Below are 118,794 nucleotides of genomic sequence, written 5' to 3'. Positions count from 1 at the left end.
AGAAAGAAAGAAAGAAAGAAAGAAAGAAAGAAAGAAAGAAAGAAAGACATGAGGATGAGGGAGGAGGAAAGCAACTTCCTATTTACAAAGAATGTTCACATGTGTTAACAATGTTGACCCATTACTCTCACAAGTGGGTGAAGATAAGTCGGGTGATCTTATTATTCCCATTTTTAAAATGTGAACATTGATATTCACAAAGATTAAACCACTTGCTCCGATTTCCATAGCTCATGAACGGCCAGCTGGAACTTCAGCCCATGCCTTCTGCTCTCCCCCAATAAGACTGGATCACCAACAAACACCAATAAAGTCCTTCCAATGATTCATAGAAAATGTTAGTCTTCAGCAAATCATTATTCTAGCAGTTTGATGCCCTCTCCCAGCTCTATACACTCCCTCTCAACCTTTCTTAGGCTCTAGAGCCCAAAATATATAGTCACTGCTCCCATTCATGTGAAGGAGAAGGCAAAACACACACACACACAGTTAAACAAGCAACAGTGGGGCAGAGAAGAAGAGGAAGGAAGGAGAGAACAAGAGCTCTAGCCCTAACTAGACATGAATCCAAATAAACTAATGTTTTCTTTTTTTTTTAAGATTTTTATTTATTTATTTATTTTATTTGACAGAGAGAGACACAGCGAGAGAGGGAACATGAGCAGGGGGAGTGGGAGAGGGAGAAGCAGGCTTCCCGCTGAGCAAGGAGTCCAATGGGGGGCTTGATCCCAGGACCCTGGTATCAGGACCTGAGCCAAAGGCAGACGCTTAACGACTGAGCCACCCAGGTGCCCCTAAAGTAATGTTTTCAAATAAATTCTGTTTTACTTTGTTGTTCTTACCTAAATGAGGTTTTAGTAGAAATTCTTTAAAGATTTACCTTAAGGAAAAAAAATTAATTGTAATATACGTTTCTCATTCACTCAAATGTTCCTAATTCAGAGTTTTTAATGTTTAGAACAGGGCCTGAAACTTAGTTTGCATTTCTAGTACATATTAAGAAAGATGGTCTAAACCAATTAGTGGGGGGAACCAAGAATATGAGGGAATTTGTTATTAATCCAGTTGAATGAAAAATAAAAACCATTTACTCATTTAGAAGAATTGATTTATTTGTCAAAAAAGAAGCACATAGACTAAGTTAAACTTATTCACCAAAAACAGATATGCAATGAGGTAAGATTTAATCAGGTTGAAAATAATAGAATAAAACCAAATTGTTTTAAATGCTATTTTATTCATTCTTAATACCTAATTCAGACCAGCACTCTTATATCCTACTTCCTCTTCACCACCACCCCCAGAACTTCACACCTACACACCCTCCTCGGTTAACGAAATTAAAGAAATTTTACTGTGTTTGCTTGGTAAATTTGTAGGAGCCTGTTTCCATCCATGATGCCATGTGAGAAAGTGGAGGCCCATGGCAAAAATTTTAAATAAGCATAATGTCCTTTTTTCCCCCACAAAATCATAAGAACCAAAGTTTCTACCCAATCTGGGAGTCACTTCAACAATATTCTTCAAAGTTATACCTTCTGCCTCCACGGGAACTCTCCAGGGACAGAGAGCTCTTCATAATGTCAGGAATCATGGCTTTATAGAATGAGTCCAACTTCTAAAAAATCATTTATTCTACTTCAAGTCCAAATTAACTCTTCAGCTATTTGAAGATATTTATCCTAGTATCCATTTGCCCTCTCCTTTCCAAATTATACATAAACAATTCTGTCAAACTCACATGACATCTATGAAGAGGTTGGTCCTGATGGACTCTGAAAAACAAACTGAGGGTTCTAGAGGGGAGGGGGGTGGGAGGATGGGTTAGCCTGGTGATGGGTATTAAAGAGGGCACGTTCTGCATGGAGCACTGGGTGTTATACGCAAATAATGAATCATGGAACACTACATCAAAAACTAATGATGTAATGTATAGTGATTAACATAATAAAAAAAATTTTTTAAAAAGAGGTTGGTCCCATTTTTTTGAAATATGTAACTTGCCATTATTCTTCTTTAAGAATAATACACAGATCTGACCGGTGCCACCACTGAATCTGTTTCTTCTTTAAAATGAGGTTAGGGGCGATTGGGTGGCTCAGTCGGTTAAGCGTCTGCCTTCGGCTCAGATCATGATCTCAGGGTCCTGGGATCGAATCCCGTTTCAGGCTCCCTGCTCAGCAGGGAGCCTGCTTCTCCCTCTCTCTCTGCTGCTCCCCCTGCTTGTGCTCTCTCGCTCTCTCTGTCAAATAAATAAGTAAAATCTTTTTTAAAAATTAAATTAAATTAAAATGAGGTTAATAGTAGTATCTACTTCATAGGTGTGTCGAATATTTAAAGAAATAATCCAGACTGTTAGTGCTTGCCAGTATCTGTGTTCTGTTCATCCTCCTGGGCACAGAGCTAGAGTACATGTTCCAGTCTTCCTTGCAGTTAGGCGAGGCCATGTGACTGAGTTCCAGGCAATGGAAAATGGGCAGAAGTGATATATACCACTTTTAGATATTCTCTTCCCCCACAAAAAAATTTCTTGTGTGTGATCTTCCTTTGCTTTTTCCATCTGCTTCCTGAATGAGGGTAATTGCAAGGACTAAGAGGATGGGAGGCCATAAGATAGAAAGAACTTGAATCTCTGAATGACTGCATCCCCTCACCCCCTTCCCTCCCCTTGTCCCTGTGAGACATAAGCAAGAATAAAATTTTATTATATTAAGTCACTAAGATTTTAGAGTTATTTTGGCCATTTGCCTAATACTGCTATGTATATTAGGTTAATCCATTCATGCAAAAATCACAGTGCCAGGTATAGAGAAAGTATTAGCTACCATCACCACTAGCAACACCTCCATCACTACTACTTCTGTAATTACTCCTACCGCAGACATAGTCTGACTGGAGTCCAACATCTTACCTCCCTTGATCTAGTCACATCGGCCTGAAATTGAATCTACTACTTGAGGAGTCACAACATACTTCGACTTATGTTGAAATTCCAGTCAACAACTCTGAAAAGAAAAACAAATGTTTTTTGTTTTTTGGGGTTTTTTTTGCATGTTGCTTCTTTCAACATAGTTTTCCCTCATCTTGTACTTTGAAGAACTGAAAATTTGGGAATTTAAAAGTAAAAATAAATAAGCACTTCTGATGAGTTTGCTGATTTTCATTATTGGTCCATTTTGAAGACTGGTTATCTATATATAGTTTTTTTTTTTATTTCTTTACGTTTTTTATTTTAATTCCAGATTTTCATTATTGGCCCATTTTGAAGATTGGCAATTATTTTTGAATCTTGATTCTCTCATTCATTGTATTATTTTCCTCCCTCAGTTTTTATATGAACTACAAATTTTTTCTGACATGAAATCTATTATCATCCAAACTGCTGATGAAGATGTCAGTGAGGAGAAGGCCAAGTAGAGAGCCCTGTGGTGTGGCCCTGGGGATTCCCCTCAAGAACTGAGAGCAATCCATTTATTCACAGTGTTTGAGTTCTACACACTTGGACTGTATTGTCATTCAATCCAAGTCTCACCATCTTGTGCACAAAATATCTTGAAATCTTTGTCAAAAATTACATCAATAGTGTGATTATCTAATCCATAGCATTCTCCTAATCAGTTTAGTAATTTTGATAAAAAGTTAAAATGGTATTTATTCGGACTAATGTTTTTCTTAACAATCCTGGCTAACTCCTGGTAATCATTGCTGTCTTTTCTACCATCTGTTGTCTTTTCTAAACCACTTGTTGCTTTTCTCTCAAACCATCTGCTTATTAACATATGACAAAATTTTGCGTGGGTTAGACAGCAAGTGTATACCATTGAAACCCTCTTTCTTCCAACTCCCCTTTCAAAATAATGACATTTGCCCTTCTCCAATTTTTCTAGGATTTATCTCAATATCTGTGATTTCTTAACCATTACCATTGACAGTTGCTTCATCTCATCTGTAAATTCTTCCAGTACCAGGGTGTGATTCATCTGGATCTAAAGAATTGAACTTACCAAAGTCTGAAGCCCCACCTCCCTAGTCTCAGAAAGTTCTTACAGCTGCCAAATACTGTAACCATGACTGCAAATAATCCCAGAGACAGGTCAGGAAACTTTATCTTACTTATGGAGCACCTCCAGTCTAGGAAACCTGCGTATCCATTCAGCTATGTGCTGAGGGTCTGCCATGTGCCAGGCATTTAACACACATACCTCATTTAATCCCAACCATGAAAACAGAAGTTCAGAGAAGAAAGTTGACCAAGGTTACACAACCAGATTCAGGCCAAGTCAGGAGCCAAACCCAAGTCTGTCTAATTCCCAACTCAGGTTCTTCCCACTGAGCCATACCTACCTTCTCACTGGGACTCTCATTCTGTCTTCCTTCCTCACTTGGCCTTCAGTTCCCTTTTAATTATACTCTTCTGCACTTCACAATATTCAGACAGCTCTCCTTGGTGAGGAAAATGGGAACTTGTCAGAAACTGATATGCTTTCCTCCCTCTCATGTCTGTACTTACCTTTTAAGCATTCATCAAATAATTGAGAATGTTCTAGCAAAAAGAGCTTTATCATTTTTCACAGCTTCAACTTCCACCTTTATGTTGACCACAAACTCACCCCCATATTTCACCTAAAATTCCCTTGATCATGTTGGTGAGCCTTGGTTCCTCTGGGTCCTCAGGATATGTATTCTGCTCTTTTTTTTAAAAATTTTTTATTGTTATGTTAATCACCATACATTACATCATTAGTTTTTGATGTGGTGTTCCGTGAATCATTGTTTGTGAATAACACCCAGTGCTCCATGCAGAACGTGCCCTCTTTAATACCCATCACCAGGCTGACCCACCCTCCCACCCCTCTCCCCTCTAGAACCCTCAGTTTGTTTTTCAGAGTCCATTGTCTCTCATGGTTCATCTCCCCCTCCGATTTCTCCCCCTTCATTCTTCTCCTCCTGCTATCTTCGTCTTCTTCCTCTTTTTTGTATTCTGCTCTTTATCAGAAGTCCTTTTTTCTCATATCAACATTTTTCTTGGAATCTCATCCTCCTAATATCAAGGCTCTTCCCATGCCCTTCTTTCTGTATAGGACCAATCTGCAAATGGAAGATTCTTCTCACTGTCTCGTCCACCTTCCTTCAGGCCCATTCTATGCCCTCATGGACTTATAAGCTAAAAACATGGTTGTCAACTAACTATCCTTTGGTATCCGCTGATGAGCACTCCAAATCTCCCTTTAACTGGAGGCATTTTCATCTTTTGAAGGGACTGATGAAGTGAGGTATAGGGATTCCCAGCACAACTTCTGGAGACTGACTGCCTGGGTTCAAATACTGACTTTACCACCTACTACCTCTATTACCTTGGCATTTATTTAACCTCTCCAGGGCTCAGTTTACCTCTAGGATGGGGATAATGGTTCTATAAGGATAAATGTTAGTTGTTAATTATCATCAGGTGAATTTTAATGTTGGCATTTTTGCCCTCTAGGTAAATGAAAAAAGAAATATTTGAGAGTCGGGGGCTTTGACATTTGCCACTAAATTTATACTGTGTGAGTAGTTAGCTCCTCTTCTTAGCAATAGGTAGCAACAGAATTTCTGAGCTGTAAATGTCATCACATCCAAGCCAGAGGCCAGAAGTTATAGACTCAAATACCAGTATAGCAGACCAGATAAAGAACTTGCTTATGACCCTTCTGAAGTGGGTGGCCCTACTGCATACCCACCTACTTCCTACCTCAATGTTACCAAATCTTCCTTTGCTTTTTTCCCAAGAGATAGCAAAAATCTAGACTTTTATGTAAAATCTCCCGATTTTTAAATGTTGGCAAATTACTTTTTAAATATTTAGCATTTTACATGTTTAAGAACAAAATACCAGCAGTTTGCAATCTCTGGCCTAAAGCCTGAAGTCTGAAGTCCCACACCCCTAGTCACAGAAAGAACTTGTAGCTACCACATGCTAAAACCATGACTACAAATAATCCCAGAGATAGGTCAGGAAACTTTATCTTATTTATGGAGTACCTCCAGGATGGGAAACCTGCGTGTCCACTCAGCTATGTGCTAGAGTCACCCTTTTTTTGCCACAGATATTAATTTACCACAAGAAGGCTCTTGTCGTATCCCCCAGAATCTCCAGGTCAAATTCCTGGCCCATCCCAAGATTCCAGGCACTCACCGGTGATCTTATTTATGGTGTCAATTACTAATGGTGCTGAGATTAAGAACCTGGTGAAACAGATGCCAGACAAGCTGTTGCTAAAATTGTCTATGTATGGTTAGAGACAGAGCCCTGCCCTGGGCCTGAGCATCTGTGCAAAAGAGGGGGAGGTTATTGGAGTCAGCACTCAGTGTGTTCATGGTCAGGTCTGCTGAAGCCCGAAGATGAGCCATTTGAGGAAACTGGGGCTGGTGGCAGCTGTTGAGTAAGCCTTACTCATTTGAGGATTATGAGAGAGTTGAAGAAGCCTTGATAAGTCGCTAAGAGCCAAGTCTATCTTTGGAATCCAACCTAATTTTCCAGCAGACTCAACCCATAAAGGCTAGAACTAGGATTAGCTAAGATTTAATGCCTACAAGTGGCCAAAATATATATTTAAAATTTTTATTTTGGCATTTTTTGGGATGGCAAAATAATTAAATAAATAAAATAGAAGCAAACTAAATGTTTATCTGGAAAGAATTGGATATAAATTATAGTACCTTCATCCAGTGAAATAGTATACAGCCAGTTATGGGATAAATTAGTTTTAAAGAGCTGTCTATAGAATAATATGTATGGTCTTATCGCTATTGTGTTAAAAACAGATGAAGAAAAGAAAAGAAGGAAATAAAAACCAGGTGAATGTATGTGTTAGTATGAGTGTACATATGAGTGTGTGGGTTGAAGAGTCTTAGGAAAAGAATTTAGAAAGATACATAGCAAACAATTAACAACAGTAGGCCAGGAAAAATGAATTATTGAATATGTTGTTGCATTTTACTTTGTTATAGCAAGCAAGAATAATTTTGTAAGTTAAAAAGGTGACTATGTGAAGAATATATTTAATTCTCATGAAGTCAATTCATAATTAATATAGCACCTAATGTGACTCCAATACTGTGCTATGTGCCATCAAGAATATAAAAGAAAAGCTCCTCCTATCCTTGAATATTATAACTTACTAGGAGAGCCTATCTATCTATTATATCTATCATCTATCTATCATTTATATATATATATATATATAAATATTTATATATTTATTATATATACATTTATATATATATTATTATATATACATTTATATATATATATTATAATATATATATTATATATATATATATAAACACTACTCAAACCCAAGTAACTGAGTCCTTCCCATTTCATACATAAAAGAGACATCATTATTCCTATTTCATAGAGGAAGGAAACTGAGGTTCAGGGAAGCTCAGTGCCAGCAAGGGAGGGAACTGGGTTCTGGCTCTAAACCCAGGGATCTTCACTACTAAACACTTAAAGGTAAATGTCTTCTTTGTAAAGAAGAAAAGATATTTCAGTAAAAATTCATCAAGAAGCATTTAGAAGTGCTTCGTGAAGAGGAGATACCTGAGTTCTCAAGTCTGACTTTCTACACAAGTGAAATCTGTCAGCTTATTGCTGATCTTGCTTTTCACCTACTTCTTTAAACAGAATCTACTGCAGATTGACCAAAAATCATAGACAAGACCCAGATATGTTTCAAGGAGTATCAGAGATGGAAGAGACCCTAAAAACCACCTCTTGTCACAACTCTATTTTTAAGACAGGAAACTGAGGCACAGAAAGGCCTTAAAACTGTCATATAGTTGACCAGTGGCAGGACTAGGACTTGAGTCTATGGTCTTTTCAGCACATTCACACTGTGCTCATCCTCATGAATGACCCAGTGACACATCAAACTAGCACTCCTAGCTGTCCCAGTTGATGAAGCAGGTGCTCCCACCAATTGAAGTCTGACGTTGGTTCAAAGTTCCCCAAATCAGCCTTGATGGAGCAAGCAGTCATTCTCCTCTAATCATGTCTTTCTTGAGACAATTTTTGCTATCGTATTATTTTCTATCAGGAAGACAGATGGACAAACACCAGCACAACTAGCATATGCCAAGTGCCTGTTAGATAGCCCTCACTGAGAGTAGGGTGTTTGATTATATTATCTCTTAACAACCTAGGACATAGATTATGATCTCCATTTTACAGCTACTAAATGATAAAACCAAAGGCTCAAATCAAGGACTTTTAAAAATATGCCTAGGACATGTTCCCAGTGTGCTGCCTTCCATGTAGCAGGAAAAAAAAGAAAAGAAAAGAAAAGAAACTACTGGATATGGCCCAAAGACTGTAGCTTCTTTAGAAGCAAAACATGCTAATAAAATCTCTGCTTCCAGGGGGGGAGTCAATGAAAATCAAATAAGAGTGCATTTCATTCTGTCATCTCCTGACCTATAAAAGTGAGTTAGAAGACTAGACTCCTGGAGAGTCACTGCCTCCAGGCTCTACAAGAGTCTCTGCTCATTTCTCAATGTTCCAGATTTCTGGATCTTGTCTTCAGGCCAGCTTCCTGCTCTCCTCTAATCACAGCAGCACTCCATTCTGTGCTTGGACAGTCTGTGAAATCTGCACTCCCTTGGAGCCGATGAAAGGTCTCAGGCTTAAAAATCCTATAAATCCCATCCTCTGAGTTTCTTGAGGTGGCCACTGGGGAGAGCTGAAAACAAAAATTGATGCACCTCACTTAAGTCTAAGTGTTACTCTACCACCCTCCCATGTCCTCCTTAATGTCTCCTAGTTCTGATCAGATCTACCACGTAATGCAGTGGGAGAAAAAGGATGGTTTTGTGTGCACCAGCAGACCCCATTAAAGCTCATGCTCCTACAGTACAACTCTTTGCAAAGCAGCATTTTCCGAGATAATGAGCTGGAATGAATAAATCCCCTACTGCTGGTTCTTCTTTAATTATTTCCCTAAAAAGAAAAGACTATGTCATTGAAAGTATAAAATGCACCTAAAAAAATATTCTTCAATAAAGTGCGACAGAATCAAGGTGTGACATCCCCAAGAACAGCCAAGTCACAAAAGAGCTAGTCATGTTAGAGGCCAAGTTAAATAACTCATAATTTTGGATCTCTGGGTCCTGCTAGCACTCTTGACTGTGGGCCTATGAAATGCCTGAACAGGCAAGACGGCCCCTGTTGAATCTTGCTTGACTTGGCCCTCGCATGGGTAACTCTTCTATGATTTGGCTTTCCCCACACATCTCACACCTTCCCACAAGTGACCTTTTTATTCTGTGCTTGGCTTTTCTATGGTGGGTTAAGTGTCTGCACACATTCACGTCATCAGGTTTGTGGTGTGAAGATGACGTGGTATTGCTCTCCAGATATGCAAGAAGGGTTGAAGTTCTGCTTTGGTTCCTACAATTTTTTCTGGGATAATTATGGATAAAAAGGATATGGTTAGAGGATGTATGCCCTACTTTTTCTCCATGACACTGCCTCTTGTAGCTCTTTGAGCTACCCAGTGCTTTTCATCAAACTGAGTTTCCACATATCCAGTGGTGCCTACTCCCTTGGACTCCAAATCTTAGACCATGTGTTGTCATTTTCTACCATTCCAGAGCCATTTCCTCTGATATGAAATTTCCCAGAATCCCACATGTATACTGTATCATGCAGCACTGGGCACCTGCATTTCCTTAGAACATTACTATAGGCCACCCTGATTACAATCATCAGTCCTCCACTTATCCTATGTGCTAAGCAGTCTTCCTTTTAACCATCCATTGTCATCTCCAAGAAGTCTTCCTCAAACTCTGGATTGACCCAACTGCTTCTCTTCTGTGCCCCCATAGCATCCATGTTTATCTCTATCATAGCATTTCCTCACTACAACAATTGTTTCTGTTTATGGTCTGTCTCCACGCTGGGCTGTGAGCTCCTAAATTGTATGGACTAGCTCTTATTTATCTATACATTACAAACACCTAGCACTCTGTCCTGCACAAAATAGTTGTTCATGTTGATGAACGATTGTCGAAGGTTTGATTGAATGAGTTTGGGTGAAGGTTATTTCCAGGCCTATGAATTAATTCTACTTCAGAAACTCTTTTTGTTGTATTACTTTGTCATGATACATTAAGTATGGCTTGTGTTGACATTCAAATAGAAGGACACACATCCAACTGAAGTTGTCACTACAGAAAAACTAGTTTAACACTCAAAGGGTAATTTGATTTATCAGGTCTTGTGGAGGGCCATGTTGGGGGAGATGGCTGAATTTCCCCATGCTTTCACCTTATAAGAGACAAGGAATTTAGCAGCCACTCTGGATTGTCCTTTAGTTTGGTCTATAGTTCAATAATCTCTAACAGTATCTTCCTTAAATCTTCCCAAAAGGCTCTGCTGATCTTCATAGACATTATCAAACCAAATTGTCTGATATGACTTATGGACCCTTAACCCTCTGTATCAACTTCCCAGCCACACTGCCACCACAAAAGCATGCTGCTGTCTTAGATACAGACTGGGAGCCCCAGAGAGAATCTTTGCCAATCTCAACAACTTCGGTTTGCTTGAGGATATCTCTGTTCAGCTACATAATAAAGGATGTCACTAAGTGTTTAAGTCTCAAGAAGTCTTACATCCTGATGCTTTGAGTAGAAGAATGAGTCTTTGCAATTCTGAATCCTCTGGCTTTTGCCCTGATTATTTTACTACAGCTTCAATCTCCTCTAATTCTGAATGGTTAAAGAAGCCTTTCCCTGGTCACGTTTCAGGAGAATGAGCCCAAGTTAGGGCAGGGTGTGGAGAGCTTAATAAGATGTATGTAAGTCCATATGGCAAAGAAACAAAAGCAACATGTAAGAAAAAGACTTTATTGATGAAACATTAAATCCTCTACACACCAGCATACTCTGATTATGGATATGGAACCTGTGACCATTTGCCTAGGTGTTTCTGGGAATCATTTCTGGATAATGGGATTGCTAAACTAGTTCTCCTCTGCAAAGAAAGCTGATTGGGGAAGGAACATGAGATGCTTGTTGGCTTGTGGTACTGGGTGCTTCACTTTGTGAGCGTCCTTTCTGAGAAGCATCACTAGTAGCCTTCTGAGGCCAAAATCTGGGGCTGTCACAAGGTTAAACAAAGCATAGTTCCAGAAGCCTAGTTTGGAAACCATGTGGGAAGATTTTACTGGGTCTCTGGGAATACCACAGAATGTTACATGACAAGGCATTCCATGCTCCTACTTTGGGGTATGAAGACCTGCAAAACTACAAGCAGAGTAGAATGTGATCCTGACACTCTAGAGAGATGGCTTATATATCCATGTTCACTTTGTGTTGGTCTCAGACTATTGATAGTAATGCTAGGAATGACTGGGGCACTCACCTGAGCCCCTATCCCTCTTGGCCACCCCCCACAGACATCTCCCTGATTGACTGGAGCCAATTTTGTGGCTGGACCAGCCCTTGTGATTCTTACTATGATTGTAAGGTGCACCTCAGAAACAACCATCAGGGAACTTTAAAAAAACAAGGTTTTTTCACAGGTCCTGCAGAGTACATGCCATCCCCAGAGCCACACAATGAGGTCACGAGAGACATGGAGCTGACCTGGGGCTCTGCCTAGCTGGGGCTGCAGGTGGGGTGCCTCGGGTTTCTCGGGTTCACTCTTTATTGGTGAATTTAAAACATAAGAGCAGTAATTAGTGCACTGGAAAAGGAGAGCAGGGTCACTCAAGTGGCCTTTTCTAAAACAGGGAACTTCATGGGCAGGGTGGTCTTTATTTAGTTGTGTAATGGGCAATATGTTTGGAGATGGATGTCTTTGAAAAACAGCAATCAAAAGCTTACTGTTGGGCACTTATATTACAATTAAAAAAAACTAATTGTTAGGCACTTAACACTACAGTGTCATGTTTGGGATCTTTCTGGATGAAACCCAATAAGAACTGATTCCTTCTATACTATAAGTTTTCTTAGTTCAAGGACAATGACTTATCAATAGCATTCTCAGCATTTTGCCCAAGGAAATATATATAAAAACAAAAAGCCAGCTCTAATTAACTAACTTATATTAATGAATAGTGCAAACTCTGAATGGGACTGCCTGAGTGTGACCTTGTGCAAGATTGTTGGCCTTTGTCATTGTTCTCTTACCTACGATATGGCCATAATAATAATAATATTGCTGGCATGTAACAAGCACTTGATAAACATTTCTTGTTTTGTAGTTAAATCCTCGAGATGTTTTAGGAGAATGGGAAGGAACTCCTACTGAAAGATACATCTTACTGAGGAACTGACCTCTAGTGGGGTAAATTCAACTGCTCCAGATAGTTTTGCCAAACATTTGAGAAGCTGGGACTGGAAGTTAGCCTTCCCTTTACCAGCTGGGTTTACAGGAAAGACAGATCTTAGAAAGTAAGTGTAGACTGGTTGTGGGGCTTGCAGGGACTCCCTGATGCTACCCAATCTGTCTCCTTCTCTTCCTGGGCACTCACCTAGACTGTATATTTCCCAGCTTCTCCTGCAGGTAGGTGTGGCCATAGGAGTTCAAACTACAAAATCAGGAGGAAGTCATGTAACCAGTTCCAGGCCTGATTTATCTCCCAAGTTCGAGTTTCCACCTTTCTCCATCTGCTACCTGAACGGAGAGGTACCAAATGTTATGTGTTGAAGATAGCAGAACCTAAAAGGAGCCTGGTTCCTGGGATCACTGCTTGGAGGACAGCCACCTAACCAGGAAGCCTAGGGCGGATTGCAAGATGAGTGAGAAATCAACAGTAACATGTTACTATTTGAAGGTTTCTCTCTTACATTATCCAGAGACAACTTAGGAGGGGCTTTCCCTGCCCATGGGTGGAGGAAGGATGTGCAGTGTGGCAGGAAGGGAAACTCCACAAATCCTCCTCGTGGAGTCCAGAAACTTCTAGAATGAGAACTGATGGAGGGTTGACCTGGCCGTCCTTGGCAGTCCCCTTTGTCCGCTTCAGCTTCCCTGGGTGAAAATGCCAAAAAGGATTCAAAACCTCTTTGGTTTTCTGTGCCTCTGCAGGGCCCACAGTAAAGTCTCATAAAAGCTGAAAGTGTGAGTAGGAAGCATCTGAAGTGGGAAATGCCGTTAGGCTGGCCCATAAAAGATGAGTGCTATGAGCAGTAAAATGAGCTAAGAAGGAAAACATGATGAATGTTTTCTCGGCCTTAAACAGCAAGATCCCCTTTCACAGTCCCACGTGGCACTGCACGCCTGAGCTGGAGAAGCAAGGGGCTCTGTGCAGAGCCTGACTCAGGGACTGTGGCAGTGAGCCCGTGCCTAGGGGCCCCGGTGGGTTTGGGGGGATGGAGCTCAACTCCTCCATCACCTCCCAGCCCCCACTGGCCCTTGCCTGGATGAAGGCTCCCACTGAGACACTGGAGGAAATCCTGAATTGCCCAAGTTACAGAGCTAGGACATCTCACGTATGAAAATGAAATCCAGAGTCATGGTACCAGGAGCAGGAGGGAGAACATTTGACTTAAGAGATTTGAGATTTGACTTAAGAAAGTGAACATACTCCCCCCACTGCCCACTGCCATAACTCATTGCCCCATATAGAAAATATTTGTCTTTACTGTGCTGCTTCCCACACTCACACCCAGATACCTCTCTCTTCATTTTACGTGGTTTCCAGGAGTTCTTCAAACAACAATTCAAATTCGACCTCCTCCACGAACACTTCTCTCTTTATTATAGTCCTTTTGAATCTCATTTTTAGAAAAACATAATCGTGGAAAGATCTGGGCTGGAGCCCTGTCTTTGTTACTTATAAGCTCTGTGATTTTGTGCACATTGCTCATCTCTCTGAGTTTCTATTTCCCCATCTATAAAATAGGGATTAAAATACAAATTCTGTAGGGTAGTTGCAAGGATTAAAGGATAAACTTGCACAATGTGTAACATATAATAAAAACTCAATAAAAATGTTTCCTTCTAACATTTTACAGAATATATGCTCATTACCACAAATGTAATATTTTTTACTGTTCACTGTTTCATATGCACATATCTTGACTTCTCAACCAAACTGAAATCTTCTTTTTTTTAAAGATTTTATTTATTTATTTATTTGACAGAGAGGGAGAGCACAAGCAGGGGGAGCGGCAGGCAGAGGGAGAGGGAGAAGCAGGCTCCCCGCTGAGCAGGGAGCCCAATGCAGGACTCTATCCCAGGACTCTGGGATCATGGCCCAAGCTGAAGGCAGACACTTAACCAACTGAGTCACCCAGGTGCCCTTAAGCTGAAATCTTCTTGACGGTAGGAAATTTTCTATATCTCCGTATTACATAGAACAGTTCTGAGAAAATTATAGAATACCAAGACATATTTAGTACTTTTTAAATTAATTGTTGTTCATAATTTATCTGATTGCTATTAATTAATTGTTTGATCCTTAGTGTTAACCTTTTAACAAAGTCAGATAGAAGGGATGGATGACTCTCATCCTCAACCAAGGAAGTCATGAAAATAGGACTTTATTGGGGCCACAGAGAAGACAGATTCAGATTTGAGGAGTCTGTAAATGGCCCCAGTCCCAGAAGGCCAGCAGCCAGGTTTCAGCAAATAAGGATCAATGCTACAAAGCCCTTGGAAGAACAAAAATACCTGGCCCCCGCTGATGCAAGACCAACAGAGCACATCCTCCGGTGAGGATATGGCTGCCCTCGGTGTAAGTTGGAGTAAGCAAATTCTGAGATGATGTCCGCATGTGTCCTTGCTCAAGTGTCATCTCCTTAGAGCAGCCCTCTTAGAAAACCCTATTGAAATGAGTTCTCATTCTCATTCTCCAATCACTCTCTATCATTCTATTACTCGCAATTCCCTCCAGATGATTCTTGCAATCTGAAGTTGCATTATTCATTTGTTTGCTAGGGTATCCTGTAGCAGTCTCTCACCAGACCATGAACTCCTCAGAGACAGGAACGTGTCTAATTGTTCACCTCTATGTCCTCATGCCAAGGGCAGTGCTTGACCCAGAGTAGGCATGAGATACATGTTTATTGATATTGAACCAGATGAATGAATAAAGCCGGTCACAGGTATGGCCCTCTCTGGAAATCAGATCTCTGACCAACAACCATAAACACCATCGCTTTGTGAAAATTTATCTTTGTGGCTGGGTTTCCTTAGGAGGACAACTCTCCTTCAGTTTATTGCATGCAAATTAGTATAGCAGAGCTCCTCTGAAATCCTCCAAGTACTGAGCAATGAATCAAACATCTGACATCAGCCAAGAAGCTCTGCCCTTTCATCTCTACCCTCTATACACTCACTAATGATAAACTATTTCATAGAAAAGGATATTAGTCTATAGGCTACAAGAAGGTTCCGAACTCTTATTTTATTAAATGACTACACGTGAATTGAGATGCTATCATTTTCCTCCAAAACTTATTTATTGATTGACTTTTAAGTTATTTCATTCTTAACCCACCATTCCTTCTATAAAAATTCTGAGCATCATTCAAACTAAATCAAGTTCTACCCCCCCGTGAAAACAGTTCCAACCTCACCTTCTTACACTGAGCATCTCCTCTGAATTTTCAGTCTGTCATTTGCCCCACAGGCGCATGACTGCCTGAAAAGTAAACCTTTCAAGAGAGAAACTATCACACGCATTTTTTTTTAACCCTCCATTATGTATTAGGCGATCCTGGCAAGCTAGTATGTAAATTAAATTTACATGAATCTGCCACGGAACACCATATGAAGGATAATCTTTGTTCATTTGGGCCCATGAATTTGGAGTGAATGATAATTCAGCCATGCAACCATTTTGCGCTATCCTTGGAAAATGGGCTTGGTCGACAAATTCAGCAATAAGAATGACTATGTATTGAGATTCTGTACTAGGCCACAAACTTTCCAAGGATGCAAAGAGGAATAAGACAGACTTTCCTCCAAGAACATGAGTAAGGGCAGAATAGCTTTCTTATAGCTCTATGTAGTCAGTGTGCCAATTATGAAGAATTTTCACCATTCCATTAAAGAGAATTGGGTAGAGCGTATTCTTGAAAATTTTTTATCCAGTTTGTTAAAATAAATATTTTTATTCCTTTCTCATTTATAGATAAAGACACATGCCATAATTGAGATGTAATTGACTTGGACTGCTCTAATTAATCCAAATAACAGAAATTTTCTGTACTTACCACTCATGAATGATTATTGAAATTCTTATCCTGTTAAGTGAAAATATGGAAATTTCTATGTAAAGTTTGCTCCCTGGCATATGATGATTATCTGTTACCTAAAACCTCAAACACTATCAGGCCAGTGCATAATATTTGGTATGCGGCTGAATCAGAAAGAAATAACTATAAGCTTTATATGTAGTTGTTTTCAGTCTGCCGTTATGAAGCCAAAGGTTGACTGCAAGATTTCCACATAAATAGTGCCTTTTTAAGTCTTGAGACATGTCACACCTACAGTCCATGGAGATTCTCATCAGCTGTCGTCCCAGCTATTTCAGCAACCATGTGATAGCTGATGGAATTAGCAGCATTTCAGTCTTTGAAGTTGTCTATAAAATCAATGCAATGATTAAAGTCTTTGCTCCTCCAAACCAAGCTCCATTTCCGGTGAATGAGTGTGGTAGTGGACAACCTGACCCCCCAAATCAAGCCCACATGAAGTGGGTCAGCGGGCTCCCAGTGTCACTGCCTACCGGGAAACAGTCCAGGATAGAGGTCGAGCGGGAGATTTCAAGTTCTGGCTCTGCTCCTTCCCAGCCACTCTGAAGTACAGGCAGGTCACAGCCTTTAGAATCCTCGTCTCCCATTTGCAAACCAATACTTCCTACCCTGTCCATCCCTCAGTGGTTACTGTGAGGCTCAAATGAGCAAATATGGGAGGAATAAAGAGAGAATATGAGAAAGTGCTTCTAAGTGGAACAGCCTGAGGCACTTTATTCGTCTAAGTCGTCATTTGGTACACGGCAATTCAAAATCACTCCTCCGGGGCTGTGGAGGCGCATTTAAAGGGGAGGGTATAGATGTCTGATCAAACAGCCTCAGAGGCGTGCTCACCTCAATCCCTTAGGATATAAGTTCTTCCTGATTGTCCGAGTGCCTCACGGGACTGCGGGGACTGTGGGGGCTCCGGCAACGGGAGCCGATGCTAACTGCACAGACCCGGAGCTCAAATGGCCAGCTCAATCCCTTGCTACCTGAGGGCCTGCATCACGTACTTACTTCTTTTTAAAGCTTGTTTCCAGATCTCTGAAATGATCAAAATAACACCTACCTCACAGAATTGTGGGGGGCTGAGATGAGATACGCATATAAAGAATGGTATAAGGCGCTGGGCATGGGGCCGGGATGGGGATCGCTGTTGGACTCGCTGGATTCTGCAGCTAGCATGAAAGCGAACATCCCACTAGAGTCAGACCTGATTTCAAGTCCTCGTTCCCTCTCTGACCAGCTCTTCGATCCCAGAGAATCCACTCAACCTCTCTGGAGCTCAGTTACTAATCAAAATGAGGATGGAGAAATCTCCTTCACGAGGTCTACATAAAGATCATGCCAAGCAGCATAGACCAGAGCGCTGTGCTCATTGTAAAGCACAACGCAAATGCATACACTGCTATTTACTTTTTCCGTACAAACACGCTGTAATACAATTGCAAAGATTTTATTTAGCGGCTTTCTGTGCTTGGCACTTAGAAACAGAGTTCCGTGCATAAGGGCAAATTTTTTATACACCTTTACTTCATACATATTTTACATACCCTTTTTATTGCCCCCTTTTTTAATATTCATAATATTGGATTCCCCACTAGGCACATAAATACATTATCTACAACACCTCAAAACCAAAAATCTTAATAATATCTGTATTATTTTACTTGGTATTATTTGCATTTCCACACCACTTAAAAAGTTTAGCTTGCACCAAACTTCACTTGTTTTCTTAACGTTAAAGGATTTGAAGGGGAAAGGAGAGATGAAGGAAAAAACCCAAAACTTCAAAATGCAATAAACTATTTGATAAAAATAGAGATCTAAGGGCAGGTGGAAGGATGGAGAAGGCCCATCTGCAATTCCCTGGGACGTGCCCGGATTTCTCCTGCCACAGGGGCTAAGGGGCAGGTGATCCAGGTCAGGTGTCTGGATCTGGCATGTGGAAGGCCAGGCCTCTATTTGTCACCTCTGCTCTTGGTATCATCTGTCGGGATTATAACACCCTTCCTTCTTCACACTCCTTCCGGTCCCCCTCCCCTGCCAGGCTGCATGCTCTGGAATCGGCACTGCGTACACAGGGCACCCCTCTTCTGGAGCACGGTGGTCAGAGCTGCGGGATCGAAGTGCATTCCTTGCCCGGGTCCCTGTCACCAGTGCCCTGACTCTGCACAGTGTCCCAGAGAGGTTTCCTCCTCGGTGATGCCACAATTCTTTCTAGAACCTGTAGGGGGGTGGGGGTGGAGAACCAAAACAAACCAATTTCCTCGGTGCGTTACAACTCTCACCATTGCTCACACTTCCTTTCTCAGTCTCGCTCTCCGCCTCTCTCTTGCTCATTACTGCTTCTCTTCCTTTCTCCTTCGGCTGCTCTTACTCCCTTTTCACAGGCACCCCCGGGAACATCAGCGATAGCACACCGAGTGAGGAGAGCCAAAGTTCAAAAGCAATCGTTCTCAGGAAGCCAAGTCCAGTTGTAGTGCTGATGTTTGTCTACCCTCATGGACCGGAAGGGGCTCCAGGATACACGGTTCATTCCAGAAACAGGGTAGGCTGCAGGGGAGAAATGTTGACCGCCACTGCTGGCCCAGTCCATCTAGTGTTGTACATAGACCCATTCTTGGTGAAAGCCCCCACCTGGGCCCCCCTCCACAGAGTTCACCCACCTCCAAGTCAGTGTGCATGTATGTCGGTATGTGTAAGAGTTTGTGTGTGAATACATATGTGTGTATGCATGCATGCACGTATGTATGTATGTAGGTATGCATGTATAAGTAGGTCTGTATTCGTGTGGGGGGTAACTTTTCATGGCTGCTACATGCTAGCATCTCCCTTAACATTATTATAAAATGATTATTCAGTTTCTTCAAAGGCCACTCTGGAGTAGACAATGCTTTATAAAACTAAGGTTTGGGAAGGCAGGAGAATGGCCACTGAGTCCGAGATGATTCTACCACAAGTATCCTTCAGTGGCTTAAATGTCTTTTGTTGTTCTTGGGTATGTGCTTTCCTCCTCCAGAAAAAAAAAAAAAAGAAAAGAAAATACACAGTTCCCATTTTTCAAAGGCTTGGGCTCCCAAAAAGGAGGATCTGCCCATGGAGACGCTGGGGCCCTGTGGGTGTAGGGCAGTAGGCTCCGTGGTGTTTGGACCGGCCATTAAACCATGTGCACGGACATCTGGGAGGAGGAGCCTGGGACCGCCCCATACTGCCGACCGTCACAGGTGTTAGTCGCCTGCTGGTTATTGGGCGAAGGGCTAATCATGTGCATGCTGTGCTCCATCCCCGTGGGCAGGTACTGCCTCTCTCCAAAGGCCCCATTGGAAGGAGAAGAACAGAGTAAAGTGCTTTGAGAGGCGCTCAGTTTTTCTGGGCTTGCAGCTAGCCGAGGAGAAGTGGGGAAATTGTATCCATAGAGATTGTAAGGGTTGTGGAGAGAGAAGGCGTTGTAGGAGCTCTGCTGCATATGGCTGCCCCCAAACATATGTGGTGATGAGGAGCTGGAGGCCGCATTGCCTGCCTGCATGACATACTGGAACTGGGAAGTGGGGAAGGACCCCAGCTGGCCACCGTAGGCTTCCATCTTGCTGTTGCTAGGCAACGAGGGAGGAGTAGGTATTCCTGAGATCAGGGATGGAGTCCTCTGAGGCATGAAGGTTTCCGAGGGCTGAGTGGCTGAAGCAGTGCCACTCTGGAGCCTGTTGTAGCCACTGTCACTCAGCCCTGGGTAGCTCTGCAAGGCCGCCATGTTGCTTCGGGCACAGGGTGGATAATCAGAGAGGTTTAGATTGCACAGCTGGCTCTCTCGACAGCCCACATTGAAAGTGTTGGGCGCCAGATGAAATGTTGGAGGAGAACAGGATGGAGATAAAAGGTGAGAAGAAGCTGAAGGGGATGGTGTCCCAGTGCTGGAGGTGGTCGGGGAAGTGCCTGTGCTGCCCCCTGAAAAATAAAAGGTGAATACCATTGAGCCAGAGACCTTTTAAGAGAAGTCTGTGCAGGCCAGATGCAAGCCAGGCCGGAGGTGCCCTCAAATGTCCAAGATGGGCTGAGTTTTACAGAACCATCGCTTTCTCTTAACTCAGCAGACTCATGTTAAGTGATTCTACCTGTGCACACATACACAGGCACACGTGCACACGTGCGCACACACACACACACACACACTCCAAAAGAGAAGACAAAGAGGTGACACAAAAGAACACTAAACTCTCGTTTCTATGTGTCTTTGAAGTCTTGTTTAAAAAGAAAAAATAAGCCCTCCAGTATTCACTTTGCCATTTCTCACCATCAAATTCACTTTCCAGTAAGACCTCTGATAATCAGATTTAAAATCCACCAGCTCAACTTCCCCCCATTGTCCGTGGAAATGCATTAGCTACATGCTGTCACCTGGGACTACGGCTGACCTTGCCATATTTAGTCCTCCAGCTAAAAACACAGCATACCAAATCTCAGGCCCTCACCTGCAGAGGAAATGGGGTACTGGGGCAAGGTGCCAAATCAAGGTTAAGGCCTGGGAAGGCTGAGCAGGGGGGCCCAGGTAGTAGGGGGTCAGGTATGGGACTGAAGTTCTGTCATATGAAAGATATTATGAGCACAACCAGACGAGCTAGGTTAGCATAAAGCAAAGCTAACCTGTAACTAAATCATTATAATTCAGAGGCTCTGCTAATCTCCCTCTAGAAAAGCCTGTTCTCTGTCTCAGAGATTGGAACAAAGACTGTAAATGTAGTCTGCAGATTTGGGATATTTGTGAGGGCAAGAGTCCAGACAGGTCACAAAGGCAGGAGATCTCGGTTCTCACAGCTCTGCCACACAAACCCCCCATGTGGTCCTGGGCACATCACTTATCTTTTCCGGGTTTGTTTCTTTATCCAGAAGATGAGAACTTGAATTGGATCAGTAGCTCTCAAGCTAGGAGAAGCTACAAGCTTTAAGTTCCAGGATCCCACCTCAGACCAACTAAATGAGAACCAAAGGATTCTAATGTGCAGCCAGGGTTGAAAACCAGTGATACCACCCAAATTCCTTATTTCAAAGCACCCAGCAGTTTAAGAAGAATCACTTCTTAAACTTTAGGGTGCATGAGGATCACCTGGAGAGCTTATTAAAACAGACTGCTGACTCTACCCCCAGAATTTCTGATTCTACACATCTGGGGCAGGGCCCGAGAGTTTGCATTTCTGAGACTGATGCTGCTTGATGGTCTGGAGACCACACTTGGGGTGAGAGGACCTCCAGGTCCCTTTCATCTCCTCAAGTTCCTGGAACTGTACTTGACAGAGTTGCTCCTCTGACGTGCGGATATTAGAACTGGATTGGGGGCTGATGCACCAACAGATGAAGGGCCAGTTCAACTCAACCTACTTCACATGTGTTCTCAGATAGCTTCAGAAGACAAAAATGACCCTTCCAAGCCTCTCCTTTCCCAGGGCTACGAAGCAGCTGGACAGGACCCACTTTTTGCCTCGCCCACTGGCAGTTAAAGGCAGTGGTGAGTGCTTGGGCTGCCGGGCCTTTCATTTGAATTCCAGAATGGGAGGCTGCTCTGTCTTCCATAGGGACTCTCCCATGATGGAATTCCTCCTTTGGGGCAAGGTTGGGAGCTTCCCAGCGTTGTTGATGAGAGCCCTGATTCCCCCAAGGAGCATGGTACCCTTAGGTCATCCACAACTCTTGTAAGGATTCTTAGAACCTGAGCTGCCATAAAAGGATAAGGACATTTTAAGTGGAAAGGAGCAGGAATAAGGTTTTTATCAGTGAGAGAAATGTGAAGAAAACTGGCAGGCTTCCAGAGATATTGGGATACAGAAAAACCATCCACAGGGTGCCAGGGAGGAGCGTCCAAATGTGCAAATTGAGAGGCAGATAACTCAAAGAGAAACCCAAAGTTCATTTTTTGCCTCAGCCTACATCCACAAATATGGTAGTGGTACTGACTGTGGAATTTCAAATTTAGCTCGTTAATAGTTTCTTCGGAGTTGAGTTTTTATAAAACCCAGCTAATATCGTCTCTTCCTTGGTCAAAAGAATTTCCCCAATGAACTTCCAAAATAGAACAATAAACAGTTGCTGATTTTAGAGTCATTTCAGGAAATTCTCCTTCCTGTTTCTTCTTCATGCCTTAAATTCCTTTAAGAGAGGTAAAAAGATTTCTATCCCACAAGTTGAGATAAGGCCAATATCATATATACTACTGAGAGAAGTAAGCCAGCAGCTGACCGTGGTAGGAAGAGCACCCAGACTAATTCTAGGTCCACTGGCCTCCATCCAGCTCATGATCACAGGTAATGTGGGCTACCTCTTCATTCTCCTCCTCTGTGAAAGAGGGTCTCGAACGACAGGCTTCTGTTTCTGTCCTTCTCAGAATTCTATTGGCGTCTGAGGATTAAATTTATGCTAAAGTGTGAATGGCCAATAGCAAGGACTTTCAAGGAGCCATTTTAATATAAAGAAGGAGTCTGGAAGGGCACGGCTGAGAAGGATGAGGAAGAATATCTCCCACTACTTGTTTCTGGACTCCCGAGTGGCCTAGACTACAGAGCCTTCCAGGAAATTCAGAGATTCATGCTCTGCAACTGGCACTCTACACATTTCCCTCCTCTTGCACCCTCAACGCTATGAGCTTCAGGGAAATAAGTGCTATGGCACAAATGGAGAAACCCGACTCCAGCTGTAAAGAGATCTGTGTTTTATGGGAGATGTATCTGATCTCCTCTCTTTGAAAGTCCGCCCTTGCTCCTCCCCCCCCCCAGATCTGGTGTTTATGTGGTCCCCAAAGAGACCCCCCCGTTCAGCACACTGCACTGTCCTGTTCTAGGGAGGCTCCCTCGGCCCTGGCCCCAGCCTTGCAGCAGGAAGTGCATGATGGAGCAGATGACTTTTTACAACTCTAAATGGTTTTCTCAGATGGCCCAAGATGGAACGAATGGTACTGATTTAAGGCCGCAATTGGTTTCACTACAAAAAAATAAGAAGGGAACTATTAACAAGTTACAGGGATTTCTGTTGAGCAGATGAGAGAGGTCCCATGTTAAAAAGTGTGTAGTCAGCTTGCTTTGGCTTTTAAATGACACTCACTGGAAATGAGACTTGGTGGCCTGCTGCGTTTCAGGGGGTGGGAGCCCCCACATGAACTAGCGTTTGAAGAAATGCTCTTATGCACTTTAAGCACTTGATTCAAATAATAGCTATTTTTCAAGGTCCACATAGAAAGAGAAGACTATGGTATGCATTTTGCAGAGAAGCAAACCAAGATACTGAGAAGTCGTTACTCTCTTATGATCTCTCAGCTTGGCGGCTGTTAAACAAGAATGGGAGTACCAGCCAAGTGCTAAATAAGCCTAAGGAGGCAGGCTGCCCTCCCTGTGCTTTTCAACACTGGGCTGCCTTGAGGCCTCGCATCACAGAAGAGCTAGGGCAGAGTGGGAGGCCTGGCCACAGTGCTACAGAGGGGTCTGAGCTGCCTCTCAAAGGAAAAGCCTACCTCCCTTTTTTGCATAACATTCTCACCTCATCCCTTCTGTATTGCCAAGTTCTGAATGCTCTCAGGGTCTTGATTTAAACCTCAGATAGATGAGCACGGACTGTAGAGTTTTGGATTCCCCAGCTCTCTTGCTGAGTATAGGATCTTGCAAGTGAGCCTCTCTATGTAAGTAGAATTTTGAGTGTCTACCTTCGTAGGGATATTTTGAGAAACAGATGAAATAACATATAATACAAAGTGCACATAGGCATTAAATATTTGTCAATGTTAAATACATTGTAAATATTGTTTCCTCTTCTCTTCCCTTCTATAAGTGGAGAAGGAGGGAAGGAAGGAGAAAGGAATCCTAGGGCATTAGGGTTCTGATGGAGAGGCTCTCAGGTGTTGGCTTCTGTTCATGGAGCTGAGCATCTTGGCCTCCCCGCACACTGGTGAGCATATGTCACAGCTAGATGCCTGGATGTAACAGGCTGGAGGAGCCTCCATGGCTGTGAATGATAGAGCGCTGGGCCCTTGACCACTTATGGGCCCATTAAGCCCATCTTCCCAAAAGCTAAGCCAACTCTGTTTCCTCTCTGGACTATCTTTCCCTCTCCTCTCACCCTTGCCCAGAATGGAAATTCAATGCCCCATGTCTCTATCTTTTCTCAGACCAAGCAAGTGGAATTGAACACAAATAGGCAGGTTGGTGTCTTTCCCACTGTCCTCAGAGGTCTTAATCCACTTCTGAGAGGTGAGTTAAAATGTAATGCCCTAAGTAGCTGAAAACTCTCTGGTATTCCAGGACCAATTCCCTGTCCACCCCACCTCCCTGTATCCTGTTTTACCCATGGACCCAAGTGAGGAGGTACTCATTGAAATTCATATTCAACATTAGCCTGTTCCAATATTCAAGGCTCACGGCCAAACTAACCAAAAAGAATACATGTTTAGCAGTGCTTCCATATGAGGACAATAACCTAGAATATACTTGTATACCATGAAGACAAGTTAAATGTGACCATGAAAATCCTGAATACCAAACCTGCTGACTTCTGCATCTTTAAATTGATCACTTCCAGACTGTAATATGAAGGCTTTCACATACAGTTTCCTTTTGGGTTTATTTTGTTGTGCTCTATTCCCCTCCCCCTCAAAATTGAAAAACAGTAAAAACAATACCCCATTTGGGCTAGTAAAGAATAAATTTCCATGTAATTACTTGGTTCCATCAGCCAGACTCTTCTCTCATATAACTTGGTGGCATGTGTCCCTGAAGAATATGGAATCACTGTGTCCCTGAGCAGCCTTCTTTGAGGCTTTCAAACAGATAAGAGGTAAAATGTCAGCACCCTATGGACTCAACCCAGGGAACAAACCCAGAGGCCATAACGTCAATGGTCATGATCACAGCCCTGTCCATCCCCACTAAGGAATTACCCTTAGTTGAAATGAGTACCCTTCTTAAAATGCAGATGTGTAACATTGCAGTGCTAATGAGAATTGTGTGGTTTCAATCTTAGAAAGACTCCTAATGCATCCTTCTCCATAAAGTTTAAAGATATACATGGATCCTTTTAAAATAGCTTTTAATATATTCACCCAATTCTCATTTTTCACATTGGTCCTCTGGGGTTCTGAGCCTCTGTGCTTCCTGGATGGCCCTGTTTCACACCTGCCACACTGCCCCAGGTGGGCTAGCCCCATCTTTTCCCCTTTCATTAACTGGGTTGTTTTCTCTGCTACTTGCTTTACTGCCTGCCCTGCTGTCCTGTACACATCGGTTGTGATTGCCATTTAGGGCTGATCTGCCTCTCTCCTGGCCACAGTACCCAACTTCCCACTGAGAAACCCCCTCCCCACTCTCAGGCCTTCGCCCCTACTACCAGGGAAGGCAGGTGACTAAGGGCTGAATGGTCCAAGCATCATATTTCCCGGGCCCCACCACAGTAATTGGTAACACAGTTAGAGTCAATGAGACTCAGGGAGATTTTGCTAGAAAACTTAAGAGGGGCACGTGACCCTTCCCATCAGATTTAAACTTAAGATGATGGAGGTCTAGGACTGTTGACAGCTATGTTACCACCATGGGGGCTGGGGGTGGGGCCTGAGAATGAAGTCAAGTGGGAGCCTGGAGCAGGGTTGTGGCAAGGGAGACTAGAGGTGTGGATGGATTCCAGAACTTGGTTGGCTATGGTGGGTAGGGAGGGAAGGAAACACCTAGGATGGTGAGTGGATAGTGGTGTCCTTCCCCCAGGAAAGGGTGCCAGGTCTGTGAGGTAAATCATGGACTCAACTTTGGACACACTGAGCATAAGGGACCTTGGGACAACATAGAATATGTCACCAATAACTGTTTTAGTGGACTGAATTGAGATGCCTTCCAGTCCCTGTCATGAGCTGCTCACAGGCATCATTCCAGATCTCAGTGATAAATGAGATCTGCTTAAGTGGCTATCTCTGAATTGTTTGAGTGATCCACAGTAGTTCAAAGACATGCTGTCCATTGAACTGTCCTCTTTCTCTATCTTTTACTGGTATGAATTTCTCAGCATCTAATCCCTTTCAAGGGCCAACCTTGTAATTATAATTTGTAATTATTACAAATCAAACCTATAAAAAGCCCAACACTGACAGAGATGTTCATCATCCTTTTAACTGCCTGACAAACATTAAAAAGCCCCAGTGGTGTTGAAATCCCTCTAGTTTTGGCTGCTACCAGTTGAGGAGAAGGGAGGGTTTCTGTAAATGACAGGTCTCCTTACTTCTGTAGATGGAGATTTCCTGCCAGCTCTGGTGTCGCTGGTCCAGGATGGTTCCTTATAGTACAACCATTGTCAGACCCTGTGGAGACGGATGGTGCTCACAGAAGCTCCCTCAGTTTGGGCCAAACAAGTAGCTCTACAGTATATACCATCAGAACAACAGAACTGCACTTGGCCATAACTGGCCTGGGCTCTTATTTCTTTTTTCTTCTCCATCTGTGTTGCCTCAGTCAACATCCCCCAAGCAGCACTTACGTGGTTAGTTCGTTTTGTCCCCGCCACTAGCAGTGTTCAGGCAGAAGCCACTCCGGAAACATAATCCCTATCTCCAGACTCTCCAAACATATAAACTCCCTTGCCGATTCTCAATGAAGAGGTCTGAAGGTAAGACCAGACACTTGATAAAAATAAAATACTGACCTATTTAGAGTTAATGCTCAAGTTGTTGACAAGAAAATATCAAGTGTAAGAGTAAACTTAAAAAAAAATGTTGTGGCGAATTAAAGCTCTAGTAAGTAGGAATGAAGAAAGCAAATGTGGTCTGGGTGGAAAGGCAAGTGCCCCGTCAAGATGGAGATCCATTTGGGAATCCTCAACTCACTTCTGCCACTGCTTAGCTGCAGACATGTGAGTAGACCACTCTGTACCTTGATTTATTCTTGTGTAAAGGCAGAGGATGATGAATCCCATGCAATCTTCTCCATCGGAGAAAACAACCATACAGACTACCCATTCAATATCATTTCTAAAATAGAAAGATCTGGGGTTTGGCAAAACAGAGGCTAATTCAACTAAGGTGCTTTCCTTGAAATTTTATCAACAAATGGGTCTTCATGAAAGAGAAATAAAAATGACAGCAAGGGCGGGATGAAAAAAGCAGCATCCTAACCTCACTCAGACATAAGAGTGGATCCAGCCTCCAGCAGGAGGACAAAACTGGCCCAGGGCTGCAGATGTGACATGCCAGATATTCATGTGTTTGAAGCGGTGAGGTTATATGGATCCTGGGTGAGTCAATCATGTGGAGCTTAAGTTTAGTGCCAATGCTCCCAATACTCTCTTCACCAAAAGGGAATTACTACAAAACTCAGTCAGCCACTGAAGTTTCCACTAGAAGTTCAACACTCTCTACTTCTTCTAAGACACAAAACAGAGATGGCTCTGTCTCTCTTCTTCATTTTATGAGTGATAGTGTCCAGAGTTACTGGAACTCTCAGTTCTTAAGGGAAGAGGGAGTGGATGTTGTTTCTTTTACATCCTTTGTTAACGTCAAGAAACCAAGCCACGTATTTTTTAATAATGAGAATCTGGATCAAGTTCAGTATATGGTTCAAAAATGTATTCCAATTAAACAATTTAATAGAATTTTGGCTTTTCCTCTAGCCCCAGTCCCACTACCATATGTATCCAATAATTCCAAGTTCATCCCCCCCACACACACTAAAATGGAGTCACTAAACAAGTGTGACATTTTGCTTCAAAAGTTCAGTTTCTCCAATCAACAAAACTAAAAGCCAGCCTATGGAATGGGAGAAGATACTTGGCAAATGACATATCTGATAAAGGGTTAGTATCCAAAATCCATAAAGAACTTACCAAACTCAACACCCAAAAAAACAAATAATGCAGTTAAGAAATGGGCAGAAGTCATGAATAGACAGTTTTCCAAAGAAGACATCCAGATGGTCAACAGACACATGAAAAGATGCTCAACATCACTCATCATCAGGGAAGTAACAAATCAAAACCATGATGAGATACCACCTCATACCTGTCAGAATGGTTAAAATCAACAACACAAGAAACAACAAGTGTTGGTGAGGATGCAGAGAAAGCAGAACCCTCCTGCACTGTTGGTGGGAATGCAAACTGGTGCAGCCACTCTGGGGAACAGTTTGGAGGTTCCCCAAAATGTTACAAATAGAACTATCCTAAGACCCAGCAAATGCACTACTAGGCATTTACCCAGAGGATACAAAAATACAGATTTGAAGATGTACATGCACCCCAAAGTTTATAGCAGCATTATCAACAATAGCCAAACTATGGAGAGTCCAAATGTCCATCGACTGATGACTGGATAAAAAAGATACTGTATACACACACACACACACAGGAATATTACTCAGCCATCAAAAAGAATGAAATCTTGCCATTTGCAATGATGTGGATGGAGCTAGAAAGTATTATACTAAGTGAAATAAGTCAGTCAGAAAAAAGAAAAATACCCTATGATCTCACTCATATGTGGAATTTAAGAAAGAAAACAGATGAACATATGGAAAGCAGAAAAAGCAAAAAAAGAAAAAAAAAAAAAGGAGAGAGGGAAACAAACCATTAGAGACTCTTACCAATAGAGAATAAACTGAGGGTCGATGGAGGGAGATGGGTGGGGTGAAGGGCTAGGTAGGTGATGGGTATTAAGGAGGGCATTTGTTGTGATGAGCACAGGGTATTGTATATAAGTGGTGAATCATTGAATTCTACCCCAGAAACCAATATTGCACGGTATGCTCACTAACTAAAATTTAAATTAAAAAAAATTAAAAATAGGGGTGTCTTGGTGGCTCAGTCAGTCAGTTAAGCATCTGCCTTCAGCTCGGGTCATGATCCCAGAAAAGCCCCTCGTTGAGCTCCTCTCTCAACAGGGAATCTGCTTCTCCCTCTCCCCCTCTCTCTGCCCCTCCCCTGCTCGTGCTCTCTTTCTCTCTATCTATATAAATAAATAAAATCTTTTAAAAAATTAAAAACAAAAATAAAAAAAGAAATAATTTTAAAAATACAAGAAAAGAAATAAAAAATTTAAAAAAGAAAGCTCAGTTTCTCTTAAACCACTGTTTTCTAAGAGTCAACACCGGCTCAACCACCCCACATGCTGGTGAAATGCAGACTGTCAACCCCAATCATCACTCCACATCCATATCCACACACATACCAGGTGGTTGTGCTCCAGGCCCGTGTGTCAGTGACCCTGCCTACCTCCTTTCATTAGGTACTTCCTGGCTGCCAGGCCCAGTGACAGTTCTCGAGAGCACAGCAGTGAACACAATGTCTCCACCAATGCCTGCTCTCAGGAACTGGCAATATCTCTGCCAAAACCTTCTCACACCAGCCTCCATGATACAAAACGCCTGCTTAGCTCGAGCTTGGACAGTCAGTGAGTAAAGCAAGGGCAGAGAAGCAAGAAGCCACCTCAGAAATAAACAGGATCAAGTGTCTTTGTATGAAAATGACCCATTTTCATTTATGAAGCATGTTTATATACATGACCGCACGAACAGTTACCCTTCTTTGGTAGGTGAGGAAACAGACTCACTAGAAGCCAAGGTTATAGAGAGAGTTAGTGGCCAGCAAAGATGAAGGCCCAGATCTCCCAACTGTCATAACACCTCTGCCTCTTAAGGGCCATGAGGGTCTCAGAGCAAAAGCAGCACCCTGAATATGTACTGAGCCTGCTTCTCTCACAGAATTATGAGGAGAAAGTTGGCTTCATACAGAGGGTTTCCATTTCTCGGCCATTTATTGAGAAAAAACAGAAGGAAATTCTGCATCACTTGTCTCACCAGATCCCTATGAAGATGAATGGTCTAATCATGCTTTAAATAGTTAATCATCAGAAAGGCAGTATCTCTTGTCCCTGAGGCATCTTCCTCTCAGGTATCCATGTACAGGGACATGAGGGAATGGAGATGGTGGTGGTCATGATGGTGATGACAATGATCATCACCGCCACCACAATTGCTAGCATGTAGTGCATGCCTACTCTGTTTTTAAATGCATTGTCTCATTTAATCCTCACAAGAATTCTACTATATTCTTCCATTCTGCAGAGGAGAAAACTAAGTGTCAGAAAGGATGGGAGACTTGCCCAAGGTCACAAAGCTAGGAAGGAGCAGTGATAAGAGCCTAACCCAAGTGGTCTGCCCCCAGCCCCTATCCTTTTAATCGCCGTCTTCATCTTAAAACCTGAGAGACTTCAATAATTTAGATTACAAAACCTAATTTAGTGTGCAAACTGCTGGAAGCTCCTCTGGGAGGGGAATGTAATATAATGTGTTATCAAGTCCTAGAAGGGTTTCCCATATGGCAGAGCCACAATTTCAAAACTTAGGGTTCCATTAATGGCAGCTGTGTGACAGAACAGAGTAAGCTCTGTCTGTAATTTTGACCAGTGTCACTTTGGGGCGGGAGGAGGCTGGAGAGAGAGACTCATAAAGTGTCTGACACTCTGGGAAGCTTCCCGAGGCGAAGGGGTCCTGCCCTGGGAAGAGCCACTGACAGAGGAAAAGAGTTGAGGTTGGCCCACAAGCCATCTGTGCTAAGGCCACAGGCTTCCCACCCTGAGCTGCCAGAGAAGGGAGAAACTGGAAGTAAAGCACAAAGCAGTGCAAGGAAAATGTTCACCCGGCCCATCAACTTGAGATAGGTGTTGTGTCTGTCCAGGTGTTCAGCCAAAAAGGAGGGAGCCCAAGTTGCAAAATTCAGATGGGCTTGCAGCGGTCCCCTCCTCACTGTCAGATCTAAGCAATTCATTCTCATTGTTCGGACTGAGTTTTTTCTCCTCTACAAAACCAGAATAAGAAAACTGATAAGGCTGCCATAAGGAATAAATGAAATTATCATGAAGTAGTTCTTCGAATACCAAGGGCCATGTGAATGCTTAGGCATAGAAATAATAATTTCACCCCCATCATAATCATGAACATAACCTTGCTTTTTGGAAGGGGGAGAGGATGCTGCATCTGGAGCCGGCTTGTTTGCACAAGTGGTTATGCTTTGGTTATTTACAGAGCTACCAAGTACTCTTCATTCGAGAAGAATTGGTGTAACCCATGGCTTGGCTTGGGGCCAGATGTGCTGTATTCAGTTCCGCTCCCACTCTCTCCCCGGCACTATCACTAAGAAGAGGCCATGGCCCAGGATGTTACCTTGCTGCTTTTGCATGGTGGTGAAATCCTCAAAGGTGAGTGTGCGCACAGGGGGTCTCCAGAACGCATAAGTCTCCATGATGGCTTCCAGTCCGGTTCTGCAGAGAGAAAAGCCAACAAAGGAAATTATAAATCATGCCAAGGAACGCACTGACTTTTTAAAGATCCTGCGGTGGTTTGTCTGACAAGTGGTATATACGTAGGATTGAGAGATATCACCCCCCTCACCGCCCGGGAAATTAGTCTAGAAGAGCACAAGGAACAGATGACACTGAAATGCATAAGGAAGAAGAAATTAACCCAATTCAGATTATGTGCAAGCAAGTGATAACTATGATGGAATTTTACTCTGAGCTTTCTTCAAAGGAGGTCTGGTGTGCATGAAAAGTAAGAAAAAAACTATGCATTTTTAAAGTTCAAGGTCACTAATATCATGACCAGAGTTGAGCCGAGAGTGGCACTGACTATTTCTCAAGCACAGGACAATATCATCATCATTACCACAGTACATGGACACAGCCTGCCCCAGAGTCAACTCCACCAGTGGGGATGTGGAGTCCAGGGAACTGTCAAATCGCTTAATCAACAGAGACAAGCAGGGCAATATAAACAAAAGGAGAAGTAAGCAAGCAAATACACTTGAGTTTCTGCCACAACAAAAAATGCCCACCTGAAGGCAAAGAAAGGGTTTTGTCCCAGAAATTATACCTCACGCAAAAAGGCCAATACATTTCTCTAAATACTGATCTGTATTTTATAATCTAATAACCAAGCTGGTGTTTGAGGGTCACATACATGAGACCATTGGACCTCAGGAAACTTTCATCCAGTATTTTACAAATACATTAAGGCTTCTGTTTCATTGATACTGGAGGTTCCATTTAATAATTTAATATTTTAATTAAAATATGCACACACTGCCTACCTTACCCTTCAATAAATTCTCTCTATCGTATATATGAGGTACTGATGGACATCAATTCAACATAACTATCCAGGTTATCTTGGTCATATTCTTGCTGATATTCCATATCCTCAAAACAGAGTATTGGTTGGGGCTTCGTTTAAAGCTTTGAACTTTTAACTTTGTTAAAGCTTCTGATTATTGACTTTCTTTAAAACTAACTGCTTCACTTCTATCTAAGTGGAAGGAGCAGAAGTACAGGGACTATGGACAAGGAGGGTAGAGACGAGTAGGTGGCATTGTCCTTTCATTGCAAAGTCACTAGAAGGTAACATGGCGTCCCTTCCTGCAAAAGACAAGCATTCCCTCTTGAGATGAAACTTATGCTGCCTGTCTTCCTCCCTAGGCAATATATTTCCAGAGTTCTCTTCACTCCTGCAGACCAAGAATAAAGTGAGAAGCTATACTTTAAGTGAGAACAAATATCCTTTCCTTACAAATGACTAGAAGATACCTTGAGGTTCTTCTCAGATGAGCTGCTGCTCTTTGTGTTGGAAAATTTCCTCTCTGAACAGGCTTTACTTGCACAATTAACTTTCTAAAGTCTTCCCTGGAATCTTGGAGGCTTTAAATACACCAATGTTGGCAAATCAAGCTCTGTATTTTTAGAAGAGGTTGAGAAGAGAGGGTGTTGCATGGTGTTTATTAGCTGTTAATCTGTTAAAAGTAGGAATAGAAGACATGTCCACATAGTCACCTACATTAATGCTGAATACAGTACATGGAACTATTTGTGGAGAGAAAGAGTCCAGGCAATTAGGGAGTTCAGAATAATAAGAGGATAGGCAGATAAAGCCATGCCGCGCTTTGATGCATATAAGAAAGAGATAGGTCAGGCATGGATCTCACTGCCTTGTTCTGGAATGTTGGCCACCCATCAGAACATCTTAGGATTCCCTGTAATGGCATAGGAGGCTCACTGCAGATGGCAAGGCCTTTGTGGTTTCACCTTCTATTCCATTCTTCCCAGGAACATTGTACCAACGAGGGACAAAATATTAGCTCAAGGACAAAGAACAGTCCCTTCTCATTTCACAATAAAGTGACAGATGACTGTGAAGTAACAGTTACACACTGATATACTGCCCATGTCATATTTATACAGGAAATAGAAAAACTTTGATTTCATTTTCCTAACAGGCAAAAAGACTGTGGCAAAGGTATTCATAATTTTATTTAAGCCGCCAACGCTATATAGGACAGTGACCATTTACCCATCTGTCCAAATCTAAAATCCAACTGGAAGACTGAGTTGTAGAATCATAGATTTAAAAATTGGGACAGTTCTTGGGTATCACCTACGTCCTCTTCCTGGGAGGCCATCTTGGATGGTTATCCAGCCCCTGGTGGGGTATTTCCCAAGGAAAACACTCAGTTTTCTAATAGATGTTAGGAAGTTCTTTCTGACCTTGGGCTGAAATCTCTGATGAAACTTGTACTCTCTGGTTCCATCACCAGTGAATAAATGCTGACAGTGACAGACACTTTCCACATCCTCATCAGGAAGACTTTCCTTAGCTGTTAAGAACATCCTGTACAAGACACCACATATGACACAGCTACTGTCCATCCAGTCCAGGGGTCTGTCAGAAGGTTCATTTTGGTGGTGGAGTTGTGGGGGGAGGGGCCATGACTACTGAAAAATAATGACTGAGACCACACATCCCTCACCACGCTTTGCTGTGGATCCATCTCTCCTAGATTTATCCCAGCTACTTCCCGAATCTATTTATATATTCAAAGCATATCTCTTTTTAGAAAAATTAATCCTATTTGTTTACTCTATGCCATATCTTATTTGTCCTCAAACTCCATTAAGCTTCATCGGATAGATCTAATTGTTAGAAAGTACTAGTGCTAGATATCAGGATTTGGTGGCGTGCCGTGACTCTCTTTGCCACTAGTGTGTCTACTTTGGATCCCATGTTTCTCTGTGTCCCGGTGCTTAAGGTCTGTTGCCTGTTGCATAGTCAGATCTCAATTTGTATGCACTGAATGAATAAATAAAGGAGTAAATTTTTGCCCTATGTTTTACTACTGCACCATTATTTCATGAATTTTAGCCAGCCTAAAACTGAGAAAAGCAACTTGATGTAAAATCAAGACTCTGCAGACAAAAGGAATCCTTTAGTACTGGAGAATTGGGAATTGTTTCTATAGCTGCTTGTGCCTTTCTTGACTCAGGTCTCAGAGGGGTTTCAGTTTTCCTTTGGTTTCTTCTGTTCCGGTCACAGAATTTCTGACCTGCAACAGTCTGAGTTCCCCTCTCAGGGGCCAGTCATTTCTACCCTCACCTTCTCTTACAAGAGTCTCTGCCAACTACCCATTAACACCTTCAGCCACTTGGATGTCTATTCAAAGTTTATCGTGAGCAATACATTGCTTACTTATTTATCATCATTCTACCCTAGCTTTGTAAAATTTTATCGTAAGGTTCTTAAAAATGAATTCATTGTCTAACAGATTAAAAAAAAGCAGTCTTAGGTAACCTCATGTCATTAACGTGTTCCACATGGTGGGCCTCTCCAGGTCTGCTGCACACCAGAGACCCGATATCTGAGGTTTCCAATCAGAGATGATCATATTGGCAAGTGTCTCCTCTCTTGCTTACTTTTCCCTGTTTGCTCCAGTGACAACAGAGGCCATATCCAAACCCTCTTTGTTCAGTCCTTTGGCTAGAATCACCTCTCTGATTTCCAAGCCTCTTCTCTTTAGACTTTTCAGTCTGCTCACTGGCCAAACCAACAGAATGTGTTGAAGAGGAGGGAGACAAGGAAGGAGAGGAAGTGAGCCAAAGATCTCTTTTGCCAATTGATGATACCTCAAGATCAACTGATTTGGAAAAACAGCCAGACTGTAAAGAATTTTTCTTCCAAATTTCTCATTAAAAAAAAAAAAAATGGGACTAACCCCTTTGAAGTTCAGCAAATATTTTATAATAATAACAATTATGACTACCTTCATGAACCTATTAGATAGCACACTGCTGCATACTTTCTGTGTTTTATTTGTGTTGAGATAGAGAATTGCTTTTTATGTTTCTCCCATTTATTTTCTCTGTAGTTCTGACTTTTAACTCTCCCCCAAGCTATTGGCCGGTGATTCTGGTAACAAAAGGAACATACACTAGGGATTGGTGAGGCCATTGGTCATCTGTCAACAGAAGACAGTCAAGGGCTACAGAGATGGGGTTTTGAAATCATAAAGAAGTTTTCCAGCCAGTAAATGTGCTAGGTCCAGGAGATATAGAAACAAAAAAGGACACAGGGTCTTTACCCTAATTTAGGAGTGTCCTGTTCAACAAGAGAACAGCATGTAAATGACTAATTCCTGAAGAGTGTGATGAATGTTACACCAAAGATACATAGAAGAGGTCACGGAGCACTAAGCAAGAAGTACTTAATACACCTGGAAAGCTCCAGAACACTCCATAAAAGGCCAGTTATTTCCGCTGAATATTAAAGGGTACTCAGCAGTTTTCCATATGGACAAGAGGCAGAAAGAACTTTCCCAGGAGAGTTCACAGTATATACAAAGACATGGAGGTATGGAAGAGAAGGCACGTTCTGGGAACTGAAAATAGTTCAGGGCGGCTGGAGGTCCAGGTGCAAGATGAGATGGTGGGGCGGATACCAGAGATATTTATTCCATGTTAGGGGCCTGGATTTTATCCCATGGGCAGTCCTGTACCTCTGATCTTCTTTCCTTTCTCTTCCTGTTCCAGCACTTGAAAAGACACAGAACCAGAATATACTGTTCTTTCAGATCTAATTACTATATCTCAACAATCCTTTTTCTTAGACTGTCCTTCATTCACTGAGGTGAGGTCAACCCTTCCACACATCCTTCTCCTTCCCTGGATCTGGAATTGTCTCCTATATATTGGTTATCCAGATATATTCTACAAGACCTCCCAACAGAGGTCTGCAAATGGGAAAAAAAAAAAGCCATCATTCAAAACTTGGCTATAGATGGTACAGTAAGTATATCTGCATGATGAATTGACTGTCACTGATGTGCCTTACAGTGGTTTGGAAGAACAGGTGTCCAACACAGATGCTTGGAGCTGAGTCAAAATTGTTCCTTACCCAGTGACTCCCAACTTGGGGACCCTGTCCCCACATGGAGTCTGAACAGGTAGCAATCGCAGTCCCCAAGGAGTTTTCATTGCCTCAAGAAAAATCACTGACAACACAACGCAGGCTAACTAAGAGATTAGGTATCTTTGCATTTGACTGGAATGATCTGACTTTAATCAGGAAATACCAAATCGCACAAGGGGCAGATTAGCACAGTGGTGAAGAAGAGCAAGAGCTCCGGAGCCGGACCGCCTGGGCTCATAGTGCAATCCTGCTGTCCCTCAGCGTAATCTCAGCCAGGCTGTATCACCTTCTTATGCCTAAGTCTCCCTACCTATAAAACGGAGATAACACTACCCCCTCCTAGTTGTTATAGTAAATGCAGACTGATTAAAGATAAAATATATGAAAGAGAAAAAAAACAATGAAAGCTTGAGGACCACTGGTCTACCTCAAGCAAAAGAAACGCCACCACCGTTTGCCCAGGCTGTGACCTGTAACAGGAGAAAACATTCTTACTTCCCTGGAATCCAAACCTATGTCAGCCCTCCAGCTCCAGACTGAATGTGGAGGGACCCGCATGTTACTTAATTCCATTTCTCATTCTCTCCTCAAAGAACCAAACATGTGTCCCTCAAGCCTCTGTAGGCCTCATTATCTTGCAGATATTCCAGGCTCCAATATGTTAGCCATTAAAAAGACGTCACTCTGTTAGATGACACCATCCCTGGGCAAGAGCCATTGATAATAAAACAACTGCCAACTTTTCCCTGGCAAACCCCACACAGCCAAGAGGACAATGGTGGAAAAGGTTCAGGACAGAGGAGGGAGAAGAAATAACAAGGCAGAGAAAAATGTCAAATATCAGTTGGAAGACCATAAGCCAGGGGATGTGATACACAGCCATGGCCTGGAAAAAGAGGGGTAATCTGGCAGGGATGCTGCCACCGGAGTCTAGTACGGGGCCAGCTACCTCGAACTGTAGATGCAGCGGTTCCTGAGAGGGAGCCCGGCGCTGATGACTTACTTTCGCTCTGCTCAACAGCCCCCCCCCCCCCCCCGTGCCAGGGATAACATAAGAGTATGCAAAATCTACAGGGGCTAGTAGGATTGCCAGGAACAAGCAGGATGAGATTGGCTGGGAAAACACAGTCAGTGGCTCAAGGGAGAACAAATAAAAATATAAAAATTGAAAGTGAGGGAGACACTTGGAAGTCGTGCTGGTTGAAAGAAGGCAAGGGGTTCGCTCACTGGCTCTCGGCTTGCTACATGAGCCTGCAGGAGCAAAGGGGACCTGGACAAGGGCGAGGGCAGGGCTGTCGGCTGACTGGTAAGCTGTGCCACACAGAGGGAGAGTGGCATCACCCTCTGGATGCTGCCACTGGCTGGACTGGCAAATTCTGAAGGCTAGTATCTCACTCTACTCAGTTGTACCACCCATAAAATGGGAAACACTCTAACAATACCAATCAGCTCGGAGACACAAAGGGACAACCTGGACTGCAGATACTGTGTGAAATGATTATTACTATTATTATTGTCACTTAGGATTTGAACTCCTAGAAATAAATATACAAGGTTGAACTGTATGAAATTGCTGATATTTTACCTCTTGGACCCACAAACCTAGTAATTTCCTATGTTCAGCTTAGGAGGTAGGTAAGGGGGTGGACAAGATTTGAGACACTTGGTTATAACAGAGAACCCTTCTAACAGACTTTAACTGAGACCCATCCTGCATATTTCTTCCCCAACTCACAAAGAAAAGTGGTTTCTTTCAGATCTAAGCACAGATGACCTGGCCCTGGGGCTGGGGGCTAGCTGACTCTTCTATTTCTTCCTTCTCCTTTCCATTAACTGGAGGCACTCTGATTCCACACAGAGTTTTGAGAGAAGGAGCTGGGCCTTGACAGGGTTTCCAGTCTGTGTCCAAGGAGGTGGGTCTTCACTCTAGGAACATGGCCTTGGGACAGCAGCTGCTTACAAGGGGGTCCCAGGAAAATCCTTGACCCCCTAAATATTTCCCTCCCCATCAGTGGAAATGCCTTCCTTTGGGTTAAGTATCAGCCTCATTAATCATCCTCTTCCAGCAAGCAAATATATCTTATTCCCATAATGCAGTTAATGGCTCCATTTTTAGATCACTCTCCCCTGCAACATGTAAAGGGACACTAGGTACCAAGGAGGACTGCCGCCAGCCACATTCCCAGCAAACAGCAGGGCTGACGGAGAATTAGCTCAGACTCACATGGCCTCGTACACCTCATCCTGCAGGCCCTCTTGTTTTCTCAGTGAGGGGCAACCTATTAAAGCTAGTTACCCATGTGAACCAACCACCGCATGATACAGGGCCTGCCACCAGCTCCTTTCTGTCAGCTCCGAAATGATGGAATTTGAGTATCATGGCTAAGCCTCCAAGAGTGGCCTCCATAGAGAAAAAGATCCCCTTCCAGAAAGCTCTGCAGAAGGGCCACTCGACCCCGGGCCTGTTGTGGAGAAGCAGGGGCTTCTGGGGCACCATGCCAGCTAGGAGTATCTGGAGGAAACCCTGTCACATGGGATAGTCCCCCTTGCAGTTGCCTTAGATGCAATGGAGGCTGGGAGTAAGGGTAAAGCCCAAGATCAAAGACAGGATGAAGGGTGCTGAGGGAACCCAGAGTCATGCACTCGATGGCACTCTTTAAAACAAGTACATAGAACCTTCACTCCCCAGACAGATCATAATTTTAATCCTCTCCTTTTTATGTATGTGTTTGCTTTGGAGGAAGTCCCTGGGAATTATATAAAATTTCCCAAGCCGACTTGGGCCTTCTGTAAAATCTTGGCAGCCACTCCCAGCAGAGACAAGGCTTTCACGTTAGATGTGGACTGAGAGACACACAGCGTCCTCTTTCCTTCTGCTCCTCTGGCTATCCCTTTAAAGTGCAAGGTCTTTGCAGTTGTAATGCTCTGTCTAGCTGAGCACAGCGTGCTCGCCAGGCACGTGGACAGAGACCTCTCGAGGCTGCTTCTTGACCGTGGGACTCAATGCAAACGCTCTTGCTTCTCTCCAGCTCCATGACCTTTGTCTTCTCTTTGGAATGTGCTGCCCACTAGGGTGGCCACCCATAATGATATAATTTTACCTCTCCGTTCCCCACTGAGCGACCTTTCTCAACTAAACCTCACTCTGCTTGGGCTCAGCCTCTGGGACCCCTTCTTTCCTGAGGCTCATGGACTCTGAAACTTGCTGGGAGTCCTCTTTTCTCCAGGCAGCTTTATAAATGTGTGCCCACTGTTCAGAGACAGCTCCAACGGCCTGAAGGGTGTGCATGCCTAATCTAGGATGAGGCTAAATCAGTATCCATAGCATCAGTCCATCCCAGATTTGAATCAAAATTGCCCTTAGTCTTCAAACTAAGCCTATTTATAGATTCACTCTTTCTTCCCTTCTTGGTTCGTGTCTAAAACTAGCTCCCCGCTGTTGCTACACCTGATTCACCGTTGGTTGGGGTAACGGAGTTCTGGTTTTTAATTTCTCTGCCACTCATCAACTCTGTTTGCTGTTTTATAACTAAGTAAACAATTATTATTTTACTCCGTGTACCTGGCACTGTAGGAAATAATCTAAGACTAGAAGCCTGAAAAAGGTACAGTCCCAGTCTTCAAGGAACTTACATTCTAGCAGCAGGCAGAGCCCACGAACACCAACTGAGACATCAGTTCATCAAGCTGAGGGGATCTGTTTTCCCTAGGAATAGGAAGGTGCTACTGTCTCCTCCTGGAAGGAGAAATCTCCCAGAGGTCACTCTGGATATTGTGCGCTGGGGCTAGACCTGATGAAAAGTAAACATACACAGGTCTACCCAAAGCCAGATTTGGGCCACATAATTTCTGAGAAATCTAGAAGGAGGGACAATTTAGAAGTAAACACAATTGCCCTTCCATTGCAGAGACAATGCTGGAAGCAAAATCTGACAGTGTCTCCATCCAAAAGGACCAGCTGTCTACCACTCTTCCCCTCAACATGCACACACACACACACACACACACACACACACACACACTTCTGGTGGAGACTTCTAATCAGGGACACAATTACATAGGAAGACAAAGTAACAACTCCCTAAGTACAGTTTGGAGAGTGGTGACCTTCTCACACTGAAGCATGTGAATGGCACCTCCTAAGGAAGCGGGGAAGACTGTGACAAGGTCTGGTGACGGTGACACCACAGGGCTGACACTGTGGATTCACTGGGGCTTCTGCAGGGGTTCTGAAAGGCCCAATGAATGTCACTTCTTGTCCTCATTTGAACTCAGAATAAAGTCCGAGAAAGATGTAGGAACCCGAAGCCACGGAAACCGAAATACCAGTTTCATTATTGATAAAGGTGTATGGATACTATGGCACAGGTGTGGAGGCTGAATGAGTGGGTCAGAACTCCCCTGAAACAAGCCAGCCCCCCAGAATGGCAGGCCTCCTCTGCTGGACTCCACACAGTGGCAAGAGCCCAGAATGTACACTGTGTGCTGGCAAGCAGGTCCTCAAGAGTTCCTTCTCCCAGACTCAGCAATCAGATGGGTCACTCTGGTGCCCAGTGAGGGGATGGAGAAAGCGAGAGGGCTAGAAGCCAGGAGTGTTCTCCATGGCTATCTCTTTACATGGAAATATGAGGAGTGGAAATAAGTATCCTCACCCCAGCCCCCCCGCCAAGTTCTTCTCTTTGCCCAGGACACGGCTGTCGCCTGGCTGGCCCCACTCAGAGGACACCTCGCTGAGAGGCTGGTAGGACGGGAGAGACTTAGGAGAGGCATGGGAAGAGAGTGCAGCGGGTGCTGTGTCCTCCCCATCTTCCCTCCACACCCCTCCCTTCCTGAGCCTTTGGATTGCACTGGGATAGATTGAGATCGACAAACCTAAACGTGTTTTGGTTTGAGGTTTGGCAAATTCTGTAACTCCAAAGTATTCCACAAATGTTTTGTGTTCTGCAAAACCAAAAAATATTGGCCAAGCACTCCCCCCCACACTAATTTTTAAGCCCATGTGTTTTTAAAGGAAATGTAATCCGTATGTTTTGGGTACATTTATATGCAACTCATCAAACCATGCTCGTCCCTATGAGTCATTTGATGTCTAAAATGCATGGGGATGATCATAGATTTATAAGAACTCTGTTAGCCAAAGAAGGGCAACAGGTGACGCACTGGTTGGAAGGTAAGGAACTGGATTCTGGTGTTGGCACAGAACCACCAGATCCCAGAAGATTTACAAATAATCCCCTATATCCTCAGCCATCAATCTTTCCCATCTGCAAAATGACATTAATAATTCTTGCCCTCATCAGATCCTGCAGGCAGGGAGTGAGATTTCAAGTCTGATTGTCAGGTCATTTTGAGCTTTTTAAAGACCAAATACAAGGGTCCCTATACCTGCCCCCCATGGGTCTATATTAATCTAGCTTCCCAGAGTGCTGGAGGACAAAAATGGCTTCTATATTCAATGATTCATCTTTGCCCTCTCATGAGACAGGAGACTTCAAGGCCATTATGTCATGGTTTCACCTGCTAGGGAAGTTCAGCCTGATTTCCTGTCCTCTACTAGGGAGCCCCTTGTTTATGGGGAGTATAGAAAGTAGATGGATAAAGCCATGGGGAAGGCTACAAAGACAGGTGGAGAATACACAGGTTGTTTTATTTGGAAAAGAGAAGATTCTGGGTACTTTAGTATCTTTAAGTAAATGAAGGGTTTTCAGAGGAGGAGGTCTAGTCTCCATATCTGTTGAAGACAAAATAAGTCAAGTTTAAACTGTTAGCATGATAGAGCACAAAGTTCACAGGCTTTGAAGTCAGGCGAACCGGGAGTTACTCCATGCTCCAGCTTTGCTCTGTGACACTAGGGAGGCTGCTTAAGCTCTCTGAGGCTCAGTTTCTTAATTTGTAAAATATTTTAAAACATTTTAAAGATTAGAAAAAAAAAAACCCTAAGTAAAAGGTCTGAACACAGTAAGTGTTCAATCACAGATAATTTCAGTAATTACTAATGTTACTTAAAGTAGCCTGCAGCTTTTAATGGGGCATACGTCACAAAGAATCACCATGCTACCAGAAAAATAACAAATAAGGCACTGAAATGGGCCAATGAGGATCCATAGTTCTGCTTTCGTGGAGTCCTTACAAAGAAGAGTAACCCATGAGGCAGGACAAACAAATAACTGTCCTGAGCAGGAAGACATTCACCAGCCCCAGAGCTGGGCCAGGCCAGGGCCAAATGATGCATCAAGGTCCTTTCTAGCCCAGTGAGGGGACAGGAGGACCCCAGGACTTGCACCAAGATGTCATCACAACTTCCTAACCAGAGGCAAATGCTTCAAGATACATGGTCTTATTCCCCAGATTAAAGCGTGGTTCCAGTTCTCAGAGCAGAATTCTGATGCTGCTCAGTACAGCCTCTCTATTCCAATGTTCTGTTCTAGGTCATGCCTCTGAAAAACAAGGACTCCAGTGGAAGAAAAACTGCAAAGAAAAAATCAAAACAAGGGCTCCTGGGTGGCTCAGTCGGTTAAGCGACTGCCTTCGGCTCAGGTCATGATCCTGGAGTCCCGGGATCGAGTCCCGCATCGGGCTCCCTGCTCAGCAGGGAGTCTGCTTCTCCCTCTCCCGCTCCCCCCTCTGGTGCTCTCTCTTTCTCTCACTCTCTCTCTCAAATAAATAAATAAAATCTTAAAAAAAAAAAAAAAAGAAAAAATCAAAACAATCTTCCAAGTTCCAAGAAGAAAATAAGCAAGTACTAAATGTCACTGGAGATACAGAAGGAAAGAAAGAGAAGGTAGTTGAGTAACTAAAGTCATAGGGTTGACCCCTCACGGTGTCTAGGGCAGAAATTCTTAACTCTTGGTCATGGAACTTTTTGAAAATCTGAAGAAAGCCATAGATCTCTCCCCAGAAAAATGCACATCTGCTCATCCACACACCAATTTTCCTTACAATACCTGGGAACTCACAGAACCCTGGAAATCCATCCATGGACTCCAAGCTAACGATCGTAAATACCCTTGCGGCTTCTATATGAAAGGCCAGCTTCTATTCTGAGCACATCATCACTAGCAAGGTCCTCAATAAGCCTAGAATGCAGAGCCCCGAAAAGGAAGCAACAGGAAACAGTTCACAGGCAAGTTCTATGACCTGAACATGGAATATAAACTAACTGGCAGGAAGAGGACTGTCTCAAATGGAAGGAATAAGTATGCATTCCTCATTGGCTAAATTTTGAAGACAAAGGTCTTCACTGAACAGGAAAGCATTTGGCCTGGAGTTCTTGTGCCTGTGGCCACACCACTAACTGCTTGCTTGATCTAGGACACATTACACAATTTCGCCATCTTCAAACTAGAAGTTTAAGTGACTTTTTCTTCAGTAGATACAACACTAAGAAATTCTGAGGTAAATAAAATTTTATAGCAATCTAAATGTATTTTAAATATAAAATAAGAGTTGCACAAAGAAGTGCTTCCATAGGGGATTAAGGGTACACTTATTGTGATGAGCGCTGAGTAATATATAGAATTGTTGAATCACTATATTGTACACCTGCAACTAATATAACACTGTATGCTAACCATAATGGAATTTAAAAAACAAATAAATATTTTTTTAAAAAAAAGAAGTGCTTCGGGGGTCCTGGGTGGTGCAGTCAGTTAAGCACCTGACTCTTGGTTTCGGCTCAGGTCATGATCTCAGGGTGGTGAGACTGAGCCCCACATCGGGCTCTGAGCTCAGCAAGGAGTCTGCTAAAATTTCTCTCTCCCTCTCCCTCTGCCCCTCCCTATCTTCACTCTCTCTTCCTCTCTCTTTCTCTCTCTCAAATAAATAAATCTTTTTTAAAAAAAAGGAAGTGCCTCCATAAATAATTTTGTAAAGGAAATGATCACCACAGATGATTTTTAGCATAAATCTGGCTTCTAGTAGAATGTGCTATTATATAGTTCATGAAGTGATCTAAATATAATACTAGGTAGTTTATCTGAAAACTCTTGCAGAGAAAATAGCAAAGGTAACTCCTGACGGTCTGTGTCATTCAGATGTAAAGAAATGCCCCCAAATGAGGAAAATGTCTGAACACTACATACATGGTTATTGCAAAGCCTACACACTTTACAAGACACACGTGTCACATTTGTGGTTTCAGTATGGTTTATATAAAGTGAGCTTTTCTGACTGAATAACCCTAGATAGATCTGTGTTCCCTAGCAACTTCAGTTCTCCCCTAGCTCTCTGGATAACAGATTTTAATTTTATATAGGAAGGGTGGGAAAGAAAGGATTTAGAGAGAAGCAGAATTAACCAGAAAAATGCCACAGCCACTAAGACCACTTACAACAAGAGCAAATAGTCCTGTAAATGTCAGCAGCTCTTAAGAGTCTCCCTACATGATAACCTAGTCCTAATGATGATGCTGGGGCATCAAGAAAGGTCATGTTCTAGAAACTGTCTTTACTAAGGCATGCAACATCTAATATATTTTGGGAATATTTCTTAAGAGAAAAATGCCTAATTTTTTAACAGTTTTTAGCTAATCTTAAAGGTGATAATTTTCTGATAATTTTTATTTGTCCACAATTCCTTGTTTGATAATACAAAGTAAATGAGGTATCACTGTAGGTGCTATAGCCACCTAGAGTACTTAGCAGAAAAAGGAGCAATCTTTTGATGATAATAAATCACCATAAAATTTGGTTTAAATGACTGGATTATCAAACATGATGTAGGGAGAAAAACACCATGAGGGATCTGATCTGGTGATGTACAGAGTGTTAACAAAGATTGGAAAACTCAACCTTTTGGGGACAGCTTTTTGATTCTCAGATCAGCTATCCATCTCTCTTTGCCTGAGTCAGCACAGAAGCATAGTGTTCAAGTTTTCCCCAAAAAGCAGGAGCCAAAAGCCACCAATGGGGTGGGGGTGGGGGGAATAATGTCATGAAGAAAAGAAATGTCGGTGAGTCTTTCCCAATTATTCTTACCTGTTTCTTCCAGAATCTCTGAATCCTTTAGCAAAAGGGTTTCGATCAATTTTTAATCTGGTGATCTGGAAACAAACAAAGAACATAAATTGTATTTATATTAACTGATTTCTTTTTTTGGCTGCTCCTGGAAAATTAACAGAAATCACTCTGTTGGTAACAGCTGTTGTTTTTATTTAGTTTCCTTTAAGTCTGAGATTTAAATGGAAGTTGATATAGGACATGGGCCTGGCACCCAGATGTCTGACCCACCTGACCCACTTCTCCCTAAAAACTGAGGTCTTCCCAGTATGTGACTATAAACTCTCTTCTGCTCACCTTTCTTGCCCCAGAAAAGGTGATAAATCACTTGCCTAGACACACAAAGGCATGGAAATAGAAAACTGGTCAATGGTCAAGTCCGTGGTACATGACACACAGGAAGTACTTGAACAGCATTTGTTGAGTGAATGAATGAGCGAGCAATTGAGTGAATGATGGACAAATGGATTCAGTCAATCCAATCCAATGGAATCGGACCCCCAGACAACCTGCCTCAGCCTGAAAAGTCCATATAATTGACTGCATTTGCCATTTCACTTTAGTTGTCCCTTCCTTGCCCCTTGAGATGGTTCATTTAATGACCTAAAATGGTCTTGTAAAAGACATAAAAAGTAGCTACACTTTTATCAAGGTTGCATCCAAAGGAAAATCTATAAATGAGGGACCCGGTGGGGCAGGCTACATCCAGTCTCCAAGGCTCACAAGCAAATCAGGAGACATGAACGACTGTGTGACCCAGGTTGGATGGGTCCTCAGGAGCCATCTGGTTCAACCTCCACTCAGAGCATAAGCCCCTCTCTATCACATCTTACCTTAGCCCCTTCGAACTCAGAGAGGGTTGTACACACCACCCCCATGCCCCCAGACTAGACCAAGCCTGACCAACAAATTCCACATGTGTTCTTACGTTTCCACTTTCAGCCTTGGTCATGGGAGGCATTTTTGATATTTTTGTGTCTAAACCAGATGTCAATGACTCACTATCTTCAAGCAACAGAGACTTTGGGGTGGGGGTGAGGAAGCTCAGGAAAGGAGGCAAGGCGCTTTCAATGGAAGGTGACTGTAGAAAGAAAGGAATCTCATTGAAGACCACCTTCCCATTTCTGATCATTGCAGAACTTATTACCAGGATGGCTAAAGATTTTCTTACGTTGAAAATCTTTTCCAAGTCCCTCTTCCATCTTACTTTGTCAGAGTGGAATTTCCCAAAGCTGCAATCTTTAAAGGTCTTTAAAATGCAATGTGAGATTCTGACCAACAGACTCTGACTTGAAAGTACCAAAGTTAATTTTTTTCCCTAAAACATTCCTTGCCTTGAGAATGGCACACTAATAATGCAGCACTAATAATGTAGCAAAAGCAATTTTACATCTGTTTTTATAGACCAGAGCAGGAGCCTGAAGCTTTGGCTCTCTAAAGTCGAGTGTCTGCCCTGTGAATATTGTATTGAGTTTAAAGACTGTCACTGCTTTTCTGCTTTTGACTTAAAATCCATTCTTTCTTCCTTTGTAATCCACAGCAATAAACCGCACACCATATTTTCTTTTCAAGTTGGGGTTATAATATTTTATTTTCTCTTTCAAGTTGGCTTATCCTATCCGGCTCATTTATGATAGGGGTTTCTGATATATGATTGTGCTGCCATGTTTGGGGGGCCTCCACAGACTCCTGTAAATAAAATGACATTCTATTTCATGGGCCTGGGAGAAAAGGTTGAAAAGCCGCTTCCCACAGCTCATTCTATCTCAGGCCAAGAGGTCTGCGTGGAGATTTAACAGAAAAGTGCCACCAAATGTTAGGAAAAACAGCACCTCTCTACATGTTTGGAAGCTTTTAATGTGAGATTTAGAGAGCTTTATGTAGTGTGGTTGCGTACTCATTATTTATTTGTCAAGTACCTTTGTGTGCAAAGCAAGGTGACAGGAGGCACAGGTGACAGTGATATACAGTCCATATATGGCTGCGTATTGTCTGGTGCCCCCCGGCCCAGAAGCTTATAATCTAGAAGAAAAAAGCAGACATATATACTAACACATAGACACTAAACAACACGGGAATGGGTAAGGTTTGCAATGAAGGCAAATGAGAGCCTCAGAGGGAGTAGTGAGAGTCCCAAGTTGAAAGTGAAACCTCAGACACAGCACATGAGCCGGGCCTCGAAGGATGTGTAGGTCTTTAATGAAAAGTGCAAAAAGAGGAGAAAGGAACAAGGGAAGCATTGCATAAGACATGGACTACGGAAGCCAGAGCCCTGAAGTAGAAAAGCATGAAAGAATGAAGCACACGCAAGAAGCATCGAGAAGTCCAATTTGGCCAGAGCACAGCGTATGGGAAGACAGGCAGCGAGAGACAGCATGAGAGGCTGCCCTGAGGCCATATCACAGAATGCTTTATCGCCCTGCTTAGGCACCTACATACCCTCTAGGCAGAAGAGAGCAACTTCAGCAATATAAACCAACTATGACCCCAGATGATGCTCGTGCTGACAACTTTGGCGATGTCTACTAATCCTCAGGGTAACAAGGACAATAATTTGGAGGAATAAACCAATGTATTCTCAACCTCAATAATCCATAGTCCCGTGGTTCCCATATGAAGAGCCAGCCTGCTGGCATCTGCGCCTTCGAGTATCTCATGTAGCATAGAAAGGGGATGCAAATGACAGCTGGGCCACAAAGCCCGCTGTCCTGTGGAAAACAAGGATGTGACATCAGGTGAATTCTTATCAAGGGGGGAAAGAAGTAAGAGATCTTCTGCTCCCACCTCAGGGGAGTATGAAAAAAGAGGAAACAGACGAAAGAGAAGCAAGTAGGTGGACTTACACGTGTCTTAGCTCCCTACTCAAACCAAAATCCAGGGGTGCGGGTGGGGAGCTTCAGAGGAAAACTGGCAGGGCAACCTCCACACACACACACACACACACAGGGCCGGCTGCATCAAAGTAAAAGTGCCACCCAGTCTAAAGAATCAGGAAGAGGACAAGTCAGCATCTCCACGCCTCCTATCGCCCTTTCCATGGTGAGTCAGGGACTTAGAGGTTCTCACATGCCATGACAGGGAAGGGAGGGTGACCCTAACACAGAGGTGCCATAGCCTAGGCAGGAGCCCAGTGGAGGACCCAGATGAGCCCTGAGGTGAGGCTGAGCCAGCCAGGGAGGCCCAGGAGGTCCAACCGAAGCAAAAACATGACAGCACAAGCTCAGCAGTCTCCTATCAGTAGAGCATGTCCACACAAGGGACCCAAGGCCCAGACTAGACATGACGGTCACCAAGAGAGGCCAATGAGGCCCTCTGCCCTGAGCACACACCACACATCTAGAGGCCATCTGGAGTAGTGTGGGAGACTCATTTGAATAGTTAATTTTCAACCCTACTCCAAAGTTACGTTTATCAACTAGACCCAAATATGGCTGTTAGTCTCCATCTCCCCACCTTCAACCAGAACACAGTCATCTTTTCATTAAACTACTCTATATAACCTTGGGACTAATCTCTCTTCTTCCACCCTCGTCCCTGTCCGGTCTCTTCTCTACAAAGCAACCAAAGTGATCTTTGTTAACAGATACGTGGACCATGTCATTCTCATCAGTGGCTACCACTCTACTCAAAACTCAACCTAAATTCCTTGGCTGGCCTTGCAGGGCCCCTGCCTAGCTCTCCATCCCCACCCATGCTCTGCTACACCTGGGCCACAGGCTCCCGCCAAACTCAGCTGCTCTCAGTGCTGAGTGTGTCAAGCTCCTTCCCTGCTCAGGCCCCTCACACTCACTCTACCTCCAGTCAAAAAAATGTTCTTTTCTGTGCTCTTCACATAGCTGATGCCTCGTCCTAAGTCTCAGTGTAAATGTTACCTCCTGAGAGAGATGGTCCTTGATCATCCCTCCAAAATAGGATGCTTTCAGGTAAGAACCATGCCTATTTTCTACACCATTTTATTAAGAACCTAACATGACATGCTCTTTGGGCTCAATGAATATTTGTTCAGTGAGTGAATGAGTGAGTGAGCGCATGAATGAATAATGTGGGAAAGAGGGATTACCAGCCCCAAAGCCATAACAAGCCTTAGAGAATACAGACCAGACAACTCCCTCGATCCTATCTGCTTTCACTGGAGCACCACAGACGGAAGTCTCAAATGTCCTCCTGGGCAGAACGAGGTCTATTAGTAACTGTCTGCGCAGCTAAAACTATTCTGCAGCAGTCATGTTCAAACCTGCTCGAAGTGATAATGAGGAGACATGGAAAGTCAGAGGTTGGGGAAGCATTTTTCTTCCCCGATTTGATTTCCATTATCCTGATTTTACAGTCTGCGTCATCGAAGACCATAGCACAGGAAGAGGTGGTTGCTGGCTTACCACCTTTGGTTTTAATCATTTTCACTGACTTTTTGCCTAGAAACGTCCAGGCAGTTAATAAATGAGGTACACCTCACAGTGCATGGCGCAGACATAAATCGCACAACCTACAAAGAAAATGAAACTTCAATATCCTGAGTATGATTTTACAATATCAAGGCTGAAAAGGCCTTCCCTTATTAACACTCTCTTAGTTATTCTTTTTTTTTTTTTCTACCATATTGCTTTGAAAGATGTTCATCAGGGAAGAAAAAAAAAACTCAGCCATATGAAAAATAAAAAATAAAAAACCTCTGCACTGATTTGATTGAAAAGTTAGAGCACAACGGGCTCGATAGTTTAGGATATAATGAGTGGCTCAGAGCTCCTATTGGATTTGCTTACGCAAACCTGGCTGTGGTTCCAGACTTCCTATCTGGTTCATGTAGCCAATTCTCATCAAGAAATAAAGACTGTGTTACCTGAGGAGAACAGGGCTGTGTCTTTTTGAAATCTAGTTTCCTGTTTGGGGGAAAAAAAAAAAAAATATCAAGGTTCAGCCGTCTTTTCCCCTTAGAGAAGACAAAGACTCTGCAACGGAAACTTCCTGCTAATTCCATGAGGACATGTTGGCGTCAGCTTCTTCCAAGAAAAAGTGTTCAGTGTAGAGTCACCTTTATTCCCACTTCTACCACTTTATTCTCCACGATGAGATTCTGGGCATGGTGTACCTTCCTCTCTGCCTTAGGCCTGCCAAGTTGGCACTCCAAGAGCAAATAATAGTAATAATAACTTCAGTATGCTAGAGGCCCTGGGAGTCTTTGGGTCAGTCAGCAAGGGTGGGAGGAAGGAATGGGAAGGGGGGGAAAGAAAAGCATAAAATATTTCATGAAAATAGAAACTCTTTCTTCACATTTCATGACTACCTATACCCAAAAAAGCAGGACCACAGCTATGTAAGAAAACTGGTAGTGGAGGTGTGTTGGCTAATTATTCATTCAGTCCTTTTCCAAGCACATATTCAGTGCTGTGCACCACCGGACAGACACAAATGCCTTAGAATTACAAAGATGGAAGTGTCCTTCTTCTTAATTAGTGGTTTCTGGGCTTCAGGACAATTCTAATTCTCTCCCTCCAACATTTAAGGGGTGAACATTGATATTCCATATTTATTCTGTCAAACTAAAAGAATTACATCAATCCACGATCTCCTGCCATCATTATTTCATAAATTAAATGACATTTTAGTATCAAAAAAGGTTAAAAGGACAAAATAAAATACAGCCTATTTAAATGAACGTTTACAGGTATAAACTGCCCCTATCCTGCCTTTCTTTTTCTTCTTTTTTTTTTAAAGATTTTATTTATTTATTTGACAGAGAGAGAGGCAGCGAGAGAGGGAACACAAGCAAGGGGAGTGTGAGAGGGAGAAGCAGGTTTCCCGCGGAGCAGGGAGCCCGATGCGGGGCTCGATCCCAGGACCCTGGGATCATGACCTGAGTCAAAGGCAGACGCTTAACGACTGAGCCACCCAGGCGCCCCCTGCCTTTATTTTTCTCATCTTTCGGTGGACTATAAAAAATGTCTCCATAGACTGGTAGCTGAGAAGCAAACCACCGATTTGCAAATGAGGATTCGGAGGTGAAGCGATTTGTCAGAAGCAGTAGAGTCTGTCAGCTGCAGAGTTGAGTCTAGAACCTGAGTCCCCTAACTCCTGACCTGCTGTTTTCTACACCGGGTTTTGTAGAGGCACGATGTTTGGTTCTCAAAAAGCTCAAAATATTGAGAGGAAGACTGGTCACATGCACAGCTTAGAATGTGACAGGGTCACGAGAGAGGTATGGTGCACTAACAGTTCGATGAGGGAAAGCTCATTCAAAGCTGAAAAATGTAAGGAACGTTGTAGGGGAAAATGTCAGGAAGGTTTATGTTTGTACTAAACTCGAAGAGTAGAAGGAAGCTAGACAGATAAAGATGAACAGAAAGGTCATTCCTGGAAAGACAACAGCACAAGCAAAAGCAAAGCTGCTACCAAGTGCAAGCAACAGTAAAACTCCAACTAGATTGCTGAACTCCTGTGGATGCATGATGATGATTAGTGGGAAATGAGCCTACAAATGTAGCTGGTAACTAGCTACAGAGGACCTTAATGGAAAGACTTGGGATCTCGGACTATATATACTCCCTTCTGGCACTGAGGAGTCAACAGTTTTTGACAGAGAAATGATGCAATCTGAGCTATGTTTTAGGAAGACCCATCCCTCAGTGAATATATGTGATGGCTCATGACACATTAACCATGCAGTCCAGGTGACTCGGCTGGAAGCTGTCACAACAGCCTAAGGTGGAAGGAGGGCGGGTCCAGAACAAGGGTAGAAGCAGTAAGATGAGAAAGAAGAAAATATTCCATCAGTAGAAGCAACATAGTTTAGTGGCAGATTGGATGTGTGGAAGAGTCAGGTGTCCCGCCAGCCTCAGTGGCAAGATGGAAGCCAACAGGAAATACAGGCTTTAACAATGGAGAGGACTGGCAGGGGTGACAAAGGCATAGTATAGCTTGGAATATTTTGTTTACGAGCAACAAAACACCTTTCCCACCTTTCAAGTGCGGACTTGCTACAACTCTATTGGTCTCACCTGTTGTGGGGGTTAAAAAAGAGTTGACACACATGAACATTCGAATAATTTTCAATACTTGTGTGTGTTGACTGCCTCTGCTTGAAAACAATAAATTGTTCTCCACCCTCAACTAAAAACATGCAGAAAAAAAAGAGGGAGAAATTATGATTTCAGAGCTAATAGAGAACTTAGAAAACAGAGGCCAACTGGTCATTTTCTTGAAGAAGAAATCAAAACCCCAAAAGAAAATACCTTGCTCAGAATGACATAGGTAGCTAGTAGTTCATTTAGGATGAAAACCCAGGTCTCCAAACTACTAGCCCACCGCCTTTCCTTAGGAAGACTGGATAACATTTCACTTCAATTCCATTCCTCACACTGTCCTTCCTTCATTGCGTTCCTGAGAACAATGAGGATTCCCCCCCTCCATTGACTTTTCCTCTTTACTCTCTCATGCCTCCTAGCCATTCCTTTAAAAAGAAATACATGAAGTAAATAATTTTGTCATAAAATAGTAATCTTTCTCATTCAAGACAGTTGAGGGAAATAAAAACACAGTAGTAGGTGATCTAGCTCACAGAAGAGAATGGTTTATGCTACCCGGCATCTCTGTGACAAGTCTGAAAATGATTGCTAGGTAACAGGATGCAGACCTCCAGATTCCTGGGGGAAAGACCCGAGGTTAGTTTGCTTTACTAGAAGACACTCTGTTATATGAAATCATATCTACACAGCCAAAAGGAATGTTAAATAATTGTGCTTGTTGATGTATCTGGGGAATGAAGCCTTGTTAAACGGGCAAAAGCTGTTACCTTGATTTCAAACCGGGCAGAAGTAAGTATGCGTGACTCATCTATTTTGAATGTCAGCACATCATGAATTCACCAACATGACATTACAACAGAAAGATCAAACTGGTTACCTATTGGTTATAACACCTTCAAGAGCCAATGCAGGTCCTCTAATTCCCAACGATCCACTTTCTCCTTAATAAGCAATTTATGCTGTATAATTGCCTCTACTCCCCACTCCCCTTCATGCTTGTGCAGACCCAGCCGTTGACCAATGTAGGCTTCTACTAGTGACTTTACGCGTGCTCCCTCATCTAGTCCTCATCACTAATTCGATGAGGCCAGGACATTTTCAGGCCAGGAAATACTGATGAAGGGAGTTAAGAAACTTGCTCAAGGTCATACAATCCGTCCATGGAAAGGTCAGAAATCAAACCAGGTATGGCTGCTACCAAATCCCATGAACTTAATCATGGTGCCCCACCCCCAACAAACCACCACTGCTCCCACCCCAGTCCAGATGAAGACAAAATATTCATATGAGTAGAATGTCCTCAGACACAGGAATGCTGTGAGAGAAGGTAGAAGTGAGAGGGATTTCAGGCAGCCATGTTTGGTCTTCTTTCATTGACATTGTCACGGTGAGTTGTGGCTTTTTAATTTCAGCTTGGGTGACAGTACTGACCCTCATGGCCTCTATAACTGATCGCGGTGAGGCAGCAGAATATTCATTCACCAGTGTTCTGGTTTGCCCAACAAGCTAAATTCTAAAGTTGTAATATTTGTTGCCACATCTCTGCCTTCATGAGAAACTAATGATTAAAATGGTGGCTGGCTGTCTTGGGAAAAAGTCCCATCAGTTATTCAAAGAATTTAGACTTGTGCTCCCCTCCTCTCCTGAACCACAATTAATCCCAAGGTTCCAATCACTCCAAAGGGCATTATCTATATTGCTGCACTATCTTGTTTCAGAGCTTGAAAAATCTTGATATTAAAGATTCCTGTAAGGACCCTCCATGGCTTCTGTTTACTATCTAAGGAGTCTGAAAGGGTTCAATAGTTTTTTAATAACATCCAAAGCAAACTAAAACTCTTTCTCTACTATAGATCAAATGTGGCAACCACAAGGAAAATCTGAAGTTGGGAATGCTTTACAGCTGCTGAGAAAGCCCAACAAGCGTATAGTACTTGTCTACCAGACTGAAGGGTTGTTGTATATCAAATTCCTCTGGAGGCAAAGAACATCTAAGGAGTCCTAGGCAAATGCACTATAAAAGACCAAAATACTCTTTCTATATAAACCAAAGATTATATCACTCACCTTCACTTGCCTGGCACATAGTAAGCACTCAATAAATACTTAGTAAATGAGTATTTTTCCTCTATTTCTTTCTTTGTCAGAGCACTAAGCATAGCATCCAACACAAAAGGTATTGAGTATTGTGGTATAAGTTCATTTTGCTCCAAGCAGGTCCAAAATAAAAGTACACAGACTTTCAAGCAAAATAAACAAGCAGAAACTCTTATTTTCAGAAAAGGATTCACCTCAGGATCCTCTTAATTAAACAAATTGTCAAAAGATGAAATACAGTCTAATTTGCAAAAAATGAGACTCTCATGCAATTTTCAGGGAATTGCATAAAGTGAGATCACTTATAAATCCATCTACTCACCCTCCTCAAAAAAAGAACATTGTCTAGAATGCCCACAGTTCCAGACTTGGCGTCTCTCTCCCTCTCCCCATACACCACTCCCCTGCCATACTTCCCCCATTAGTCTGGCCAATTCTTTTTTTTTTTTTTAAAGACTTTATTTATTTTTTGAGAGAGAGAGAACATGAGCACACAAGCAGAGGTGGGCAGAGGAAGAAGCAGACTCCCCACTGAGCAGGGAGCCCAATGTGGGGCTCGATCCCAGGACCCCGAGATCACGACCTGAGCCGAAGGCAGATGCTTAACTGACTGAGCCACCCAGGTGCCCCAATCTGGCCAATTCTTATGTGTGTCTCATCATCAGAGAAAGCATTAGCTCCTCCAGGAAAACTTCCCTCATTCCCCAGACGCAAGAACACCCTGTCCACATCTCTGTCATTAACTTATTTCACTGCTTTATCATTATGTATTTACATGTCTTTCACTCACCTAAAACTCTTCTTTGCTTATGGAGAAATAAGTCCTAATCTGCTCAATTTCTCTACTAAGCTTAGACTATTGTAAGTTCTCAAAATCTCAAATATTTATGGAATGAATGAACATATTGCTGACATAAAAACACAGATGTTAGGGTGTGGCTGGTGATCACACAGAGGTAAATTTAGTCTGATAGTGTAAATGGAAGCAGTGGGTCTTCAACAGGGTTTGAGAGGCTTGATGACTTTGATGTAGCCGCTGCAGGGATACACGGAAAATTGCAGAGAAGAGGGAAGGAATGAATCAAACCTTGGTACTTGCAAAGGAATTGCAAATGATGAGGAACATTTGCCAAGATGCAGGAGAGACCATGAACACGGGTACAAGTACAGAGACATGAAAATGACCTAGGAGATTCGGTCCTCCTGGTCAAAGATTTTGTCTTTGATCTAAATCTAGATTATACCAGCTGCTACTAGGCATCACGGCCTTGTCATCACCAACATGGTGTTTGCACAGCAAGCCTGGCATCTCTCATTCCAGGTCTTCAGTGTCATGTAGAAGGACTAAGTATTTTTTACTAAAGGCATGAATAAGCTCCTTGAACAGCAGATACAGCAGGAGCCTCTCAAAGGCAGCCTCTCACCTGCTGGTTCTGGTAGGCTGTGACTGTGGTAAACACGGTCTCAGGGAAGTTGAATGTTTTCACTCCATCCCCAACAGGGACAGGTTTGGTGGGCGAAAGGTCACTGCTGAAATCCTTGCGGATCACGTGAACTCGAGGCTGGTATTTGTGCATAGAGTGCAGAATGATCTGAAATGAGAAGGGGCCACATTATGCCAGAGTGCCTCAAAGGTCCTTACATCTTTTCAAGCTCTCATGCAAATATAACCACAGGATAGAAGCATTATAGGAAAAACACAGAGGGGGGTTGGGTGGGGGGAGATGCATAAGAAACTGGAAGCCAGTGTACTTGCCTATGGCAGGAAGGACTAAGTGACCGGATAGCATTACATGGACCCAGACAGCAGAGTATCCCAATCATGGGTGGTGGATGCAGTATGCTTGCCTTAACTGAACAATACTGAACAACTGTCCCAACACCAGAAAACAACACTCCGCTAAAACGTCTCAGAACCTCTGCTATGGGACAGTTGCTCCTTCCTGCTTCAAAGTTTCATCACGGGCTCATGCTGTCTTTAAATTCTATAAGCTGTCATTTGCACTTTGTTACCAAATTTATGACCACTCACTATGAGAGTGAATGTATATGTGCGTTCTCCCTTCCTTCGAAAAATGTCATTCCCTTAAAGATAAGACCCATGGTTTTAGTTCTTCAATCTTCCTATAGCACCCAATCTGGACCCTCACATTCAGTGAAAGTTCTATGTATGTCTTGCCACTAAAGATAAATTAATAACATCAAGTGCTCTAATTATACCTGGAAAGTCTTAAAACCTATTCTTCTCTTAAAAATGCATGAATTTCTCAACAAATCAGCCCAAACTGTCACTTAATTGTTTCTCTGAGTTTATTGCCCTGTGAGTTATTCCACTGACTTTTGTGACTTCTTTCACCATTTTTAAACTTGTCCTGTGTTTCTGTCTTCAAACTATCCCCTGACTAGACTGTGGGTTCCCAGAACATGAGAACTCTTGTCTGATAAACACAATCTGATGCACAGCAGACGTTTGCTAAATGTTAGATTTGTAATAAATGAAATTTCATGGGAAGAAAAAAAGGAACTTGTATGCCTAGTTACTTAAAATGACTCCAAATGGCATAGAGCTTCTTATTTTACCTGTTTGAAAAAGCCTAGGGCTAATCAGCTCTAGAGCCAAAAGGGAGGAAGAGGGAGATGGATGGGATTCTTTGACTCACATGTCCTTGATCATCCAACTCATTGTTGGTCAGCTTGAGTTTGTCGAAACTAACCACCTGTCTCATCCAAGTATCTCCAGAAGCTAGAGAATCAGGGTGTATATAAACTCTTGGGGGCACAGGGGAGTCCGCGTTGCCAGCCACCATCCACTTGGAGCTGTGGTACACATATCTGAGGTGGAGAGGGAGAGAGGCGAAATCAGAGACAGATACAGAGAGGGAAGAGAGGCCCAAGAAAGCCAGTAGAGACAGGAGACGGGAGAGACAGAGAGATGACAAGATGGAAAGTAGTAGGGATTAAACAGAGAATACAACAGAGAAAAGGAGTAGGGTAGAGAACCAGGGACAATCAGATAGAGATGAAAATGGAGAAAGAGGTGGGTTGGGGGAGGGCAGCAAAGGGTTGTGGTTAATGATCAAAGCTGCAGCCCTCACAAGGAAAACATTCTCACAGTCCTTTTTCTTTCTTTTCCCTCTCCTTGCCTTCCACCCCTGTGTGCACACAGGCATCCTGAGCCCATGTGTCTAGCTATGGAAAAGGTATTTTACTGCAACCTTTCACCTTTCAAATTCAAACCATATAATCCGTTGGCCACTTGTTCAGGATTTGGTTCCTTATTAAAAACATCTTCCATATTGTCCTATAAAACACAGCCATGTGCAGAGACCCTCCAAGCCTCTTACTTATTAACCATTTCTTTGCTGAGAATCTGAATTTTGAGGCATTTCTATGAAAATGGAGGGTTTTTGCCTCAGTGCAACCATTCCCAGAAACACCACCAAGTCTTCCCAGTTAGTGTTTTAGTGTTTCTTTGATGAATGCAGTTTTGAATATCATCATCATCCACATTATTTTCCCACAAAGGCACTGGAAGTGAGATGTTGTTTAGTAGCAAAGGAGGTCAGTTTTCCAGTTTGCCAATTGCCCTGTACTTCTGAAGAGAGTTCTCTACGGATTTGGCACCTCCCTGCTTCTCACTTATAAAGGACCACACAGGACCTGGATGCTAGCAAACAGAGGCACTCAGTCCAAATCACAAGATCCTCTAAAACAGATTGGAGACATCTCCTGTGCTAAGTCCTGCATCCAGATAACTTCTCTCTTGGGCAGCTCTCTCCCTCTACCATACTAGGCTGGTCTTTCCCATTCATTCATCTCTCCCCTCCTACTTCATAGGTTTGGAGCCAAGTTCTCAAACATTTCAAAAATGAGCCATGATTCACTGACCTGATTGACATCTCAAGAGATTGATTAAGCCACAGTTTGTGTCTGGCAAGAATTATGTGTAAGCCATCCAAGAAACAAAGACATCGTGTTGGACTGTAATGACTTTGAAGGAAAGTTACTTAACAAACTCGCTCACAACCCATATTGATAAACAATAATTCTCCTTTACTAAATGTTGTTCTTGAAATCTTACCCAATTCTCCTCTTCTTCCCCTCCATCATCCACAGGATAATCCATCAGACATATGATTGAATATACTGCACTGGTCCACTTCTCCTCCACCTCTCCAAAATAAATCATCTCAACTCATTTAGTATTTCATAAACCAAATCATTCAATATGTTAATCACTTTCAATGTTAACTGAATTAATTTTAGACCTAATATTCATTTGAGTTTTGTAACCCTGGCAGACACTATACAGTCCCGCTCTCTCCAGAGACATAGGGAGGATTCCAGACAAAATCATTACTAAGTCCTGATTTCCAACCACGAGTGACTACTTCCTGCACGGTGCTTTGCTACAGGTTATTGGCATATCCTCCATTCTTGTTCCCTATAGTGCATTGTACAGTGCACTGTGAAAATGCTTCATCTAATGATTTAAAGAACTGTCTTGGAATGCTGGTGATGTCCACAATCCCACACCCCAGAGTCATCATTACCTGTATCTTTTATTGTCCACAGGCACAATGTCCATTGCTATGTAATACTGCTGGTGTGGGTCCAGGCCAGTGATTTTCACTCTCATGGCAGGAAACATCCTCCTATGAAGGGGAATGGGCAGTAAGCTCAACAGTCAGAGGGGGAGAAGTAGCAGGAATAAAAGCTTAGAGAGTCTCCTCTTATCAAGAACGCTAAACACACCAAAGTCCAATTCCTCTAATTCCCAAATTGGCTGCTTTTTTTACACTTTGGAAATTATTACTATAAAATATGCTGAGGACTCATTGCTGAAATAGCACCATTTCTTAACTTAGATTGACCTATTTGATGACTCATACACTCCAAGAGTTCATACCATACCCTGATTTCTATTATTAATATTTAATGTGATTAGATAGATAAGCAGATAGATAATCCACACATACATTTCCTATCAGACTATAACATTCTTGAAAATACTTACACTTAACATACTTGAATAACTTAACGCTTTTATTACTCAAGTAGCTTATCACAGTTGATTGTAGGTGATAATGAAATATTTTTTGATTGATTGAGTCTATTTAAAAGTAATCTCTAAAAAAAGAAGAAAAAAGGAAGAGGCTACCAGTCCCCAAACAAAGGGCCAACAAAGCTGAGGGTTTTTTAATGCATAAAACTGTAGAAAAATTTCTGCAAGTTCTCAGGCTGTCAACATGTGTGTCAGGAGGAGGACCCTGTGGAATCTGGAGCAAATACCAAATGAATTCTAGTGGCCTCTGGGCAATACCTTGTTTCTACCACAATGGCTTGTTAAACTTGCCAAAGCAAGCGAGGTCAGGATATGGCACTTTACAACTACTCTCATAATTGAAGAGGAGGAGAGGGAGCAGCCCAGAAGAGTATTGAGTTTCAAGGGTCTAGAATAAAATTCTCCATTCTTCTTTAACCATAAGAAAGAAGAAAAACATCAAACTCTTTTGTATGTCATTTACTTAGGAGTCAGACATAAAAAGTGCTCAGTTCAAAAATTTGGATTGCCTGAATGTGCTCTAGGGTACTTGTACACAAAATGCTGCATTAAGCTTAACCATCTGGGGCCAGTTAGTTGAGCTGGGCAGAGCATGGTGCTAATGAGGTCAAGGTCACAGGCTTGATCCGCATACAGCCTAATTGGCTTTGCTCCATTTCATGGCCATAGACCATACCCTGACCCCAGACAGCCATCTTGCTTACGTGCCCTAGTTGTTTACATGAGGGGCTTTCTGTTCTAGTCACACACTGCACTGCTCACCAGAAGCAACTCAAAATGCAAATGTCCTGTGGTAGTAGGTCAATGACATCATAATCATATTTGAGAGAAGGCATAAGAGGGACCACAGACCTTTAATAGGAATGATGGCTAATTCTTAAATATTTACAAAGAATAATACACAACCATTCCTCCTTTCCTACTTTATGACTCTTCAGAAGCTTCTATTGATACAGTGTTCTGAATTTACTACCTCTAGCCTCACAAGTTTAATTAGAAAGCCTTACATTTTGGTCTTATGGTGAGCTAATGAAACCCAGTGGTGGACTTCTCATAATGACTAAATCTAGCATTCACTATAGGTTAGGCACTTTGATCCACACTAATTCTCTCCAAAAACTTGGAAAAGTTGATCTATATACATTTACATTTAAACCAGGAATTACATTCTTAATAACAATGACTTATGATTGCCTTGTATTTATAAATGGTTGGAGAAGACCTTGCCAGGGATGGAGAGAAAGTCCTCTCACTTGCTATCTGAGGTAAGATAATGTGGTTCCTCTCAGCCATCTACAGAGGCTGTGTTACACTGCAAGAGATTAATGTCTTCTCTTTATGACGCCAAGAAAAAGGGTGAGATGTTTTTAAATTCAATACCTGTTTTGTCTAGCACACTCATATGACCTTGAGTGGAGAAGCTAGCAGTTTCTTACCTATACCCAAGTTCTAAATGAATGAGATGTGTGACTTTGCAAAAGTTATTTAACCTTATCACCTATAAAACAAAGAAAAGGGACTATATAATCTCTAAAGTGCCCTCCTGCTTTAAAATTCTATGACTGGGGCGCCTGGGTGGCTCAGTCATTAAGCGTCTGCCTTCAGCTCAGGTCATGATCCCAGGGCCCTGGGATTGAGCCCCCATCAGGCTCCCTACCCCGCAGGAAGCCTGCTTCTCCCTTTCCCACTCCCCCTGCTTGTGTTCCCTCTCTCACTGTGTCTCTCTCTGTCAAATAAACAAAATCTTTAAAAATATATATAAATAAATAAATAAAAAATAAAATTCTATGACTACATTTGAATTGTCTTCTTAAAAACTTACCAAAAGTTGCTTTTTCTTTTTGCCAATATTTTAGCACAGAATATCAAGTGAAGTCATAACACCCTAGGGAAAAATTAATCTTTCATATTCACAAAGTGAGATGCGTTTGGTTTTAATTTTATGGTTAAATTTAGGCCAATTCTTGTGTCTTCCAAACCCATTAATCCCTACAAGCACCTCTGTCCATGGTGCTGATTCTACAGATACGTTGGTACATTCAAAGATTGAGGGCTCTGCAGACTGCAGTAGTTCTGAATCAACAGGATTACAGTTTGGGGAGTGAGAAGAAGTAGATGGTGACTAAAATCTGAGCAGGAAAAAGGAACAGAGAGTCATACAAAACTAATGTAACTGAGAAAATGAAAATTGAGATTAAAATTGGAAAGGACACTACAAAGGAAGGAAAATGAAGTGAAAAGGAAGAAACAGACTTGAGGAATCGGGAGGAGGTGAAGAAAAGTCAGAGCAGAGAAAGCTTTCTTTGTATGTTTTTGAGTTGTTCCAGAATTACTTGCAGAGTTACATGGAACAACAGCAAAGACTGAGGCAATCCAATAAACAATGAATAATGGATCTTAACCTAAACAAAGGGATATGACTAAAGAACAAACTGTATATGTTTGTACTGGGAATATCTGGGTATATCCAGGTATCAAGTGAATTTGTGAAGGCAGAGATGTGGAAATTAAAACACTGCAGAACAAATCATGAAATGAGGTCACAGGAGAGCTGTGAAAAAGGTGATTGGGTGAACTGAATTCACTGAAGTGCAGGGAACGACGGAATGATATCGGAGATGAAAATGACCGGAATGCACAAAATCCACAGTACTGAGTGAAAACCCAAAATAAGAAACTGGATAAAAACTTTTTCCTTGAATTGCTGTTTCCTTCTAAGCCATAACATCTCAAAATGTAGAACAGAAGTCAACTGAAACCCAAGCAACAAAAAAGAGATGGTACTGGAAATAATTCCCCTTAAGAGTTGCTCCTCCTAAGAAGCCTTTTAATGATCTTATTCACCACCAAAACTTCGAGAAGGAAGAAGGTTCCAAAGGAGAAATAAAATGAATAAGATTTCAGGTTCATTTTGACCTCATGTTTTTGTGAGCACAGGCTGCTTTGGCATCACCAATGCTACCTACCACAAGTAAGTGAAAAATATGTAATAGCTCCTACTTTTGTTCTCCATTCTTGGAATCTGGCCATTCAAAGGAACCTGTCCTTACCTGCCTGCTTTGGTGATGATCATCTCAGTTCCAATGTCATGGAACCTCTTCCAGAGGTCAGCACATTGCAGCTCTACCTGAATCTCTTCCATGGAACACATGGCAGCAGGCACAGGGCCTGCAGCACCAGGGCCCAGGTCAGCGTGAGTGTCAAAGGAGCAGGAAGTCCGCTCAGTGAGCACCTCAGAGTCTGAACCCGTGCTTTGCTCAGAATCTGCAAAATAAACAATCAAGTCTTAGGTGAGAAACTGCTGAACTGCCCCCACCCCTCACTGCCCTAAAAGATGGGAGGCTGGGTGAGGGGCATGGTGGAGTAGGGAGAGCGGTGAACAAAAGGAGACTTAAAGCTGGGAAGCTCCAGAGCACAGCATTCAGGGTATTTTATTATTTTTTTATGGTTTGTTTTTGTGATTTACGACCATCTTTCAGGTTTTGCATTTCCAACATGACATCTGGCATTTTAGCAACAGCTGAAGAAAACTGGTCCACAACAGGCAATATTAGGAGTACTAATGTCACCACGGTGAAGGGAAGAAGCCAAACAGGAACAATAAAGTAAAGTGCCAAATTTTAAAAAATAATAATAATTACAGACCACAGCTCCAAATCTAGACAATTTCACTGGGGGCTGGGTGTTGGGGGGGGTTCAATGCTAATAATAATGTATTCTTTAATGTCCTACTACTCAGCATCATTGCCCATCAGCCAGTAATTTTTAAACAAAGCAATTTTTCCTCTATTTATATATCTTGGTCATCAAAAGTAATGAAAAGTTGTTTGGGATCTTTAGAAGCACTTTGTCATGTATTTGAGTAAATGGCTTTTCCTAAGAGTCCAATCAGACCATTTTGGATGAAAAAAGAAAAAAAAATGTCTGTTGTAAGGCAAGGATGTAAGCATATGGAAAAAGTTACCCAAGAAGGCGGTTGAAACAAAGGGAATAAATGAGTTCAGGAGACACCTTGATTGGTTTCTGAAGTATGAGCAGAGGGGAGGGGTGATCCAAACAGGAAGGTAGGATTGAGAGCAACCAAATAAAAAGCTGGCGTGCTGTGCCAGATGGTCCTTTCTTCCTGTGTCTTCTGTACTCATGAAGGGGTTTTGGGGGGGAGGCGCATGCAGAGTGATAGAGAAGGCTGAAGTCAGATTTACCAGAGAATTTACTGTAATTTTTAAAGCTTTTTACTCTTAGAGGCCCAATGCCAAGAATCTTATCTCCTAAGATTTTCCAAACTCAGATTAGCTGATACAATCTCCTTAGGTCAAATGATACTGCAAGCTAAGCCTGAGAACCTATTTCTGCAACCCTCCCCTGACATCTAGGATTCTGATTGCTTCCCCTGTTAAATAAATACATAGACGAATATGTATTGCTACCATGCTCACTTAACTGCAGCAGGTTTCTAGGCCTGTGAAAACCCATCCCACAAGACCTTCCCTTTCCTTCCTTCTAGCCCTGATGTGTTCCTCTCTCAAACCCAGGCAGCATTGCCGGCAAGTCTTCCACAACGCTGCCAGTGCCCACAGGGAGCAAAGTGACATTTCTCTCCTCCCCAGTTCCCCACCCTTCACTTCTGAAGATATTCAGGTACTGCAGAACTGAACCAAGCTCCGAAATGACAGGAAAGTCTCTGCCCCAAATCTAGTTTATCCACAATCACTAGTCCAGTCACCATCTTCACACACACAAATATATATATACATATGTATATATGTGTATATATAGGTTTTACATGTCTAAGCATATAATTTTAGACTTGGAGCTAAACAGGGGCTAACTTTGGTCTCCTTCAAGCACAGAAAAGTGGAGCTGCTTATCTAAGATGAGAGCTGATGCTTCTGAGTGACAAATCTCCATCCTGGCCCGATTCTATAAGCCTTTCTGCTGCAGAGCCATTATATCACCATCACACACTCTGCCAAACGCAGTAATTCTGATCCCCTGAGACATGGATTCCCAAATCCCATTGTTTCTGTGATATGCCAAGAGCTCCTCACTTATCACAAGTATTGTGAACTTTTCGAAAACTTCTCAAAGCAAGAGTTTTAAAAAATAGTCTTGTCCTAACTTTGGGAGCAAAGTGGTGTGAAATCCACTTACCATAATGTGCTACAGTTATGAAAAAGTTGGAAATTTGGGACATATGATTTCTCCAATGAGTGTTTAGGAAGAGGGAGGGAAGGGAAAGATATCACTATGCTAAGTGATAACTTTTTAATGGTGGCCAAACTGGGTTGGGATTAGAATGGTGACTATGGCTGGAGAATTAGGAAACCAGAGACTCTACTCTTAACTCACCGTGTCATCTGAAATAAAATGGGGGCTCAAAGTGTGACATTAAATGGACTATTAGTCCATTTAATAATGAATCACTTGGACAGGTCACTTAACTATAATGGACCTATTTCCTTATCATGCATTTAGAAGGATTGAGCTGAAAACTTTTATAATCTCTTCCACCTCTAAGGACTTGAAGAGTGTCTATGCATACTTTCTAATGAAACTTTCAGTGATAACCCAGGTAACCTCAATTAGAAGCATCAAATTAAAATTGCTTGGGCAAGACAAGTTAAATGAGGAAAAAGACTGGGGGCTCAGATTCACATTATCATAGAAGTTAAAGAAATCAGTGGGTATTCTATTTATAGTTTCAATCAAATCAATCAATAAGCACCTGTCAGCATGTGGCCCTATATGAGGTACCATGTAGATAATTTGAAACAGAATCCCAGACCTTGAGAAGTTTCCCAGTTAGTGCTGATTAATTATGTGTTTATTGGGTGCTTACTATGTGCCCAGCACTGTGTTAGATGCTGAGAAATACCGAAGTACAGAGCGAGGCTCCACCTAAAGGGATTTACAATACAAATGGAAGCTGAGTGCATTCACAAATAGAGACCAAGACAAATGCTACCACACAGTTTCCCACACCATTACATATTGCTTTTGCATGTCTCACAGGAATTCAGCAAAGAGAGGGATCTGAGAGGACTGGAACAGTGCTGGCGAACTCATGCTTACTAGAAAAGAAGCGTACAAGATGTGGAGATATAGGCAGCATTTGCCCATGAAGAGGATTTTCAGACACAGTTATTTGTTCCCCTGGAAGTACTCTCTGCTCCTGGATTCTCACTCCCTCACAAAATAGAGCCCCAGTGACTTCTACATAAAGAATACAGGCACCAGCCCACATTTTCAATAACATAAATTAAGCTACCTTATAATACCCTTAAAATAGGGTTAAGATCAACACCTTAGGTAAAAATAAAATTGAATCCTTTGTAAAATGCGTTTCTAAATCATAGTTAGATAAAATATTTAGGTTAACCAGATCATTTATTTTAGCTATTAATCAGAATGCATAATCCAGTTAACTATGTCATTAATATAAAAAATGCAGAACAGGTTATTTCAATCAAATGGGGCCATCCATTCAGAAATACAACCAGTCCCTTGAATATCAGAAAACACCTCTGTGTTTTCAAGTTTTTTTCATTTTTCTTGGCAATTTGTGACTTCCTGCCTTCAAAAAACTAACCGTTAGGAACTCATTTGAATGACCTGGAAAGACTTCTTGGCTGTCAGATGTCTCTTGTGGACAGCATTTGAACAAGGGAAATTTTAGCAAATCAGGAACATAAATGATAAAGTTATATATAACTAAGGAAGTTAAAGAAAACTTTGCGAACTTGCATGGAACAAGTCACTGGAGAACATCGTCTGACTCATATAGTCAAACCAACATATCTATTACCATCCAAAAAAATCCCTAAACAAGAGATTCTAACCATCAGCTCATAGTGTTACTTGTTTTCTATCTCTGACCTATTTCGTGTTGATAAAATGGACACAGTAACACTAAGTTCCCATAGAAAGTTGAGTTTAGCTTAACAGCAAGTTCAATTCTCAATTTATGCAAAATAATAGCAATAAGAAAATAGTTTCTTCTTTTACATTTTACACACTATTTAATACATCTTTCCATTTGATGAGGTAGAAGCAGCATATTTTTAGGTCCATTATATAGATGAGGAAATTGAGACTAAGAAAATTAAAAACAACAACATGGCCTAGAAGGTAGGTCTTCTGTGTCCTGACCCAATCATCAGGTCTCTCCCAAGATCATATCAGGTTCAACCCCGGCCAAAAGAGCCAGCAATCTGTAATAACCCTCAACTATTGTAACCATCCTTACAAATGAAATGGCTTAATATGTTTGATCCTGGCCAAGTCACATAACTATTCTGGCCCTCATTTTCCTTAATCATTTTAGCACAGCATATGCACATTTAATTAGAGGTGCTCTAAAGTCCCTTTAGGTCTAATGTTTACTGGATGGATTAGTAGTGCAGCTTAAAGACCACCAATTCTAACAACAGCAACTCAACCATGATAAGTTGAGTTGGTTGGCATGCACAGAAAATGCCTAATTTATATGTATTTTGACTTAATATCAAAACCAGACACTGTTAAAACAGATTTCACAGTCTTCCAGGCAATTTTCATCTCCACTTAACTAATAATTTTGAGGAGTAATTCATTACTACAGTGAACAGAGAACATTTACGCCTGGGGCTCTGCTCTTCACCATGAGTGGGGTGTTGGAGAGTCACTTCATTTCACAGAGCCTCAGTTTCCGTATCTTAACTATTTCCTTAGCATATCTATTACTATTTCCTTATCTTTACTATTAGGGACTGGGGGAAGATATCTTCTTGCACAGAAAATTGTATTTATAGCTTTATGATAAAATAGAAATTAATGATTCTGTTGATAACAATGCTAGTGACTTTGGACTGTGAGATGAATATAAGCCCACAAGAACTATCCCAACCAAAGGGTTAATGGTCAACATCTATTGAACACCTACTAAGTATCTGATGCTCTGCTAAGACTATATATATATATATATATATATATATAAATGTTATATATATAACCTTATTTAATAAAACAAATCTAAGAGCTATCATTATTACCTCCATTTTATATATTATTGACACCAAAATCCAGATTACATCAGCTCCACCTCCTGAGGATTGCAGGCATGTGAGACTATATTTAATTCCACTTCTATTTCACCAAACATTTCTGCTTTGTATAGATCAGGTTATATAGTAATAGACCAAGACAGATAAAATAGGTTCTTGCTCCGAAGGAGCTCACAATCCAATTTCATGGGAAAGGACACACAAACTATTAAAGAAGACTGGCTATGATAGGTGTTCCAATAGATATGGGAGCAAAGTATTAAGGAGCTTTGAAGAACAAGCAAGTCAGTGATTTGGGATCAAGAAGACTTCACAAGGTGACATTTGAGGATGGACTTGAAATATAAGTTCCATATGAGCAAACAAAGAATTTATGGGAATGGAACTAAAGGTAGTGGGAATAGCATCAGTAAGGACTTGCCATTTTTAGAGAATTACAAGCACACTGATATGGCCATAGCTTAAAATACATAAGGGAAGAGGGGAGGTGAGATAAGAGATAAAGGTGGAAAGTCAGGTTCAACTCAAACTCAACTAAATGACTATTTATTTAACATTTACTACGTGCCAGTCACTCTTCTAGATCCTTGAGACATCAGGGAAAAAAATCTCTGGCCACATGGAGTTTATATTCCAGGAGGAACTTGGCTGTCATAATATGGAGTTTACACTTGTTTTCTTTATACCAAAGGTTTTTTTTAAGTGGAAGTGATGATAGTTCTGTCTTCCCTTCTAAACTATGAATTCCACAAGCTGAATCTAATGCTTTGTCACATCTTCTATATGAATGATGTACAATATAGCCTGGTTTCATTGTGGGAGATGGGTCATAGAAGACTACTATAGTCAGATAAGAGATGCAGGATTTTCTGAGATTAGATGTACAGTGCCACTTCCATAAGCCTGGACTTCAGCTATCATATTTTACTCTAAGGCAGAAAACAGTTTGAAACAAAGGCGAAAGACACAACCCAGATGATAATCAAACAATTCTTTTTTTCTACCAATAACTGGAACATAACTATATTGAGTGGTACTTCCTATCTGATATGAGTGGGGCAGCTACTCCGTGGTCTATTTCTTAAGTCCTGAAGTCTCCAAAACCAAGACTCCCACAGCCATCTAAGGGCTCCCATTCACACCAGGGCAGACATCAGAAGCTTATAACCCAGGCAGCACTCTCTGTACCAAGCTCAAGTAAACTCCTATTTCTAGAGGATTTCTGCAGTGGAAATTGGTTCTGGGATGTCAGATTTTATCAGGTAGCTTAGCAAAATCTGGTGATGAAACTTTTCATAGACTAATTCTAAATATGGCAGAAGCAGAGCACTTGGCACTGACCTGAGGACGGACTGAGCCCAAATTTGATACCCAGTCCAGAGCTTCAAGGGAACGAACTATACCCAGGTTGGATTAAAGTAAAATTATGATGATAGCAAACACTCAAACAAGCCTGTTAGATGACTTTAGTGATGGAATGAGGTCTCTGAGCTCTCCATGCCCTCCAAGTTCTATTTGGGAAAAGGGGGGAGGTAACCTGAAGCCTGCAATTCCCATGCCAATAAGCCAATTAAGGAGACCAAAAGCACATATCTCTCAGCTGCCTAAAGCACTCTCCACCTGACAACCAGCATCTCTCTCAGTGTTACACAGAACCAGATGCAAGGACCCAAAGTCATCCCTGAGAACTCAGCCTTTTAAAGAGGCTTTGCAAAGAAGTGGCAGCAGTAATTTTTATATATATTTCTTGTTGATCAAACAAAGGCTCAGTGTCATGAAAGGTTCAGCCTCTAACGCTCCAGCATACTTTGCAAGTGGAAGCAAAAAGGAAGAGAAGTTATGAGCACTACACTAGATATTCCATATACATTATCTCATGCATTTTTCTCAGAAAACCCTATGAAGTAGGCACTACTGTTGCCATTTTATAAAGGAGGAAACTGGGGCTTGGTGAGACTGAGAGGCTTCCTCACATTATATAACTAGTCATAGTGGGATTTGAGTCCTCCTGACACTAGAGTTGATGTTCTTTCCACTATACACTGTTTCCCCATTTTCAGAACGAGACCTGCAGAGCTGGGTGCTTCCCACAGTGAACTTGGAAATGCAGAGCTAACGTTCAGGCAGTTCAGGCAGACAGCTCTATGGAGACTAAGATATTGTCAGTTCTTTGGGGAGAGGAGAAAATTCAAGCCAAAGTCAGACAGGAATTTTACTTTCTCAGTAGCTGGGCAGTTGTGTTCAGGAATATTTGAGATATCTTCAGCAACTTAATATTATTTAATAAGTAAGCACAAGTACCAAAAAAAAAAAAAAAACAACAACAACACCTTTTGTACTATTTCACTTCCTGTCCCCAGTCCCCCTTGGGTAAAACATCTAAAGGTGACAGGTCACTGAAGATCACCGTCAATGTCAAGCCACTCTTTCACTCTAGCCTAGACCATAAGCAAAACAACATTAGAAGGTACTCAGAAAATGTTTGGACTTTGAGAAATGTGTAATGACACCATTGAAAGATAAGAAAAGGCAGCTGAGGTAGTTCCTACTTACACGGAATTTGGTTTATTTAGGCTTAACTCAGGTCACAGTTCATGGCCCAAGAGTTTTTGATAGTCTTAAATGGATATCTATATTTGAGGAGAATTCATCTGACAACAATGTATGTGAAAACATTTATAAACAGTAAAATATCAAATTAACATGTAAGATTACATGCCAATGATAAAGTTAATCAGGAAGACCAAGAAAAAATAAAGACAAATATGGGTCTTGGGTTTCCTAGAACAGTCCTAATTCCAAATATTTTATTTCATTCTTCCTATAAAATTAAAATTTTTGAGATTGACTTTTAGTTCAGAAAATATTCCTGATGGAAAGCACAGAAAATGCATAAATAGAATAATAAAAAATTGGTCACAAGCCACATGGCAATATTCGATCTAAATACCTCTTACACCAGAGGTCCTCCAAAAGTTGATCCTAATTGACTGGGTGGTCTTCAAGATTTACCAGTCAATCTTAAGCCAGCAGCTGTCAACACAGGCCCCTCCTTGAGGTTCTTGGCGTATTTTCTGGGTAAAGTGACACATTAGTTCATCCCCAAGCCAGTGCTTCTTTGCTCTTTGCAACCACAACTACTTCTAACCTCCCACTACCACTCTGGCCACTGTTATAGCACCATCAGTCATCTGCCATAGTGGTCTTTAATTTCCATGAAGTGAGAAGGAGCCCTTCTCCCATAGGCCCTAGAAGAACTTGCCTTATACCTTGTTAGGATATTCTCACTGAGCACCAATAAATAAACAAATTCGTGCTAATACACTAAAGGGGAAGAAGTAAACAGCCAATTTTCAAGCAATAAGTATAATTTAACTTCCAGAGACAGTGCCCTTGGAGATGGCAGTCTCAAACATGTAAGTAGAACAGACATTTGAGTAAAACCAGGAACATGAAATTCCCTTCAAATTATATGCAAGAGACCACCAGCTACACTAAGTTTAAAACCCAGTGTATCATGCCGAACATAGACAGCCATCCTGTTTAAGGACTATAAGAGAGCTACATGGCTGGCAACTATGTAACAACCTCCCCAATAATCTAAATCCATTCATTTGATAAATCATTTATTTATTCAGCAAATAATTACTGATGAACTCACTTAGACCTAGCAATGTGCTAGGGACTATGAGGGGCACAACATTGAATAAGATATGATCTATGCTCTCAGGAACTTACAAAATCACTTAGGAGACAGGATAGGTCAATAAATAATCTAATAAAAATAGAATAGTCAAAATCCAACATGACACATAGCACACTGGGGACTGGAATTTGGAATTCAAAAGACCAAGTTCTAAAGTTCACCTCTTCCTTTCCAACTGTCTAATCTTGAACAAGTCACTTAACCTCTTGAAGCCTTAGTTTTATCATTTGTAAAATGAGGATATCATTAGTACCTACTGTGTGAATCACTAACACAGCATGTATGTATGTTTATGTGAATACCTTATCAACAGTAAAACAGTAAAAGGGATAGATAAACGCTAATTTTCATGTTCTTCTAAGAGAAATATCAACAAAATGCTATGGAAGTTTAGAGATAAGAAGAATCTCTTCCAGCCCAGTGGTCTTTTCTGGGCCTAGTGAAGAGATGTCTGCAATAAAAAGGCAGAAATGGGGGAAAGGAGGAGAAGGATCTTCCAGGAAAGGGGAACTTTATGGCAGAGGCATGGCAGTAAAGTCTACCAGACAGGTTTAGAGAACAGCAAGTAATTCAGAAACACATCTGCATTAGTCCTCTTATATCCTCAGCACCTGGGACAGTGCCTGGCACCTACTATGCACTCAATTAAATGTTGGTTTTGTTGAATAAATGAATGAATGAAATGCTGTCTGTTTAGCAAGGCAGGAGAAGAGATGTGACCAAAGTGTAGACTGAAGCCAGATGAGTGTAGACTGAAGCCAGGGGAGTGTAGACTGAAGCCAGATGAAGAATCTTGAATGCTATTCACCTTCTGATCTTCCAGAGACGAATATACCTCTGGTAATAAGGTATCTTCATTGAATGCCATGTTCCCAGTGAAATCCCAAGAGGGTCACCTCCACATATAACCTAAATTATTGGAATCCCCCCCACTTTTCCTTCCATGACTGTGAGCTGTGTTAAGCTGATTGGCAAGGTCTGACCTAAAGTTTTTCACAGGCTCCAAATGAGTTCAGTGAATTCAATCACTTCTGTGAGTAGCACTCCCAGCCAAGCATCTAGAAAATTCTCAGATATTATTTCTCTTCCACGGCAGCTCAAGAGGAGAAGGTGCCAGTGGTCATGAGGATAAAAAAGGGGGAAAGAGTAAGGTCTTCAAGCGCTAGAGCTAGTGATGCTGAGGGAGAAGAGGGAGGGCACGCAAGCCCTCTCCTTCAGAAACAGAGTGATTCCTGCCCCCCTCCACATCCCCATTCAGCTAGGGTCTGTGCTGTCTATAGTAAAGCAGGGTTTTCAGAGATGCATCCAGGAAGGGGATAATGCACAGTCCTTCTTTAGAATCACACAGACCCAGAGGTATGACTTTGAGCAAGCAACTTAACCTTTCTAGGCCAATTTCCGCATCTAAAATAGAGATGCCAATAACTCTCAGTAAAGCCCCTGGCACACATCAGGAGTATATTAAATGTTAGTTCCTTCCATCATGTGGAAAGGGGAGTGACCACAAGGGTTAGATCTTTTCCCAATCACTTCCCTGTGCATATCTGAGAGAGAGAAAGAAGGTTTGTGTTCTTTCAAATAGAGAAAAGAAGATGTAAAGAAATCCTAATAAAGAAAATCCTAATAAAGAAAATGTAAAATGTAGAACAGGAAAAGATCACATGGTGAGAAAATAATTCAGGGCCTGGAGCAGAAATCATCAAAACTGAATGGTGTTAGAAGAAATGGTGGAAAGGTAGAAGGAAGGAAAGCAAAGAAATAGTGAAAATGTCAGCTAAGAAAGCCTCCTTTTGTGTGGGCCTGCCTACGTGATGCTCCCCTAGTCGACAATGGCTGCCACACTATTGAGAAGGCAAATGACTAGAATCTGAAAGAAGAGACAACAGGGAATACCACTGGGCAAAGATGTATGTTGGACCTTCAGTAAGGAAATGGGGCTGGGGAAGCAAAGTCGAATCTTGACTTTGGTCAGCCTTGGCTGGAGAAGCAGTCCAAGGGCACTGTTCCATGAAAAAGGGGGACACAGGAAAGAGTCGGGAGGGCGCAGCCTGACTCCAAATTGACACCCTTGTCAAAGCACTCACCCTCTGGCTCAGGCTAAGGAAAATACACACTGAGGAGGCAGGAAAGATCTAGAGCTTAAGGGAGTCTCCCAGGGAGAATGGGGATGAGGTCTGAGAGTTGTTCACTATAACCCCATCGCTGAAACTTAGCCAAGGTGACCTGCCCAGTGCCACCCACCCAGAAGTACCACAGAGAAGCAAAGGACCCGGGTCTTGCTCCGAAGCTTGAATTCATCCACTGTGCCATACTTCCTTCAGAAATCCTAAAGCCAAACGCTTTGATAAGAGAACAGAATCCAGTTTTGGGGTATAGGGCAAGCATTGAGAGTGAAACGCACACCCTGGATTAATCATATTCATGGCAGTGTCTTTAAATTTACAATTCACTGACCCCAGCTGGACATGCTTACCAAACTTGGAATCCCATCCTCACATCCCAAGTCCCCAGAACCCTCCAGGAAAAGCCCCCCTCCTGTCTTCTCTGGTCTTCTTTCTTCCTTCTAAAGCCCTCCCCAGAAGAGAATGAGTTGTCAAAGGATGCTCACCTTAGGGCAGATTTTTGGTGATGGCCAAGAAGAGGGTGGGGCAAGGCAAAGGATTACCTAACACTGTCCTCTGCATAAAGGCTGACTTGGGAATTCCAAAGTCAACATGTTATTCCTAACTCCATTCCTGCCTCCTTGAGTAATCCTGCCTAGATCACTTAACTCCACTCGTTCCTCTGCCAACACCTTGGCTACAGCATGCCTCTGTTTTCCCCCAGGCCTACCTACCTTGGTCAGAATGACTCTTGAAGAGACAGTGTCGTCCAAGTGTGTCAGCAATTCAGACCCTGACAGCTTCTAAAATAGCTGGTGGGTTGTTGCTGGGTGTCTGTTGCTCTCCAAAGGAGCGGTGGTGTCACTGAGGCAGCAGGATTTCCTTGCCAAAGTTGCTCCTCCCCTCCTCCCCATAAGGCTCTGCACTGCCTCTCCCTGGCCTGGCCCAGGAAGACTTGGAGGCCAGGGGCCGTGGCATTTAAGCACTGTCAGAGTTCCCACTTCAGTCCCCATCATGGTGCCAGTTCGGCATCTGTCATGATGACCCAGCCTGAACTGTATTTAGAAGCTTCGGACATGGCACGGTGTCCTGACCCATCTCAGGGTGACAGGAGATTTCCTGAGCACCTGGGCTTGTGATTCCCTCCAGAGAATGGGGGGGTCAAAAAGACTTTATGTTTCCTTCTCAGGAGGGTCCCCATCTGCTACAGGCCTCTCTCAAACACTCAATCTCCATCAGTGCTATCATATCAAGCTATTGTAAAAATCCAGACTTTTTATAAAGCTTATAAGACATGTTAGAGGAAAGAGAGAATCATGGGAAAATCTATCAGAAAATGGGTTTAACGGTCTGTCCATGGACTATTCTTACAAACATAAATTTCCCTAGAATTATATCCTGGGAGTGGACAGAATCTACCAGATATTGCCAGTGAACAGAGAGAGCCTGCCTAGGACTCTTAACTTCTTGGGGGACAGTACATAATATTTCACTTCATCTTCTTGGCAGACTCTATGCCCATCTTGAAAGTAGCTTACCGGAGTCCAAAAAAAAAAAAAAAAAATGTGAGTTATTCCTGGTTACTGGTTTTAAAAAAAACCAAAAACCAAAAAAACAAAAAACCTTTTTTATTTACACTTGAATGTAATCTCCACCCAGACAGGCAGACTGATAATTGTGTAACACTAATTGGGTGGGCTGTCTGTTTTGAGGGTTACTGCACATGGATGGGTCTAGTCCTCAACTCTGCTAGAGCATAAGAGAAAGAAAGGCTTCTTCCCCATTGACCCTCAACCAGTGTCCCTGACCAGAGTCCCATGGAGATAGCCTGTCATTTAAAAGGCATCAGTGTTTGGTCTCTCCCCATTTCTGGGCAAGGACCCAACACTCAGAGAATGTGGTTTTAGGATCATGGCATCTAATCCATTCAAGGATTATTTGCTCCCCCTATTGCTCAGATGGGTGTGTTAATCATCACCTCCCTTTGTTCTGTAATAAATTCAGCCCTGGCTAATTCCGAGCCTCTATGCATCACTGGAGTTTAAAGATGGCGTTTTGACAGGTCAGATATTTAGAATCAATAGACCACCAACCAGTCAAAAATCTTAAGTAGTTTTAGGAACATGTGGAAGTAATTTTTTCCCAGAATTCACAAGTCTGAAGGATGAGATCTTATTGATGGCATGTGGGCTGTTGTATATATTAAAATATTATTTTATATACCATATTCTATGTGTAATCAAAACTGATTTAACAGTGAAGGCTGATTTTCCTTATTATGCCAAATATCACATGTTATCAGATAGAAATTACAATGGAGTAGACACTACACAGCATCTTTAAAAGAACCAATAAAAAGGTAAGATAAAATTATAAGTGAACGTGGGGGCCCCTGGCTGGCTCAGTCGGTGGAGCATGTGACTCTTGATCTCAGGGTCGTGAGTTCGAGCCCCACGTTGAGCGAAGAGCTTACTTAAAAAAATATATGCATGTAAGTGAATGTGCAGTGACTAGTGACGTAAAATACAAATGTTATAGGCTACAGCACTTCACAGAAATCAGAATATTTTGTGTGACGCTGGATGTATACCTACATTTTAATTATAACCATCTCAATTGCATGCAGTCAATCTTTTTGTAAGGGAAAAACTGTTTCATAAAATATTAATTTTGAATTTTTTCAATGAAGAGGTTATTAACCTAACGTCAGTGGATGGGCTTTGGGGGTTTATATGACCTAAAGTCATAAGTTAAATTTGTAAGGGCTTGCATTTCTCGGGGAAGAGAAGGAAGAGAATGTATGGTATTTATGGGATTCTCAAAGCAATCCATGACTTTAAAAGGATGAGGACTACTGGTTTGAAAGACTTCCTCCAAGTGGGGAAAATGTCTAATTTCTAAGTTCTTCTGCTGTAATGTAAAGCATTTTCCCTTCGCCAGATATTTTCAACAGGAAAAATATTCAAAATACGACACAGAATACTCGTGGTGCATCTTCACAAAAATGCGTTGTCTCCCTTATAAAGTCAAAGTGGTTGTGTTTCTCTGCCAGTGTTAAACTTTCTCTGTATGGTTCCTTATTTCTCATTTATCTGTATTTTAACCACAAATACATGTATGTATAAATGTTTTTTTTAATCGTTTGGAGAGGTAGGGGGAATTAAAAACTATCTTTAAGTGAACGAAAATGGGGCTTTTTCTTCAGCCTTGCTGCTTTTACTCATTCATACTCCCTCGCTCTCCTTACCCCTGCCTCTCAGAAAATCCTCAGTTGGCAAAGGAAGCCCAGGCTCACCAGGCCGTTTCTCCTTCTGTGTGCCAAAACCACAGTAAGTTTGCTCCTGTGGGACAAACAGTCTGGCCCCCTCACCAGGGACGGGCTCCAGGTTGGTGGTTCCCATACCTCAGAAGAAACCCTCCTCCCAGCCCCTACCCCCAGCCCCACCCCCACCCTGTGTCCTCCAGGGCAATGCCTGCAAGAGGCAGCTCCTCAGGGAAGGCTGGGCACAGCCAGTAGGTGACATTGCCCGCTGCAGGACTGCCAAGGCTTTCCTAAAGGCCACGGCAACAGCCTGCCCACGAGAACATTTTGGTGAGCTCAGTTTGTTTGCTACTGAGAACCTCCTTGCCCTCACAGTCTATTTTTACCGTGCTGTGACACAGAAGACTGCACTGTCACAAAAGTGAATGATAAATAGAGTAAACTCTCCATTATCTATCGTTCTGTGGTGAAAGGAACCCTGGATTCAGAACCAGAAGGCAGGAGTTTGAGCCCTGGTTCTGACCTTGATATGACCTCGAGGAAGCCACTGCATCCCGCTGAGTGTCAGCTGAGGCATCTGTAGAAAGTGGATAAGGAATCCCACGGCTTACCCCACTCGATGAGTCCTCGGCAGGGTGAAATCATGCCGATGAAAGCACTTTATCAACTACAATGTGCCTTCAAAATATAAGTCATCAGCACTACATTTCATCGTTTAACCCGCAGAGATTTCTCCCTGTGCTCAGAACACCGTGCTGAACTCACCCTGATGGGTCCATGCCCATTAAAGACAGGAAACTGAGGCTCAGAAGCAAAGTGGTGACGTGAGGTCTGCTGGCTGGGAGCCCGCACTCTCTCCTCTCACTCCCCCACGTTGTGCACTTGACTTACTCTTGCTGAGCAACTACTGCCTCGCTTTAAAATCCCTAGCTCCTTGAGGCAAAGATCTAGACACAATGCCCTCCCCAGCATCTCATCCCATGACCTATGGTTCTGCTAGATCTGAGCAAGGTCTCAGGATACCTAATTGCGGGGTGGGGACTAGTGCCCAGGTGTGCTGACCAATGGATCCCACCATATCATTGCCACCAGGGCCCCTGAGCTACAACACCTGGCCATCACCCCCATGATGACCCTGCGGCATGACAAGATCCTGAACTATCAGGATTAGAGGCTCTCCCATGCTATGTGCGCCTTTTACTATATTCTGATTCTCTGTTAACCAAAGTGGGTAGCGTCTCTTCACTAGTCAAGAAAAATAGCCCATCCTCTAATGGGGGCAGGCAGGTAGTTGTCTTTAAATGATCAGATTACATTATATACTCCAGGAGATCTGTTCCATCACAAACCCCTTCATATGGAGATCCCTAGGCTGTAGGACAGTTATTATAGCCAAACTGCTTTGTCATTGTCAGTGACAGGAGGCTTTGTTCATTCCAATGGCAAAATGTTTTGTGGATAGGCCCGTGGGATTCGCAGACCTGCAGCAGAACTGGCCTTCTGCTCCCTTAGTGTGAAATGAAAGCCAGTCCCAGTGAAACTGCAAGTTTTCCATAAAGTTACTCAGCTTCTCCAGGGTCTAACATTCCTGTCTCTCTTCTCTCTGGACTTCAGTGTAGTTCTTCTCTTAAAGTATGCCTCACTTCTTTGCCCCACTGACTCACTATTGTGGCAGGATTCAACAATGCTTACAAACTCTGTGAGGAAATGCGTAATGAAAGAGGCTGCTGTTGATTCTCATTCCTCAAAAGAACTTTCCGGAGCATGCTGCTTGTTGCCAGAGAGGAAGTGACATCTCTTCCCTCCAGAAAGACCCTCCTATGATTCGAGTTGGGATTACAATGCATCTGGATTCAGTTCTCACAAAACTATTTATCTGTGGAGATGGATGTTCTGCTAACTCAGCCTTTAGAAGAAAGAATGTGACATGTTTCTTGTCATGCTCTTATCTTAAACTAAACTACCTGTGAAAGACTTCCTTCTCGTCATTATTTATAGTTTAATTACAAACCATTGTGGTCCATGAAAAATACATCCCCTTAAGCGAGGAGAGAAAATGAGTTTTAACACATATGTCAACTCTGGTCGTTTGATGGTGGCAGTCAGGAGCACAAAATTGAGGCGTATGAGGCCCAATCCAAGCTCAAAGGGAAGAGCACCAGATTGATGAGCGATGTCTGCCAAGGGCACAGAAATAGGGGATAGCAGTCTATGTGTGACATATTCACTATTATATTTGTTCCAAGGCTTCTACTAAAATGCTATCATGCATGCATCAGCACACTGTCCCTCTTACCTGCTTTATGGGAATAAAGGCGAACGTGCTATTGTTCATAATTTGTGCCATTATTTCCAAGTGGACCAGGTTTTCTGAAGGCAGCAGATAGGCCACTAATCTCTCTCCTCTAGCAATAAGGTCCTCATGTTAGCAAACTTCCTCTGCTCTGACACAGTTGTGGTTTTAATGGAGAACTAATGTCTTCATCAGTATCTGTGCTATTTCACACTTCATTTCCTTCCCCAGCTCTTGGATGAAAACCATTCGGTCCTGGTGATTTACTTTGTGGGAGTTTCTTTCAAGTTAAGTTTCCTTCTCTAGGGATGCCATGCAAGCATTTTTCAGGGCTCCAGCGGGGGAGCACCCAGCCTTGAAACATCAGTGTGTGATCAAGTCATTCAAGAAAGCCAAAAGGCCTTGGCAGGCACCTAGCAGTGAGGTCCTTGGCCTCGGCCTTTGAGGCTGAAGGCAACAGAAGCAGCTGCTACTTTTTCTGCCTCTCAGGGAGCACTGGTTCAGTGGGGCAAGGTGGTCTAGATTGCCAGGACCCCGAGCGCTAGGAGCACATAGAAGGAACACACAGATGCTTTGACACTGAAACAGTTCAGGCCTCTCTGTATATCACAGTGAGTTTCACAAAATCTCCAAACAACCTCAAGGCAAAATCTTAAACTTCTTTTCTATGCCCTATGGTTGTAGCAACCCCCCAGCCCGGATTCTCTAAGACAGTCCTAATTTCAAATATTCCATTCTGTGGCTCTTGAAATACATTTCCATTTAAAATATACAGATAGAAGATAACATCCTAATATCTGGCTTGAAAAACCATCCTTTAGCATAAGTACACAATAAAATACTTAACTTTTAATTTGGCACATTCTGGCCAAATGGCCCAACTGTCAGGAGTCGGTAGGGAGGGTAAAGGAAAAAGTGGCACAACGTCAAAAAAAAACTTTAAAGGACTGCTCTCCCAAGACAGAAACAGAAAGTACCTACCCCTCGGCTGTAACAGTCACACAGCCTTGGGGGCTGGGCATACGGGGCTGGTGAAGGACAGATTCCTCTGCAGCTCCTTCAGGCAAGACCACACCTGACTTGTTCTCCACTGGGAGGCGACAAAAAAGGATTGAGGATAAAGGACCCAAGACGAAGCTGCCCAATGCAGAGCCAAGACACACTAGCATGCAGAGAACCTCTCACTGCCTGCATCCTAGGGGCAGAAGCCCACATGATGTGGTCTCGTTTTTGGCCTTAAACAGAGTTTAAGGAGGCCAGAGCCGTGTTGGACCATTGAAGAATCTGCCAGTTTCTGCAGAAGATACGGAAGCACCTTCCCTCAAAGCAAACTCCACATAGAGAGCCAGGCCTGAGGTCTTCCCAGAGAAGCCTGTTTAAGTGGCACGAGCCTGAGCCACACAGCCGCTGCTGTGGTTTTGCTGCTACTGTTTTGTTTTTTAAAAGAATATCTGATAATCATATCTTGATAACTACGAGCCTGCCCTTCACCCTCTGACAGGTAAGCTTTAATCAGAATACCACACAGAGTTCAAACACTATTTAACACCAAGAAGAGTAAGAAAGGACAGCTTCAATTTCTCAACACTTGCTGGTATGAAAGCATGGTGTATTCCATATTTCTCACTGGAGGACCAGGTGGGTCATTCTCAACATCAGCATGTGTGACCTTGGGTCTTTGCCAAATGAGGCAGTCAAAACAGGAAAGCCCAGCATGTCACAGGGGCGCTCTGAATGAGTGCGAGCATTTATGCCACCCAAAAAAGTAGCACCCGTGAGCAATGTTCATACTATAGCAAATGTAAATTTTTAAGAACAGATAAAATCATTACACTGTTCAGATGTCATCTAGCTATATACAATAAGAATTGGAATATTCCAGAAAGCAAATGACTAGGAAAAAAAACGATATCCCTAATGTCATAAAACACCTAGCTTGGAATAAATTTCCTTGACAGTGGAGAAATGAATCTTCTCACCCAAAGGCTAGAAATGTCCAAATTCCAGCTGTCAGAGGATAACAAAATCATGGGGAGGGAGTTTATGTCTCCACTGTAGGAGATGCTGTCCCTGCTTGACTTGGTATTCTAAGTTCTTTGTAGACCCCTACATTAACTTTAGTGGAGTCCCACACACTGCTCACATGCAGTCCCCCAGAATAAGAATCAGGGAGGTCTCTCTGCTAAGAAATAGGAGTAACCTGGGCCACTCCTCCTTCTCCCAGCTGGAGAAAGGCAACTGGAGGGGTTTTGAGTAACAAGAATACCAGTCATTGGCTCCAAGCCTGGGGCAGGAGATCTGTGGAATCCCAGGCCCTGGTCCTCCCCCTTTGGCTGGCAGGGTCTCCAAATGGCTCTTGAGCTCTCCTTGGCAGTCATTAAAGTTCACCTGCTGCAACCACAGGTGCCATTCTCTGCTCCACCTCATGGCCTTGGTTGCAACACCCCATTGTTCCTGATCCCAGGGGGGGAGCCTGAAGGTCACCATTGGCCTGGGCCAAAACTGCTTCCTGCTCCCATCCCTGCCAATTTGCACCACACACTCCAAAGGTCACCAGCTTGATGTCAATGCTTCCTATCCCTACATGGGCCTTGCTGCTTCTCCAGACCTACAGCCCCTACTAGGGCCATCCCTGCTGCACATGGGAGAGGAGCCCGTCCCCAGCAGTGTCAGATATCTGAATGGGACTCTCGAGCAGTGCCTTCAGCTCCTAGGAATGTAGGGCTGCGGTGACAGATGATGTAAGTGTACTACAGGGAGCACAGTTCCTCTGTGCTTAAAACCAACCAGGTCTTCTGGCTGAAACGAAGACTCTCAGGTCTCAGATGGGCCCTTACGGAGAGGCAACCTTGTTCGGCACTCTCTTTTTATAAGCCTTGTTACAATCCTGGAGCCAACCAGCAGTGCCAGCTGTTGAACCCCTCTGTCTCCCTGGCAGCCCTGAACATAGCCCTGAACACCTACAAATGTCCAGACTGGGTGCCCACACGAAGTATGGCTGAACTTCCCAGCTGGGCTAGCCAGAAGAGGCTCCTTAGACAGAATCATAGTTACTGTTTGGCTCTGGGAAGGCTGACAAAGACTTTTTTCTTGCCCAAGAACCTGCTGTAGAGTCCACAGAAAACAGAAACCAAGAACTTTCTTTACCTGAAATTCTTTGTCTCAGAACACCAAGTACAGGACACCACCAGGAAAAGGCTCTTAGCAATTTAAGGAATGGTACATCCCCCAGCTATTTTGATCCACCCTCAGCTCAAGCATCTTAGAGCAGTAGAGAAACAGAGAAAGCAGCACCAAAAGGAGGTTGGAAGAAAAGGAGGCATTTCATTTTTTTTTTTTTTAAGTTTATAGACCCAGTCCTGACATTTTTCCACATTGCCAGTGACTGGTTTCCAGCTTGTTCTCTTTAAGACTGAGAATGTTCTCTTGAAGACTTGATTTTGTGACAAAATTCATCAAGCCCCCTGCTTCTAATTATAAAACACATTTTAAAATGCAGTTTCATTATTTCCTAGTTCACACAATAAGACTTCAGATGGGAACAGAAGATGCATGAGAAAAGCCGTGTGCCCCGTAATATGTATGATGTTACACATGTGGGAATTGCCTGAAACCCATGTCTTCCTAACTCAGCACTAATATTTTACACACAAGGCTGTTTCAAGTTGTTCTTTCTTTTTTTCTTTCCTAGTGGCCTTCATGCTCAAGTAAGTCAACAATTGTCTCCATGAAATTTTTTCAATAAAAATTGGTGAATATTTTCTTGCACCCTACAAAGGAAGACATTATTTAGCAAATTTGAATTCATTCTAAGCAAACACTCTAAAATTAAAAAGGCCAAGGAGTGGTCTGTATTTGGACTGGGAGTGGCCCTAACATGAACACAGTAGGCTATAACGGCTTTGCCCACCTTTCCAAGTCTCATAACCAGGAAGCCCAAACAAAGTCCAATGTCTTATCCCTCAAGAGTTGTCACATGATGACAGCTAGGCAATGACTGGGGGGAATACTAATCTTCATGTGGACACTTGGAAAAGCCTCAGTCTAATCAGCTACTTTCTAGCAGACTGTCAAAGCCTTCTTTTTCTCCAACCTGCAATCAAATCAAACTGTAACTTGAAGACTAAATGTCACAAATGGACAAAGTCAGATGAACCTTTGGGGACCAAGACGTTCCCCTACTTGGCTTGCCAAAGCCAGGATCAAAGGAAGCTTGGAGTGGGTGCAATACCACAGCCCTGGAACAGAGGTCAGGTATTTGGCCTTTTCCCAGCTTCCAATGATATTGAATACAACAGATAAATTAAGATCAAGGCACACGGCAGTTCTAAAAGCACCAGCCTGTCCCCAGGAGATCCCAGGGGAGAGCCATCATCCACTGCAGGCCAGATCTTGTCGTCACTTGGAGGAATGCCTGTTAACATGGGGATGTATTACAAACAACAATGTCTAATCAAAAGCCCTACAACATGATCACAGAAGGGGGCGAACTCATCAAGAGCCCTCACTTGGCCAAGGAAGGGATCCTAATGCAGCACAGGACAAAGTCGGTGAAACTCCCTATGCTCCAGCTCCTGATTAAGCATATGTGTGTGGAGAGGTGATTACCCAAAATAGCAAGAGAGCTCAAGTGCTTACAGGAAAATCTGACCCTTTCACTTAAGGCAAGCATGGCCTACCAGCAAATCTCAAAGACAGGAAATATTTCTGGGCTTAATAACTCAAGCCGATATTCATTTCAGGTTGGGGGATTTCCTTTATCCAACTGCTGGTTTCCAAAGTTGATGCACATGGGCATCCCAGCTGTGAGTGCTGCATGATTTGATAGTTCCTTATTCAGTAGAGCCTTGGAGTTCTACCAGAACCTACCCCTACCTCTTAGAAGGCAGAATCCCAAGCGCCTCCTTGGCTGGAAGAATTATAAGATACCAAGCTTCAGGCTTCACTGGACCCAAGAGTAAGGCCCAAGAAGGGAGCATAAAGAATGTAAACCATCTCTCCAGGATCCATCTTCATGGTAGCAAAGAAGTCATCTACATGCTTTCATCTTGGATTGCCAGGAAGGCCCCTCTTGTTCTAAGTTTGCCTATAGTTCAACACTGAAGATCATCAAGGTCATAGTTTGATTTTTATTTAAAAGAGACTTTTCAATATATAGGAGCCCCTTTCTTTTAAAAGGCCATCTGCTTTTTAAATAAGGAACAATGTGGTAAAAAAAAAAAAATTTTTTTTTAGGAGAAGTGAGGTCTGGAACTGCTATAGTGATTTTGCTTCTACAAGGGAAAGCCTAGAGCCACTCCAGGGCCACAAGGCTAACCTAACACACACACACTAAAGAGCTTTAAATTTACACAACTCAACAAATCTCATCTCTGTATCTCCCATGTCACACATCCCAAGGCAGTTGCAGTTGTTTCAGAAAAACAGTCAATCAATGAATAACTCCTATGCACATACAATGGGAGATGCCAATACGGATAATGCAGGGCCCTGCCCGCAAGGCATTTACAACCTAGAGTGTAGACAGAATGGAGATATAAAATTACTGGGCCTGAAAAAAACCTTGGCATGCTTTTCTGCTAGGTAATATCCTTTCTGCAAGAGTCTAGCAACATCACTCACAAGAGCAATTTTACAAAGACTCAGAGCTCCCTGCTCTAGGATAATCGGGAGTTGAATAAAGGCAGAGAATGTCATAAGGTCGTGCTTTCCTACTTTAACTCCATTACCCTGCTCTAGGTTCCAAGGAATGCTTCTGTGCGGAAATTCAGTGAGACCCAAGACTTAGTTACAGCAGCCCACTCTTCCCTATGTGCATCCCACTGAGATTTATAGCCCAAGTTTAAAAAGTCATCTATGAAACAGTTCATCTTTCTAGGCAAGGCAAATGTGCAGAGTTCATCCTACGTCTGCAAAGACTTCCTGTCCTAATGGTTATGAGCTGTGGGGTCTTGCTTGCCTTCTCCAATCTCATCCATAAGAGTTGGTACAGACTTACTATTGGCACCCAGATAATGCAGTGATGATTTATACACCTTCATGTGGCATTTGCCATGGCTTAATGTATGCTCTTCTTGCCTTCCCTACTAGAATATAAACTATTTGGGAGCAAGAACCATATTTTATGCTCTAGAGAATCTAACAAGGACTAAGCACAGAACCAACCGTCACTAATATTGAGTTAACTGGGGGGTTTTAATCGCAGTTCTTAACAAACACACTCAAATAAAGCAATTACCTAAATCAAAATGATACATCAATGCACCTGTGCAAATTATACCCAGACCTGAAATGCTAAACCAAAGCAGAACAATGGATTCAAAGACTAACTGATCACACCTTTTCATTGGAAATGTTGATGACGTCACATACACAATATGGTGTGTAGTACAATGAACATAACAAATAACATGGAATCCAAACTCTATCTTCAGCTAGAATAACCTCTCCAAAAAAGAAAGTAATTAATATATTACAATTTAATTATATTGTTCTAGGGCTGGGGCAGGAAAAGTGCAAGACAAGCCTGGAACATCTTGTTGCATCAGAAAGTAAGAAAGTGCTCAAAGAAAAATGGGAACATGTCAAAGCATACAAGAGCCAATTGGAAAAGACTTCCACTGGTCAAGTCAGGAGTGATCTGAGTATCAAAATAAATAAGAACAGGTTATAATCCATTAAATGATATAGGAACCTGTAAGTCCATGAGTCCATTTAAATAAATGCATAAATTCATAAATATTTTACTTAATTAACTAATAAAAAAGAAAAGCTCTTCCTCGCACTAGAAGGTCAACATAAATGCAGAAGGAATGATAGAGATAAAAATATCATCATCAGGGCACCTGGGTGGCTCAGTCGGTTAAGCGGCTGCCTTTGGTTCAGGTCATGATCTCAGGGTCCTGGGATCGAGCCCCACGTTGGGCTCCCTGCTCAGAGGGGAGCCTGCTTCTCCCTCTCCCTCTGCCTGCCACTCTGCCTGTCTGTGCGCTCTCTGTCTCTGTCAAATAAATAAATAAATAAATCTTTAAAAATATATATATATATCATCATCAATGGACTTCCCGTTTCTGATTCCAGCATGTAAGGAGCTTAGAAGTCATCATTCCATCTTAACAACAACTAAAAACCTGAACAAACTTGGATGTGTCAGAGAACTGAGGTCACAGGGTAAACTACTCCCCCTCCCCAGAACTGAAGAGACAGGCAGATACTGAGACTCATAACTTACTGGAGCAGAAACCCATGAGCACAAACCCCTGCAGGAATGGTGCCAGGGTCAGAAAACCTGATTATAATTGACAAATTGCTAGAGGCTCAATCTGGACAAGTATGAGAGTTAAAACTCCAGGGGGACTCGGTCCTAGGGGGCTCCCACACTTGGGTGATTTTTACCTCCAGGAGCTCTACAAGGAGCTCTTCATAGCAACTAGCAGAGAAAAATCCCCTTGTGTTTCCAGTCTGGGGAGGAAACAAGGAACCATTCTGAAATATGCCACAACATTCTCTTCTCAACAAGGCCCGCCCTCAGAAGAAACTATTTTCCAGAGCCTAACCTACCTGGGGAAGGGAACTACCCAACTCTGGCCCCACTCCAGCCATCCTGTCCCAACCACGTGGGAGGGAGGAGGAACCCAAGAGGAACTGGTGAAGTTCATGGTCCAAGAGCACAGGCTCACCTGTGCCCCAATCACAGGACACTCCAGAATACTCCCCTCCCCCGACAGTGTCTGCTCACACACCACAATGGAACTAAACTAAAAATCAATAACAGAAAGAGAGCTGGAAAATCCCCAAATCCTTGGGAAGTAAACAACACACTTCCAAACAACACATAAATCAAAGAAGAAATCTCAGGAGAATTTTTTTAATACTGTGAACTAAATGAAAATGGAAAACAATCATCAATGGATGCTTAAACAAGTGGGTGAAAGTTTGATTAGGAACAAAACACACAGTCTCAAAATAACTCTCTATAAATTATTAATTTCAAAGGAGAACAAACTAACTTTACAGTGGAGAGAACTGTCTGGCGCTACCTTAACCAAGTGACCGAAGGGACTATCACCAAGATGGTGCAACTAACCCTATTGTGGCAATTATTTCATGATATAGTCATATATCAAATTATCACACTGTACACCTAAAATGTACACAATGTTATATGTCAATGAAATCTCAATACAAGTGGGAGAAAAAAAAACAGGAGAGAAAAAAAAGCAGCTGGGTGATGTCTTCTCAAAAAAAAAGGAAGTCAACATCACCAAAATTGGGATAAACCACTATCATGGGCTTTTGAGATGGTAAACTGAGGATACATCACCCTGTGGTATTCCTGCCAAAGATGCATAACCTGAATCTAAACATGAGAAAACATCAGACAAACCAAATTTAGGAACAGGCTACAAAATAACTGTGTCCTTCAAAAACTAACAAGGTCAAGAAAGACAAGGAAAGGCTGAGGAACTGTTCCAGATTAAAGGAGATTAAAGGAATTTGACAACCAAATGTGATGCATGGTCTTGGATTAGATCCAAGGAAAAAGGAATAGCTATAATGAACATTAGGACAAATGGTGAAAATTGAATATGGACTGTGGTTATATAACAGATTATACCAACGACGAGGTCTCCAATTTACTAACAAATGTTTCAGAAAACAATTATATATTTATATGTATGCATGTGCACATATATATACACATATGTACATGTATGTGTATGCATGTGCTTATATGTATTATGTGTTCATATATAAATGTGTATCCATACGTGTGTTCATGCATGTGTGTGCTCGTGTGTGTTCATACATACATGTGTGTGTGCATGTATACACAAAGAGAGAAAGAGAAAACAAATGAGGCAAAATATAAACAATCAGTGAAACTGAGTAAAGGGTATACGGACAGAAATCTTTTGTATAGTTCCTATAACGTTCCTGTAAATTTGGTATTATATCAAAATCAAAAGTTAAAAAATATTTAATTTGGAGAAACGATCAAAAAGACTTTGGAAAAAGTCACATTATCTGAGAGCTAAAAAGACACTTATAGTCTTTAAAATTAGATTAAAGCTGCAGACATACCAAAATTACAGAAGTTACAGCAAAGGTTTGCCTAATAAAGCTAAAGATTCAAGAATGGGTTCTCTGGTTCCTCACTACCTCCATTCATATGAGAAATTTTTAAAATTAGATTTGACTGGGGCACCTGGGTGGCTCAGTTGGTTAAGCCTCTGCCTTTGGCTCAGGTCCTGAACTCGGGGTCCTGGGATCCAGCTCTGCATTGGGCTCCCTGATCAGCAGGGAGTCTGCTTGTCCCTCTCCCTCTACAACCCCCACTCATGCTCTTTTTCTCTCAAATAAATAAATAAAATCTTTAAAAAATTAGATTTGATTATGGAACATTATATTTAACTAATTATTGCAGTATTGGATGAAATGCAAAGTCCTGTGGAACAACAGAAATAATTAAGTGTTGAAAATGCAACCCTCCCCTTGGCAGTAATCAAGGAAGAAAAAGGAAATGAAGAATTTGGTCAGCATTGGACCAATCCAATGAGTGATTGACCTTTAGCTCAGGGTGATGCCTTGACTCAGTGCCCCTTCCCCAGATCCAGGAGTTGGAGTTTCCCTAGAGCAGGGCCAGGACAAGGATGAGGTGAGTAAGGCAACATTGAAGGCAGCACCGAAAACTTCAGTAATCAAAATACACAATATTTTAATGCAATGTTTTTAAAAATAAAAATTAATACAAAACTCAGTGATGAACAAAATACCAAACTATTAAATAAAGACAGTGTTACGGACTGAATGTTTGTGTCCCCCTACAATCTGTATGCTAAAGCTTTAACCCCCAATGTGATGGTATTTGGAAATGGGACTTGGAGAAATAATTAGAGCTAAAGGAGGTCATGAGGATGGGGCCCTCATAATGGGATTAGTGCCCTTTTAGGAAGGGACACCATAGTGCACTCTCTCACTGGTGTGCATGCTCTCTGTCTCTGTCTCTCTCCCTCTCTTTCCACCATATGCAGACACAGGGAGAGGGCAGCCATCTGCAAGCCAGGGAAAGAGCTCTCACCAGAAACTGACTCCGCTGGACCTTGACATTGGACTTCCAGCCTCCCGAACTGACGGAAATAAATGTCTGTTGTTTAAGCCGCCCAATCTGTACTCTGTTGTGGCGGCCCAAGTTGACTAAGACAGACAAGATCGGTATTACTGTCACCTCAATATTTTGATACTTAGCTCACTGTGGTTTTTTTCATATTAAATTTGATTAATTTAATATTGCACTAAAACATTACTTACCTTGATAGCGAGGTAAGCGTTGCCTCACCCGAGGGCTGGCCCTGCCCTGGGAAACACAGTCTAGGGCTGAACCCTGCTCCCCCCACAACATCCTCACCTTTCACCAGCAGCCTGCCCTCCCGCAGCAAAGTAGCCAAATGCCTGTGGTTCCTGGCCTGGGTTCTGCCAATGTCTTGCCTTGTTAGGCAATGTTGAGGGGCTCACCAACTCCCTGCCAACTCCACCTGGCCAGCCCTGCCTCGTCTGGTTCCAAAGAAGGAAAATATTAAACAGATGTCTCGCCCCAAGATAGAGGTTGGAACAGTAAGTGAGATGGCAAGTTGATGTGGGGGAGGAGGAGTGGAAGACAAGGATTAGTGGCCCCGGTATTACTTATACAACTTAACAGGGAAGCTCCCTCAGAGAGGAGAAGTCCAACCAGTCATCAAAGAGTAGAACGCGTTCCCTTCTACATATACACATAATGGGAAAGTAAACGCAGGTTCTGGTAACTTCCTGGAGGGGGTAAGGTAGGAATGAAGAGGAGCTGGTTGGAACGGAGGAAGGAAGGCTGATGATGAAGCATGTCTGCTCCCCACCAGGAGCTGGGCTAGGGGCTTCCCATATTTACCTCGCTGAGTCCTCCCACCTCGGAGTGCTGGGCCAGGAAGGAATCTCTCCCGGCTGCCAGAAAGCTTTCAGGCACATAAGAGCGAGTATTTATAGAACATCTGTGCAAGAGACCATCAGCTCTCCCTGCTGGAAGGCAGAAAGCTGTGGTCTGCCAGGTGCGCTCTTGCATCCGAACATGAAATGTACGAGGTGTCTCGGGCTGGTGCCTGAGAGATCATGGTCCTTGATATTTCCAGAACCTGACCTCTGTCAGCACCGCAGGGGCTCCAGTCTCTGGAGCTGGAAAAGACACGTCATTGCTGCCAAGCTGGGCCAAGCCCTTCCTGGAGTTACGGCAGCAGCAGCACCTGTTTCCATTGCTATGTGTTTTAGCCATCTCCTAAAATCGCCCTGCCACTCTGAGCACTAGCAAAAGGCCGAGCTGTGCTCTGCAGAACGGTGTCAGTCCATCGCCAGGCTCCTAATTCATCATTCTCCAGTAGAGAATGAACTCAGTTCAGTGTGCGACGAGAGCTACCTACAGCCCAAGTGAGAAAGAGATGAAATCTGACTTCAAAACCGGAATAAGCACAAATATCTGCAACAAATTCAACATTTCCAAAAACACCCTGAATAAAACTTGAGTTAGGAGCCAATTTCTCCTCCTTGTAGAAGAAACACCTGGATTATATTGCCTCGGGGTGGAACAGAGAGGCATGTTTCCTGTGGCTTCCCAGAGAGGAGAAATCCTTGGAGGAGACCAGCTTTCCCTGCAACTCTCCCGCACTCCAAAAAAAGACCCAGCAACTCCAAGATGATCAAGCCAACTGCAGCCCTGCAAGCCAGCTGAGGAGTCCCTGGAGCAAAACAAAACTTGGAGAGAGAAAGAAAAACAAAGAAGAGAAAGAAGAGAGGCAGAGCGAGGGAGGGAAAGGTCTGGCAGGAGCTGGTGGGTTTGAGTAAGGCGGGATGGGGGGGACCCCCTCCGCTATTTCGGCCTCTGCTTTTGGCGGCCTCTCCATCTTGCCGTTGATGGGCCTGACGTGACTTTCCACCCAAGTACACTCCATAGGCCTGCGCTGGAAAACCTACCACCTTCCACACAGTCCAGGTTCCATCTGATTCACACCAGGAAGCTCTGGTTTCCGGAGCCCAGTGCATTTTTGCAACTGGATGGAAACAACGATGCAAATCAGATGCAGAGAACATCTGTAGCTCCTCACCACACTTGCCACCAGCCAGCTCCCTCATCCAGCCTTCGAGGTAACTGACGTGGGTGACCAGATGCAGTGATGGAGCTCCTCCAGGCTTTGGTGTCCGCAGCTACCAGCACCCCAGGACCCCCAAAAGAGGGAGCCAGTTCCAAAAAACACCAAAGTTTGCACAACAGCACTGGATGACCAGGAGCCCAAATTGGAGGATGAAGGCAAGGACCGCGGGAATGCAGGCCAGGGCAGGACGCACAGGCTTGTAATTTACGGGACATGACACAGCCTCCCAAGCAGGCTAGCGTGTGAGCCGGCAGTTTCCCTCAGGATCAGGCCTTTGTGTTCCAAAGCTGAGCAGGCGTGAGGAAACAGGGACAAGTGGCCGCCCTGACTCAATCAAATGTTTGCTACTCATGGCTTTGAAGGCGGGAGGGCCGGCTGGAACCGAGGTCTGGTCCACACAGCAGTGGCTCGAAGGGCAATTTAATCATCCTGGGCTTGGTCCAACCTATCCTGTCAGTGTGAGGGAGGAACAATTTGTTACCGCTGCTGTCATGGGCACTGGGCAGCCTTAGCCAGAGACCTGCAGGCAGCAGTCCCCGCAAAGGCTAGAGCAGAAGAAGTGGGGTGGCAGTGGTGTGGACTGGGCGGGCAGCTCGGGAGAGGGGTAGCTCCACAAGCACAGGGAATTCATGCATCCTTCATCCAGGCTCTGCTTCTGGGACACCTGGAGGGAATCGAGAAACTACGAACGACCTCTCGGCTCCCTCCCAGCCCAGGGAGTCAGGTGCCCTTGCTCTGTGCTCCCACAGACTCTGCACACGCTCCATGGGAGTACTCGTCACCTGTGTTACATTTCTCTGTTGACGCATCTGTCTTCTTGAGAGCAGGGACTGTGTTTATCCGCCTTTCTGCCTCCCAGCACCTAGTAGCCTGTCTGCGAGGTTCATGCTTGAGTGAATGAACTACCGCTATGACAAGAGTGTGATCCGTCCCCTCTGCTGACCTTGGGGGGGTGCTTTTGTGCTGTAGAGCAGTCCGGACGTTTGCACGAGTTGGGACGAGGCAGCCATGTTTGCTAGGACAAAGGAGTGTGACTCAGGGTTTGTCTGTCACTGCCGCGCAGACTGATCTGTCCTGACTCAACTCCGATCTCCCCATCCTTCTCTTTCCCCAGCCCACACTTTATCATCTTATTTGCTACGGTCACATGAATCTTCCTAAGGCACAGTCCTGATGACGTGCTAACATGAACTGATCACTAACTACGGACGACTTTATGTAATTCTTCAACCTTTATAAGTAAGGACATTGAAGTAAGGAGAAGTTAAGCCACCTGCCTGGAGTGTGCAGAGCCAGTAAAAGACAGAGTCACAACTGAAACCCAGTCTAAGCTCATCACTGTGCTCCTCAAAAATCTTGCAGGAATTCCAAATACCTAGTCATTTATTCTTGTGTGCCTAAATTTTAAAGTCCTTAGGTCAGGGACTGTTCCTTACTCATCTGCACGCTGTAAGTGTTCAATAAATACTTGTTAAATTTAGTTGAATGGACTATTTGTCTTAGGGCTCTTGTAAAAACAACCTGAAGAGCTAGTGCATGGGTCAAAGAAAGCACAGCACAGGGACTGAATAAGCACCATGGATCATGACTGCTCGCAGCCATTCTTTGGGCAAAGGGGGATAGTCGTGTAGGAATCTTGCCCTTGGTCCCCCTCCAGGCTTTTCCAGGGGTCCCAATTCTTTCCTACTACAGGAAGGGATAAACACCCTTCATATATTTCCTCTCACTCCCAACTGCAAGGAAAACAGTAACACTAATTAGTTGTAACAGGGTGTTCATTTCACACAGTTCTCAGCAGGCTGCCCTGCTGTTCTTTGAAATGGTCTGGAAACAGCCTTGATTTTAAACATCTGAAGATAATTGAACCAAAGTTGCACCCAGAAACCCTGAGTGACATGCCTTTTATTCTCTCCCTCACTAACAAGAAATGTTTGCTGCCATTTCTTATTTACTCAACACCTTGAAAGCCTCCGGCACTGACGACTTGCACCCCAGGATCCTAAAAGAATAAGTTAAAGTAATGATTGGTAGTAAATGGAGGAGCAGGGAAGCCTGAGAGATTAAACAAAACCCTATGCCTGTTTAAAGGGAAGAAGGAATTGCCCTATAGACCTATAAACTTAAGCTCTGTACCTGGAAAAAATTGGGAAGTCGGGGGGGGGGGGGGGGGTGGGCAGAGCTGAAGAGAATTTATGACAATATCAATTTGCAAACATTTTTCAAAGACAAGGATATTAGTTAGTGAAGATGGAAACATTTTCTAATATATTGTTGGCAAGCGGGTGGGAAAATAGGCTGTCATACCCAGTGGGTAGAAGCGTAAATTGCACCTTTTGGGGAGGGCAATTTTGGAACACCTATCAAAATGTTAAATGCTGTAACTTCAACTATACAACTCTACTTCTAGAATTTATTCTATAAATGCTATCACAAGGGTGACCCAAAATAATTATGGAGCTATATTTATAGAAGCAAATGACTGAAAACAACCTAAAAGTCCATTAACATAAGTTCAATAAAACCTATGATAGACCCACACAATGGAATACTATGTGTCCTTTAAACAGCAGGGAGGGGAACTCCTAAGTATGTCCATTTAATGCTCACTAGTATAACAATTCAAAACTAAAGTCATGAAGTCCAAAGTTATGTGCATTATGCCACAATTAGTGTTTTAATTTTAAAGGTTTGCATATTTGCATATGTACGTACTTATATACAATGATTCATACATACCATTCATAAAATGACTTGTATGCATCCTGCATCTATCTGAAATGATGCAAAAGACACTGGTAATGGCGACAGATCCTGGGATCATAAACTAGGGGACCAGGGATGGGAGATTACTTTTCACTTTATGCTTTTCAGTAATTACTTTTTGTGCTATGTATGTACAAATTATCTGAGCATTTTTTTTATTTATAAATAAAAGAGGAGAGTAAGTCACAACCGTCACAGCCTATTAGAGAATGGAATCTTGCAGGTCAGCATGATCAGACCCAGATACTGGTACTTTAAGGGGAAAAGAAGAATAGAACCTATCCTGTGATTCTCAGACTTTGATTTCAAGTCTTTCGGGGGAACACCTACAAACACACTTGCAAAGCAGAGAGTCGACATGTCTAGAGGTAACCAGAGGCCCATCCCCAGAAGGAGGCACCCGATGATCTCCGTCCTTCAGCAGGGATTTAACAAATAGTGCAGGTGCTCCTGGGCCTACTACAGGGCAGCAGCTGAGGAAACATGCAGGTAGACATTTTGGTCCAGAAACACTGGCTCCTGAAAAAGAGGGAAGGAAACCCTCCACATCACTACCACCTGCCCTCAGCCAGCTGCCTACAGAACTAGAGGAAACCCCGCTGCACACTCAGAGGCCCTCACAGTGTAAAACCATATTCTGCCTGCCTCCAGAACACCCTCTCCGGCATAAGGGAAGCACGGTGGACTGAGGCTGGTGGGGGACAATGTTCACAGGAAATCCAGAGGCCTCTCCCGGAGCTCTACTCATCCTTGGCTGTGATTTGGGGCAACGTGTCTTCATCTGCTTTCCCGCCCCTAAAAGAAGATAACTGGTGGCTCCATTCTGTGTGGTTTTGAGAGAATCAAGAGCTTATCATGAATTTTCATACTAGGACGGACAATGCTTTGAGAAAATAAACTTCTATACACATGTAAAATATTAGCAGTATTCCACAAGTGATGTTTTTGGTGAAAAGCCAGCAATCTGACTACATTGTGCAGTCTGTTGGTTCAGTCAAAGCAGTCAGTCACACTCACAAAACCCACAAAATGAATGATCTCATTCATTAATTGCCACACACATAAATTGAGCACTTATTGAAAGGCAGGGTGGTGTGAGGACTGGATCTACAGCGCTAGAGAAGCCAGACCCCTGCCTTACGGAAGATGCCAGGTCTAGTCAAGGAAATACATGAACACATGATTGTACCCCCACATCATCACTACCATACTTTGTTAGAGGTACAGCACAGTGCCACAGGAGAAAACAAACAGGCTGACCCGTGACACTCACAGTATCGACCTTCAAACACAGACAAACCAAATACTAAGGTACACGGACTAATGACAACTACTCACTACACTGCACGTGTACTTGGTAAGGAACCCAATAGAGATTAGCAACAATCTTTGTAACAGAATATTAACCAACATATTTCTTTAGTATCATTTTGATTTAGTCAAGGCTCTCCTCGAACAATCACAAAACTAAAGGACCAAAAATGACCCTATCACAGGTGGTCATTTCAGATTTCACAGTCATAGGAACACTGGGTAAAAATTTAAAAAATGGGGACACCTGAGTGGCTCAGTCAGTTAAGCGTCTGCCTTTGGCTCAGGTCATGATCCCAGGGTCCTGGGATGGAGCCCCACGTCAGGCTCCCTGCTCAGCGGGGGGCCTGCTTCTCCCTCTCCCTCTGCCCCTCCCCCCCATGCTCCCGAGCTCTCTCTCTCTCAAATAAATAAAATCTTTTTTAAAAAATAAAGAAATGACTGCAAGGAGCAGCATTACTAGGCAATATTTTAATCAAGATAACTTCAAATAATAAGTTCACCACCAAGTTCAGGTTTTATGTTCTCCATGTGCCTGAAAAACATAGCTATAATCCTCCTGCTAACTCGGTGGATCCCATGCATCAGTTAAGAGAAGCAGACTGAGAAGTAGAAGATAAAACACACCAAGCAGTTTTCTAGAGCCGTGTAGACAAAAGGAAAGGTTAACCAAATGTTTCACTTTTAAACTTGTGTTTTATTCAACCTGGTGTTCCATTCGGGACTAAATTTCATTCTAAGAGTTGCAAATGTTGGGCTGAGCTCCCTGAATTAACCTGCATAAAATTAAATTTAATTCTAATTTAATTCCCTTCCAGAATGATACTCTACTGCCAATATGAAAACCCTGAAGGAGTTTCATTTTCCATGACCTCTATAAAACAACAAGTTGTATTTGCCACAACCAGAAAAACATCCTGAGCCTTATTTGCCTAGGGAGCCTGTAATCAGATATTACTTACAGGTCCATATTATTTCAATAGCCACTCGTCACTCCTATTAAAACAAAAAGAGATTTTCTGATGTTATTACAATAACAAGTGTTCTCAGATATGACATTTATTTGGGTGCTAGTAGAACAATAGTCTTAAAAATATAGATTCCAGAAAATTCTTGTCATATGTCAAATGTGCACTGACCAGTCCCTCATCTCCTGGGCATTCCTAAGGAAAACATAGTGGTAGAGAACAGTGGTTTCCAAACCTGGTTGCCCATCAAAATCATCTGAAGACTTTTCCAAAACACAGACTTCACCACCTCCTCCTGGTTCAGATCTCCTAAAAGAAGTCAACCATGCAATTTGAGAAATAAGACAGGATCATAGGGGAAGGGAGGGAAAAATGAAACAAGACAAAACCAGAGAGGGAGACAAACCATAAGAGACTCTTAATCTTAGGAAACAAACTGAGGGTTGCTGGAGTGGAGGGGGTGAGAGGGATGGGGTGGCTGGGTGATGGACACTGGGGAGGGTATGTGCTATGGTGAGCGCTGTGAATTGTGTAAGACTGTTGAATCACAGACCTGTACCTCTGAAACAAATAATACATTATATGTTAAAAAAAAAAAAAGTCAGCCATGCTGGGGCCTCAGAATTCGTCCTAGAAATGCGCCCTTCAGATATATCGGGCAGTCAGCCTAGTACAGACTTTTGTTTGGTGTGTGGCATCCTTAGAAAAAAAGCAAAACAGGTGGGCAAAATCAGGGGAGAAAAGTTGGCCCTGAGGGCTTAACAGTTTTTGAACAAATCAAGGAAATTTGAGTGGATTGACTAAGATGATATCAAGGAATCAGTATTGATCGTATTATGTGATGATGTCATTTTATCTAGGTCAGCAGATGACCCTTTTTGCAGATCTACTCAAGTACTGAAATACTTTGGTAAAATGCCAGAAAGCCTGAGGTTTGCTTTAAAATGCTCCACCCCCAGGGGCACCTGGGGGTGGCTCAGTTGGTGAAACATCTGCCTTCGGCTCAGGTCATGATCCCAGGGTCATGAGATTGAATCTCGCATCGGTCTCCCTGCTCAGCGGAGAGTCGGCTTCTCCCTTTCTCTCTCCCTCTGCCTCTCGCCCTGCTTGTGCTTGTTCTCTCTCGCTCGCTCTCTCTCTCTAATAAATAAATAAAATCTTTTAATGAATGAATGAATAAATTAAATAAAATGCTCCAGCAAAAAAGAGAAAAGAGATAGTGGACAAGTACAGCAAGAACAGTGATCAAGGTGAAGGAGGGCTCGGGAGGACTCCATGTTGAGAAAGTTTCCTAATAAAATGTTTAGTTGTCTGAAAGAGAACGACAGTAGTAACCAGAGCCTGTTTCTGCCAGATGAAGCTATTTTCCACTACCTCTGAAAGACAGCTGGGGGCCACGCCGTCTTCTCCCCCATTTGCGGGGAGAAGTAAGGGTATGGAGAGGGCAGATGATTTACCTGGACTGCCAGTTGCCCGCCACTAGGACGTGCCTGACATTTTTCCCTTGTAAGAAGACTTTCCGAAATTGAGGGTTGCTGGAGGGGTCGGGAGTGGAGGGATGGGGTCACTGGGGGATGGGCATGAAGGAAGGCACGTGATGTGATGAGCACCGGGTGTTATACGCAACTAATGAAGCACTGAACTCTACCTCTGAAACTAATGACGTTCTATATGTTGGCTAATTGAATTTAAATTTTTAAAAAAAGACTCCATTCAGTATTCTAACCCGAAAATGGAATTAGGGCCCGTTCCCTAAGCATAACGTAAGCAATGTTTTTGAAATTCACCCTTGTGAAGTATTTTGAATTTTTCTTTAAGAAATTCCCTGAGGGCGCCTGGGTGGCTCAGTTGGTTAAGCGACTGCCTTCGGCTCAGGTCATGATCCTGGAGTCCCGGGATTGAGTCCCACATCGGGCTCCCCGCTCAGTGGGGAGTCTGCTTCTCCCTCTGACCCTCTCCCCTCTCATACTCTCTCTCACTCTCTCTCTCTCAAATAAATAAATAAAATCTTAAAAAAAAAAAAAAAGAAAGAAATTCCCTGAAACAGGACCCTTTCATTTTCAAGCAGTAATACATGGAATCTGTGAGCTTGGCCAATGCAGGAGGTGAAATCCAAGTCATCAAATATACAAAATGGGTCCATTTTCCAGCCCCAACAAAAATATAGAATCTGTTACAGTAAGATAAGACTTACTTTTAACAATTTTGATACATGAAAACCTGGTATTACTGACATGATAGGAATTTGCCTTCACTTTATCAATGGATTTTTTTTTGTTGTTCTGCATAGCATTTCACTCTAGAATACTAAAAAGAGCAAACAACCTTTGTACCTTGAAAAGTAAGTTTATCATCCAGAAATTCTATTACCCACTTGGCAAAAATTCACATACTCCAGAGTAAGGTATAGCAGCACCTAATTATAAATCCCACTGGTTAAAGTTAAGTAGAAATTTATTTACAGGGTTTACTCAGATATCAGAAGAATTGGTGTGATACTATTTTGCACTCATAGGTAAACAGGCTGTTTTGTTGACGCTGCTACATGAGGAAGGAAAGACCCAGAAGCTCTAAGCATAGAAACTAGTTTGAGGGGCTGGTGGCTCTGGTTTGGGCTTCTGAAAAAGGGTGTTGGGGCCACACTTCCCATCTAAAGAGAATGTATGATGTGGATGTTGGATTCAGGTTTGCAATGAACACAGCCCCTGAGTCAGGCACAGGGAGCTTCTCTGTTTGTCCAGAGCCCCTTCCAGACAAAGATACCGGGCCTCAAACTCTATCTTGAGTACCAGGCACTTCAGGGTTGGTTGGTTGGTTGGTTTTACATATAAAGACAGAATTTCCCTAAGACAGAATAGCCCAGGTATAATAACCACTGCATCACCTACCAGGGACTGTTAACAAGATCTGGGTTAAAGAGAAGCTTTGCAAGTCATGAAAGGCAACTAGCACAATGGTCAGAGCGTCTCTTTCCCCAGGGTATCTGTACCAAGTTCTTTAGCATCCTGGACAAAGGTGCTCACTCCCTCTCGAAGGAGAGGTCTTTCCCCTCATCTTACAGCTCAAGATCCTATCATCCTCTCCTCCACCCCACATCTTGGTGAAATAGAAAAGAAAGGATCTCCTTTATATGTCTATATATAGACATATAAAGGAGATCAATCTGTGTGATTATCACAAGGACTACAAGGCAGTGACCTTCTGGAGTTACTATCTGTGGTTAATTGCTCCTGATCGTCTAGACCATGAGAGACCTTAAGGTTTAGTTAAGAATCAGGATGCCAGGGGTGCCTGGATGGCTCAGTCATTAAGCGTCTGCCTTCGGCTCAGGTCATGATCCCAGGGTCCTGGGATCGAGCCCCGCATCAGGCTCCCTGCTCAGCGGGAAGCCTGCTTCTCCCTCTCCCACTCCCCCTGCTTATGTTCCCTCTCTCGCTGTCTCTCTGTCAAATAAATAAATAAATCTTAAAAAAATAAAAAGAATCAGGATGCCATTAAGGAGGGCACGTGTTGTGATGAGCACTGGGTGTTATATGCAACTAGTGTATCATTGAACATTTTATCAAAAACCAATGATGTACTATATGTTGGCTAATTGAATTTTTAAAAAAAGAATCAGGATGCCAGTGTATGAATAATGAACTTCTATTTTTTTTATTTTATTTATTTATTTGACAGAAAGAGAGAGAGAGAGCACAAGCAGGGGGAGCAGCAGAGGGAGAGGGAGAAGCAGACTCCCCGCTGAGCAGGGAGCCCAATGCGGGACTCCATCCCAGGACCCCGGGATCATGACCCAAGGTGAAGGCAGATGCCCAACAGACTGAGCCACTCAGGCGCCCCATGAATAATGAACTTTTAAACCTCTTATGGACAATATATACTCCACAGGATGCACTACAGCACCTGAAGAGCCCTGTTGTCCTTCAGAGGTGTGCCAATAGGGTCCTTCATGACCTACAACTAGATCTTGGTGTGTTGTCACGTGCCCCATTCCCAAGTTTGAGTTTCTGAAACATATTCTCTTTCTAAAGAGGATCTAGAATAAGCACTATGTTGGAATGCTGAACTCCCGGAAGACACCAAGACATTGAACAATTCCCAGAGTCTGTTGGCAATTAACACTTAGGGGCCCACAGGCTCATCTTGAAGAAGTATCCTCATGATTCAGGATCAAAGATATTCAAACAGAGAAAGACAGACTCAGAATGATCCTACTTGCTTACATACAAAGTGCAGAGAAGCTCTCTTTACCCACAACTTGGAGCTTCAGGTCTGTTGACTTCCATGGAAGTTTGCCTCCACTTTGCTGTATTCAGAATGTAATAATGGCTTGAAAGCCATGAGCCCTGGGAAACCCATAATGACACCAGGTTGGTCCCAATGATCGGCCGCCACTGTGGGCACGATAGCTGAGAGCCCAAACAAAGACAAGTCTGGAGAGCCTTTTCCTCTAAAGCAGGTTCCAGCTGAGCCATAAAGGTGGAAGGGAAATAGCAAACTGAGGCTGTTTTCCCCATGATGATCTGAGTCAGACCCAGGACAGTACTAAGGATCTTCTATGTAATTGACAGGTCCCCAAAAGTACTTGGCACTTTGTACGTCTCGGTCCCTGACTATTCTTTATGAGCGTGCTGGTTCCGAAATGCATTCTCACAGATCTCCCTTACATCCCTTAGGCCCCTGCCCTGCTCAAAACTTACCTTAAGGTTCAGAGGATTTTCTCCTTTCTCCTCCTGACAGTTTGCCTTTTCCCACATCCTGGGTCCGAGCCCTGAGCTGGGACCTCCTGTCAGTTCACTCACATCTTCCTACTGCTCGTGGGAAGGAACCACCAAAAGAATTTCTGTCATTCTGCTTCAGCTCAATGTAACTCTATGCTGCTTTGTTGGGCAACCTCATGCAATCTGTCTTTCATTTGGAGATATTTTTGCACTTCAGTCTAGCACTGGGGATTTTCAGATTGCCTTTTATTCCATTTCTTTTTCTCCCGTGCTGGGCAGAAAACAGAGGCCGCCATGGACATAAGGCCTGAAAAAAACAGGGTAGGATGGGGCAGAGGTACTCCCACAAACTAATCGTGCTTCTAAATGCTAATGCCTCACCAGGACAGAGCTTCCAAAATAGGCTCCATGCAGAAAGCATTCAGCAATCAGCTACAAAAATGCCTTGTTAATAGTACAATGAGATATCCTCTCCTTCTTACTAAAATCCAGTGGCCTTATCTCCATTAGAGATAGAGAGACTCCAGAATATAGAGACATCAATTGACACGTCCAAGATCACACCTACAGGCAACTGGCAGACACCTCATGCTGGGCGCCTAGGACCATCGTGAAGCCAAATCATCTGCAAAGTGGCTATAACAGTTACAAAATCCATCACTAAAGTTTGACAACTACCGATTCCATTTTACAAATGTTCAGAGAGAGCTAACAGGGATTCAGAGATGAGTAAGACACAGTGGTCCCCAGGGTTTTCCACTCTAGTCCATTTATAAAACAAATATGCTCTCCAAAAAGTTATCATTCAAGGCAAAATGTGTTAAGTGTCGTAAGAAAAGTACAAAGCATTAAGTTTTATAGGCTTCTACTTTACCCCTTCTTCAGTGACCAGTTTTAAAATGTAGAAAAGCACAAGCGAAAGCACTATGTGAGTGTGTGCGTGCGCGCACATATATGCAAAGATAGCCACAGAACAAGGAGAGATGGTTAGGCACTGTCTCCTTGGCTACAGGTATCAGTTGCTCAAGAATCGAAAAGTACGTACCAATCTACAAGGACAATAAGAAGATAACAGGCATATATCCTGCCAAGGAAAGAAAGACTAAATTCAAACTACTGGCCTGTTGGTAAGCCTGCAGCCTTCCATTCTACGAAGCCAAAAGCAGGACAGAAGCCTTGCTCAGAAATGGTCTAATCAGAGTACTTGGTGAAGACCTCCTCTCAAGAGGAGTTTGCTGACGACGGCAGCCAACAAGGGACCCCTGTATGTTGACCATCTTGGCTACTCCTTTGAGAGCCAAATATCATCTAACTGAGACTCCTTTGTGACTATAAAATGAAAGAAAGGCACTGGTGCCATTTTGAGAGGAAACCATAAAGAGACCCCTGAAAGGGGAGCTCTCCAGAGCAGACTCCAAGTGGAAATAAAGCTAGTGGCATTCCAGAACTTTCTTCCATTAGCACAATACCCAAATCGTATGTGAGCTCTGCATGTTTGAATCCGTGCATCATGTCAATTCACATTTGTATCAAATTGCCCTTTTTCATCTGGGAATATTTCCGTCATACCAAGTGCTTAAGATGGGTCTTGAAAGCAGGATAAGCTCTCTTCAGAAGGAATTTTAGGAAAGGAGAAGGAAGACAGTGTTCCAAACAGAAGGAGGAGCAGGAGAAAGTCATGGAGGATAATGAAAAAGCCTGTGTACAAAGGAAATGAAAGCAGGATCTCAAAAAAAGATATGTGCACTTCTATGTTCGCTGTAGCATTATTCACAGTAGCTAAGATATGAAAACAAACGTCTATTCAATGGGTGAATAAAGAAGATGTTAGACAGACAGACAGATAGAGTGGAGTATTACTCAGAAAAAGAAGGAAATCCTCCCATTTGCCACAGTATGAATGGATGTTGAGCGCATTATGCTGAGTGAAATAAGTCAGACAAAGACAAATCCCATATGATGTCACTTCTATGTGGAATCTAAAAAAGCTGCATTCATAGAAACAGAGTAGAATGGTGGTTACCAGGGGCTGGGGGGGGGAGGGGGAATCAAGGAAATATCAGTCAAAGAAAACAAAACTTGCAGCGAGAAGATAAATACTAAAGATCTAATGCAAAGCACTGTGATTGACGACATAGTTGACAACACTGTTATATACTTGAAAGTTGCTAAGAGACTACATCTTAAATTTCTGCACCACAAAGGGTGGTAATCATATTGCAATGTATATGTATATAATGCATATACAATGTATATGTCAATTATGTGTCCACTGAAAATATTAGTCAGCCTATATGAAGGGTTGTGCTATGAATGGGGCAGCAGTGGAAATCAGCTAAGAAGAGTAGTTTGGGACAATCCTGTGTCTGACACTCACCAAAAAGTTTCTCATAAGAACACTGAAGAGCTTCTGCGTTTTCTCAGTTTACTAAAACGATAAGTACGATCAAGGGAGACAGATGCTAATACTGGGTACTTTCTATGCGCCTGGCACTGCGCCAAGTGCCTGGCATTTGCTGTCTCACTGATTTCCCACAGCAGCCCTGCAGCGGGTAATGGTACCCTCAGCGTCCATGTACTCAACTGAGGCAGAGTGAAGTCACTTGCCCAAAGCCACACGGCCAGAACCATGCACCCTGACTGACCCACACCCCAAGCTCTCGGCTGTGTTCTGCTGCCTCCTTGGCCTCCCTCTACTGTCTCCCACACCAGCCAGTTCCTTCGGCTTCTGGGATATGAAGGACCATCTGCTTTCCAAAACATTTCATAACTGATCTCCAATAGAGGTCATCCAATGAAATACAGGATTGGTACTAAGCTGACAAGATGATGCCCCCCCAAAAAAAATCCCTCAAAATTTATGAAAGATGCTGGACAAAAACCTCTCAAAAGTTTACCTATACACATGCCCCCAAATTGCCCTTGCAATAAAGCCAGATCTGTCATTCTAAACACTCACCAGCAATGAGCCACACAGCTGTGGAGGCCTAACAGCTTGGGCAGGAAAACAGACAGGCAAAGAAAAAGAAAAATGTAGGCAAGCCCCAAGGAAAAAAATGTTAACATCCGGAACCAATTCACCCACGCAGGCTGGGGGAACCGTTCCTCCCAGCTCTCCATAACACCCCTCGGCACCCCTGCCAACCCTCCCCTACACACACACACACACACACACACACACACACGCATGCACACTCTCGCCAGGGCTTCGTTCACTATTTGCTCATTCCTACAGCTGTCAAATTGTCCTGTGTCTGTAGGGAGCGCCTCCCGCAGTACCTACCACCCAGTCAGAATATCACAGAGATGCCTTAAATCTCTGTGATGTCACAGTCTAATCTGGGTAATGCACAGTTGCACCAGATGGGATCTAACGTTCCCAGGATTAATACTGGCCATGCAACCAGGGCTCTGGATGCTGGAGGAAAAATGAAATGGCCAAGGCCTGGCTGGTTTCAGATCTTGCGGTATCTACCTTTCTAATTGAACAGATCTCTTGAGTGAGCTCCAGCAAACCATCCAAGATTGCAGCATTCATCCCCTCCTCTGCCACACTCTATATTTCAAGAGTCTGGCTCCACATTGGTTCCTTGGGAAAGGAAATGGGCCCAGAGATTCATATGCTTCTGTTGATGCAAGAGCATATTGAATCCCATCAATCGTTGCCTGCACGGAGTGGGGTGGGCTGTTGGAAAAAGCAAAGCTTTAAAACAGAGACGGACTTTACGTCTTTCTCTTTTTAGTTTCTAAAAGCCACTTTTCTAACACTGGGCACCACAAACAGGAATTTGATAGACCTCACAGTTACACGGCCAAGAAACACTTTAATGTACAGTCCACACACTGAAATCAGGGGGTGTAGTTTTTCTCCAAATCCCTGTTAGAGACATCAGACTTCCTAAGAGAGGAAGGTTACTTGGAGGGGGAGAAAAGTGGTGGAAAGACAGCGAACAGGTGGACCAGAAACCCTGAAGCCCATTACTAAGCTCCCTGAAACTCACTGCTGGGGGCACATCCACGTAGAACATGCTAGAAGAATGAAGGAGCACATGGTGGAAGTGTGTCTAGGGATGAGAGATCTCTGCAAATAACTGATCCCATACCAAACGAGGCTGCTCTAAATAGAGCTGTTACAAAATAAATGAATCAGAGCAGTCACTCAGAGGTTAAAGTTAAAGCCGCGACTCTGAGAGCGGGTGTACTTGCTGTGGGTCCTCAAGGCGGTTACCTAATCCTCGGGCATTAAAAAGAAGCCACTGTGGAAATCAGAATCTTTTCCTTTGTAAATTCAATCCATGGCAAAGGGATTTCAGCTGTGATTGCTGAGTTTGAAAAAATCAACAGTACTTAGAAATGCACAAATTGCTCCTCACTGCAACTGATACGTTTCTAAGCTGTTCCATTTTGAATCAATTACCAATATGATTCCATCCATCCCCTTGTGAATGGAGAAGGGAATGGGTAAAACAGGGCAGTTAAAGTTTCCCCTGAATTTCACTGCATGAGGGGATTTAGGTTGAGGAGGTTTTCGATCAAATTCAACATGTAGCCCCCACATTTCAGACACTGAGATTTCTGTGCATGAAAGTCAAAGAAAAGCAAGTCAGGTTGGCACTACTGCACATGCCCTATACCAAAGACTGTGGCTCAGAAACTCCGCCCTGTATCACTGTCACACAGAGACTTCCTCCAGCCTGTAGGGAGAAGGCACCTTAAAACAGAGACCCCGAAACTGTAAATGAGCTCTCTCTCATTTATGATTTAATAATTTCTGTTTGGGGGAACAGCACAGGCAGCAAGCACAGATTTCCATCTACAAAATTCAAAGTTCTCTCTAGAGCACTAAAGAGCCATCTACAGGGGGAGGCAATATCGTGTAGTGGTTAAGGACACTGGCAAGTTTTAATTTAATCTCTTTGGGCCTCAATTTCTTCATCCATAAAATGGGGAAACAATTACCTCCCTTCCAGGACTATTGGGTGAATGCAATGAGACAATGTGAATGAAACCATGAGCAGAGTGCCTGGTACAGAGTGTGCCCTCAATCCAGAAGAGTTCTTAGTGGTCAGCACCGTGGGCACTTTGAGAGAAGAGGATGTTTGTAAGATTGGGGAAGTAAAGAAGCAGCTGTCTTGGAGATGAAATGTGGTGCACGGATCTGTTTGGAAGACCGAACCCTGAATTCCAGCCAGGGAAGGGCAGCTCCCTCCTCCGGATGGTCAGGCAGGGCCTGAGTACTGCTGCTGAAGGGTGCTGGGCTCCATGAAGGAGGCCTTGGGAGGGATCGTCTCTGTTCCTCTTCCCCTGGGAATGCATTTTCCCCCTCTGCTACCAGGAATCAATATAAACAAAGTTTGGGGTGTAACTAGTTTTGAAAAAAAACAAAATAGTAAATGATCAAATCCAGGCTTCTGTTTGCTGGAAGGAAGAAAACTGCAAAATTGTGCAGCCAGATGTAAGTTCTAACGCAACGGCCGGGGCTTCTGCTGCTTTCCCTAAAAAAAGACTTCCCAGTCTCTTCTTCCTGACAGTCAACTTAGTTATCGATTTTCCTTAAACTTAGTCCCTTTACTCTTTTTTTTTTTTAACTCAACTAAGCAACACCTACAAATCCTTTACTGCGGCTTCAATAAATGGATGCAACTGGTTCATTTTGCCCAACCTTGGGAGCCATCAAAACACAGGTTTACAAACAAAGGCCTTATGAAAATGAATCTTCCTTATTGCCCATAGGATAAAACCTGACCATGTGGGGATTTCTGGGCTCCAGGTCGAAATATCAGAAACTAACCAGAGAAACATGCTTGTGTTCTTCCACTTTCCCACATCTGGAAAGGCCCCTCTGTCCTCTGCCAGAGCCTAGTTCCCGGGGAGCTGGTAAAGCCGAGGCTCCCTGCCCCACCCTCCACCTACCCTCTCTTCATACTGCATGCCAGACAGCTGGTCCTCACCCTTAAAGCCCTCTCTCCCTCCCTCAGATGCTTACTCGGAGGCCGGCTTTCTGCCTCAGCGGAACCCTGAATAGCAACAGCCCGCCAAGTCCTATTTGACTTCCTTAGCCAGCCATTCGTACTCAGATTCTCTACTCTGTTTCTAACCATAGGCTATATACCAAGTACCGACTGATAGCCCTCCAAGTCCCAAACATCCCATTTAACGCAGAAGACGGGGCGGGGTGGGGGGGAAGCGGGCAGCAGTGGTGCCTGCCAGATTTACAATTCGCAACAATTTCTTATCAAGCTGGTCACCGAAGTGAATAATCACTACCAATTCAATTGACAGGAATCACAGACACAGCTAAATCCTTTGTTCCTCTATGGGCACTAATTTAATCCTCACAACCACCTTTTGATGAATATGTTTATAATTACAATTTCCTAGGTGCAGAAACTGGGGTTGGGAGAGATTAAGGAACTTGCCCAAGGTCATACAACTAGCAAGTATTGGAACCAGGGCTCAGAAACAAGCAGTCTAAGCTCAAAACCTGAGCTTTTAACCACTATATTGTATCACTCATTCATTCATTGCACCAAATACAAATGATAAGATAATAGTAAAGAGTATTACTATTTCATACCAGTGCTTTGGAATGTGTGTGTGTGTATACTATGTATATTCTATATGCACACACATACACACACATATATACATTCCATATATATAGTTGTGTATTATTTGTAATATACATGATTATCATATACTGTGATTTGGAACACATATATTATATTATATATTATGTAATAATATAACATAACTATACTATATACTTTAATACGTATTATATACAACTACATATTATATTATATTATGTCACTGTGATATATAATACACAACTTAGCACAGTGGCTGGTACATAGTGTTCAACAAATGTTGCTATTTATTATCATTATATATTAAGTGTTAATCTGTGCCAGCCACTTGTGCTAGGCTCTGGAGATACAAAAGCAGTGAATACAAGGTCCCTGCCCTATACCAGTTTATAGGGTGGTAGTGAAAGAGGATGACAGTAAATCCATAAGCTCCTTGAAGATACAAGTCTACACAGGGGCTGGGGCTGTAGAGAATGGGGGCATCAAATACAAGTGGGGAGTTGTCACTGGCCCAGCTGTATAAGTCTGTAAGGAGAGATAGAAACATGAGAGCCCTTCCTAGGTGTGTGCTGGGCCCAGTTTTTTGTCTGACCCTGCCCTCAAGTTCAGCAGCTATGAATAGAGGTCTTGAATGCTAAGCTGTCTTCTGATCTATCTTGTTGACAAGCGTTTTGCCTGTTACTAAGTCATCCTTTTAGCATTCTCACATCTCTGCCAGATCAAGACCTCGGCTTAGCAGACTAGACATGGAAAATAGTTACTAGTGCTTTCCATTAGGCTCAGAGAGTAATGAGGGGCAACTGATTTTCTTGGGGGGAAGGGAGGTCCCATCAATTCAATTTACTAATGATGAAGTTGTTTTTCTCAGTCTTCATTTTTCAAATGCATAGTTTTTCCAGATATTTCTGAGAATGGCACAGAAAATGTCCAAAGCATAGATAACTTGTATTTCCTTTAAATTCACTAATGCCATAGAATTCTCCCAGCAGGAGGGTCCTGGGCAGTCACACAAGCAACAATAGGTTACATCAAACAGAAAGGACTAGATCCAGAACTTCTGAACATGTGATATTAATCTAAAAACTTTTCAAGAGCTTTATGGAAGCTCTTAATTCTAGCAGTAAAAAATCTTTTTTTCTTTTTTGGGTTTTTTTTACCTTGAATTGCTATTACTGTTACTATCTACAATTGCAGTTAAAACTCCCCTTGTTCCAACAAAGGGATGAGTCAAGTGATGGCCAAGGTACCTTAGGAGAAAATGTTAACATTTTTTAAAAAGTTAACAAGATCACAGAATCCTATAGCTAGAGAGGCCTCAGGTGTCATTTGAATCTCTCTCCCTCATTTCACAAACCAGGAACTGAGGCTATGAAACAACTTTAAAACTTTTTTTTTCAACGTTTATATGTCTGCCTTTAGAACAAATATCCCTGGTTCCAAAATTAATGATAAATCTAGCACTAGACTCTAAATCTAGTTTAAGCTAGTCAAGCCCTCTTCCTTGAGCCCTCTATAATACATGGATATAATCTAGAATATGAGGACCTGTGTTGAAAGCTTTGTAGTATAATGAAGACTCAAAAACGTCCACATAAGCAATTAAGTTTCCTGAAATGTTTTTACAATTCAGTATTCTTCTGCAACTTGCTCATAGGATTAATTTTCTCATAAACCCTCTTTTTGCCTAAATAGTGCATAGGTATATAACCCCTCCCCCAGCTCTGCTGCAAATAAATAAATAAATCAAAGTATAAGGCTACTAAATGGAGGAAGCTTTCTCAAACCCAGGGAAAGCACTGCTGTGCTCACAATCACTTACTGGCACCAACACCTGCCCCTCCCTACGGTGAAAATCAATTATATATTTTTCAGGAGCAAGAACACAAGCCCGGAACCACCCAAGTTCCCTAAGCCCTACGTTACAATTCTGGGCCCTGAGGCCTGGTGTGATTGATACTTTGGAGCCTCCAGGGAAGAGTCCCCTCTGAGCTAATGTGGAGCTTAGCAGGGAAGCCATTCCCGCCTGTTACAGAATGTAGTAGTCAATGACTAGTAGTCAATTCTATGGGTGGTTTCTTTCTTCTTTTTCTTTTTTTTTTTTAGGAGAAGAATTATTTCACTGCTTTTAATCTCCAAGAATAGCGTGAAGGCCAATTGCTTGCTGTCCCTTTGTCTCGGTTGAGCAATGCCGGGTTTCTAAGAAGGCAGGGGGCATCTCTACCATCATGAACCCTCTGAGGCACCCGGGAATCCTCTGCTTCTCGAAGAACCCACAGAACGACTTTCCTTTTTAACAGACTGGCTAGGATATTTACTGACCCTAGAATTACCCATTTGGAAATGGTTAGGGATTAAAAGTTCTTAGGGCAAAGGATTCTTGGTTTCTAATTGCTAATGTTTGAAGTCAGTTTGATTCCTTGGATATTTGTTCAGCCTGATGAAAGCAAAAGCTCAAACTCCCCTCAGGGCGCGAGGTGTAAGATCCTTGGGTTCCGTTTGGGGGGTTTTGGGGGAGGGTTGTTTGTTTTTGTTTGGGTTTGGGGTTTTGCTGTTGTTGTTTTGGGTTTTTTGTTTGTTTGGATTTTTTTCCTTGATTTTTTGCGGGGAGAAGGGGGGGTCTTTTACCAAGGCCTTCCCGATTACCCCTGACTGCCCGCATTTCTCCAGGCTGTAACGGGAGCTGAGAAGGGCACCACCCATCCTTCGGGATTGCTCACTCCCTGGTTTCCCGCAGCGGCGCGGACCCGCCGGCGGGGACCGAGCCCCGAGCGCCAGAGCAGGAGCCCGGGCCGTGGCGCACCCGCGACCCGGCCCGGGCGCTCCTGACCCGGCCGCCGCTCCAGCCCCAAGGCGCCGCCGAGGCCCGGGCGAGGGGCCGGAGGAGGGCAGACGCGGATGCGGCCCAATTCTCTAACTTGCGAAGGTCACTCGAGCCGTCCTATTTCACGGGAAGAGGTGCAATCCCAAATCCTTCCCCGGTGAAACTTCATCTGATTTTTTTTTTTTTTTTTTGAGAGAGGAAAAATATGGGCGTTTCACCGTGCGTATAGGAAGTGGGGGGAGGGGAACAGGATGTGGGGGGAGGTGAAGGAGGGGAGGGAGCGTTAAGGTGGGTTTACTGCTTTCCGAGCCCCCGTCTGGGGTTTCGACGAGACTTTCGGGGCCGTGGGAGAGTAGAGAAGGCAACGGGTGTTGGGAGTAAGAATTTCGGTTCACCCCGCTGAGAACTAGGCGCTAAAACTCCAAGGCTCCCGACTAGGTACATAATAATGACCCCTAATGATCCCTTTCAAGGGATCTACTGTTATCTCTAGTATTCCGGTTTTGAAAATAAAGCTGTACTAGGATATTACGCTTGCAATCCAGACTTGGGGGGGGAGGTTGTTGCTGTTAATCTTCTAAAGTGTGTGGCAATTTGGAAACAGCTCATTTAGCCTCCACAACTATACTGAAGAAAATACAAGAAAATAGAAGATTTTTGCACATATTTCTATGTTGTTAAATTATTATCCCCAAATCACAGTTTCTCTCGTTATTTCTATTAACAGATTTCCCTTAGTGATCCCGTTAACTCTCTGCATGGAAGAACATGAAATTCTTCTTCAATACAAGCCAGCATTCTGCCCATCCGAAATGAAGGTGGCATTATTCACAAAATCAAATGCCAAATTTAGTTAGAAAAAAATTCCACTCTTCCTGCTCTTTTAAATTGCATCTGTACAGTCTCGTTTTCTGGTGTTTTCTCTTAGGCTTTGGTCAAAATTTTCAATTAATTTGACACTTAACTGAAAATGCCAATACCTAGAAGTTTCAAATTGGGATTCCCTCGACTTGTCAAGTGATACCTAGAGATGACAAAATTTCTGCCCCGCCCTCATATTGTAGGTGTTCCCCGTGTGTTAACTGGCTCCACAAATAAGGGGGGCAGTTTATTTTCTCTAATATTTTTCTGATATTTCCTGAGATATTGTCTATGTCTCATTCAGAGCGGTAGAGTTCACACATAAATTTGTGTGTAAACACAGTTGTTTATATACTCTTTAATACATTTTACACACTTATATCTAAAGGGCATAGCTGAACACTGGCTGGTAAAAAGAGTACAGAATCGAGTATCAAATGCAAGGCCTACTTTCACTTCTGGTATCAAAAGCTCATCATCAGTTTGTAGTCAGCAGAATGTCCTGCCTCAAAGTGGAACTGCATAAATGTTGATTTGTCCTCACCAGAAGCTTAATTCCCCACCTCTTCCCATTTCACCTCCTGTCCTCCCTACTGAGTCTCATTTTCCATCCTGACACTTGGAACAAGGGCCTCACTTAAATTAAGTAATGATTATCCTCACCCAAAGACATGTGAACGGACCCTAATTTACAAATTGGCTAATTGCTGTTCCCAGTGCAGACCCCTGTATCTCAATCATACACATATAAAATGCAGGGCTCACTGGAAACCAGAAAAGGCAAGGCAAAAATAAACCACATGGAGGAGAGAAAGAAGGGGAAGAGTCCACATTCTACCAGTTCCCTACTTTTCCCTGTGGAAAAATATCCCAAAAGGTCAAAACTAGAAAACCACTTAAATATTCTCTCCTGCTGCACTACTTTGTCTTTATCTTTTGGGAGTAAGAAAGCAATAACCAGCTACACCCCCCGCCCATAATAATCATTAGATGGATTTCTGCATTTCCAGAAAGGAAAGTGAAATGCCAATCTGCTCTCTGCTCTTTATCCCTGTGGAATCTGCTCACTTCTGTCTTGTTTTTAACTCTACAGTCACCTAGAGAAGGAACTGACAGATTTAAGAAGTAATCATTTTACTCCTGGATGTGAGAAATAAACTTCTAACCCAGTCCATAATAGGGATCTCAAAAACATCCCCTTATCTTATTAATATATTTTTGGCAATACAGAGAACCATTGTCACGAACCCGGAGTATTTCACTCTTTGATACTTGCAGCAGTGCCCTCGAGAAGCCTGGATGAACAGAATGTTTCGGGTCTTCTGAGCCAAAACGTATTTGTCCCTCTCCCCTTGTGGCCCAACATGAAGGATTAATGGTGAGGGACTTGCTTCCATTAAACTCATGTCTGCACACACAAAGGAAATTATACAAATAAATGGGGGAACGCAAACCACCAATACCCGATCATCTTAGGTTTGGCCCCCAGGTTAGGCATTTCACACCATTCTGCAGTCGCTCCTCGCGTGCTGGGTGTATTAATCAGATTTTAAACTAATTTTCTTTAAAATTTAAAAGATGCTCATGATACCATTTGAAGTAAGGGGGGGAAGTAAACCGGCAGCGGGTATATGTCAATATAATTTCAGTACGAACTCCACTATTAAAAATTTAATTCCCCCTTCCCCCTGCATGAACGTCACCCCGCGAACTTTTCTTCCTGGGAGTTTAATCTATAAAATCAGGAAGCCTAAGGTGGCTAGCTCTGAACCCAAATAAATAAAGTGTTCAATAAGAAATGGTGTTGGGTGGGGCGTGGAAGACGGGAATTCAGAAGCGCTGCGCGCCTAGGCTGTGAGCTGATCTGTCCAGGAAAGGCTTCTCCCGGCGCGGCGGACCAGTCTCGGAGGGGCAGAGGCGGGCGGCGGAGCCGGGCGAGGGGCCTTGCACCGCCCAGCCGCGAAGGGAGAGAACGCTACCCGGCACGCTCGCCTGTTACCCCAGCGCCTTCTCCACGCCTCACAAGGGCCTGTGAAGCGCGCGGGGGACGGTGGATGACGGTGCAAAACACAGCACACTCCGCCTCCCTTCCATCACATTCCAAACGCTGGGCATTAGGGTTTTCCCAATTCCCTGTCCTCCCCACTGCCTTCCAGCAGTTCGCTCCATCTACGCGATGGAGGGGGTTAGAATTGTTTCCTTCTTCCTGGGGGCTTCAATTGTGCCACCGCGTCAGGGCCAGCGTAAAACACAGAACATCTTCATAACCCTGCCCACCTCCCGGGAGCCACTGCCACGCGCTCTCCCAGCCCCGCGCATCCGCCGGGCGTCCGATTTAGCCACCGTCCGACCTGAGCGACAAAAGGGCTTTTGGCAGCCGAGCACAACCATCCTCGCCAGCGTATGACGAATTCAGATCTAGCCTACCCCCTCACTCCCCTTCACACAAGGTCACTCACCAAAGACGCGGCCACCGCGGAAGGTCGTTTTGACTTGGCAGGCGAGAGCGTTGCGCATGTCCAGCAGGCACCACACTTGGCTCATCCTCGGGGTCCCGGCCTGGCACCTTCGAGGCCTGCGCTGGCGAAGGGGCGCACGTACCACTGAGGAACCGGTGTTCCTCGCCCCGGACTCTACCTCAGGCATACACTTTGGCTTCTCGCCCAGCGCACCCCACACCCTTGCCGGGCAGTCCAAGCTCCGGCCTGCGCCCTGGCTGGTTCTTGCCCCGCGCAAGCACAGTCTCCCCACTGGCTTCAAACTCATCGCTTTTTCTCCATTACTTAAACGTCAGTGAAGAGTCACTTCCTCCGTTTTGACCCTGTGTTTCCCTATTGGGGATTGGGGGTGGGTGGAGGGGTGATGTCAGGATTAAAATCTTGGGAGTCTTATCCTGAGCACACAAGCCATAAACTGGCAGATTAATTCGCGTGAACAGTTGATCTCGGTAATTCGAAAGAAGAAAGTGCCCTGGGGCACTGCACGGGCTTTGCCTGTCTCATTTAACTAGGGATTGCGCAGATAGGTGCACGGGACGCGCGAGCCTGACATATGTGCACGTGTGCGCGGAGTACAGATCTGCCCGCATGTTCGTGAGTGTGCCTGCTTTGTGTGCCCACCCGCGTACGCCGCCACTTTCTTAGGCCTCTGAGCGCCGCGGCTGCAAGCCTCAGGGCCCCAGGCCCTGGAGGGGGAAATCCTTTCGCAGAAGGTTTGAATTATTTCGCTCCGCGGGAGACCGGACCTCGGCCGCACTCGGCTGTGGATTTGGGCGGGAAAGGCCCAAACTCCAAACTGGAGCTGGGGAAGCCGGGTGGAGCCGGGGCTGGGGTCCGAGCGCAGATGGCGCCGCCGCGTGCCTGAAATATACTTCCAAGGCCGCAGCCGGAGCAGCTGTTCCGGGCGATCTTGGCTCAAAAGTGTTCCTGTTGCTGCTTGATGAGAGGCCGGGGCAAGCAGGCCCGAGAGTCAGGCTCCTCGGAGACCCTCCCGAGCCCGCGGCGGCTGCGTCCTGGCGGCTTCTCCAAAAGACGCGGAGTTCTGGCAATAATGAGGGCACCTCACAGGCCCTTCTCCAAGGCCCTTTGGGCCTCGGGGTTTTTCGGGACCAGCAGGCTCGGTGGAAAATTTTGAAATACATACTGTGTGTCCTCTGATGTGTGAATTCCTACAGCGCGCAGGCTGGGCTGGTCCCCCGCTGCTGCAGGTTGACGCCCCAGGCTGCGGGCGCCCGGCGCCAAGTAAAGCCAGCTCTGTCCGGACGCGGAAAGAAAAACGGACTGTGAAAAAGCAAAAGGCCACGTCTTTGAATAAAAGTTAAACATTAAAATCTAACCCTTGGGTTGTCTCAGAATCCTGGGATTTTAAGGCACGGACAGGGAGGGCTGGAAACGGAGGTACCAGTCAAGGAGGGAATGGTGAAAATGATAAACACAGTTGCTTTACGCGGGTGTCCTGTGTCTGTTTGCGTGTTTGTTTAATCCTTCCCCAAGCTCCGTGGCAATTTTGTTTCTGTTGTCGTTCCCCCCCCCCCCCCATTCCTGACTTCTTATCATCGGCCTAGCGCAGGCGAGCCACGCGGCGGGTCCAGCTTGCTCTCGATCCGAATCCGGGAAGAGAGTTTAAACAATTTGAGGCCAAGGACGGCAGAGACATGGCCCCGGGCACAATGGAGTCGCCCGTGCCCCTCCCCGACCTCCACCACCATACACACACCTTTAAAGATGTGTGTTCATTAGGGCGCCGAATTAGAGGAAAAAGAAAGAAAGGCCTACAGGGAACCCCAATCCCTGGACTCGCCTACCGCAGAGCCGGCAGCTCCGCCTCCTCCACTCTGGGGACTGCGGAGGCTCCACGCCACCAAGCAGTTTTTCTGAAAGCTCTTTTCTCTTTCTATGTCCGGTTCGTAAGAAAGCTTTGGCCACTGCGGGGGCTCTAACTTGGAGATCCCCTCGGTGCACGACGCAGCCAGGCCGGGCTGGTAGTCTGGCCCCGCAGAAGGCCCGCGAGTACTCTCGGCTTTCAGCTTCTTCCTCCTCCCGGCCTCAACCCCACAAACATATTTCGTTTTCTCCAATCCAAACGCCCATCTTTTTCTTAAAAAAAAAAATTAAAAAATGATGAGATGGGAAGGGGTCAACTGAACTCTGTGTGACATAAAGTCCTGTTAGGTCCTCACCTCCTACCCCCATACTGTGGGAGTAAGAGAACAGCATTTTGGACAACAGGTCCTCGCGTTTATGTCTCTGGAATGGTCTCTTCTTGCCCCAACCATTTCTCTCCTCACTATGACTGATGTAAAGGCCGGAAAGAGAAAACTGCAAGCTGAGTCTCTGATCATGACCCCACGTATTGGTCCTTTTGAACAAGCGACCCTAGACCAGCTCCGGCGGACCTGGACCCCTCCCTAGAGAAAAGTACCCGCGGACAGGATGTCTGCCACGCGCAGTTAAGCAACTTCTCTCTTTTCCACTGTCGGGAAAGTAAAATAACCTCCGAAACCATAAGTTGTCATGAGGCCTGAAAGAACTCCCACTAAACCGTGTGAAGGCACAAGTGAGATTTCCACAACATATAAATGCGGTGAGGAAACAGGGTCTGGCCAGAGATGGGAAACACACATTAGCCACGCGTTCCTTTCTGGATTGCCCACACAGGGGTCCGCGTGGACAGGCACCCGCATCCAAATACAGGGAAAGATTTGAGCGGACGAAATAAATCTCCTTTTAATTTTCTTTTCATCGACTAATAAAAATAATTCCCCAGCACTAAACTCAAATACCGTAACGGGCCACAAGAACACGGAGAATTCATAAAACTCTGTCTCTGCAAGTCACCCGCTAATCGCGTTATTATTAGCCTCAGGAGCATGGAAATTGAACTGTCACTGCCGAAAGAGAAAATGTAAGCGACAGCTGTCCCTCCCTGGGTCGGCCAGTTCTCCAGCCCCCAAGCCCCTGGGCCCCAAGCTCAGTCCCCAAGCTCTTCGGCCCATGGCCGCCCCCATCCCTTTGCGGGCCGCCGCCACCACCCTGGCTTTCCGCTCCTGGCGCGCTGACCCAGGTTTACTCCCTAACCCTAGCTGGTCAGCCAGGAGCACCTCCAGAATGGCAGCAGAAGTCCTGGCTGGAAAGTTTCTGAAACCGCTAAACCAAGCTGCGACCGTGCGTGTGTGTGTGTGTGTGTGTGTGTGTGTGTGTACGCGCGCGCCCGCGCGCGCGCAAGATTCTTCCGACAACAGCTGTTCCCCCGGGCTGTTTTGCACAGTTGAAATCTTGGCACTTAATATAAAACGTTAAGTTGTCCCCCCCCCCCTTCAACTACCCTCCCAGGTTTCTGCTAAAATACAGACACAAACATCCGCTCTGTGTTTTACGTGTTGTGTGCATATAATGTGCATAGATCTGAGACACAAATTAATCGCTCCGCTCCCCTCCAGTACACAGAGATGTGGGCCCTGAAGAGTGACCCAGGGCGCAGGGTAAGGGGTCTAACATACAACTTTTTTCCATAAACGCCAACGAAGTAGAAATATAATTATGCTCCGTCGTCCCCGGAATAGGGGAAACACAAGAACTTGAGTCCCAGAAAAGTTGGTGGGGGAAGGGCGAGGACCGAGGTCGAAGGCTAAATGGGACAAACTGAGCATTCCCGAGACTGGGTGTCGAGCCCGAGAATTCCGCGCCAGTCCTCTGGAGCTCTCAGAAGCGAATCCCAGCCCCTCTCCGCTCCTGCGGTCGCCTTCGATCTGCGCCCCTCCTTAACCCCAGGGGCCTGCGGCCGCACAGCTGTGGACACCAGAACAGTGCGCTCCGCTCCCAGAAGAGAAAGGGATGCAAGCGAGGCCTCCTTGCCTGAGGTTGGCGACGAAAATGCAAGGCTCAGTTCCCCTCAAATGTTTGCCGCGAATTTGGGGAAGGCTCAAGACATTTGCGCCAAGAAAAGGAAACCCGCGTTGGAGCAAGGCAGGGCGTCAGCGAGCAGGGCCTCCTTCCACACCACTCCGCCCGCGGGCTGGCCGCCCGGCGTCCCCTCTCCGCCCGCCTCCCTCGGTCTGGTCCTGCGCACTCACCCGGGTGAGGCTCCAGGCCCTGTGCGGCCGCGTCCTCCGTGTCTCCGAGTGGGCCCGCGGGGCTCAGCGCCTCCATGGACAGGTCCAACCCCTTCTCCTCCCAGTTTCGCAGTTTCCGCTTTTTATTTGAGCCGATCAAGGCTTCAACGGAGAAGGCATGTGCTCGCGAGCTCAGGGCGACTGCAGATCTTCTCCTTTCACTCATCTTAGCCGCCCGCACCCCGGCCTCCGCTCGCCCCCGCTACTGAGGGAGCAGCCCGCGCCCTCACGCTCGGAGCGCCCTCCGGGCCGGGCCCGGGAGAGGCGGCGGCGCGGCGGCCGAGACAGGCGGCGGCGCTGCGGGTCCTCTGCACCCTCCCCCTGCGTCCTCCCCCGCCCTCCGCAGCCGGCTCCGACCGGCGCCCCTAGCTGCCCCAGCCGCTAGGAACGAGCGCCCGGAGCGCCGCCCGCTCGCTGCATGAGCGCCCGAGTCCTGCTTCCCACCCACCCGGGCAGGCGCTCACAGGCTGTGCAGACTGGACTTCATCTTTTTTTTTATTCTCTCTCTCTCCTCCCTCTCCCTTTCTCTCCTCCCTCTCCCTCTTCCTCTCTTGGTCTTCCCGTCCTTCCTCTGATCCAAACTTCTGGGAAACTTTTTTTCTAAATTCCTCCCTTCCCGAGGAGCTGGGGGCAGGCGGTGCGCTCCTGTCCGTGGGGTGAGGGAGAGGGAGGGGGAGGAAGAGAAAGACTGAGGGGAAAAAAAGCCAGCCCCCGACCAATGGCGAGGAGGGAACAGGAGAAACCCTGAGAGCGCGGGCCAATGAGAGGAGGGGAGAGACCGAGGCTCGGGCCAAGGCTCCGCGCGGGTAGTCCGGGGGATGCTCCTGGGCCGACTTTAACCCCTGGCTTCCCGGTTCCCCACGGGTTCTTCATGGGGGAGGGAGGAGGGCCGAAAGTCGAGGTCTGATCTTCGCCGTTCCAAACTCCTGC

The 118,794-nt window shown here is 43.6% G+C and overlaps 1 protein-coding gene across 1 annotated transcript; it reads right to left on the bottom strand.

Moving 5' to 3' along the window:
* Positions 1 to 19,010: 19,010 nt before the first annotated feature.
* TBX15 (T-box transcription factor 15) lies at positions 19,011 to 118,101 on the bottom strand. The gene is made up of 8 exons (XM_032415494.1): positions 117,826 to 118,101; positions 62,692 to 62,905; positions 59,130 to 59,231; positions 57,237 to 57,408; positions 56,001 to 56,168; positions 45,440 to 45,504; positions 31,398 to 31,495; positions 19,011 to 20,178 (listed from the first exon to the last, which is right to left on the bottom strand). Exons 1-8 carry the CDS (start codon positions 118,028 to 118,030, stop codon positions 19,394 to 19,396), a joined length of 1,809 nt encoding a protein of 602 aa, XP_032271385.1. The 5' UTR covers positions 118,031 to 118,101; the 3' UTR covers positions 19,011 to 19,393.
* Positions 118,102 to 118,794: the final 693 nt, after the last annotated feature.

Source organism: Phoca vitulina, unplaced genomic scaffold (genome assembly GCF_004348235.1).
Source record: "Phoca vitulina isolate PV1807 unplaced genomic scaffold, GSC_HSeal_1.0 scaffold2, whole genome shotgun sequence".
Classification (NCBI taxonomy): Eukaryota; Metazoa; Chordata; class Mammalia; order Carnivora; family Phocidae; genus Phoca; species Phoca vitulina.
This window is presented reverse-complemented; position numbering and strand designations above follow the sequence as displayed.

Coding starts and splice junctions, on each gene's coding strand:
- TBX15 (XM_032415494.1), bottom strand. CDS start 118,030: ATGAGTGAAAGGAGAAGATCTGCAGTCGCCCTGAGCTCGCGAGCACAT. Junction 59,232..62,691: donor ATCATCACCAAAGCAGGCAG/GTAAGGACAGGT, acceptor TCCCCTTCATAG/GAGGATGTTTCCTGCCATGA. Junction 31,496..45,439: donor AGAGATTCTGGAAGAAACAG/GTAAGAATAATT, acceptor TTCTCTCTGCAG/AACCGGACTGGAAGCCATCA.